The sequence below is a fragment of the Giraffa tippelskirchi genome, chromosome 4 (genome assembly GCF_054371585.1).
Source record: "Giraffa tippelskirchi isolate mGirTip1 chromosome 4, T2T-mGirTip1v1.2.pri, whole genome shotgun sequence".
NCBI lineage: Eukaryota > Metazoa > Chordata > Mammalia > Artiodactyla > Giraffidae > Giraffa > Giraffa tippelskirchi.
Window position 1 is genome coordinate 94038465 of NC_137278.1, and position 124307 is coordinate 94162771.

General features: G+C 42.3%; 1 protein-coding gene across 2 annotated transcripts; it reads right to left on the reverse strand.

Moving 5' to 3' along the window:
- Positions 1 to 842: 842 nt before the first annotated feature.
- Positions 843 to 86133, reverse strand: SLC9A2 (solute carrier family 9 member A2). 2 transcript variants are annotated; one of them, XM_081591457.1, is made up of 12 exons: positions 85316 to 86133; positions 60972 to 61435; positions 53513 to 53763; positions 34705 to 34922; positions 33141 to 33343; positions 23100 to 23189; positions 22403 to 22473; positions 14860 to 15021; positions 10479 to 10575; positions 6307 to 6438; positions 4550 to 4640; positions 843 to 3348 (listed from the first exon to the last, which is right to left on the reverse strand). In XM_081591457.1, exons 1-12 carry the CDS (start codon positions 85596 to 85598, stop codon positions 2978 to 2980), a joined length of 2433 nt encoding a protein of 810 aa, XP_081447583.1. In that variant the 5' UTR covers positions 85599 to 86133; the 3' UTR covers positions 843 to 2977. The 2 variants fall into 2 exon arrangements, with proteins under 2 accessions (XP_081447583.1, XP_081447584.1); XM_081591458.1 differs by lacking the exon at positions 85316 to 86133 and adding an exon at positions 69798 to 70007.
- Between the last annotated feature and the right edge of the window lie 38174 nt (positions 86134 to 124307).

Sequence of the window (124307 nt, forward strand, 5' to 3'; positions counted from 1 at the left end):
ATGCCCCCCCCCCCCCGGTAAAATGGTACACCCCCACTACAAAGCTTAGCAAGAGCCCAAGGGAATTTCCACATGTTTAGGGGCATATACAGCAAACACATGTTTTTAAGAAGTGCCAGACTTTGGGACCCACTTCTAACTGTCTGCTAACTAACATAACTGCTCCCAGCTCCCAACAGCCAGCCTTAGCATCATATATAAAGAAATAAGCTGGGTGCTCCTATGGTTAAGACTCGGAGCTTCCAATGCAGGGGGCATGGGTTCCATCCCTGATCAGGGAACTGAGATCTCACATGCTGTGTGGTGCAGTCAAAATATAAATTAAAATAGTTAAAAATTAATATCTAAATAATATTATTTTATATATAAACAATATATTTATTATATATTTTATATATTTTTATATATATAATAAAATAAAAATAAAAACAAGTTAAAAATGTTCCCAAACCTAAAAACAAAAATGAAAAGAAAAAAAGAAATAAGCCCTGACTTTGCATTTGTAAATAGTTCAAATTTGTTACAGCAAACACCAAAGACACAGCAAAATTCCACGGTCACATTGGAACTTGATTATATCAAGTGCTATTTGAAACAAGGGAATTATTTATAAGGGTAGGGATGTTTCTGTACCACAGAAATTTAGATTGTTATGATATTTAAAGGGTTTCAACTCCATACATAATGTCTAGAATTTGATTACATAAAAAGAAGTGTAGAGAAAAGTTAAAGTCAAATTTATTTTTCATTAATTTTACCATTCCACAAATAAGGAAAAATGATATTAATTATAGATAAAATGACACGTGTTCATTTTTTTAGAAATTGACACAATACCCGAGTTTTTTTTTAATCTGACTTTTAATTAGTGAAAGCTGAATTTGGTCTATGTGCTTAACAAGAAGTATCTAATAAACATTTTTACGTTTTCTCCTTCAGTTCCAGAACATTAGATTCCTTGTGATATTTATTAACCTAGGACACCAGGAAAAGTCAGGACATTTATTTTAAGGTTATTACTTTACATTTCAACTTTCCATTTCAGATTTCATAAACTGTAACTTACTGTTCAAATTCTCAAAAATATACATCACATCTCTTGATCATAGTCCTATAATAAAGATTCTACATTAAAATTCAGCTTTAATTTATTTCCAGCAGATGAAATATATACTTTTAATATAAATATTTCCATTTAAAATTAAGAATTTTGGCACAGAGTCCTAAGCTTGTAGTCTTCAAATTGTGTCTACATTGCTTTCCACCAATCAACCTGGGAGAGTTTGGGAAAGAAGTCGTGCTCTTTTTACGCTTGTACCTTGTGTGTTTACCCTTCTCTGTCTCATGCTTGACAGTCCAGCAGTATTTAAGATTTTAGAACATGAGAAAAAAGGGTAGAAGATTTACTTCTCCACATCAGTGAGGGTAGAAGAAAGGGACAAGATCTAAGCCTGAGAATTTCTAAGTACCGGATCTTTTTGTTTAATTTATTCTTGTTTTTCCAGCAATTATATGTGGTCACTTGTATCCTTTGCTATGTCTCCAGGAGAGAGACATAGCAAATGTCTCTCCAGTGTGAATCCAAGCGAGTGGCTTCATTTCATATCTAAACCCCAGAAATTTCAAGTCTTGTTTAAGTCAAATTTTTATAGAAAGGTTTTTCAGGGGAAAATGACAGGCCAATAAAATCTACAGTTTGAGTGATTCCAGTATTAATCTTTAATGGTTATATTCCATTTCTGGTCTTTCTGCTATACTTTTAAAAAGTACTCAGATGAGTAGAATTCATTTTTATATGAAGAATTTGAGCTACTACTTTCTTGACAGGGGAGAGGTAACAAATTAGACTAGTGCAAAAAAAAAAAAATAGAACTCCCACATTCTCCAAAGTGCTTCCTGTATGAAATTCAAAACCTGAATCCCCACCAGTTTTTTAAAGGTTGGAATATCATTTATCTCAACCTTTATCCTTGTCTGCTTGGAGCCTCTGTCCTGGATTCAAAGTTCTAGAATGTTCTACAGAAAAATCCTAAAGCAGGTGGTCGCAAACGGGCGTGTCAGGGGATCTCCTGCACCGACCCCCAGTATTGCACAAAACCCGCCAACCAGCTGCAAGCAGGCACTGTCCTGTCACCCCTCACCCAGCACATGAGGCCAAGCTTCATCCCACGTTGGCCCCGAGTCTGTCATACAGCGTAAGCTGGTTTCACCCACACCTTTCACTTTTCTCTTGGTACCATTTAAACACAACGGGGAGATGGAATGTACACATCACCCACAAACACAGTAGAATGAGGAACACATTAAAAACCAGCCAACTCTCACAACTTCAGAGGACCTACAGTCTGGCAGCCAAGCCTCGTCTGCCCAGATGTTCTGGCTGTTGGCATCTTCATGAATCTCTGCTCCATGCTGTGATCTTTCTTAACTAACAGCCATCAGCTCAGAATCATCAGGAAACACCCCCAATTCAGAGCTGACGACCTGCCCCCCATCCTGTGGAAGCTGCCCTAGATGCCGTGGAAAGGTGTTCTGAGTATTTTTAGTGCCATTCACTGAAAAACTAATTACAGATATACATATTTTTTCATAAATAAAATCTGAGGCATATATGTATATATTAAAACTTTCACCAACAAGGGTGTGTTAAAAATTTCAAGTTCTGTCCTTCAAGTTCAATAAAGGCACAAGTGTTTGTTTGGTTTTTTTCCTCTCTCTTTCTTTAGGCTTGCAAAGAACACAACTGGCTAGCAACAAGTCATCAAAGACACTGCAGGGGACTTTTTTTCTTTGATTTTCTTCTTCCTGGGATGACCATTTGCCCCATGGATCACTGGCCACTGGCATGACTTCTACCCAAGGACAGTATTTAGATGCATAGAGGGTTTAAGTGGATTCCCTTGCTGTGTCAGGTTGCAAAGTAACAAGCCACAGCTGGGTGGGGCCGGTCCCCCCAGGTCTGTTTTGGCCATTTCCATTAAGGCTTCTCGCTCCCAAATCGACCCTTCCGGTTTCCAGGTTCCGAGGCCCTTCGGACCAGCCTAGGGGGCGGCTTGGGTCGGATGCCTTCATGGACACGGTCACCCCGCACGGAGCCAAAGTGGCCTTTGGAGAGAAGGGGCTGGCGGAGCACACCCGGGGCCTGGGGGCACCCCTCTTTACTGTGGGCAGCTGGGGAGCTGCGAGGTTGAGCCTGCCTGGAATCCACATCCACCTCGTTCTTCCACTCCATTTTATAGGCCTGGGGGGCTTTCTTCGAGAACTGTTCTGGCAAGAAGCGCCTGGCCCGAGGCTGCAGGTTGAGCACCGTGGTCCCTGCCTCCAGGTCGGAGTCGCTGCTGTTGCCACCTGCCAGGAAGCAAAACAAAGACACCGTGGGCAGGCATTTTAGGGAGAAGATGATACAAGCAACTGGTCCAGCACCTGCTTGGCCCTCCCTGGGGCTCTGGGGGTCACACAGGGAGGCCAGAGGACTCACCCTGACTCCAGCTGAGTCCTGGGCCTGTGCATAAGCTCTGTGAACATCTGTGTCCACAAGTGTGCACACTTACTAATTCTAAAGAGTTTCTGATGTACCAGCCGCTGTACTGAGCACTTTCAAATGCATTAACCTATGGAATCCTCACGATCACTCGCTTTACAGATGAAGTAACTAAGGTTCAAGAGATGTTAGTAAGGGGTGAATGAGGGTGCGTGTGCACTAAGTCATGTCTGACTCTTTGTGACCTCGTGGACTGTAGCCCGCCAGGCTCCTTTGTCCATGGGATTCTCCAGGCGAGAATACTAGAGTGGGTTGCCATTTCCTTCTCCAAGGGATCTTCCCAACCCAGAGATCGAACCCGTGTCTCCTGCTTTGGCAGGCAGATATTTTACCACTGAGCCTCCTGCTGGATGTCAAACAGACCATTTGGCAGCAGTTGCCCGCCCACTTGCCCCATCCAAACGGTCCCAGACTGCTCAGCTCAGTGTCTGGCACACAGTAGACAGATCAATAATTAGCCGCTATTATGCAGATCCTTGTCCTGATCTACAATCTCATGCACAGGTTTATTTCCTTTATATTTTCATAAAATGGTCAAAACACCCGTATGGCTTGAAAACTACATAACCATTACCATCAAATAAAGAGACATTAGCCTTCATGTCAAAGCTTTAATAATGAGAGCTGGAAGTCAATTATATGGTTGCCTTTATGAAAATACATTAAAATTATGAACATTTAAATTAGAAATATAGTAAGAATTACAGAATTAAATGTAAACCTTTGAAGATGGACAACTTTCTATTTACCTGTTCACCAATCACACGGTGACAATAGTTCCTTTTGCTATGTCAAACAGAATCATTATGGGATAAAACTAAATTATGTACAGTATGCACTGAACTCTATTCCAAAACGATGCAACACTAATAAAGGTCACCATGTTATTATGTTTGCAAATGACCGAACTCATTGTCCTTAATAAAGAAGAAAACATGGAAACATCTTCTATTTTATAAACATTGATAAATAAGTTTAAAGTCTTTTTGCTACAACTGCCTTCATTACCTGCATTAGAAACATTCTTTTTCTTCTGTAGCTTTTCTGGAAGCTTTGTATTTTTGGGTAAGGATAAATATCGGGAGGTTGAAGTGGAAGCCTGTAAAAAAAAAAATAACAGAAAACCTTATTTAGGTGTCGCCATTTATTGTATGTTAGAAGTTTACAACATACTTGTAACTTCTTGCTGTAGAATCTTGGTGTTAAAAATTAAAATCTTAGTTCTTGATTCCAAAACTACTGAGTGAGCAACTGTAAGGATGGGGAATGAAGTTCCAAGTGATAATCATTTGATTTAAAATGTAGAAAGCCTCTTTTAAAATATCACAGAGATCAGTACTATTAAGGAAAACAGAAATAAATTGGGACCCTTAGGAACAGGATATGAAAACCTCTGGCTTTTCTTAAAGAAAAGCTACAGAAACATCCACTTATAAGAGCATTACTAAAAAAAGACTTAGAACCTACATATATAGGGAGGAAGATATATGAAAAATGTATCATGTTTAAGTTGTATTCACTTTAATAAATCTTGAAAATGATAGAATTAAAAATATCACTATAGCTAACTTGCTGGCATTTCCAATGCTACAGCCTCTAGTTTCTTTAACTTTTTTTCTTTTGATTTCTATTAATTTCTATTGGAGTTTAGTTGCTTTACAATGTTGTTGTTGGTTTCTTCTGAACAACAAAGTGAATCAGTCATATGTATACATACATCCCCTCATTTTTAGATTTCCTTCCCTCTAGTTTCTTTAATTTTTAATTGATGCTGCCACATTTCACACATAAAATATAATACTGTTCAGACATAACCATTTTGATCTCTAACAATGCAATACAGATCATTATTAATAATAAGATGTAGTGCCTGCTATCTTCAATCACAATATACTTTTTAAAAAATTATTTACTTTTGGCCATTCTGGGTCTTCATTGCTGCTTGTGGGGTTTCTCTAGCTGCAGAGAGCAAGGACTGCTCTGTGCTGCAGTGCATGGGCTTCTCTTGCTTCTGAGCACAGGCTCTAGAGTACTCAGGCTCAGTAGTTGTGGCTCACGGGCTTAGCTGCTCCGTGGCATGTGGAATCTTCCCAGACCAGGGGTCGAACCTGTGTCCCCTGCATTGGTAGGTGGATTCTTATCCACTGTGGCACCACGGACGTCCCAGAAGAGCCTTTTAAAGTGGCTTCCTTATCTAGGACAGGGCCCTGGACCAAGTGGAGTGCTGAGCACACAGCATCTGAAACTCTCCTGACACAGACACACGGCCTTCTGGAAATTTCCACTCATGCTGACTGGCTCACCTTTAGGCTGCACCCTCTCCCTGGAAAGAACAACCGTGACTCCCCAAATGAAGTCTGACCCCTCCATTCAGTTTAACGCTGCATACTGCCTGACCCTTCTGCGTCTTCCCAAACCTCCCTCCTCAGCCCTTTCTGGTTTATTTTGTCCATAGCACGTATCGCCTCTAACATAACAATTTCCTTATTCGGTCCATTCCCGGTGGCCTTCTCCCCACTAGAATGTGAATTCCACCTGGGAAGGGAGCTTTGTAGTTTTGTTCACCAATGTATTCCAAGTGCCCGGACAGCGTCTGGAACATGACAGGTGTTTCAGAAACATCTGGAAAGCTGTTACCATGGGCTCCATCCCAGGATTCCTGTGGGTCAGCCCCCCACAGCCCTGTCCTGTCACCAGCTCCCCTGGGATGGCTGCGGGCTCTGCTGATGGAGCCTCCCGCGTCCCAGAGGCGTGAAGCCCCTTACCCTGTGCTCCCGGTTCAAACTGCTGTCCTTCCGAATGCTCTCCCGGAGGCTGTGCCGCCGGCGGATCAGGATCTCCTTGGCCTGCCTCTCACTTGTGTCAGCCGTCAGATTGTGTCGGTTGTAGGACAAGGTCTGAAATGAAGACACCAGTGACATTTTACTGAAAGGCGGATCACTGCCCGGAAATTCCAACACTTCACTACATTTCTTTGGCTTTGCACCTTGAAGAGATATTTGATGATGAATGTACAGAGGGGGAAAAGAAAAGGGATAGAAGTTAACATTCTTTCAAATTTTGTTAACATTCAAAGGTTATTAATATTCATGAATTTTGAAAGAATTCACGTTCTATGAAATCTCAAATTTGGTAACAATGGTAGTAATTTCAGGTTGTGTTGTTACTCACTCAGTCATTGTCCAACTCTTTGTGACCCTATGGACTGAAGCCCACCAGGCTCCTCTGTCCATGGGAATTGTCCAGGCAAGAATACTGGAGCTCGTTGCCATTTCCTTCTCCAGGGGATCTTCCCGACCCAGGGATCAAACTCACATCTCTCGTGTCTCCTGCATTGGCAGGTGGATTCTTTACTACTGCATCACCTAGGAAGCCCCACATATATTCAATAACTGTGTTTGATTGAACCAAATAAAATTCTCTACTTAAGGGAACAAAGAAAACTCATGTTCCAGTAAAAGTCAGTGAATACTTTTCATTGAAAAGTATGATCTTTATAAATCGGAAAATGACTGAATTCATCAAGCATTTTTGACTTCTTTGAAGTACCTTATACGTATTCACTCATCAGTAGCGGCTGGGAAAAAGTCATACGTTCTCTACTGATAGTAATGACTGGTATGAAAAGCAACCACTTTGGGCCACTTGGTGGTGCTATGACCCTCTAATTAACTTAAGAGCATTTCTTTTCAAATTGAGAAAAGTGGCTGTCTCCACCAGCAATAATCATCTCCTAATATTTGAAGCCATACAACTTATAAAGTAGCGCTGTCTAGGGTATACATTTTTAGTTCTATAAGCTATCAGTCAGTTAGATCAGTCACTCAGTCATGTCCGACTCTTTGCAACCCCATGGACTGCAGCACACCAGGCCTCCCTGTCCATCACCAACTCCCGGAGCTTTCTCAAACTCATGTCCACTGAATCGGTGATGCCATCCAACCATCTCATCCTCTGTCGTCCTCTTCTCCTCCTGCTTTCAATCTTTCCCAGCATCAGGGTCTTTTCCAGTGAGTCACTTCTTCACATCAGGTGGCCAAAGTATTGGAGTTTCAGCTTCAATATCAGTCCTTCCAATGAACACCCAGGACTGATCTCCTTTAGGATGGACTGGTTGGATCTCCTTGCAGTCCAAGGGACTCTCAAGAGTCTTCTCCAACACCACAGTTCAAAAGCATCAATTCTTCGGTGCTCAGCTTTCTTTGTAGTCCAACTCTCACATCCATACATGACCACTGGAAAAACCATAGCCTTGGCTAGACAGACCTTTGTTGGCAAAGTAAAGTCTCTGCTTTTTAATATGCTGTCTAGGTTGGTCATAACATTTCTTCCAAGCAGCAAGCGTCTTTTAATGTTATGGCTGCAGTCACCATCTACAGTGATTTTGGAGCCCCAAAAGATAAAGTCTGTCACTGTTTTTCCCGTTTCCCCATCTATTTTCCATGAAGTGATGGGACCAGATGCCATGATCTTAGTTTTCTGAATGTTGAGCTTTAAGCCAGCTTTTTCACTCTACTCTTTCACTTTCATCAAGAGGCTCTTTAGCTCCTCTTCACTTTCTGCCATAAGGGTGGTGTCATCTGCATATCTGAGGTTATTGACATTTCTCCCAGCAATCTTGATTCCAGCTTGTGCTTCATCCACTCCAGCATTTCTCATGATGTACTCTGCTTATAAGTTAAATAAGCAGGGTGACAATATACAGCCTTGGCGTACTTCTTTCCCGATTTGGAACCAGTCTGTTGTTCCATGTCCAGGTCTAACTGTTGCTTCCTGACCTACAGACCTACAGATCTGCACACAGATTTCTCAGGAGGCAGGTCAGGTGGTCTGGTATTCCCATCTCTTGAAGAATTTTCCACAGTTTATTGTGATCCACACAGTCAAAGGCTTTGGCATAGTCAATAAAGCAGAAGTAGATGTTTTTCTGGAACTCTCTTGCTTTTTCAATGATCCAGCAGATGTTGGCAATTTGATCTCTGGTTCCTCTGCCTTTTCTAAATCCAGCTTGAACATCTGGAAGTTAATGGTTCATGTACTGTTGAAGCCTGGCTTGGAGAAGTATAGCTATAAGCTATATAGAAATCCATTTCTTAAACTGTAGCCAGTAATTAAGTTCATTTTCTGATAGAATTAACGCACATTTCTTGTGAATATTCTTATCCCCAGAACTGTATCAGACCTGGGCTTCCCAGGTGACTCAATGGTAAAGAATCCACCTCCCAATACTGGAGACAAGGGTTTGATTCCTGGGTCGGGAATATTCCCTGGAGAAGGAAATAACAACCCACTCCAGTGTTCTTGCCTGGGAAATCCCATGGACAGAGAAGCCTGGCAGGCTACAGGTCATGGGGTCACAAAGACTCAGACACAACATAGTGACTAAACAACATACCAGATCTAGTAGAGATAAACAGAAGTAACACAGAACCACACTCATTTCATGCCTTGAGGAATTTGCTATCTAGTTGAGCATGTGAAACTAAAACAATAATATGAAATTGTGAAATGAAATACTAAAATGATGTGGTACGCAGGAGCTCTAAGTGATAGCCCATTCAAAGACAGGCCGGGGAATAATTTAGAGGGTGTTGAGGAAATCTTAAAAATTGGAGAATATGGATCAACTGACAGGAAGGAGTGGGGCATTTCAAGTGGAGATGCAAAAGACAGCAACACAGTCTGAGGAATGAATTCAGACCCATCGCTCTGTGGGTGTATGTGTGGGTGGGTGAGGGACAGGTGGAAGCACGGTTGGATAAGGGGGAACCTGAATACAGACCCCAAAGGCTGAAAGAATAGTTGAGCCTGGAAGCCACAACTGTTTTGTCTCATTTTAAACAGAAAAATGCTTTATTTAAAGGGGCTTTAAGGGACATCCCTGGCAGTCCAGTGGTTAAGACTTCGCCTCCCAATCCAAGGGGTGTGGGTTCAATCCCTGGTTGGGGAACTAAGATTCCCATATGCCTGCAGGCCCAAAAGCCAGAACATAAACAACAGAAACAAGACTGAATTCAACAATGACTGAAAAAATATTTTAAATAAATAAAATAAAAAGAACTTTAAGAAAAGAGTGGTGTCAGATGGAACGGGATGGTCTGTGAGGAGGTCAGCAAAGGAGCTCCAAAGAAGCCCTGGATGTGAAGGACCGGGATCCCTGACAAGCACTGCGTCCCTGTACTAGGTCACCTCATTGTACCTCAGTCTCTTCATCCATAAAATGGAGACAATAGTAACACCACTTGCTGGAGGATGAAGAGTTAAGACACACAACACACGGAAACGGGGGCTGGCAAACCGCACACACTACGTGTCGGCGGTATTATTAGCAAACTATGAGAATGAGGCTCCGTGATGGAAATGAGTTGAAAGAAGTGGCTCAGAAGATAGAGCAAAGGAAGAAATGGTTGCACTTTACAAACAACAAAGAAGGTTAAATACATTTTGAAAAGTCTTCTAAGTGATAAAGCTATTTCATTCAAACAGTTTAAAGAGCAATCAATTAACTTTCTTCACCATTAGATAACACATGTTTTTATCTCCAAGTCTTTGGTAGCAGAACTCTTACCTCCTTGGGATTCCAGCCTCCAGCCTTGACCAAGGTGTCTGGGAGGAGAGCTGTACCCTAATGGGACAGGCCCCTGGGGGGCTGGGGGGCTGAGGGAAGGAAGTGCCTGGTGTGGGACCTGCAGAGGCTGGCATGATGGTGGCAACAGCCCCTGTAACCGAACAGCATCAAATCTGCAGGTACATTTTTAACCAAAGGCAAGTATGTGTGTGCTCAGTTGCTCAGTCGTGTCCAACTCTTTGCAGCCCCATGGACTATAGCCCCGCAGGCTCCCCTGCCCATGGGATTGTCTATGCAAGAATATTGGAGCCGGTTGCCATTTCCTACTCCAAAGGCAAGGACATATTTTGCTAAATAAATTATTCTTACTCGCTGACGGATCTGATAGAGATTTCTTGACAATATTTCTCGGATTTCATCCATTTCACCAGGTGTGAGCTTCCTTACTTTTTCTTCACGACAGTCACTGTGAACGTTTAGGAAAAAATATTTCACTATTCAACAAGTATTAAATTCATCTATGTTCTTTCTTAGAGATGTAATATCATCATTTAAGAAGAAGAAACGTAATGAATAAAACAGGAATTATTTAGTAGTTTAAAATAATTTAAAAAATCTAAAACATTTATTTCAGTGTCAAAATCATTCACATGAGTTTAATCATGCACCAGTTTTTTCAGTCTTTTCATGCAACTATTTAAAGAGGAAAGACTAGAGTAGCTTGCAATGCTATCACTTTATTATTTCTAACACTCCATAAATAAAGTAGCATAGGATTGTTATGTTCCCACAAAACTTAATTAGCTGAATTTTACTATTATGGCTCTATTTTTTAAAATACCTCATTAGAAATATTTACAAAGACACCATTTATACTATGTATGTCCATACAGTTGATCCTCTTTATTCAGGGAGTCCACATTTGCAAATTCACTGACTTGCTACAATTTATTTATAAACACATTATCAGTACTCAGGGCACTGTCCCAGTCACTCTCAGACATGTGCAAAGTGTATAAAAATTTGAATCGTTGGGCATGCAGGTTTCCAAATGAGGCCAAATATGTCAACCCTTTGCCTCTTTGTCTCAGCTCTCGTGCTGTTAAAATAAAACGTCCTTTTCACCACCTAGTGGAATGTTCTTCACTTTTCGTGCTTTTTATGGGTGATTCTGTTGTTTTCAATGGTTCCCAAGTATAGTTTCGAAGTGCTGTCTAGTGTTCCTAAGGGCAAGAAGTTCCTAAGTTTTAATTCTACTTTTTTAAAGGATATTTTAGCAGGATATGGAACTCTACGTTCAGTTACATTTTTTCAGAATTTTGAAGCTACCAATAGTGTCCACTGGTTTTACTGAAAAATCAGTGGTCAGGTTTTTTTCTCTTTTGAACAAAATAGGTCTCTTTTTTCCCCTCTGAGTATGCTTAAGATTTTCTCTTTGTGTTTTTGACTTTCAGCAGTTTTATGAACCTGTATCTACATTTGGTTCTCTCCTTATCTAGTCTGCTTGAGGCTGTCAGAGTTCATGTCTTTTATCTGTTTGGGGAGATCTTCAGTCAGTATTCCTTAAGATATTGCTTCTACAAATTTCTCTCTCATCTCCTTCTGGAGCTTTTCAGTATATATGAATCTATCCGACAATTTCTCACTTTCTTTCTCATCTTTTTTTTTTTACACTGTTTTTCATTCTGGTCTTTCCTTCTGTTCTGTCTTTCAACTAATTTCTTCTCTCTTCAGCTTTATCTAGTCTGCTTTGATAGCTGTCAAATGAGATCCTAAATTTAGTTACTTTATTTTCAGCTCAAATACTTCACTTTGGTCTTTTTTCTTTATATAATCTCCATGACAATGCCAGAAGTGTCAATGCCGTTTTCTTTCCTTAAACATGCTTTTGTTTCTATTTTAAAGTCCCTATCTGACAATTCAATGATCTGAATCCCTTTTGTGTCTACTATCAATTTATATTTTGTTGATTGTTTCTCAGTGTTTTCAGTCACATTTCCTGTCTACTCACACGCGTGGTTATTTTGGATTGGGTAGTAGACATATATAAACAATCATGGGGATACTTTAATGCTCTTTACAATATTATTTTCTTCCAGAGAAGATTTAAACTTACCTCTCTTGGGCAGCTGAGATAGAGGCAATCTCAGTCTCTGATGATTTAAACAATCAAGAATTGAGATAATTCTAGGCTGGGCTTCTTTCCCTTGAGGGTTAAGGTGTAGGATTTTGAAGTAAAAACCTATAGCTGAGTACATACAAATGGTCCTCCTTGGTAGGTTCTGAATTCTAATTTTATTCTCTAAGACCAGTTAATCTGTCAAAACCCATTTTAGCTTTTTAGACTCTTAAGACACGTTCTCAAAATTCCAGACAGAAAACAGCAATAAACGCCAGTTCTATCCTCTTGAACTTCCCTCTTTTTTGACTTCTAGCCAAGAAATTCCTCACTGTATGGAGACTGTTCAGCTTTCCAGCAGATATTTAAAATAGATTTTGTCCTTTTTCCTCTAGTTTTCTCAGTAGTTTGGTCTGGACTCAGTTCATTATTGCCAGAAATGTGATGCCTTACTGTCTCTCTTTTTTGCTTCTATCCTCCTCTAAAGAAAACACTTCACAAGAGGTGGAATAGTGAACATGGCAATCATTTACCCAGCCATGTAACTATCCATCAATTTTTGTTACCCACTGCCCTAACCCTGAACCTTTGCCTTTACTCCACTTTCGACTGGGTTCAAGATGAACTATGAACAGAGGTAAAGCTGAGATTTCCTTCTTCTATGACGATGAAGTCAATGACTCCCTTTTGAGAAGTTGGATAGTTGAATTATTTTGTGCTGCACCCAAAAAAGGAACAGTGCCTGAGAAAGATCATAAATGGTAAATCTGGAGTAAACTTCAAGGAGCAAGTATAGCCCCATTTTCTACTTCAAGAAACTCAATCTCAGGGAGACAGATGGACCAGCTTAGGGTCACACAGTGAGTTATTTGCAGAGCTGGGACTGTAAGTCAGTCATTCTGCTCAATTACCACTATTTCCAGTGCCATATAATGCCTTTATTTCTGAGTCATCCTGACCACTACTACTTTTTATTCTGGATTGTGTAAACTGCGATAATTTTTATAGGGGACTATCATCCTAGTGAAAATCATAGTTTATATGGTTGGGTGTGATTTGAAGTTTCTCTTTCATTTCAACCCTTCCATAGCTAGCATTTTAATTTAGGTGACACTTTGCTGAAATGAGCTTCAAGCTCATCAGTGAAAGAAGAAATCACATAACCTGAAATTTGTCATGTAGAAGAGGAATGATGCTTACGTGATAAACTCATTTGCTAATTTGCTAACAGAATTTATTATACTGCTATGGATTTGCTATAAGAGTTTAAGTCACCTTACATCCTGGGTATTCATCTCCTCGTTTTTAAAATTAGGGAGACAGGTCAATGCTAGGTCAATGCATCTCAATACTGGATTCTTTACTATAAACTTCTATAAGTTTATATATTTTTTATTAGAATATAATTGCTTTACAATGTTGTGTTAGTTTCTGCTGTACAGCATCGTGAATCAGCTATATGTGTACATATATCCCCTCCCTCTTGGACCTCCCTCTCACCCACCTCATATCCCGCCCCTCTAGGTCACCACAAGGCACAGAGCTGAGCTCCCTGTGCTATACAGCAGCTTCTCGCCAGCTATCTATTTCATACATGGTAGTGTATATAAGTCAAAGCTACTCTCTCAATTCATCCCACCCTCTCCTGCCCCCTCTGTATTCACAAGTCCATTCTCTATGTTGGTATCTCTATTCCTGCCCTGCAAATAGGTTCATCAGTTACCATTTTTCTAGATTCCATATATACACGCTAATATGTGATATTTGTTTTTCTCTGACTTAACTTCATTCTGGATAACAGGCTCTAGGTTTATCCGCATCACTTATATATAAAAAACCTATACCTGAGCCTCAGCACCAGAGATCCTGATTTTATTGGTCTGGGTGGGGACCTGGCATGTGTGTTATTTAAATGCTCCTACAGTATTTCCAATGTACAGCCTGCGTTGAGCACCTCTGCCCGAGATCTCCACTAAATGTTCTTTCCAAGCCTTAAATTATGACTCTGCAAATAATCCATGAGGAAATAGCTATGTAATTACATGCATCTTTATAACTGCAAATCATAACACACCTTAAACTATTCCATTTCAAAATGCCTGCTAAAGAGGCTTTACTTTCAGAACACACTGAACTGTCCAAAGCAAAACCAATAAACACCTAATCATCCTAAACACAACCAAGTACGTTCTGACTAGTCCATTCTACAATAACACAACATGGTGTGACGTGACATGACATGACACAATATAAAATAATGGACACATTTCCAGGTTTCTACATTTTAACCAGTAGCTCTTTCTGCTGTGAGGTCTTAAGGACTCCTGTTAGGACATAAGCCAAATTTCTTATTATTACTGGTTTCACAAACTACAAACACCTACTTAGCAATAAGTTGCTCAGATGCTCAGTCGTGTGACTCTTTGCAACCCCATGGACTGTAGCCCACCAGGCTCCTCTGTCCATGAGATTTTCCAGTCAAGAATACTGGAGCAAGCTGCCATTTCCTCCTCCAGGGGATCTTCCTGACTCAAGGATTGAACCTGTTTCTCTTGCAATGCCAGGTAGGTTCTTTTACCACTGAGGTACTTGGGAAGCCACATTAACTTCTATTTTCAAAACAGGACTTACTTTAAAGATGCAAAAGAAGGAACAGTGCTTATCATCCCAGTTTCTGCCATCTCAATGGCATGTTTTATTTCAAGCTTTTTGTATAAAGACACAATGCTTGACTTGGGTTGGTTCTCTCGAATCAAAAGCTTCCGCAGGTACTTGTCATCAAACTTCTTAAACCTGGAAATAAGCAAAATCAAAACTTCAATTAATTAAAATGACACTGATTAAGAAAAAAAATCTGTTTTTACCAATAAAATAATTTTCACTACTCCCAGGGGAAAAAAATAGCAGCAGTGTTTAGTTAGTCTGATCACTGTATTTATTTTTGTAGGTGCATACCTGAATATATCAAGAGAGCACGTATTAGTATATTTTTGTTTTAACCACAACATACTTTTATCTAATGGGGCTTCTCAAGTGGCCTTAGTGGTAAAGAACCTGCCAGCCAGTGCAGGAGACACAGGAGACATCAGCTTGATCCCTGGGTCAGGGAAGATCCCCTGGAGAAGGGGATGCCCTTCTCCAGTATTTTTGCCTGGAGAATCCCATGGATAAAGGAGTCTGACAGGCTATAGTCTACGGGTTCACAAAGAGCCAGACATGACTTAGTGACCAACACTTTCACTTTTCATGCCCAAGACTCCCAAATGTGTGTCTCCAGCTCCAACTTCTCTCCCAAACCCCAGAAATGAGTATCCAGACCCCTGCTCAACTTCTCCACTTGGACACCTCAAACTTGGCATGCTCTCATGGATCTTCTCCCAAGTCATCCCCGTTTCAGTTAGCGACAACTCCAGTTGGTCAAAAACCCTGATGTCATCTCTGATTCTCCACCTTCTCTCATATTCCACATTATGGCCTAAACTGTGTTCCCCCCAAAATCCATGTGTTACAGTCCTGGTCCCCAGGACCTCAAAATGTGACTGTATTTGGAGATAGCTGATTAAATTAAAGTGAGGTCATCAGTGGGCCTGAAGCCAATATGACTGGTGTGTGTATTGTAAGAGGAAATTCAGACACAGACATGTAAAGAGAGAAGATGATGGGAAGAAGCAGGAAAAAGAAGGACATCCACAAGCCAAGAAAGGATGCCTGGAGCAGACCCTTCCCTCTCAGTTCCAAAGGAACCAGTTTCACTGACATGTTATTCTTGGACTTCCAGCCCCTAGAACTATGATAAAATAAACTCCTATTTAAGGCACAAACATATGGTACTTTGTGACAGCAGCTCTGGCAAACTAATACTCTACATCCACTCTATCAACAGCTTCTGTTGGTTCCACCATTACAATACACACAAAATCAAATCATTCCTCCTGCCATCGCCCTGGGCCTAGCATTGCGTGCTAAGTCGAGTTAGTCTTGTCCAACTCTGTGCAACCCCATGGATTGTAGCCCACCAGGCTCTTCTGTCCATGGGATTCTTCAGGCAAGAATACTGGAGTGGGCTGCCATGCCGTCCTCCAGGGGATCTTCCCAACCCAGGGATAGAACCCATGTCTCCTCTGTCTGCTGCATTGGCAGGTGGGTTCTTTACCACTAGCACCACCTGAGCATTATCATCTCTCAACGGGTTATTGCAACAGGCACCAAATTGGTTTTCCTGCCTCTGCCACCATGTTTCTATAGCTTATCCTTGATGCAAACCAGCTGCTGCTGCTAAGTCGCTTCAGCCGTGTCCAACTCTTTGCGACCCCACGGACTGTAGCCCACCAGGTTCTTCTGTCCATGGGGATACTCCAGGCAAGAATACTGGAGTGGGTTGTCATGCCCTTCCCCAGGGGATCTTCCCAACCTAGGGAGAGAACCGGCGTCTCTTACTTACATCTCCTGCACTGTCAAGCAGGTTCTTTACCACTAATGCCACAGGGATCCCATTAAAGTGTAAATCAAGGACTTCCCTGGTGGCCCAGTGGTTGAGAATCCGCCTGCCAATGCAGGGGATATCCCTGGCCAGAAAAGATCCCACATCCTAAGCCCGTGCACTACAAGTAGTGCTTGGGCACTACTGAGCCCAAGCATTGCAACTATGAAAACTAAAACCCGTGCACCTAGATCTCGTGCTCTGCCACAAGACAGGCCACCACAGTGAGAAGCTCACGCACCAGCTAGAGAGTAGCACCCACTCGCTGCAAGCAGAGAAAGCCCCCACAGCAGTGAAGACCCAGCACAGCCAAAAATAAATAAATAAATAAAATTCTCAATAAAAAAGAAGTCAAACCATGAAACTCCTCCGCCTCTCACTGAGCACAAGTACAATGACCTGGAGGCCCTGCACCATTTGGAGCTGCCTGCCTCAAGGCTGTGCTGCTCTAACTCGGGTCCAGTCTCTCTGAGGCCACCCTTGTCCCAGAAACATGCCAGCCCTGCTCCTACCTCGGGGTCTCGGTACTTACTACTCCTTCGTTCAGGAACAGTCTTCCCCAAATACCTGCAGGGCTTGTTCACAGACCTCCTCTAAGTCTTTTCTTGAACATCATTTTCTCACAAGAGCCTTTCCTATCTACCCCACTAGAATTGTACTCCAGAACTTCCTCTTCTTCTCAGATACATTTTCCTCCATTGCAGTCAGCATTTTCTAATAGGCTATCCAATGCCTATTTACTGATTTTCTTCTCCTAGTGTTAGAATGATCCGTGGGCAGACCGTGTTTTGTGTTGTTTGCCTGTTTTCCTATCTTACCAGTGTCTAGGACACTGCCAGGTGCTTTGTAAGCTTAGAGGCAGACTGAATCATCCGGTCCAGTTCCTCCCTGGACCCACATCCTGTAACAGATCAGGTTACTTGGTGATGCCCCACCATGGCTGAGGTGACCTGCTCCGTCCTGCTTCCTGCCACTGAGATCAATAATGTCACCTGCTGTGGTCAATGGGCAGTTAGGAGACACGATGATGAGAGCAGAGGCTATGAACGGGCTTGCTCACTGGAGCTCACTTCTTATGCTGCCACATGGCATGAGAAGGATGTACATGGAGTGACTCCTTGGTCCCAGGACAAAGGTGAATGTCCTACGAAGCAGAGTTAAGTGACCCCAGTTATATCAGAGAAGGCAGGCCAGGATCAGCCGAGATGACCCACTGATGCTCTCAAGCTACAGCAAGACCAGGCCAGATGAGCTGACTCTCTGCCTCCTAACTTAAGTACTTTATTTCCTTTTTCTGCTGCAAAAAGACAATGTACTTCATTTTATTTTTTTGTATCAAAAATAATACATTTTTTTAAGCAGCATCATAGATTCTGAAGACATTTGTGCAGCATGTTCATGTGATGACAGAAGATGAATGCTTTCTGCATATGTCACCCTGAATTTGGTTCTTTGTGAAATATTGAACAATTTTTTCCCTTTGCTTTTGAGGGTTTTTTTTTAATTCTTTATTTTTTAATTGGAGTATAATTGCTTCACAATGCTGTGTTAATTTCTGCTGTACAACAATGTGAATCAGCTATAACAAGTGACTGCTCCTGTAAGCAGTTGAATATTGAGTTGGTTTGTATACAACTATTATGCCAATATTCAAGTGAATCAGTATGCAGTAAATATTTGATGAGAAAAAAATTAATGTGTTACAGTGATCACTATAAGTCCAAGGTAGTTTATAGGCACACCTGTGCCTATAAAGTGCCTATAAAGTGAACAATGTTAAGCCGCATTCATGGTACTAGTCCTTTGTTCCAAACATGGGAGAGCTAAGAACAATTACAGAAAGCTATCTTGAAAGGGTTTTGCTATTGACTGGTCTCCACACAAAACACCGGGCCTATTTTTATCTAAGTTTATTTTGAATTTCATGTGAAGCTCACTGAACCAGGACACCTGGCAGCCATACAACACCTTTTCAAACTTGTATTAATATTATTGTTGTTGTTGTTTTACTTTTCTTTCTCTTTTTTTTTTTTTTTTTTTGCCCAGTTGTGTCCGACTCTTTGCAACCTCACGGACTACATGTAGCCCTCCAGGCTCCTCTGTCCATAGAATTCTCCAGGTAAGAATTCTAGAGTGGATTTCCATTTTCTACTCCAGGGGATCTTCCCGACCCAGGGATCAAATCCGCATCTCCTGCACTGGCAGGTAGATTCTTTACCACTGGGAAGCCCAACTAGAGATTCACAAAAAGAATAAACATTAAAGACAGTGACATCTGATCTATGCAGTGTAGAATTTACACCCTTTATTTGCTCTATCTCCATATTTTTCATTTCTTCACCAAGCTACACATAGGTGGCTTTTTTATTATCATCAGACAACTTTTGCCAAACATGAGAAACATCCTTACTGTATGACCCTTTCACTTCATTTTCAAAGGGTCAAATGGCTCAAGAACCCTCTGGAAGGACCATTAGACATCCACAGTGAAAGGATTTCAGAGGGAAGAGAAGGATACCCAACATACCTAAAACAGTCGCTTGTTTTTCATGCCATTTTTGTAACATCCACCATTATGTACAGACCAGAAATGAGATCTGAGAACTCATTTCAAGAATGACCTGTGTCAGCATCACATCCCTTCACACAAACTTCTCTACTCTACCCGCAGTGCACAGTGTGCTTGACAATCCAGAAAGTTATTTGAATTTACCTGGAAAACTTCATGCATGCAAATATGTAAGGCTTCACAAATTTCTTCAGTGAAGTATGTACACTGCAGAGAAAGTGTCAGGTATGTCACAACATTACCTTCCAGACATGAATCAAAGTTGGCTCCACCATGTTTTGTATTTATGGTCCAATTAGCCCAGAGCTTACAGATGTCTGCCCAGAACAGACTCATATATAGAGATAAGGTGTCTTTGCCTGGAAGGCAGAATGAAGCTAGACTTTCTCTATTCCTTCACCTTCTGGACCAAATCACATGATCACAGGGCTCACCTCTGCCATCACCTACCACTGCCCCGGGGCCAACCAACCTCACTCGTGCACCACATCTATGTTTCCTTCTGTTTGGGCATCAGAGGAGTGGGATAAATCTTTAGTTCAATCTCCCCTTGGGAAAAGGACAAACTGCTCTGGATTACCATGTTCACTTACCACTTCAGAAAAGGACTGATACGATGTGAGAGAAAGAAAAGTGGTCGGGTTGAAAGGGATGCTGAAGATGGATAAAGGCATGGGGATTCCCTGGTGGCTCAGACAGTACAGAATCCGCCTGCAATGCAGGAGACCTGGGTTCGATCCCTGAGTCAGGAAGGAAGATCCCTCAGGGAAAGAAATGGCTACCCACTCCAGTGTTCCTGCCTGGAGAATTCCATGGACAGCAGAGCCTGGTGGGCTACAGTCAACGAGGTTGCAAAGAGTTGGACATGACTGAGTGACTCACTTTCACACAAACAACAAAGAACAAGAGGCAGAAAAGCCTGTATCATGGGCTTGGCATAGACATCCAGAGACCTAAAGCAGGATGATGTAGGGAGTCACAGCAGGGTTCTCTGCTCTGCCTCCTGCCTCCAAAAAAGTGAATACCACTAAGACAATTGGCCTTTTGTTTCACATTTTTACAACAGAGATTTTAATTCACTTTATTTTATTACTGAGTGCTCCCATCTCGCTAATCAAGTACTCTGTTCATACAAACAAAATATTTTTCCTTTAGTTATGAAGGAAGGCTATGTCCAGGGGCCTCTGTACATTAGCAAACAACGTGGTCAGGCTTGTGAAGGTTGTGCCAGCACTTGTAGACTCTATAACTCCTTACTTAATGATGCCACACACACACCCCTGTTTGCTGTGTGACTGTTTAGTTGCCTTTACTATATTGCAAAATTTTAAAGGCCCAAGTCTATGGCTTATAATTCTCTTGTAGTCCACTGTCATGTCAGAATATGTGAGCAAACAGTAAGCACTCAAAAATGCACTTATGTTAAATTATGTAAATTTGTAGGTTGGTGAACTTCATGTAAATTTGCAAGGGGGGAAAATCTGCTTGCAAGTTAGGAAAGAAAAGACAAGAAGTTGAACAGGGATCCACCAAATATATCTTGGGACCTGTCTGTCTCTCTTCAAGGACCAGCTGAAACACCCTACTTCAAAAGTCTTTCCCAGACAGTGATGTGCCGGCAAATTTAACACATGTTTGATTTGTAGCATTTGTCAGTTCCCTGGTTCACTCCCCCCATGGCTGAATCAAGTCACCAATGTGAATGGCATTGACTTAGATACATACAGTCAGCTCCCACCAGCCCATGGGAACTGCTCCTGTACCACACTGGCCCTAACCCTGCTATTAGAATTAATCCTTATTTCTTGATCCCATAAGTCTGTTTTTCAGTATATATTAAAGTGTGCACCTAATTCTGCCTGGTAGTCTACGTCTTGCATTTCAGCTATAAGACCCTTGAAGAAAGGCTCTAAATCTTTATTATCAGACATGTATACACACATATATGTGTGTGTGTATATATATATACACACACACACATATATATATATATATACACACACATATAAATTATATATTAGCTCAGACAGTAAAGAGTCTGCCTGCAATGCAGGAGATCTGGGTTTGACACCTAGGTTGGGAAGATCCCCTGGAGAAGGAAATGGCAACCCACTCCAGTATTCTTGCCTGGAAAATCCATGGACAGAGGAGCCTGACAGGCTACAGTCTATGGGGTCGCAAGAGTCGGACACAACTTAGCGACTAAACCACCACATAAATTTACATATACATAGAGAGAGATATACACTTATGTGCGTGTGTGCATGTTTAGTCATGTCCGACTCTACAATCCCATGGACTGTAGCCCACCAGGCTTCTTTGTCCACGGAATTCTTCAGGCAAGAATACTGGAGTTGGTTGCCATTTCTTCCTCCAGGGGATCTTCTCGACCCAGGAATCAAACCCACTGGCACGCAGATTCTTTACCACTGTGTCACCTGGGAAGCCCACACATCTATGTAAATGCACATAATTTTTCAGAGAAGTGTAACTTTAAAAATATTTGCTATTTTTTGCAAGTCTATGTATCTCCTCAGGTGCTCTGGAGCTCTGTATTTGACAAAGCCCCTCAACATGTGTGGGAGAACAGACAGTAATGGAACCCCCAGTTTTAAACCAAACAGACTGCATTCCTCGGCCTCCCCCACAGTGAGAAATGCCCATATAATTAGTCCTGGTCTTGCAAGGCCAGGCCATGTGATTCAACTGGAAGAACTGAGTGAACATAACTTTGATTAGGAGGAAGCTAGTATGTATTCTTTGTCTCTTTGTTGACTTTCTTCTTGGAATGTGCACATAATAGCTAGTGCTGCAGCAGCCATTTCTGGTCTGAAAGGCAACCTTGGAAATGGAGGTTCTTGGTGGAGGAAGGGTCCTGGGACCATGAGGAGTTTGTGGAGCGTAATTCACCTGTTAACGGTACACTGCCTACCTGATACTCACATAAGAGAGAAATAAGCTTCTACCTTATTAAAGCTACTATTGTTCTAAGCCTCTATGAGAGCCAAACTTTATCTTAAAGGACAGACTATGGCACAATAGGAAAGATCTGAAAGTCTGAAAAATAACACAAGTCAATGTGTCCTGCTCCCAGACTGATCCAGAGCCACTTAAAGCCTTCTTACTTGTCTCTCCAAAAGTTGTGACCCCAATGACCACAAACATCTTCAATCCCGGTCTTCACGTGATCAAAAAACTAAAACAGAAAAAGCCAGCTGGTTGATTAATTTTTACCTGAAATCAGTCATTTCTGTTTCTATTTACAGAAATTATTCATTCCTACTTATAGAAATGATAATGATTATTTCTGTGTGTAGAAATTATAACTATAGAAATTGATAGAATTCTAATAGAAATACCATTACTATTTCTATCATGCTTAAACTTCAAAGATGCTGATATTTTTTGGTTTTGGTCTGCTTGAGTTTTAACTGAAAACAAATAAGACAACAATTCATCTTCAAACAGATCCATGAGATGTTTGTCATATCAATAATTAGAATTCATATTTTTTAACACAATAGTTTGTAATTTTGGAAACTATGAAATATGGTCACAATTTTCCAGTAGAAACATTTCAGGCTGAAGTAAGGGCTAAAAGGGGATTCCTTGTCCCTGTATTCCTGCAGGTGTGTAGCCTCCATGGGGGGCTATGTTCATTCTATACTCAATTCACCTCTTCCTTAGCCCACCCCTCACACCCCATCACCCTCTGCCAGTTACCTCGTCTTCAGGAAATAAGACCATGGTGTCAAGCTGTCTGACTTAATCCAATAATTTTCCCTTTGACCATTTAAATTGATCTGCTACATTAACACCTACCCGACAATGGATTTCCTCACTGACAGCTTGCTGTTTCTTATTGGACCTCTTAACATCAAGGAACTCCACCAGTGGTCGGATAGTTATTCCCTGCACAAAAGAAGGGGAGAGGAAAACCTTATAAAATTCAAGAATAATTTGTAACCTCCTTATACTTGATAACCAATAAAAGACACCCTGCCCCCAAGACTTAACGGAGCATAAGTAACATTTTGTTAATTTTGTCTTCCTCTTTAAAAGCTGGCATATTTTCAGAGGGCCATGTCCCAAAAGCTGCTACTAGAAACAAAGAGGGGACAGGATGTAAGAAATGGAAAATGTGATACTCGGTAATTTTAAGAAAAAGAAAATCCTTCTAAGAAATAATAAAGGCTCATCCAGTTCAGAGGGATCATCTACTTGTTTTATTCACAGAAAATATTTCAATGACTCATTCATGAATCTGTTAAACAATCTGAATTGAGCTTTTACAGTGTCCATGTCAGAGGCTTGGGAATCGGGGACTCAGAGATGGATAGTTAAGAACCTCAGCTTGAGGACGTCATATTCTTGTGAGGAGAAGATACACACCAAACAGTTAACAAAGTAGAAACAGGAAGAATGAGAGAGATACACAGGGAGCAGGTCAAGGAAGCCTCTGCAGAAAGGTAACCCTGGATCTGAACCTTACAAGATGTTGTGCTGCTGTGCTCACTTGTATCCGACTCTGCAGCCCCATGGACTGTAGCCCACTAGGCTTCTCTGCCCATGGGGATTCTCCAGGCAAGAATACTGGAGTGGGTTGCCATTTCCTCCTCCAGAGGATCTTCCTGACCTAGGGATCAAACCCGCATCGCCTGCACTGGCAGGTGGATTCTTTACCACTAAGCCACCTGGGAAGCCCATTATATACATAATACTATGTAAATACTACATATATATATATATATATATATATATATATATACACACACATATATATATAATTATATACTCTCTCTGCATATGCATGAAATACATAATCCTACTTATGAAATGCACAAAACCTTTACAAAGAGAACTATAAATGTAATTAAAGGATGCTGAAAATATTTGAGTTTTAAAAAGACACAATTCTTAGATGAGATTACATAACACCATCATGATGACAATTTTATCTCAATGTATATGCAACACAATTCCAATCACATGTTCCAAAGCATTTTAAACAGAACGTGAATATTTAGTAGTCAAGAAAGTGTTCAAAATTAACCTGGAAGAGTCAACATAACCAGAAAAATTTAGACAAAATAGAATGGTAGTGAACTCACAGTTACCAAAATACACTCTCAGCTAATATGTTTAAAATTATGTGCTATGGGTACTAAAATAGGCCAGGGGGAAGAAGGGGTGAGAATGTGGGGTCAAGGAGGATCCCCAAGTTACTCGTCTGGTTGGCAGATGGCTGCCACCACTGGGCATGAAGAATTCATGGGGTCACTGGACTTAGGGAAGGGGTGAATATGTTAAGGGATGCTCCCTGACACGAATTTGATTCCTATTTCATCTCTCTACACATCTTTAAGTCTTTCCTTGGTGGCTCAGACAGTAAACAATCTGCTTGCAATGCTGGAGACCCAGGTTCGATCCCTGGGTCAGGAAGATCCCCTGGAGAAAGGAATGGTTACCCACTCCAGTATTATTGCCTAGGAAATCCCATGGATGGAGGAGCCTGGCAGGCTGTAGACCACCAGGTTGCACAGAGTGGGGCACAACTTTGCGACTAACACTTTCACTTGATAATATGAACTGTGAGACACATATTTTAAAGGAGGTCATTAATTTTGTTCTATCAATTCAGCTTCAAGCATTTTTCAGCTTTAATTTTCTAAAGCATGAATGATTTTAAGCAAATCTGGAATAAGACACACCTTGTGTTCTGCCTGTATTTCAGTCTGCCACTTTGAAATAACATAGGAGGTAATAAGCATTTTTCAATCAACACATAATCTGCCATTTTTAACTTATGTGATTGAAAATAGGTATCAGCACGTGGTTTGCAGTGATGGGTGATTTCATGAGTTTCAGATTCCATGAAGCCTCAAGGTTAATAATAGCTCTAGGGGAAAAAAATCAACAAAGTCCATGCTATTTATAAAATGATATAATGTGTTCTCAGTATACAAAGTGCAGTTTCATATGCTTTTATCTACCAGTATCCATTCAGTTAATAATAAGGCAGTGTCTTATATTTATAACAATAAAGTAGTGATGAGATGCAATGGAACACTGACACTGTCTTTTTTTTCACTCCCTGACTTTAATTTTCATTTTACATTGGAGTATAGCTGATTGTTGTTGTTGCTCAGTCGCTAAGTCATGTCCAACTCATTTGGATTCCATGGACTGCAGCACACCAGGCTTCCCTGTCCTTCACCATCTCCCAAAGTTTGCTCAAAATCATGTCCATTGAGTCGATGATGCCATCCAACCATCTCATCCTCTGTTGGCCCCTTCTCTTGCCCTCAATCTTTCCCATCATCAAAGTCTTTTCCGATGAGTTGGTTCTTCACATCATGTGGCTAAAGTATTGGAGCTTCAAGCTTCAGCATCAGTCCTTCCAATGAATATTCAGGGTTGATTTCCTTTAGGATGGACTGATTTGATCTCCTTGCAGTTCAAAGTGAAAGTGAAAGTCGCTCAGTCATGTCTGACTCTTTGCGACCCCATGGACTGTAGTTCATGGAATTCTCCAGGCCAGAATACTGGAGTGGGTAGCCTTTTCCTTCTCCAAGGGATCTTCCCAACCCAGGGATCCAACCCAGGTCTGACGGGCTACAGGAGCCTGGCAGGCTACAGTCCATAAGGTCACAAAGAGTCGGACACAACTGAATCAACTTAGCACGCACTTATCACGCATGTTCTAGTATTATATATATTCTCTCTGTTTTTCATTAGTCTTCTGTAGGTGTTTATGTTTTCTTTTTAAATTACCAAATGGGATGAATTTGTACATGTTCATTTCATGTCTAGCCATGTGGGTTAAAAAATAAAGAAATCCCTTAGTTTTCCAACAAACCACTGAAAGACATATTTACAAAGCATAAGTTAAATTTTCATACTTTCCAGCAGCTTTGGTGCAATAAACACAACACCCCAGAGCCAGGCCTGGCAGAGAGGAATGGTTACACAGTGGCCCCAGGGAACGTATCAGCACAGTGAGGTTTATTTTTCCCCTGGGCTTCCCAGACGGCTCTAGTGGTAAAGAAACCACCTGCCAAAGCAGGAGACAAAGGAGACAGGATTTTGATCCCTGGGTGGGGAAGGTCCCCTGGAGGAGGAAATAGAAGCCCACTCCAGTATTCTTGCCCGCAGAATCCCATGGACAGAGGAGCCTGGTGGGCTACAGTCCATGGGGTCACAGAGAGTCGCACATGACTGAAGTGACTTAGCATGCACACGCATGCCATCTCTGCTTTCTGCCCACCCTCAAGCCCTCACTCTTCTCATCCCAGCAAAGTGGGAAAGAAAAAGGAACTGCTGTCTGATTAAATAAGGTGCATTCTTTGGGTTTGTTCTTTGGGAAGAATTTTCTTTTGTTTTCTTAGGAATTAAATTTTATTAAAAAAAAACAAAACAGGGATTTGTGGCAGGGGTGGGTGGGTATGGCTTTATATTTCTTTGCTGATTTAGCAGTCAACTTCCAGAACAACTTGAAGAAACTGTTTTCATTCATTAAAAATTACTATCATGCTATCCTGTATAAGGCTTTCTCACATTCCACGTTTGATCAGAGAGATCATAAATACAGTTGTACACACAGTGTTTATTTTAGAATAATAAATCCTACTTACCCCATTTTAGGATGAGGTAAGTAGGGTAACAACCATAAAGTATTCAAGGAGGAACCTGTGAACTTGCAAATCCAGGTATGTCACAGTTCCAGACAATGACTTAACAGCCAGTTACAAAACCAGGCTACTATGGAGGCAAAATGAGACTCCATTCTTGCAATTCCAGTCAACCGTACTCCTTGATGGACTTCTAGTTAATAACTGAATGAATTTCCAGAATTGTGACAATCTGCTCTATAATTATAAGGACTAACTGAATAATAATTATTGGGCTCTAAAATACATTGAAAGGAGTTGAGTTTTCCTGTCTTTTAATATCATTTTACTTAATGTTATGATGAAGACAGAGAAAATCTCCAGGTTAAACACCAGCATCAGGTATTGTGTTTATGTACATATTTCCTCCGTACTGCCTGGGAGGGAGGTTTCATAATTCAGATGTTATAGCAAAGCAAACAGAGGCTCATGGAGGCTGTTAGAACACCAACCCCGAACAGCTTTACTGCAAAACCTGCACTTTTCATTACTGGGCTCTAGCTCATCTCAATCTGGATGATCATTTGAAAACCAGAGAGACAGCTTATATTGTCTATGTCATTACCAACCTCATTTAAATGAAACTGAATGTACACATACGAGCAATCAGAATTTTTTACTCATTCAATGTTCTGGCTCAGATGGTAAAGAGTCTACATGCAATTTGGGTTCAATCCCTGGGTCAGGAAGATCCTCTGGAGAAGGGAAAGGCAACCCGCTCCAGTATTCTTGCCTGGAGAATCGCATGGACAGAGAAGCCTGGCAGTCCATGGAGTCACAAAGAGTCAAACCTGACTGAGCACAGCACAGCACAGTTGATTTATGATGTTGTGCTATTTTCGGGTATACAGCAAAGTGTTCCCAGTATACATTTACATATATCTATTCTTTTTCAGATTCTTTTCTCATATAGGTTATTACAGAGTATTGAGTAGAGTTCCTGTGTTATATAGTAGTTCCTTATTGATTACCTATTTTATATACATTGTAGTGTGTATATGTTAATTCTAAACTCCTAATTTTTCATTCCCACAATGAACTTATTTACAGACACACTGTTCTTTTTTAACTTGACACATTAAAAACTTTCTTAATCAATGTTAACTATTGATATACACAGTGTTCATTCAAAGTCTTCTAACATGGGGAATCAAAACCTCACTTGCATCTTTTCGTTGAGCTCCAATTCCAAAAAAGCCAAAATACCAAGAGTGTAGTAATAATACCTTATATTAACCACCTATGCATACACATTCAATGAGCAATAGTATAAATTCATTGTAACATTTTTCTTTTTCCTATTGATGTCTGTTCTGATTGTAGAAGTGCAATGCTACATCTGTCCAACCTATTCAATAATATCTAAAATCTGAGCTTGCATTTTGTGTGTCCTCTCTCGGATTACATCTTTTTATTCAGTCTTTTTTATTTCATTTTACAAAGCCTACACCCCTGGTGTTGGGGCAGGGGGCTGTTTTTACACAGTGGATATTTGTGTAGATAATAAGAGCTGATAGATTCATCTCCAAACGACCTGGCTGCTACTTGCTCTAGACTGACACGGTTCTATTTTTGTATTTGAGACTCAGACATGACACCTTGAGCTCTGAGAGTGTGGAGAGGAGTCTGGAGCATTGACTCAGCCTGGCCAGGGCTTCCGGTGGGGCGTAAGGACAGAGCAGCAGGCTTGGGAAGAGGAGGAGAATGACACCCTTGGTCTGACTTGTCCCCTCAACCACTCTGCCCTAAGCTGCTGCTGCAACATTAAAACGCTCAAGGCAAAATGGATTCACTTTCTTTTTCAAATTGTTTTCCTACTTAGGCTGTTATGTAATACTAAGCATTGTTTAGAAAAGAGTTATGTGTATAACTGAATCACTTTGCTGCACACGTGAAACTACCACAACACTGTTAATCAACTATACTCTGATACAAAACAAAAAGTTAAACAAATGGATTCAATATAAGTTACTATATTTAAAATAGAGAGCCAGTGGGAATTTGCTGTATGATGCAGGGAGCCCAAACCGAGAGCTCTGTGACAACCTAGAGGGATGGGATGGGGTGGGAGGTGGGAGGGAGGCTCGAGGGAGGGGACATACATATACCTACAGCTGATTCATGTTGATATATAGCAGAAAACAATGCAATATTGTAAAGCAGTCACCTTCCAATTAAAAATAAATATTTTTTTTAATGGATTCACTTCACAGCATCATCTCACCCCTACTCTGAGAGCAGCTACTTGGATGCTTGTCCCAAGGTTCCTGTAAACACACTGTGAGAAGATGGAGACAGGGTCTCTGCTTCTCTCCACCCAGAGGCTCTATGCTGTCTCCCTGCATTTAGGACAGGAGCTCTAACCAACCTGGGATGTCTGAACCCAATTAGTATGTTAATCAACTGGACTATACCTAAGCATAACCTGGTAAAGACTGTCTTCTCTCAGGGTCAGCAGAGCCCCAAGGTTCTGGAGACAGGGTCACGGGTTCACCCCCAGCTTCCATCACTCACCAACCTGTGCCCTGATCAGCTCGCTCTCCCTCTCTGAGCCTCAGCCTCAGCTGGGGGAACCGCTGGTCTCCTTTGCCAGGGCTTGTCTGGAGGATGAGATGAGATTGTGTACCTAGGATAGCCCTTGTCTCAGTTTCAGTTCAGTTCAGTTGCTCAGTCGTGTCCGACTCTTCGCGACCCCATGAATCGCAGCACGCCAGGCCTTCCTGTCCATCACCAACTCCCGGAGTTTACCCAAACTCATGTCCATCGAGTCGGTGATGCCATCCAGCCATCTCATCCTCTGTCGTCCCCTTCTCCTCCTGCCCTCAATGTTTCCCATGCCCAACACAACAAGGAAGGAGTCACTGGAGGGCACTGCATGGCAAAGATGCTGGTGACAAGGACCTTGGGGGACAGTGGCCATTTCTCCACTCGGGGAAGGATCTCCCCAGGCTTCTTCTTTCCTTCCTCCCCAGGACTCCTTAGACTGGACAAACTACCGTCCACAAGTGTTGGCAGGTATGAGTGAGTGAAGGATGAACCGCTACGTGGAGAGGTAACTAGAAGGAGAAGAAATAGGGGGACATACAATATACTCACTCTGCACTCGCCACTCTACCAGGTACTTTATTTCTTTATTTTTAAGGATTTTTTTTTAACGTGGACCATTTTTAAAGTCTTTATGAATCCGTTACAATACTGCTTCTGTTTTATGCTTTGGTTTTTTGGCCGTGAGGCAGGTGGGATCTTAGCTCACTGACCACGGATGGACCCCACACCTCCTGTACTGGAAGCCAGGAGTCTTAACCACTGAACCACCAGAGAAGTCCCGCAGGCACTTTATTTAGAGTTAAGACCAAACTGCTCTCAACCCCCCTGCGCCACCTTTTCCTGTCTGTGTAAACCTGGGGGAAGGTCTTCACCAGGGTTTCAGTGCCTCAACTTCCCTGTCTATGAAATGGGAGCAAAGACAGTGATTCCTCCCAGAGTTTGTGCCTTAGAACAGTTACAAGGATATAAAGAGCTAACATCAAAGGTGCTTACATCTGAGTCAGGCACCTAGAAAGCATTCCGTGACTACTTGGTAAACAAAATATTTTTTAAAAAAATCAAACACCTCTTGGTTTTCTTATGGTAAGTGTCACTCATCACTCTTCTCAGTCTCCTCGAGTGCTCCGTCTCCCCCCAGGGCCTTAAGGTTGGGCTGCCCCAGAGCCCAGTTACTGGTCCTCTCTTGGTTTCCTCAATGGATTTTCACCCCCTTGGTGATCACTTTCAGCTTCCCAGCTGTGGATACGAGCCCTGTGCTGCTGACCCAGCTCCTTCCTGGACTCCAGGCTCAGGTACCCCACCCTCCTGTTTCTCACCCCCACCCGCAGGTCTCACAGCCCCCAACCTCGAGTGGTGGAAAGTGGGCTCCCACCCCGCCACCCACAGCCTGCCTCTTCTCACGTGGGGCCAGTGGGTCCTTACAACAGCTCAGTCCCTCACGGCTCCTTTTCCCTCCACCCCACACCGAACCCATCAGGCGGTCCTGCAGTTTCCACCTTCAGAAGTCATCCCAGGGCCCCAGCCCTTTTGCCACGTGGCCGCCATCCTCCTGCCTTGTCTGCTGACTGGCTGCACTGCCCCCCGTACCATTTCCCACCGTACCGGCTCATCTTCACTGTCCCTCCCCACAGTGGCCGGTGGGATGCTCTTACAAAGCGAAGCACACCCACAGCACCACCAAACTTCCCATGCTGCTTCCATGTCACCTGGAGAAGAGCCGCCTGACACTGGCCTGCCTGACTCCACATGACCCAGGACCCCAGACCCTCCCTCGCCTCCTGTGTCCCACACTGCGCTCCCCTCCAGCCATGTGGGCCATGACCACACTGCCTTCAGATCTTCGTCTTTAGCCCCCTTTGCCTGGAATGCCCTTCAGCTTAGCTAATCCCTTTACCTCCTGCAAACCTTTATTCAAATACCATGTTTTTCATTGTTGCCTTCTATGACTAGTCAACGAGAATTATAACCCTGCTCCCCCTCCCTTGGCCTGAGTCCCACTGTTTCTTTTTTTTTTTTAATGATTATTTGTTTATTTTTGACTGCACTGGGTCTTTGCTACTGTGCATGGGCATTCTCCACTTGCGGTGACTGGGGGCTACTCTCTAGTTACAGTGCACAGGCTTCTCGATGCAGTGTCTTCTCTTGTCGTGGAGCACAGGCTTAACAATTGTGGCACATGGGCTTTGCTACTCTGTGGCATGTGGGATCTTCCTGGATCAGGGATCCAACCCGTGTCTCCTTCGTTATTACCAATGAGCCACCACCACCAGGGAAGACCCTACTGTTTCTTGCAGTCCAGCATCTTTCACCTTCTCATAGACTCTCATTGCCTCACCTACTAGACTGACTTTCACTGGAATAGAAGTACCACAGTGTTGGGGATATTTCTGGATATTTTGCTCACTCTTGGATTCTAAAAGCCCAGAGCTCTGACTGGCACACAGCAGAAGTCCTAGGCATATTTTCTAAATGTGTGTGTGTTAGTCACTCAGTGGTGTCTGACTCTTTGCGACCCCATGGACTGTAGCCTACTAGACTCCTCTAACCAATGGGATTCTCTGGGCAAGAATACTAGAGTGGCTTGCCATTTCCTTCTCCAATTTTCTAAATGAATATCCACAAAATAGAATCTCTTAAGGGCTGGATGATTAACTTAAAGTGAAAGTTGCTCAGTTGTGTCTGACTCTTTGTGACCCCATGGACTATACAGTCCATAGAACTGTCCAGGCCAGAATACTGTAGTGGGTAGCCATTCCCTTCTCCAGGGGATCTTCCCAACCCAGGGATTGAACCCAGGTCTCCCGCATTGTTGGTGGATACTTTACCAGATGAGCCACCAGGGAAGCCCAAAGTGAAAGTTGCTCAGGTGATTAACCTAAAGAGGTTGGTTAACTTGCAAAGTCAGGATCCTGACTCAGGCCCACGCCCTCCTACCACAGTGTCTGCCCCTCCCCATGTTAAACGTGCACTCACCCCTCCCTCCATCCCAGAGCTGCTGCAAGGTCATAGCACAGCTAGTATTAACAAGCACCTTTACGAGGTCAGCAAGGAAGACAAACGCCAAGCATTAGCAACTGTGGTTCATAAGTTTCCAGGAGGAAGCTCAACTCACACAGCTGTTTCCTTAAATAGTAATTCTTCTATGCTGGCCAAGTGACCAAATTGGACTCTTTGAGACTGCTGCACAATCCAGTAACCTGATGAAATACTGTCTCTCTCCTGTCCTAATGACCAAAGCCTCAAGTTGTTGCTGTTGTTCAGTCACTAAGTCGTGTCCAACTCCCATAGGCTATAGGCCTGGAGAATTCCATGGACTATCCATGGGTTCACAAAAAGTTGGACATGACTGAGCAAATTTCATTTCTTCTTCATAGCCCCCCAGGCTCCTCTGTCTATGGGTTTCTCCAGGCAAGAATACTGAAGGAGTGGGTTGCCATTTCTTCCTCCAGGGGATGTTCCCAATCCAAGGATCGAATCCACATCTCCTGCATTGGCAGGCGAGTTCTTTACCACTGAGCCACCAGGGAAGCCCACCAAAGCTTCAAGACACCTCAGCAACATGGCATCCTAGGAGAGAAGTTCAAGATGACCCTCCAAGTGACCCTTTTTCCTCCCGGTAAAAGGAAGGAGACAGAGCTCTACTCACCAGGATGAAGACGGTGAAGAATATGACCACGATTGCTGCCGTGATGAACAACTTCTTCCGGGGGAACACTGAGGACGGAAGGAGAAACACCAGTGCGAAGCAGATGGCCCCCCGGAGCCCCCCATAGGCAATGATGAACTGGTCCTTGAAGGTCAGGGGAATTGTCCGGAACCAGTTAATGACCTGAGTCAGGACGAAGACACCTGAGAAGGAAAACAAAACCGCAGGGAACAGGATGCGTCAGGCCAGGACACGGCAACAGGAAGATGAGTTTTCTGTTTCAGGGTAAAGTACAGTTAAGTCCCCAACACAGGAACTTTCAAAGATGTGAACATTTGTTCCCATGTCTAACCACATAAATTAGTTCATTTGTCTGGCGTACATTGTGACTTGTCAAGTGGCTGTGGTTTTGTACTTTACTGTACAGTACTCTACAGAGTGGGGTTCCCAGGTGGCTCAGTGGTAAAAAAAAAAAAAAAAATCTGCCCACTAATGCAGGAGATGTGGTTTCAATCCCTGATTGGGAAGATCCCTTGGAGGAAGAAATGGCAACCCACACCAGTATTCTTGCCTGGGAAATCCCATGGACAGAGGAGCCTGCCAGGCTACACTCCATGGGGTCACAAAGAGTCAGACATGACTGAGCGACTAAACAGCAACAATAGCTCTGTAGAGTACAGTAGTATAGTATCTTCATTCCAAGCCCAGGATGTCACCTATGATGAGATAAAAAGAGCTACCACCTAGACATAACAGGATCTTTTTTCAAGAGGGTACACAGAATTGAACACAGTAAGGAACCAGAACATGTGCCATCAACGTCAGGCATGAGTGAAGTTGCAGCTCACCCTGTTGCTGATGATCCTTCAACTCTACCATCTCCTACCTCCTCTCTCTCCTCCAGGAAGTAACTCTTCGTGCCTGTTCACTCGATGCCAGCCCTTGGATGCCAGCTGTTGTATTGTTACTGCTGTACTTTTCAAGGTACAGTAAGATTAAAAATCTTCTCTTTATTTTTTGTGTTTGTTAGTTTTTTATTAGTACTGTTTGTATGCATGGTATCATAAACCTATTACAGGACAGTACTATATAGCCAATTGTGTTAGTTGGGTACCTAGGCTAACTTTGACGAACTTACTAACAAATTGGACGTATGAACATGTTCTTTGAACCAAATTAGTTCATACACAGGGGATCTACTGTAATTCAGAAGGAGCCCTTTCCTACCATCCTGGCTCACATCACTGGGTTCTGGGCTCTGTGTTGTTCCAAGACAGTGAGTGAGTACGTGGAATCAGAGACACCAAGAGAGGTTAATTCCACTTAAAGCAAAGGCCATAAACATACTCCAGGAAGAAAAGAAATATGTCAGGATGCAGGGAAAGGAGGAGGAGGACGTGGAGAATAAGGAGGAAGAGGAGGAGCTGGAGAAAGGAGATAAGAAAGACAAGAACCTAAGATGAAGGGAAGTAACAAGAGCAACCACAAAGCAGAGGGAAAGGAGGAAGGACCAGTCCTTCCGTGCCAGACTCCCAGGCCCATGGATGAGACACATGCTCATTACCCAGCGCCCTCCAGATCAGGCAGAAGGCCAGGGTGAAGCAGACGAAGGCCCAGTTCCACTCGTGGTTCTTCCCCACAGTGGACACGCCCATGAAGATGAAGATCAGGGTCTCGCTGACGCTGCTTAGCATTTTCATGAAATACTTGATGGTCGTGTAGGATTTCTGAGACACATTCTCTTCCACGTACTTATTCATGGTCATCGCACAAGCCGTGATTCTGCAAGAAGAGATTAGCTTCTATTTAAACAGGATAATGGTCCCAAACAGAATATGAGTCAGCAGGTAGCTGACGAGGCTGGCTCTACCCTTCTGCCCACAACTACTTCACTGATTGATTTTTGTAAGTGATTATAATTTGCATCCTTGGAAACGCTACTGTTTCTGGAAGTCTTCATCAATATCCAAGGCTCCAACTTGGCTCTGCCCAGCTTTCTAGTCTCTGGATGTGGACATCAGTACATCAGCTAGTCTGCCAGCATCACAAATAAAACAAGCTCCTAATAAATTCAAAACCCATTATCTTTCTATACAGCCAGTTCCATCTTCTTTTTTCCTCTAGTGCCCTAAATGCTGCACTATTGCCTGAAATCCTAAATTTGAAACTGTGGTCACACTGGACTTCTCTTTGCACATCCTCAGTGCCCCTCACCATTTATTTGTCTGCTCACCAGTTATCTTCTGTCCTTCATCCTGAATCTCTTGGACCTACTCACTCATTGTGACTCTGATGCCTTACTTCTGGTTCTCATTTCTATTGGGTTGGCCCAAAAGTTTGTTCAAGTTTTTCCATTAACATTTCATGGAAAAGATCTGAATGAACTTTTGGACCAACTCCATGCTTATCTATTATACTCAATTCTGGAAAATTCAAAATGTATTCGTAGGCTCTGAAAATTCCTAAAGGAAGGAAACTGTTTTGCTTGTTTTCCCCACATTTCCAAAACTCTGGGACCACAGAGCTCTTTCTGCTCCTTTCTCTCGACCTCTATGTTTTTGACTTTCTATTTTGTATTGGAGTATAGTTGATTAACAATGTGGTGTTAGTTTCAGGTGTACAGCAAAGTGATTCAGTTATACATATACGTATATTTCTTCTTTTTCAAATTCTTTTCCCATTTAGGTTGTTATATAATATTGTGTAGAGTTCCCTGTGCTATACAGTAGGTCCTTGTTGGTTGTATAGAATTTTTTAAAGTTTTTTATTGGAGTAAATAAAACATAAAGATGGCCAAGAGGCACATGAAAAGATGCTCAACATCACTCATTACTAGAGAAATGAAAATCTAAACTACAATGAAGTTATCATCTCACACCGATTAGAATGGACATCATCAAAAAATTTACAAACAATAAATGCTGGAGAGCGTGTGGAGAAAAGCGAACACTCCCACCCTGTCATCGGGAATGTAAATCAGTGTAGCCACTATGGACAACAGTAAGGAGGTTCCTCAATAAACTAAAAATAGAGTGGCTGTATGATCCAGCAATACCACTCTCGGGCATATGTCGAGAGAAAACCACACATCAAAAAGATACACCCGAGTGTTCACTGCAGCACTATTTACAATAGCCAAGATGTGGAAGCAACCTAAGTATCCAATCACTTTTATTTTTAATAATAAACCATCAGCTACAGAATTGAAGAACCCACCAGTGCCTCAGTGGTAAAGAACACGCCTGCCAACAAAGAAGATGTGGAGTTCCATCTCTATGTCAGAAAGATTCTCTGGAGAAGGGAATGGCAACCCACTCCAGTATTCTTGCCTGGGAAACCCCATAGACAGAGGAGAATGGCAGACTACAGTCCATAGGGTTGCAAAGAGTAGGACACGACTTAGCGACTAAACAATGTAGAATTGAAGCCCCTGCCTGTCTCATACTAACCCTATTTCCCTCAGTCCCACTTGGATTTGGATTTTTTCTCATCATTCAAGAAGTGATTTTTAAAAGGTTAAAGAAAGTTGTTTTGTGAACGTGTTATTTATTTCCCTCTGAGATCATGCTCACATTCATTCACTGGGAAAAATATAAACCACACAGGTGAAGAGTAATCTTTAGTTCATTCAGCGGGTGATTTAACAAAAATTTCTATTCAGAAATTATTGAAAACTACAGCTTTGCTGTAGGAATAAAAAAAATACATGAATTTTACATGAATGTTCACAAGATCATTTTCCATTGCTTTGTGTCCTTAACATGACACCGAGTGAGGCTTCTGTCTGCCAGACACCTCCCTGTAACTCAACACTGCCTCCGACCAGCAGAGGTGCGATCCTCCAGGGTGAGGAATAGCCTCTGCAGGTACCAGAGACCTAGAGCCCACGGTACCCTTGTTTGGGAGACGTGGGCATCTTTATGACGTGGATACACTGTTCAGGCTGGGGACGAGTGTTCCAAGGTCACTTTCTAGTCTGTCACATACAGCTCAATGCACATGACTTCTCAAACAAAGGCCAGGAGGTATTTCACTGCAAAGAGGGGTCTTTTTTCGCCATAGGGTGCTCTAAGCCAGTCAAACCACCTCCCCTTCAATAACGTCCTATGTACACAAAACTACAAACGAGCTTTGTTGTTGTTGTTCAGTCGCTCAGTCGTGTCTGACTCTTTGCAACCCCATGGATTGCAGCACTAGTTTCCCTCTAATTAGGGAGGCACACACATGACAAACCTAGACAGCGTATTAAAAAGCAGAGACACCACTTTGCCAACAAAGATCCCTACAGTCAAAGCTATGGTTTTTCCAGTACTCATGTACAGACGTGAGAGTTGGACCGTAAAGAAGGCTGGGCAAAGAAGAATTGATGCTTTTGAACTGTGGTGTGGGAGAAAACTCTTGAGAGTCTCTTGGACAGCAAAAAGATCAAAACAGTCAATCGTAAAGGAAATCAACCCTGAATACTCACTGGAAGGACTGATATGGAAGCTGAAACTCCAATTCTTTGGCCACCTGATGCAAAGAGCCAAATCATTGGAAAAGACCCTGATGCTGGGAAAGACAACGGAGGAGGAGAAGAGGGCGACAGAGGATGACATGGTTGGATAGCATCACTTACTCAATGGACCTGAGTTTGAGTCGACTCTGGGAGATGGTGAAGGACAGGGAAGCCTAGTGTGCTGCAGTCCATGGGGTCATAGAGTCGGACACGACTTAGCGACTGAACAACAACAGTGACATGTGACACTCTTATCTTGAATATGTGATGCTTGGGAGCCTATTCTATAGGCTGGAGGGGAAAATATGAGATTATATTTTCAACCATATAATTGAAGTTCATCTCCACAACCCAGCTGGAAGCTTCATGGGGGAAACAGTGTCATTAGTGCTTATCACAGTGCCTGGCACCTCATGAGTGTGTTCTCAATCAATGACAACATAGATCCAAGGATGCCTTATTCATGGGAATGGTGGGGTATCATTGACAGATCTGTATTTCAGAAAGAAATCTTAAGTACATATGCAGGACAGATCTGGATGGGCATGACCTAGAGACTAGAGTCACCTTCTTTCCCACAATGAGTGTTGGTTTTCAAAATCTACTGCAGCACTTGGTCCATATAATCTCCCCAAACAGGTCCACCTTTGAATGGGTGTTAGGTTCTGTTCCATGGGACTATGTGGAAGGAAGGTACATACAGAATTCACCAGTGCCCTCTGCTTTGTTAAACCCATATTAGGGTTTAACATAAGTGTAGGGTGATTATCGCCAATTTAGAGATGGAGAAGCTAAAGCACGATAATTAGTGGTTTTTAGATTCACCAGCAGTTGAGATCTGTTTTCTTCATCACTGCCCCACTCTCAATGCAGTATAGAAAAATTTCAGGCCAGCTAATGCTGTCTCAACAGTCTTCAGGGGGGAAACAGACTTTCTATTCTGATAATCGGTCATTGGACTATTTTCTGACTAGAAAACTCCAATACTTTTTTTTTCTTTGTTGTACTCCATGCCTCCACCCTGGTTGGTCAATGAAACAATGTTCACTTCCTTTCTACCAACATGCATGCTCTCCAAGCGAGGGTTGGCCTTCGTCCTCCACCATGGCTCCCTGCATGCAGTGGTACCACGTGTACGTTTACCTGCTGCTGGCTGAAAGTGAAAGTGTCAGCTACTCAGTCGTGTCCAACTCTTTATGGCCCCATGGACTGTAGCCCAGTAGGCTCCTCTTTCCATGGGATTTCCCAGGCAAGAATATCAGGCTGGATTGCCATTTCCTTCTCCAGGGTATCTTCCCAACCCAGGGATCAACCCAGATCATCTGCCTTGCAGGTGGATTCTTTCATCTGAGCCGCCAAGAAGCTGCTGGCTGAGTCTAGCTTAATGGAGACCCAGAATCCTTCACTAGGCAGTTGGCAACTGTAGAACCAAAGAGAAAGGCATCCATACAGATGGTGGGTGGTGAAGGCAGACTTCTGGTTGTGAAGACAGAATACGTACACACCTTGTCTGTGTTTACCTACATATTGTGTAGCCATGACTCAGTTCATTCACTTTATGAATACAAGCGCTTTTATGTTTTTCAAGCGTGATCAATTTTCTAATTTCAATTCCAACATTGGGAGACTTGTTTAGAATTAGAATTGAACTGATAGAAAAGATGTTGCAAAAGTCTTTGGTGTCCATGCCATGCCTGTGTGTGATCTTAAAATTTATGGATTCAGTTGTAGGAAAAGACAGCCCAAACAACAGATGAAAATTCTCCATAAAGTCTTCATCAAACATAAAAGCCTGTTCCACTAATCAGAGCCGAGCATTAGCAAAGACGAAGGACAATTAACAAGCTTTCTCTGCACTGATTAAAGCCAGGTCTGCAGTGACTCAGGGTACACTGCATGTTCTCAGAATAAAGTACTCACTCATGTGAGGTAAATTAATTATTCCAGGGCACGAATTACTATATAACGGATCGCCTCTTTCAGTAAACCTGACAACCAAGAGAGAGTGAGTTTGACACATGAGAAAATGAAAAACAAAAAAAAGTTTTGCAAAGAAATATCCAACCACAAAAACTGAACAACCTTTCTTAAAATTTCAAAATGAAATGAATTCCAACAAATATAGATGCTTGTCTACTTCATGGATTTTCCACATCTTTTGTATTTTTCTCCTTTGGATGTTTTCAATTCAACTATTGTTTATAGTTCATTTTCTGGCTCCTAAAGTTTGGTCCCTGGGTCGAGAAGATCTCCTGGAGGAGGAAATGGCAACCTGCTCCAGTATTCTTGCCTGGAGAATGCCATGGACAGAGGAGCCTGGTCGGCCATGGTCCATAGGCTCGCAGAGTTAGAGACAATTGCAGCGACTTAACACACACAAAGCAATCATGGTTTTGTGCAAAAACACATAAGAGGCCACAGCTCATTGTCAAAAGTGTGATATGAAATACAAGGCATCAAGGGACCTGTGGAGTCCACTGACTCTAGTTGAGGACTGCTGATGAAGGCATGAGTGACAGGAAGATTGGACCAAGATAACGATGATGGAATTAAAGTTTTCCAGCTGGAGAACCCCTGGTGGGCATTGGGAGAGGGCTGTAGGCAGGTATAAGAATCAGCTGCTATGTGACAACCCTGCACCAGTGAACAGGCAGCATGTTCCCAGGATTTAACCTGGGAGCACTGAGACCCTCATCAGAGGCTGCCACGTCCTGGAAGTCCTCCTGCTTCTCACACTAGTAGCCGAGAAGTATTTCTAAAAGTGTAGTTTGTAGACCACATGATTCTGAGTAGTCCTTGGAAAAAACGCAAATGCCAAGACCCCCATCTGAGACCTATGGACTCAGAATCTCTAGTGGGGCCCTGGGATTCTGTATCCATAGCAACCTTCTCAGGTGATTCCAAAGTTTGAGGAAACCAAGGGAGCCCAGGAAGAAGGTTCAGAGGAGGAACAATGCAAGAGAAAAAGAGCTGACACTTGAATCCTGTTATTTAAAGATCTGTTGGAGAGTGAAAACAAGGGCTAACATGAGATGTGAGGACTGCTGTGGATTTAATTATGCTTTGCCACTTGTTTTCCCTTCCCTTCTCACAATACTCATTATTTGCATCTGGGTGTACATTCCCACCTTCTCTTGCCTAGACTAGTATGCAGGCACCTTCACTCTGCTGCTGGACGCACGTTCCCACCCTCCTGCCTGGACAGACTCCTCATCCCTAGGCATCTAGCAAGCCTGAGGCCCTACCTTCTAGCTTCCACCGCAGTTCTTGTTGTTGTTCAGTTGTCAGGCTCCCCTGTGCTTCACTATCTCCTGGAGTTTGCTCAAATTCATGTCCATTGAGTCAGTGATGCTATCTAACCATCTTACCCTCTGCAGCCCCTTTCTCCTCTTGCCCTCAGTCTTTCCCAGCATCAGGGTCTTTTCCAATGAGTTGGCTCTTCACATCAGGTGGCCAATGTATTGGAGCTTCAGCTTCAGCATCAGTTCTTCCAATGAGTATTCAGGGTTGATCTCCTTTAGGATGGATTGGTTTGATCTCCTTGCTGTCCAGGGGACTCTCAAGTGTTTTCTCCAGCACCACAATTTGAAAACATCAGTTCTTCTTCGGTGCTCAGACTTCTTTATGGTCCAACTCTCACATCCATACGTGACTATCGGAAAACCACAGCTTTGATTATATGCAGAGGACTATTCAAACATTATCAGTGTCCTGAGGGATGGTGTAAAAGGGTTTAGAAGCTCTCCAATCATGGATTCACTAGAGAGCAAAAACAGAGTGAGTCACCTCCCTGCTTACAGTTTCCAAAGGCTCCCGAGTGTCTACAGAACAACACAGGCCAAAACTAGGCGTCTGCTGGGGGTGGGGAAAGGACGCAGTGGGAGTTCGGGATTAGCAGATGTGAACTTTTATATATAGGATGGATAAACAACCAGGTCCTATTGTATATGATTAAGCTGGACTATTAAATAGCTTAGATATGGAAGCAACCTAAGTGTCCATCAACACATGAATGGATAAATAAGCTGTTGTCCATATATACAATGGAATATTTATTGCTCAGCCACAAAAAAGAATGAACTAATGTCATCTGCAGCAACATGGATGGATCTAGAGATGATCATATGAAGAGTTTGGGTTTACTAGGTGCAAACTATCATATGTAGGGTGGATAGATAACAAGGTCCGACTGTATAGCACAGGGACCTATATTCAATATCTTGTAATAAACCATAATGGAAAAGAACCTGAAAAGAAATATATATATATATATATATATATATATATATAATATGTAATTATAACTGAAATATGTATATATGTATAACTGAGTTACTTCACTGTACAGCAGAAACTAACACAACATTGCAAATAAACTACACTTCAACAACAACAAAAAAAGAAAAGTAGGCATGTACCTCTCTTATCACCCTAGACTCAGTTCTTCTGTGTAGGTGGTCACTTCACCTGGGAGCCTTCTGTCTCTCCCCAGAATGCCTTTCTCTTCATCACTGAGGCTTCAACGTGCATCACCAGCCCCACCCTCTCTGTATTATTTATATGTTTTATTATCAAGGATTGAGCTTCCCTTAATGACATATAATCGACACAGATGGAGATGGCCATCTCTCCCAGTGAGTTTCCTCTCACTGCTTTCTTCTGCTAACAGACTCTATTTCTCATACTGTCAGCCAGGCAGGAGACACAGGCTGATCCAATCACAGTTCTCCAAATCCCTGGGCCAATCACAGTCCTTCCTTCGAAATTTCTCTGCCTGGGTCTGGCAGGGTAGATCTCTGTTTATAGGGACGAGGTTGTAGAGACAGAAATCCCGATGTGTCTGTGACCTTTGTTTGATGAGAAGGTAGTCATCACATGACTACCTTTCAGACAAAACTGAAAGAGAAAGACTGCCCAGGTGGCCAGGTGACCTGGAGTCCCTGTTGCGATCACCCCAAGGCCAGACCTACAAGAATTTATTTATATGAGCCAATACATTCCCCCTTTATGGTGGAATCTGGTTTGATTTGGGGTTTGCCTGGTGGCTCAAAAGGTAAAGAATCTGTCTGCATGTGTGAGAGACCCAGGTTCGATCCCTAGGTCAGGGAAGATACCCTGGAGCAGGGAATGACAACCCACTCAAGTATTCTTGCCTGGAGAATTCCATGGACAGAGGAGCCTGGTGGGCTACAGTCCATAGGGTCACAAAGAGTCAGACAAGACTTAGCAACTAACACTTTCCCTTTACTAACCCAGAGCCTCCCTCTATTGTTTCAGCTGGGCTCCTGCTTACAGGGCTTCTTTGGTGGCTCAGCAGTAAAGAATCTGCCTGCCAATGCAGGAGACGCAGGTTTGATCCCTGGGTTGGGAAGATCCCTGGAGGAGAAAATGGCAACCCACTCCAGTATTCTTGCCTGGGAAATCCCATGAATAGAGGAGCCTGGTAGGCTGAGGTCCATGGGCTTTCAGAGTCAGACATGACTTAGCAAGTAAGCAACAACTGTTTTTGGAAGTTGGATCTGCACCCATAGCTGAATTCCCTGGTCTAACGCTCTCATAAAAGGAATGAGAATGTGACTTTAATCATGTGTTCAAAGCTGTCATACCCAAAAGTGTGAAGTGAGTGGTCTCAGTATACTGTGTTTCACTGTGAGTTTTCTGAAAACAGAAATGGGAATTATTTCTAAGCAATTATACCATATTTACATTTCTGATTATAACCTTGTTTTGCACCTCAGCCTACATAGACTTATAGCAAATCTCAGACTCAAAGAGTTTGAAAGAGGAAAATGCAACTTTAAATTGTAAGGTCTAAAAAAAAAATTGTAAGCTCTAGGGCTTCCCTGGTGGCTCAGTGGTAAAGAATTCACTTGCAATGCGGGAGACACGGGTCTGATCTCTGATCAAGGAAGATCCCAAATGCCTCGGGGCAATTAAGCCCACGCACCACAATTACTGAGCGTGTGCTCTAGAGCTCAGGAGCCACAACTACTGAAGCCTGCGTGCCCTAGAGCCTGTGCTCTGCAACAAGAGAAGCCCCCACCATGAGAACTTGTGCACCACAACTAGAGAGGAGTCCCCGATCGCAGCAACTAGAGAAAGCCCATGCAAGAAGACTCAGCACAGCCAAAAAAAAAAAAATTGTTAAGCTCTAGACCAAGAGCAATCCAGTGATGACTTGATCAACAAATCAAGTTATTTTCTACAATTTACATGAAGCATAGGCCTGCAGCAATAAATCATTTTCAAATAAAGACAAAGACCAGACAAGAAACAGTTGGAAAAGCAAAGGGATGGCACAATCAGTATTATCCAGTTATGTGAGAATTGTTTAGTCATTCAGTCGTGTCTGACTGTTTGTGACACCATGGGCTGCAGCACGCTAGGCTCCTCTGTCCTCCACACTCTTTCACTCTGCCAAACTTTCCTTTCACTATATGAAAATATCCATTCTTCACATAGATCTCAGGGAATCAGTTCTTAACCCAACAAACTGTTACAGTTTCATGAAACTTAAATTTACCAGGAAAATACTAGATATTTTCCTGTCTAAGAATTCTCAACCCAACCTAAAACTCTCTCGATTAGCTGCGCTCACTGAGAAGAGCAGTGGCGGGATTGGTCCTAAAGAATAACCAAAAAATTACCCACAGTCTGTCTTTTAGGTAAATGTCATTCTGAGAAGGTAATGAATAGGTTTTCACAAGCTGCTTAAATACAGCATTTATTGGATTGATTATGAATAGTACCAATTCTTCCTCAGAAATTTAACTTTTCTATTTGTGTTTCATATAAACTAAAATTATTATTCCTTCAGTACAACTGATAAACACAAGACTCCAAAAACATTTTAGGAGATGGGGAGAGACTGAGTAGCTTTAAAAATCTATCCCTGATCATCCACAACAATGAGGTACTTTATTATACTTAGGGGGTTTTTTTTGCCTCCACCAAAATCAAGTCTTTTTTGAGCCTACCTGGAATAAGTCTCCTTGAAAATGACCCACTTCAGAAGCCACCACAAACCTTGGGTGAGAAAGGCCCCAAGTTATATCACTTTATTCATTTGGTCTTAAATAGAAATTTGTAAAATATTGCTCACAAAAGAAAATGCTCTCTGGTAGCATTTATTATGGCAGCTATTTTAAATTTTTGTTCTCTGTTTTTTAACTACTACCATGAGATACCCCATATACCATTTCTTGCATTCTTAACATACCTTAAAACACCTAATTACAAACTGTGTAACTGAACCACATAGGACTCATGTAATTGAAATTTCACGGACTGCATAAGTAAATTGCCTTTCCCATACACACCACAATATATAGGTGTTATCGATCTTAGTCTGCAGAACACATACAGACAAAAACAGAGATTAAAATAGTGCTTGAAGTGTTGTTTTACCTCTAAGAAAATGGGGTGAGAAAATGTATTATTCTGAATATTACATATCAGATAAGTTTGCAATTTTAGTTCATGAAAAATAGGAAATCTGCAAACACAGGGAATCTGTTTTAAAGGATTTTGTTCATCCCTGTATTGTGTGTGTGTGTGTGTGTGTGTGTGTGTGTGTGTGTGTATGCATGTGCATGCTCAGTTGTGTCCAACTCTTTTGCAACCCCATGTACCATAGCCCCCCAGGCTCCTCTGTCCATGGAATTTTCCAGACAAGAAGACTGGAGTAGGTTGCCTTACCTTCCTCCAGGGGATCTTCTCAACCCAGGGATCAAACCTGGGTCTCATTATGTCTCCTGCATTAGCAAGTATATTCTTTACCACTGGGCTACCTGAGAAGCTCATGCCTGTGGGAGTGACAACTTTTCCTTAGAAAGAATCCCACCACTGAGCCAGATGTTGAAGGTGTTTATATCAAAACCCCTCTTCATACTATTCACGGGGTTCTTGAGGCATGAATGCTAGAGTGGTTTGCCATTCTCTTCTCTAGTAGCGAAGGACAGGGGAGCCTGGTGAGCTGTAGTCCATGAGGTCACAAAGAGTCGGATATGACTGAGCAACTGAACAACAACATAGCAAAACCCCTAAATGCAGGTTTGGGGTAACAGTTTTCATTTTTTATGGTGGCCTAAATTTGACTTCTTAATAATCTCAAGCTGCCTTAGAAGACCCCTCCACTCTCCCTTCAGTGATCTTTCCCTTCCTTTCTGATCTTCCTGTTCTGAGAGAAAGGTTCTTTATAAACCACACTGCTACCATTGATGGAGAAATTGAACATCAGCTCTATTTTTCCCATTTTTTTTCACACTCTCATTTTTTTTTTCTTTTACTTTATCAAAGAGAAGAAAACATGTTTCAACAAATCTTTAAATATCCAAGTAGCAAAACTAACACTGGTAATGTATATGTTCCAATGTCATTCTCTCAAATCATCCCACCCTCTCCTTTTCCCACTGAATCCAAAATTCTGTCCTTGACCTCTGTATTTCCTTTGCTGCAGATGGAGAGGACACATGTATGCCCATGTGAAAGTCACTTAGTTGGGCCCGACTCTTTGCGACCCCACGGACTGTACAGTCCATGGAGTTCTCCAGGCCAGAATACTAGAGTGGGTAGCCGTCTCCTTCTCCAAGCGATCTTCCCAACCCAGGGATCGAACCCAGGTCTCCCACATTGCAGGTAGATTCTTTACCAGCTTAGCCATCAAGGAAGCCCATATATGCCTACGGCTGACTCATATTGATGTATGTCCAAAACCATCACAGTATTGTAAAGTAACTATCTTCCATTTAAAATAAATAAATACATTTAAAAAAGAATAGGTAATAAAATCTCTAAATGCAAATTAAAAAAAAAAACTAAGTGAATGCTATGGAACAAAGCTAACAGAGATGTGATACAAGCCACTTAAGTAATTTTCAATTTCCTAATGGTCACGGTTAAAAACATAAAAATAAACCAGTGAAGGCAACTTTCATAATGTATTTATTTAATCCAACAGATCTAACACATTTTCATTTCAACATGCAAGCAAGCAATATAAAAAGTATTAACAAGATACTCTACAGTCTCTTCCGACTAAATCTTAAAAATTTGGTGTATATTTTATACTTAGAGCCCACTTCAAGTTAGAATGAACACATTTTAAGTGCTCAAAAGCCACATTTGGCCAATGACCACTGTGACCACAGTACTGGACAACACCCAGGGGAAAAAAGTGACAGCCCACCAGTTTTCTTCCTCCTTCAAAAAAAGCCAAGCAAACACTGGAGCTCACTAGCTGGAGCTAGTTCATTAAAAGTTTAAACCATCAAAATAAGTGAAAATAATTTCCCAAATCACTTACACTTTGCTGTTTTTGTTGTTGTTCAGTCATTAAGTCGTTTCTGACTCTTTGCGACCCCATGGACTGTATCACCCCAGGCTCCTCTGTCCTCCTGTCTCCAAGTGTTTGATCAAGTTCATGGCCATTGAATCGGCAGTGCTATCTAACTATATCATCTTCTGATGCTCCCTTCTCCTTTTGCCATTTTTTTAAATAAAAAAACACTATTTTGGGTGAATTTACATACTTTGGGCAAATAGTATATTATTTCACTCATATCTCAAATCTTAAAAAAAAATAAAAAAGCAAAGTCACAGAAACAGAGTGTCAATTGGTGGTTGCCAGGGGTTTGGAGGGGGTGTAAGGGAAAAAGGTGAAAGTTGATCACAGGCTACAAATTTCCAATTATAAGATAAGAACTTCTGGGATCTAAGGGGCCATATGGTGACTGGACAATCCTGCATAGGATGGTACATTTGGGCAGTTAATAATGCTGTACTGTGCACTTGAAAGTTCTCACTACACACATACAAAGATGGGTAACTATGTGAGGTGATGAATATGTCAGTTAACTTCACGGTGGTGATCATTTTGCAATACATACCTATTATCTAATCATCACATTTTATACCTTAAATTTATACAGTGACATGTGCCCATTACATCTGAGTAAAGTTAGGAAAAAAAACGGGTTATAATTTCAAATTCCACCCTGCATTTTCTAGTTTTGCCATGTAGGCAAGGGAAAATTATACAAAATAAAACAGAAGATAGGTGAGTCACCATTAAAAACTAACAAATGCAGTTTTGTTTGTTTCTTTTTCACTTTTTTTTCTTGAACAGGGCCAGAAAATTAGGGGAGATATGGTTTGTTTCTCTATTATTTAACTAATTTCCTGCCTCATTCTACTATCTTCCTCCCCTCCCCCACTCCTCCATTCCATTTAGTGATAAAGGTGGTAATATAAGATTTTTTTTAATTTATATTTTTAATTGAAGTTGATTTACAATGTTTCAGGTGTATAGCAAACTGACTCAGTTATATATTTATATATGTATTTCTTTTTTAATCGGCGTATAGCCATCTAATCTATGACAAAGGGACAAGAATATACAGTGGAACAGACAGCCTCTTCAATAAGCGGTGCCAGGAAAACTGAACAGTTACATGTAAAAGAATGAAATTAGAACACTCCCTTATACCATACACAAAAATCAACTCAAAATGGATTAAAGATCTAAATGTAAGACTGGATACTATAAAATTCTTAGAGGAAAAACATAGGAAGAACACTCTCCGACATAAATCACTGCAAGATCTTTTTCTGACCCACCTCCTAGAGTAATGAAAATACAAACAAAAACAAATTTGGACCTAATTAAACTTAAAAGTTCTCACATAGCAAAGAAAACCATGAGACAAAAACCCCTCAGAATGGGAGAAAATATTTGCATATGAAGCAAGTGACAAAGGGTCAATCTCCAAAATATACAAATAGCTCATGAAGCTCAATATAAAAAAAAAAATACCTAAGATTTTAACGAGATCTGTTTGGATCAGTCGAAGATATAAGTGAAGGTACAAAAAGCACCATCAAAAATAAAGCTTTTATTTGCCAAGACAACGTAAGGTACAAAGAGAGTGAACAGAGAAGGAGACCCAGAGCCATAGATGGAAGCCTGTGTTATGCTCCCCTCTCTCCTTCCCTCAACTGTTCTTTGTGATTCAGTGGGTTTTTCTTTGAGATTCAATGGGTTCTTCATGATTCAAAGGGTTGATGTAAACAGGATGCTCTGTCTCTGAGGATGTGTGCACGGTGTGGCAGAGATTCACCCAGCAGAACAAACAAGGCTTGCTCTGAGTCTCTTCATACTTCATCTGCCTCCCCACCTCCCCCATCAGAGGAATTCCCGTCACAAACACCCATGTGCTGATTTTGGAAAAAGAGACCCCTCATCTGGAGCAACTGCAGCCTTTAGACACCGAGGCTCTTCCAAAAGCATGCTTATGAATACTCCAAGCATCAAAATCTAAAGAATTTTCTCTTCAAGTTAAAACTGGGTTCTTTTTTTTTCTATTTTTTTTTACTTTACAATATTGTATTGGTTTTGCCATACACTAACATGAATCCACCATGGGTGTATATTTGTTCCCCTTTCAGAACCCCCCACCTACCTCCCTCCCCATCCCATCCCTTCTTACTCATTCTTACCACACAGCCCATGTCACACGCACCAGAACCTTCCCTGGGACTGTTCTTTGGGGCAGTGGCCATAGGGGTGAGGTATTTTGGGAAACTTCAAGAGAAGCCTGTATACACAGGCCAGGGCTGGTACCTGCCTTAGAAATGGTTAGTAGCGTTGCTGGTTACATTTTGGATCTTTATAATCATTGATATTCTGTAGAGCAAGTGCTTCTTTGTTCATCTTGACTTAATGATGTTAGAAACAAGATTCTACCTTGCATATTTATCTATTTATTAATTTTTTGACTGCACTGGGTCTTTGTTGCTGTGTGGGCTTTTCTCTAGTTGTGATGAGCAGGAGCTACTCTCTATTCACTGTGCGCAGGCTTCTCCTTGTGATGGCTTCTTTTATTGTGGAGCATGAGCTCGAGGCACACACGGTCTTCAATAGTTTCAGCCCCCAGGCTCTAGAGCACAGGCTCAACAGTTGTGATACGTGGGCTGAGCTCCTCCATGGCATGTGGGATCTTCCCAGACCAGGGATGGAACCTGTGTCTCCTGCATTGGCAGGCAGATTCTTTACCCTGAGCCATCAGAGAAGCCCCAAATAATTGCAACCTGAAGAGATGGCCTTCTAACTGCTTACAACTGGTGAGCAAACCATCACCAGGAGGAACCAGGAGAGAAGCTACAACACGGCAAGCAAAAGCATGGTTTCTTATTGTTCTCCAAGTTCTCAGTAGATGACAATCACCAACTCGTACAAAGGAAAACAGGAAGGAAAGAGAACATGACCTTCACACCTCAGTGGTGACTGCCACAGTCCAGGAACATCAGCCCAACACTTGACTTCATCCCTGAGCCTATCACTCTGGAAACTCTTGTTAAAGTCTCATTTTAAAATGTCACGGAGAGGACTTCCCTGGTGGTCTAGTGGTTAGGAATTCGCCTTCCAGTGCAGGAGACACAGGTTTGATCCCTGGTTGGGGATCTAAGATCCCACGTGCCATGGGCAACTAAGCTCCCACCACAGTGAAAACCCAGCACAGCCAAAAACAAACAAACAAATGTCATGGGAAGGTGCTCATTTTTTATTTTTATTTTACTGGACATATCCTGGTTGAGCCTGATACCTGGAGATGCAGGGTCCAGGCTTCACCCTACAGCCAAGGATTTTGCCCACCAAGGCCTCAGTTTGCTCATTCGTAAGATTTGTTGTTGTTCAGTTGCTAAGTCATGTCCAACTCTTTGCAACCTTATGGACTGCAGCCCACCAGACTTCCCTGCCCTTCACTATCTCCTGGAGTTTGTTCAAAAACCACGTCCATCGAGTTGATGATGCCATCCAATCATCTCATCCTCTGTCGTCCCCTTCTCCTCCTGCCCTCAGTCTTTCCCGGCATCAGGGTCTTTTTCAGTGAGTCAACTCTTCTCATCAGGTGGCCACTTCAGCTTCAGCATCAGTCCTTCCAATGAACATTCAGGATATTCAACGAATATTCATAAGATGGAACTGGTCATTAACATTTCCTACTTTCTTTGCAATAATGCTGCTAAAATAACTGAAACAACAGATCAAAAATATTTTGTGTGTGCTTGTGCTAAGCCGCTCAGTCGTGTCTGACTCTTTGCGACCCCATGGACTGTAACCTGCCAGGCTCCTCTGTCCATGGGGATTCTCCAGGATAGAATACTGGACTGGGTTGCCATACCAGATCTTCCCAACCCAGGGACTGAACCCAGGTCTCCTGCACTGCAGACGGATTCTTTACCTTCTGAGTCACCAGAGAAGCCCAAAAGTATCTTAAATGTCCTCTAAAGAAGAAAGACTAAAGAATTATTAATCCATGAAAACAAAACAAGAATATTGGGTGCCTGCTGTCATATCAAAAGGAGGACTTGAACATTTTCTGAAATTCTTAGAGCACAGCAAGAAGAAGTCAGTAATTGCCCAGCGAGCTGCTGGCTGCCATGGGAACAAAGCATTCCCTCCTCAGGACAGTGGGTTTTCAGCATCCCACTGGCTGCATCCCAAAGCAACACAAAGGTATAAGTTGAGGACCAGAAAGGGGTGATGTTTACAAGGGGGAACAGAGTCCCAGCTCAGTTCACATCCCTGTGGATCTGATTTGAGGAATTACATTAGGCATCTGTTAGTGTCCTTGGGTAAGGGGGACAATGGGAATTATCTCTGAGCAGTTTTCTGAGCATAAAGTTCAAAACACATGAACTAAGACACGAATTTCTAAAATCAATACTATGAGTCCCTTCTCCATCCCCAGCGATAAAGCTATGGTACTTGAGGGTCCCATGCTATGGCAATATGAAGGCTCATGCTTAAGAGACTAGAAATTTTTCATTAACTTTAGCTCCAGAGCAGTGGAAATGCACTCTGAAACACACATGCACAGACATACACGAGTATGCACCTTCCCTATTTCAATGACTTATCCCAGTTTAGAATGAACAGGAAGGTATCGGAAAATTAGAAAACAAGAAACTAGCTAACTCTTAGTGTCTGAATTTAAAACTCTCCTGAACACTTAGGAAGCGTGATGTGGCCCTGATTTGCCCCTAAGATCCTTATTCCCAGAGCAAGTAAAGTGCTGATCCCATCCTCGCAGAAGGTCAGGTACCTGGGGCATCACCAGCCTTCTGAGTTCTGTGGACTCCAACTCCCAGACACGGGTAAGCAGAGATGTACTAGGACTCCACCCCTATTAGCACTTCACCTGTCCCCCTCACACTCAGGATCTTCCCATACCAGTTGCTGCTTTGAACACCAGGAAAGTTGACAAGTATATTCAGATAGCTCCATGGATGTTCTAGAACTTTTACATAAGCCCAGGGTCAAAATGAGGGCTTCTCTGGTAGCTCAGTGGTAAATAATCCACCTGCCATTGCAGGAGATGCAGGTTCGATCCCTGGGCTGGGAATATGCCCTGGAGAAGGAAATGGCAACCCACTCCAGTATTCCTGCCTGGAGAATCCCATGGACAGAGGAGCCTGGTGGGTTATGGTCCATGAGGTTGGAATAGGGTCAGACATGACTGAGCAACTAAACAACAACAAGGGTCAAAATATATTCAAGGTTATTACACCAACCATTGCAAGAACACTGCTGGGAAACTAGATGCAAAGTCCTAGCTCTGTAATCTTTGCAGAAACCTTGTCACCAGCTGATCAGACACTTTCAATGACACGAGTCAAAGAACAGTGAGGACACTGGAGGTCATACAAATGATATGAATAGCCACCAGGAAGATGCTGCCCCTTTCATCACTGGGTCAGACTGGATTAGTTTGGTGCTTTATTTAGGTTCCCTGGGATACAGAACATCACACAACTTCTTAATGCATGGCTTTCATTACAGTGGGTTCTACTCTCCTTGTGGAGAGAGACGAACCTCACTGCTTCTGCTACAAAAGGGGTGATACGGGCAGAAAATAAACAGTCCATACTCAAAGCATCGCCAAAATCAGACCGCAAAAGAAAACTCCAAGAAGAACTAGACCCACGTTTACAACACAAACCCTAAACATAGATAGCAGACCCCAGTAGAGATTCTGGCATGTATTAAGCTATAAGTAAATATTCGTCAAAATTAAAACCTTTAAAGGCATTCTATTACAAAGCATTTCTCACTGGCCCTCTACAAGTTATGGCCATAATATAATAGGCTTATTTTTGGAAGCTGCAAAACACCCACACCCAACAAGTAAACTTTGTCAAAGTGACCCTCCTAATAAGCTAACATTGGACCCAAATGTAACCATTCTTCAGCTACTTGTAGAGCTTTTTGAGAACATCCTTCTGAATCAGTTAGTGGGTGATACACTAACTAGTGGAGAGTGGACAACTAACTATCCACTCTTGCTTTATAACCATACTTCTTTCAGCTCAAAGGCCATGATGGCGTGCCTTATTCATTGAGTTTTGCTTTGAATGATGTAAAGCTATAACCTCAAATCGAATATATCACACAGAGTGAAGGTTTTTCTACTACTAATGTTCAAATGAATATACAGAAGCAATTTCATAACTCCAGACTCAGCTTGGAAAACAATTTTGTTGTAGTAAGCTGACCTGGGCAACACTAAATGGCCATCAAACTCAGAAAATTCTTGGTGCCTCACCATCCACCCCAACACTTTCTCGTCACATTTCATGAGACCCAAGAGGTCACTTGTAAGTACTGTTCCATGTCAGCACTGGATCCCTTTAGTACAAATCTGGCTGACCCATACCTTCATTTCTTTGAAGCAAAAAGTAAGCAAAATCTACTTTTAATTTTTTCTTAAAAGAATTCAAGAACATCTACTCTTTTTACGTAACATGTAACACACATAGCTTAGAACACATGAATTCCACAAAATGCCATCATGTGCATGAGTCAGATACTTACGCCATGATGCCTGAGAGATGGAACATCTCGGCCGTGATGTAGGACAAATAGCTGTACAGGAAGACGAAGAGTGGCTCGATCACACGGATGTTGTGTGTGAAGCGCGTGGTAAACGCTGCTATAAAGCCCAGGAAGATGCCGATCAGCACCCCACCAATCCCCACGACAAAGAAGTTCGCGATGCCAGCGAACACGTCAACGGTCTCGATGGTCTTCATCTGACAGAAAGACTTGAACAGGTTGTACAGGACCTGTGGGAGATGCAGAGGGACGTCAGACCTTCCAACTTCCCCATCATCCACGCAGCCCCAGAAACACACCTGCCTCCTAATAAGGGCATGTCTTCTGTGCTCCAAAGTGGATGATGAGTGGGAGCGACTGGGCATCTCTTTGTCTCACATTTTAACAGTACATTTAATTGTTGTTGTGTTTAGTTGCTAAGTCGTGTCCCACTCTGCGACCCCACAGACTGTAGCCCACCAGGCTCCTCTGCCCATGGAATTCTCCAGGCAAGCATACAGTAATGGGTTGCCAGTTCTTTCTCCAGGGAATATTCCTGTCCCAGGGATCAAACCCACATTTCCTGCATTGGCAGGTGGATTCTTTACCACCGAGCCACCTGGGAAACCTGGGCATTCAATAGCTTTAAACAAAAAGTGTTGATGAAGGTGTGCCATCAGGAAATCTATTTCTAGACGTGAGAGAGAGGAGACTTCAAAATTACTTATATGTCTTACTCCTAAAACATCATTTTTTAGACCCTAAAAGATTATTTTAAAAGACTTGATCACCCTTCAACATGCCCTGCTCGCATTCCCAATGCCCGAGAAGGACTGTGTCACACAGAAAGCTTGTCGGTGTCGGCTGTGAATTTGGTGACCTTTCAAGGCCCCCTTGTGGGGTCGGTCTGCCCATCCATAGTGGTCTCTTCCCTGAAGACATCCTCCTCCCCCATCACTGAGGTCCTCACTTGGTCCCTCCCTCCCTGCCCTGCCCACACACGCACCTCTCATGAAACATAAGACCTAATCAGGTTTTCTTAAGGAGGCAGCAACCACTGTACGTGTATGTGTCTGCTGTAACTTCATACATATCTGTCCTTCTGAAGTGATGAGACTACACTGGTGCTCGGTTTCTGAAAAATCTAGTCTTTTACATAGTTTAAGTATTCCAAAACAACAGGCATTCCCACCTGTTTTCAAACACGTTTCTAAGGACCACTGAGCACACGGCACCAGCCTCACTCCTGAACATTTTCTTTCTTTTTTTTTTCCGTGAAACCAGCAAGTGACATACAGATAGGCACATGCTCTACTTCTTTTCATTGTGATGTTTGCAGCCAGAATCTCCAGGAAAGTTGGCTGATGGGACATGGGGACAAGGACCTTAAGGGTACAGTCCATGTGACACCTTCCCTGGGTTTCTGAGAAACTCAAAATTAAACCCACTCATTCACAGGCACTCGAAATACCAGAGGTGATACCAGAATCCAGTTGTCCCAGTCTGGGTCAGTTCTTCAATTTTAACCACAAGAATGAGGCAGACTCCTCTAATCAGGGTGTATCCCAGCAAACAGCCATTTCACTCTTTTTCTCCTCATTTAAGGTCCCTTATAGCCTACACTTTACAGGTTTCAGGGAACTTTTCCTATTTCCTTCGCGATCATAGGGATTTCCCTGGTGGCTCAGTGATAAAGAATCCACCTGCCAATGCAGGAAACAGATTCTATCCCTGATCTGGGAAGATTCCCTGGAGAAGGAAATGGCAACCCACCACATTATTCTTGCCTGGGAAATCCCATGGACAGAGGGGCCTGGCGGCTACAGCCCATGGGGTTGCAAAGAGTCAGATACAACTGAGCAGCCGAGCAGGCACACAAGAGAAGAAATAAGCAACTTACAAACCCAAGGACTTAAATATCCTGAAGGATTATCCTTTTCCAGGAAGGAACTGGCTTCAAGTCTTGCTGCTTCCTACTGTCACCCAGAACCTGCCACACACATCAGATTTCATCCGCATCGACATACCATGATTGCTTCCTGAGAGTGGATCAGAGATGTGCTATACTTATCCATTGCTTCTGAACAGCCAGGCCAGAAGGTGACGGTCACCTGCTGCCTGGGGTGAGGGACAGACTTCCCAGTCGCCAACTCTGCATGGACAGCCCCCCCGGGCCACTCAGGCTTCGGAGTCTGTTCCCAGGTGCCACGGCTTCCTCCGCCCTGCTGCCAGCCTGCACCAGCAAACTGAACCACTCATTTGTGTAGCGCTTCCTGGAGCCACCACAAGGCTCACTTCCTTTAAATACTGCTATTCCATTTCTCAGGTTTTCTCAGGCGGTAAAGAATCCGCCTGCAATTCTGGAGATCTGAGTTCGATCCCTGGGTCAGGAAGGTTGGCTGGAGAAGGAAATTGCAACCCACTCCAGTATTCTTTTCTGGAGAATCCCATGGACATAGGGGCCTGGTGGGCTACAGCTCATGGGGTTGCAAAGAATCGGACACAACTGAGCATGTTCAATTCCTCACTCTCCAATTTAAAATCATTGGCTGTTGACTCTGGGAAGAAGGCTGAATATGCCTGATGCATTTCTATTTTTGTCTGCACCATGGCAGCATGTGGGATCTTAGTTCCTTAACCAGGTATCGAACTTGTGCCCCCTGCATTGGAAGCATGGAATCTTAACCACTGGACCACCAGGGAAGTCCCTACCTGATGCATTTTTTAAAAATGCATTATAACACCTGCACTCTAGGACAGGGTCTCATTACTGTTCCACAAAGCACATTGTAATTATGCACCCCTGCCCCTAGCTTCTCTTGGCAGAAACCCAGCCTGCAAACCAGGGGAAACTTTATCTGTCTTCCATGGCTCAGCTGAAGCTGCTGTTCCCCTCTGGCCTTTATGGACTCCAACAGCCCTTGCAAATCACCCTTCCCTCTGCCCTCCTGCAACACAGGTGATCCCCCAAACCATTCAGCATCTGGGGACAAAGCTTCCTGTGTTGTTGGTGCTGTCTCTTGAATGCTGACCTCATTTCCTCTGAGGAATGAGAAATTCCTTGTGCAAAGAACTTGTGACTTCTCCTCTTTCTATCTCATTTCCCCACCCCACCCCATCCAGACACCAATGATGTCTCCAAAGGAAGTCAGGTACTCATTCCTAAGGATCAACCCACTGGCATACACCCTAAACTTCCCCAAGCCATTCTCCTGGCAGCCCCATCCATCACGCTATCAAATGTATATTCTGTGTTTCATATCCCTGTAGGTTTTGCAAAGGGTATGGCTGAGTCACAGACTCTCCACTTTCAGCGAGCTGGCAGAAGCTCCTGTTTGATCATTCAACTTCCTCAGATGCTGGGCCACGTTAGGAGAAAGGACCTTAGGTAGAGACATTACCTTGACAACGAGAGAGTTTTCCATAACCTCCTGCCTGTTGTACACTGAACTTGATACCTAGCGATCAGCACAAGATAAAATTCTTTTAGGTACAACCAGCCATAACCCCATGGTGAGTTCATTCCAGTTAAATCTTTTCATTTTACCACAAGGGAATCTATACAGAAAGGTGCTTTTGAAGCTATAATTTATATACAGTATATGTATACATATTATATATGTGGCTACAATTATGTCTCTGGCTGGTCCGTGCAAAGCTGACCTCAACTTGACAATTGTATTTTTAGAAAACTGAAAAGCCAAGAGTGCCTGTTTGCTCAGCTCTGAAATGGGCTAATGTGAAAACTGAGTACTTTCAAATGTTTCTATTTGTTGTTATTATTTTTAAAATATTTGTATATATTAACATTAGATATGATTTGTTTTGAGTCAGTTCTTGTGCTCATTCATGTCCAATGACTCTTTGTGATCTCACTCCTCTGTCCATGGGATTTCCAAGGCAAGAATACTGGAGTGGGTTACCATTTCCTACTCCAGAGGATCTTCCCCACCCAGGGATCAAACCCACATCTCCTGCATTAGCAGGTGGGTTCTCTACTACTGAGCCACCTGGAAAGCCCCCAACATCTCTTCCTCAATTCTTTAAGGATACCTGACTGGGAAGCAAAATTGTCATTTTGTACATCATTTTCTAATTGTTCCTAACACCTGGTTAATTCAGCCTACTATTCAGCCAGTCCACCTTCTCCTGCTGTGTCCACAAATCCATTCTCTATATCTGTGTGAGATCTGATTCTTTTTTTTTTTTTTTTATTTAATTGGAGGAAAACTGCTTTACAATGCTGTAATGATTCTACAATAGAACAATGCAAATCAGCCATAATTATACATATATCACCTCCCTCTTCAGACTCCCTTTCCTCCCCCAATCCCACTCCTCTAGATCATATTAACACATATTTATAGACTCTAGAAAAATGGTATTGATGAGTCTACTTATAGGGAAAGAATGGAGATGGAGATGTAGAGAACATACTTGTGGACACAGCAGGGGAAGGAGAGGGAGAAAGTAGTATAGACATGTATCACTATCATGTGTAAAACAGAAAGCTAATGGGAAGCTGCTGAACAACATGGGGAGCCCAGCCTGGCGCTCCATGAGGTCTGATTCTTGCCACACTCAAACACTGGACCACTGAGGAGACTGAATGTGAAATCTCAGAAGAGAAGGGACAGTAGTGTAAAGAAATGGCAGGTCATCCTGAAACAGACCTGATGATGCTACCCTATTCCTAAAAGCAATGCATCAGGATACTGTTATCTCTTGGTAAGGTTTTCTATACACTAAATAGATCCAAGATTCTCAACTAAAATTTCCAGTCTTCCTGGTAACAGTATATACACCAAATATCAGTCAGCATAGAAAACGTGATGCCTCCAGAAATTAGAATGAGTTATAAAACATCTTCATCATTAGGGTAGTTTCCCACTTAAAATTTAATACAGGTGAGTGAATGACTAACCACTATTAATGAATAATGGAATAAATGAAGTGGATTTTGTTACTTGAATGAGATGACTTCACTGTCTCAAAATAGCTCTCAGCTATTCTAAAAATGATGAGATGGTTAGATAGCATCACCAACTCAATGGACATGAATTTGAGCAAACTCCAAGAGATAGTGAGACACAGGGAAGCCTGGTATGCTGCAGCACTGGGTCGAAAGCATCAGACACGACTTAGCAACTGAACAACATTCTCAAAATGGGGTTTCCTTATCAGTAAATTATTTTTACATAATAATATCCATACAGAGTTAGTGAATATCCTTAAAGGTGATATTTTATTCAGGTCAAGAGTGTGAATACAGACTAACAGAGAACAATGGTGGTTTCTATGTTAACTTTTATTTTGGATATCATATTATTGCAAACTTTAAATGAATTATTAAAAATATAGTCTCAGTTTGCTTCTGAAGCTGATCACAGTAATCTATCTTTGAAGAGCCGATGCCCCATGACCTACACACAGGATACTAAACATTGTGTGTGTGTGTGTGTGTGTGTGTGTGTGTGTGTGTGTGTGTGTGTGTGTGTGTGTGTGCTCAGTCATGTCCAGCTCCTTGCGACCCCATGGACTGTAGCCTGCCAGGCTCCTCTGTTCATGGGATCTCCCAGGCAAGAACACTGGAGTGGGTTGTCATCTCCTTCTTCAGAGGATCTTGCCGACCCAGGGATTGAACCTGCATCTCCTGCATTGCTGGCACATTACTGGCCACTCCACCAACTGGGAAGCTCAAACATACTAGAAAAGATATTATTTAAAGGACCCTCTCTCCAACTCAGATGGAGGGACTCTTTCCAGGTACTCTTAAGTTACACATACACAATAAAACTGAAGGGAACTGATTTTTTTTCCTTGTAATCTATGTGAAGTTTTAAACAAATCAAGAACACCATTTTCATGATAGGAACTAACAGAGGGGGTAAAATAAACTACTTAAGTTACTTAAATACACTTTACTTAATGTTTCCTTCAATTTTCCTATCTGCAAAATGGTAAGAATACTTATTTCATAGGCTGCTATAAAAACTCTGGACACAAGATATACATACACAAAACGTTGCTGCTGCTGCTGCCAAGTCGCTTCAGTTGTGTCCGACTCTGTGCGACCCCATAGATGGCAGCCCACCAGGCTCGCCCGTCCCTGGGATTCTCTAGGCAAGAACACTGGAGTGGGTTGCCATTTCCTTCTCCAATGCATGAAAGTGAAAAGTGAAAGTGAAGTCGTTCAGTCATGTCCGACTCTTCTCGACCCCATGGACTGCAGCCTACCAGGCTCCTCCGTCCATGGAATTTTCCAGGCAAGAGTACTGGAGTGGGGTGCCATCGCCTTCTCCACACAAAAGGTTACTATAATCCTATCACCATCACTGCTACAGAACCCTGGCTAACATAAAACAGCATCACCAACACTTGCTGACTGTTTAACATACCCAAGGTCACCTGAGTGTCCCTGACTGGTGGAGGAGCTCTGTGCAGCTGCGTGGGTGAGGAGAGAGGCTTCTTGCCTGAGCTCAGGAAGCAGGTCAATTCTACTCACATTAAGCTCATAAGAGCCTCTGACTCTAGTTATGTGTCAATTAGTGAGAATTAAAAACAATTTGCATTTTCTGAATTAATACCCACCTATGGAAAAATGAGGACCCAAAGTCTGCTGGCTGAGTAGGAATAGGAAGTGAGTTGGGTAATGAAAACTTTGCTTCAAATCAGGAAATAAAAAACACAGCATCCGCAGATGGAGAACGGCACTCAGCGGGCTTGATCATTTCACTTGTACTACACACGTCACAGGCTTCCCTGGTGGCTCAGACGGTAAAGAATCCTCCTGTGATGCAGGAGACCCAGGTTTAGTCCTTGGGTCGGGAAGATCCCCTGGAGAAGAGAATGGCTACCCACTCTTGAGTCCTTTGAATTATGATCAAAGACCATTGTTGCTGAAACCTCCACAGTGAGAAATCCCCAGGATACACAGCTGAAAGTCACGATGAAGCTCCTCTGGCAGCAGCAAAGCTGTGCAAACAGGATGAGCCACACAGCTGGTGTGATCCAGGCAAATGAAGATGAGGTGCCTTTACATAATCCTGAATAAATCGTTGTTGTTGCTATTGTTTAGTCACTCAGTCATGTCCAACTCTTTGAGACCCTATGGGCTGTAGCCCACCAGGATCCTCTGTTCATGGGACTCTCCAGGCAAGAGTACTGGAATGGGTTGCCATTCCCTTCTCCAGGGGATCTTCCTGATCCAGGGATCAAACCTGTGTCTCCTGCATTGGCAGGCAAATTCTTTACCACTGAACCACCAGGGAAGTCCATGAATAAATAACAAATAATAAATGTATTGAGAATTTTAAGACAATAAGAACAGCATATGGAACCAAGCAAGGGGCCCTTCGCAGCGCTGGGGCTGGGGACCATTCAATGCCCACTCTGTGCACAGGGCCAGCAGGTGAGGCCCCTGCCTGGTGGAGCGACACTGTATGAGCTTGTTACTCACCACTGTCACGGCATCATTCAGCAGGGACTCTCCAAAGACCAGGATGTAGAGCTGCTCATTGACGTGGATGTTCTCAAAGACAGCAAGCACGGCCACAGGGTCCACAGCCGAGATTAAGCTGCCGAAGAGAAGATTCTGGAGCAAAGTGATGTCACTCAGGCCAAAGGCTTCGATCTGGCAGATCCCGAACAGCGACACCCCAATGCCAATGGAATTCCAGAGTGTGCCGACCACAGCGTACCAGAAGATGGTGCCAATGTTCTCAAAGAATGGGCGGGTGGGCATGAAATAGCCCGCGTCCAGCACGATGGGTGGGAGGAGGTACAAGAAAAACACATCAGTCTTCATGGCCGGGGGGGACTTCTCATCTACTCCAAAGATAATCCCCCCCAGCAGAAGTCCCACCATGATGAGCAGGCAGCTCTCGGGCACTATGGTGGGAAGCTTGTGATACAGATGGAATCCTGTTCAGGAAAACATAAGGACAAAATTTGGGTTATACAGGAATTAAGGGGGCTTCCCAGGTTGGACAGTGGTAAAGAATCTGCCTGCTGATGCAGGAGACTCAGGAGACGCAGGTTTGATCCCTGGGTTGGGAAGATCCCCTGGAGAAGGAAATGGCAACTCACTCCAGTATTGTTGCTTGGGAAATCCCGTGGACAAAGGAGCCTGGTGGGCTGTATAGTCTATAGGGTCACAAAAGTGTCCCTATGTAGGTATCTTAATTCACATAGCAATCAAATATACATTTTTTAAAATAAAATTGCAACATGCAATAGAAACAGTGACAAAATAGTAAATACCATTTTGATCAGATATATCAACAAGCTACCAAGAAGATGGCAAGCTGAATAATAATAATTTTCAAAAAGATACCACCATCATAATGACAGAGATGTTAGATTCATCTGACAGACATATTAATACTGCCATGATAAAAATGTTGCATGAGTAATGACAATCACACCTGAAACAAATTTTAAAAATGGGAAGCCTGAGAAAAGAAATTTAGAACTTGAGTAGAAAAATACATAATACAAAGAAAAACCCTATGGAGATTTTAGAATTGAAGAATACAACAATTGAAATTTTTAAAAATTCAATTGTATTGGCTCAAAAGCAGATTATTAGTCAACTGGAAGTATGAATTAGTAAATTCCTAAAAAATTAGGAAAGAATAAACTAGAAGATCGAATGAGAGAAATTAACCAAATTGAATGACAGTGAGAAAACAGACTTATAACAGACAGAATGTGAGAGACCTGTAAAACTGTAGCAAAAGATCCAACACTCATGTCATCAGAGTTTCAGAAAGAGAAAAGAAGAAGGGTGGGAGTGGAAAACTACTCAAGAAATAATGGCTAAAACCTTCCAAAATTTGGCCCAAAATATCTGTGCTTAGCCGCCCAGTTGTGTCCGACTCTTTGTGACCCCGTGGACTGTAGCCCACTAGGCTCCTTTGTCCATGGGGATTCTCCAGGCAAGAAAACTGGACTGGGTTGCCATGCCCTCCTCCAGGGGATCTTCCCAACCAAGGGATCCAACCCAGGTCTCCCACATTGCAGGCAGATTCTCCCACATTGCAGGCAGCCACCAGGGAACCCAGGGCACAAAATATAAACCTACAGAATCAAGAAGATGAGTGAGACCCACATAGGAGAAACCCAAAGAAACCCACATCCAGAGAAACTATACTCAAACTTCTGAATATATAGAAGAAAAAAAAATCTTGATAGTAGATAGTGAAAGGACACCTTATCTATAGGTGAGGAAACAGAATTTGAGCAGATTTCTCTTTGAAAATTATGGAGGCTATCAGGAAGAGGCACAACGTTAAAAAATAAATGCCAACCCACAATTCTGTATCCAGTGAGACCAGCCTTTGGTAATGAAAAAGAAATCAAAACATTCTCATTTGAAGAAAAACTAAGAAAATGTGTTGCCAGCAGACCTGCCTTAAAATAATGGCTAAAGGAAATCCTCAAAATGGAAAGCGATGGAATTTTGGAACATCAAGGATTAAGAAAAGAGAGTGGAAAGAGTAAAAATACAAGCAAATTCAATACGTTTTCTTTCTCCCCTTGAATTTTCTAAATTCAGCTTGGCCACTGAAGCCAAAATTACAACACCCTTTGATGTGGTTTTCAATGTATATAGAGAAAATCTTTAAGATGACTATAAGTGGGGAAAGTAAAAAAAACATTCAGGGGAAAGGTTTCTACACTCACAGTGGTAAGTGACAACAACAGTAAGGTATTATTAGCTATATGTATATACATTTTGTATATATACATATATATGTATATATATCAATATATGATATACTTGGAGGAATCACTAAAAAAAAAAAGCTATACAAAGCTCAAAAACACTATCGATAGATGGAAATGGAGTTCCAAAGAGTGTTCAGATAACCCCCAGGAAGACAGACAAAGAAAACAGAAAAACGAAGAACAGAAAGCAAACAGAAAGGAAAAGAAAAAGTGGCAGATTTTTTAAATCTCAAACACCACAGACACACCAATAGTTACCAAAAAATGCAAGTTATCTAAATGCATCAATTAAAAGATAGCTGTTAGCAGAATATAATAAAAAGCATGACCTAACCATGCGTTGCCTTTGAAAAACTTTTGCTTCATATGCAGTGGTGTAGGCAGGTTGAAAATTAAAGTTTGGAAAGAGTTACATCATTAAGTGTTAGTCGCCTGGTTGTATACAACTCTTTGCGACCCCATGGACTGTAGCCCATCAGACTCCTCCGTCCATGGGACTCTCCAGGCAAGAATACTGGAGTGGGTTGCCATCTCCTTCTCCAGGGGATCTTCCCGACCCAAGGACTAAACCCAGGTCCCCTGCATTGCAAGCAGATTCTTTACAGTATGAGCCATCAGGGAATACATCATAACAATACAAATCAAAACATCAAAAGAAAATGGGATTGGCTAATATCCAATAAAGTAAGCTTCAGAGCAAAGAAATTTCCCAGAGACAGGGAAGGACATTGGATAATTACAAAAAGGGTCAATCCACCAAGAAAACATGGCAAGTCCAAATGCATATGCACCAAACAACAGAACTATAAAACATATGAGACAAAAACTGATGAAATTGAAACGAGAAATAGGCAAATACATAATTATAGTTAATAACTTCAATACCTCCTCTCTCAATAATTGCTAAATCAACGGCCAACAGGATCTAATTCTATAGAACAGAGGTCCCCAACCTCTGGGATCTAATGCCTGATGATCTGAGGTGGAGCTGATGTAATAACACTAGAAATACAATGCATAATAAATGTAATGAGCTTGAATCATCCCAAAACCATCCCTTGTCCCTAGTCCATGGAAAAATTGTCTTCCAGGAAATTGGTCCCTAGTGCCAAAAAGATTTTAGACTGCTGCTACAGAAGACCAACCAACAACAGCAGATACACATTCTTTCCAAGAACCCACAGAACATATACCAAGACAGAACATTTTCTGGGACATAAAAACAAACCTCAAATAAATTAAATTTAAAAGAACTGAAGTAATATAGAATATATTCTTTGATCACAATGGAGTCAAAATGGAAATCAATAAAATATGGAAAATTAAAAAAATCTCTAAACTTAGAGACCTAACAACTCACTTCTAATTAATCTATGGGTCTCACACCCACCAAGATGGCTATAATCAAAAAGACAGAAAATAACAAATGTTTTTGTGGATGTGGAGAAATCAGAAACCTTATACGATGGTAAGAATATGAGTTGTGCAGCCATTTTGGAAAATAGTCTGGAAGTTCCTCAAAAAGATAAACAAACACATCATTTTTTTTTTTAATAAATTTATTTATTTTAGTTGGGGGCTCAAACACATCATTTGACCTAGAAAATTCACCCCTAAGTATTTGAGGATGAGATGGTTAGATAGCATCACCCACTCAAGGGACATGAATTTGAGTAAACTCAGGGAGATAGCGGAGTACAGAGAAGCCTGGCATGCAGCAGTCCATGGGGTTGGGTTGCAAAGAGTCGGACACAACTTAGCGACTGAACGACAATCACTTTTCTACTTCCAACTTTCCTGTCTTCTTTAACCTTTAACTTTTCTCTTTTATTTCCCAATGGAGTGCACAGCCCACTGGTTTATATCTGATTACACTAAAGGTTTATTTGCGCCTGTCTCAATTTTGTTAAGGTTGTAAGAACTACACTATAAAAGTAATATCTTTCCTGTCTCCAAACACAAAAGAGCAAATACTGCATGATTCAACTGATATTGATTACATCAAACAGTCGATTTCATGGAGACAGAAAGCAGAATAGAGGTTACCCAAGGCTGGGAGGAGAGAGCTGGGGACTCATTGGTTGACACGCAGAGTTTCTGCTTGAGAAGATGCAAAAGTTATGGGAGTGTGATGGTGGCACAACATCGTGAATGTATTTAACGTCACCGAATTGTAACTTAAAATGGTCTAATGGTCAACCAAGTGTCAGAGGCATAAGAAGGACGTGCTGGCCTCCTGATGGCCACCCCAGCACTGTTTGCATGCACGGGGTCCTTATTCAAAGGGTAAAACATGAAAATCTCTCACACACAAATTCCATAACAGCTTCCCATTTTCATCAATGGTAAGAGTATGTCACCATCTGTACTGACTTACCTCTCTCTTTGTAACATGATCCCACTCTGAGAATGGCACTCATCTTGATTATTATTAAGTTGAATACACAACAAATTCCAAGTGACCCTAACTGTCCCAGACAACAGACTCTGCTCCCTTCAATAAACCAAGTCTATATCCTGGGAGCAAAACTTCATGTAACATGAAAAAGCCTGGACCGGAGGTTGCAAACTGGTAGACCGTGGGCTATTATGGCCTTCAGGGCTATTTTGTTTTGTTCATCTGGTGTTCTAAAATATTGAGCTAATATCTGGAAACTGAGTTGCAGGTACAAATTCTCTTGTCTGGTTTATCCTGGAAAATCAGCAGACTGGGCCCTCTGTCCCTCACCCATACCAACGTGTTCAGGGGGACAACCAGCTTTAGCCAAGGCAAGGAGTGGCCCTCCAGCTCACCTGCCAGCTTCTCCCATCCCTGCCTCCCTACCCACATCTCACAGGTGCCCTCCCTACTCATGCACCACTAGTCCACCCTGTCTGCCACCTGTCAAGAGCTCAATTCCAAAAGTCAATCTTAAGACGCAACTAAGACTGTATGAAGATGAGGTTGGCAGGGGCCAGCGGAAACTTCCATTCTATTTCTCCTCACTGTTCTTTTTAGACATGGGTGCATGCTCAATTGCTCACTCATGTCTGACTCTTTGCAACTCCATGGACTGTAGGCCGCCAGGCTCCTCTGCCCACAGGATTTCCCAGGCAAGAATACTGGAGTGCGTTGCCATTCCCTCCTCCAAGGGATCTTCCTGACTCAGGGGTTGAACCCATGTCTTCTGCTTGGCAGGCAGATTCTTTACCACTGAGCCACATGGGAAGCTCATATATAAGTATATATACAGACTATTATTTCTCTGGATTTCAAGAAAAGTCACAAATTGAAAACAATAACAAGCTATTCCTTCAAATGACAGAGTTCTTCAGTTCCACCCTTGGAGGTGCCTGGGAGGAACCAGGCTCTGACCAGGGCTAGGGTGGCCGGGAAGATGCTCCTGGCACTGGATCCCTTGGCTCACAGGTCCTGGGGGGTAGGGGGGCTAGCAGACACACCCGGGGGGGCCTCAGGCTTCTGCTGCCTCAATCAGCGCAGGACAGCCAGGTCACAAGGGAAGTTCTCTGGGCTGCTAAAGAGGCTAAACCATGGCGGTGAACTCAGGAAACACAGGGCAAAATAAATAGTCCACTGATACAGCCCCCTCATTCTGTGCCTCGTGGAAGTTCTAGAACCCTCCAGTATCTCTTTAAAATCTATTCCAATGAAGGGACAAGCTTGGGCCGCATCTGCTAGAGGGCTACCTCTGTTGTCCAGGGATTGTCCAAGAAACTGACATGAAAGAGACGGGCTAATAGGGTCTATGTAAAGTATACATTTTGCGTAATGATTTTGTCAAAAGCAAATTGATCTCCTTGTTTCCGAGATAAGAAATTGTCCTTGAAGTTGGAGGAAAGAGAAGACAGTGAATAAATGGTAAATAAATAAACAAACACACACATACACACTGTACTTTTCCGTAATCCTATTTCTCATTTCTCACTTAGAGTTATTCATGGTTTTGAATTTTATATTCAATTGTTTACCACTAACTAGTTTTCCAAAAACGAAACCAATTATGTACTTGAGAGCCTTGATTACTTCCTGCCAAGGAAGTAGATTACTTAGAATGCCCTGGTAATGGGTCACATTGTCCTTCTTGAAGCTACAGCTGGGAGGGGACAGGGGGATGGGTCCCAAGGATGTTCAGTTCTTGCTATCAGCACACTCAGGGTCTAGGACAGCCAACAGAGGAACAATGTGAGGCTTGTATCATATCAATTCTGCAAAATACTCTGTGAGCAAAGTGCAGTCGAGGTGGAAGACACAGCCCACACCATGCAGACAGCCTGGAAAAGACCACCCTCACAGCCCACTGGGCTTCCCTGGTGGCTCAGCAGTAAAGACTCTGCCTGCCAATGCAGGAGACACGGATTCGATCCCTGGGGTGGGAAGATCCCCTGGAGAGGGAATGGCTACCCACTTCAGGATTCTCGCCTGGAGAATGCCATGGACAGAGGAGCCTGGCGGGCTGCAGTCCACGGGGTCTCAAAGAGTCGGACACGACTGAAGAGACTGAGCACACACAGCCCACCAAGGCAGCAGCTCCACCCCAGGAAATAACAGTTACACTGGACAAAGTATTTCTGCAGATACAATGCCCTGGGATGAAATACGTGCCTCCCAACACCAAGTAAAGTGATCCAGGGGGCTTTCTAACACAGCCAGGTAGGAAACAGGATCCCTGCTGGCAAAATGCTGAGCGTGAGCCCTGGCCACACTGAGTGTTCTTATTTAGACAAGTCTTCAGGTTGTGTTCCATGTGAAACTCCAGCACTAAGTCATCACAGAACTTGCTCTGCATTCATTCTGCCTGCCCACTTACATTGTATGGCTATGAAGCAGATCCCAAAGCCCTTATTCTATTCTGGGCATCTTTTTTTTTTTTTTAAATATTTATTTACCTGACTGTGCCAGGTCTTAGTCACCGTATATAGATTCCTCAGGTGCCACATGTGGGATCTAGTTCCCCAACCAGGGATTGAACCCAGGCCCCCTGCATTGAGAACACAGAGTCTTAGTCACTGGACCACCAGGGAAGTCCCTCTACATCTTTAATTTTACTGAGTTTCATCTCCTTGTGACTCTGGACCCTCATCTTTTTTCTTTTCCTTTTTCTTCGTTTTCCATTTTAGTGATAGAAAAGGGATGGCCAAGAAAGGATCAGGTCCGAAAAAAATCATTCTGAGGGTAAAGACTTTCCAGTGTGCAGCGATTGTTTAGGGGGAATTTCAGAATCCAGAGACTTAGTAAGTTCTGGTGACTGTTTACAGAACAGACCCTTTGCAGAGCCTGCTAGACGGGAGCACAGAGGGAGGAAGCTCTGGGCTGGGGGAGAGGTGATAAGATTCTGTAACCTAGATTCAAAACTTTTCGTGCAGGCCAACAGTTGAAAGTAATTTTTATTTTACACCCCCCTCCCCGGATTAGATGTTAAATCCTGGCATTTGTCTTTCAGCCCATGTGTTAGCAAATGATTGATACTGCTTTTTGGTTTTGCCATTTGCCCACTGCCAACGTTAAGTTCTACGAGGCTATCCAGGAAGCCTACTCTACCCACCCAACCACCTATGCCCAGGTTTTATTTTGTTTGGTTTTTAATCCTTGAAGAACCTCCCTTCTAAATAAACTGACCACTTGCTTAAAATAAGCAGATCAAAGGGTAGGAAAGGAATCCACAATTGCCAGTAATTGCTGCCTTGATTTTTCAATCAGGTGGTTGCTCATATTCAATCACCAACGATTTACATGGTGGGGACCTATGGGTACACTGGAGCCTTGGGCTAAACTAAGAGACTGCCCTATTTGGTAAATTACACTATTTTCCAAACCATCTAGAATCATAGCATGTTCATCTACTTTGCCTCCTCTCTGGCTTCTGATTTTTACCAGCTCTTTGCATACCCAAGTGTTGCACCATTTGCCTTTCATTGCAAAGACCACTAGGGTTTCAAGGAACATCAAGATGTTTGCATCTTAAGGATCCTTAAGCAGAGTCTTACGGCTCCACCTTCATCATATATATTATGTTTCATCAAAATAGCAGTCCAACCTACTAACACATTGAGGGGGGAAATGGAAGACTGGAGTCCTACCAACGATGCACTTTTGTCCGAAGATTTCGAATTAGCAACAACTCCCCTGGTGTCAGGGACTTCAAAACTCAAAATTGAAAACAGCAAGATCAAATGAAAAAACAGCAAACAAACAAAATCTCTGCGGAGGGAGTGAAGTCATTCAGTACATACATTAACTATCCAATCAACCGTTAGTCCTTTCGGCAAAACTATTAGCACTCTTGAGCCAGGTTAAGAATAAGATAAAACACAATAAAGATTTCCAGGAAAAGCAACATAGATGATAGATATGAAACAACTGAAAATATAAAACAATGCAGACATCCTAAGTTTTATCTCTAAACATACCAAGCTCCACAGAGGTAGACAAACACAAAGATACATGGTTTCCATCTCAAGAGACTCTACCCTGAGGAGGGAAGGACACTGAGTCCAGGGTAGCCAATAAACAACCATAAGTCAGATGGTGAAACAGAGTTCTGCAGAAACTCACCCTGGGCCACAGGGCACAGAGGGACTGGGGCTGGAGCTTGCATGCAGGCGTATGTATTTTCTAATTCCCTGAAAAACATAAGCTCAAGCTAGAGGCAGCATCCTCCTTGCCTTCCAGATAGTTCACCAGAGAAGTCACAAAGAAGGATGCCCATTCTCCCAAGTGAGAACAGCTGGTACCAACAGCATATCCTTCCCAACCCGGCAGAACGGAAACTTCAGATAGGAAGGAGGGGGCTGGGATTTCTCATCGTTCCTCCTCCTCACCATTTTAGTGTTTTCTTAGAGAAAATGTACACTCAGCTAACATGCGGTTCTGCCTAAGGATGTGGGTGATAGAGAGGGTACTGTGCACGCTAAGTCACTTCAGTTGTGTTCACCCCTTTGTGACCCCATGAACTGTAGCCCACCAGGCTCCTCTCCATCCATGGAATTCTCCAGGCAAGAATACTGGAGCGGGTTGCCATGCCCTCCTCCAGCGGATCTTCCTGACCCAGGGATCGAACTCACATCTCTTTATATCTCCTGCACTGGTAGGCAGGTTCTTTACCATTAGCACCATCTGGGAAGCTCAGAGAGGGTCCGTGGGTGGTTTTTAAATTGCAATAATGACTCTGAGTAGCACTTCGTTTTAAAACTCTTTCCCATCCAGATTTCTAAAGGAACCCTGTTTGTATACAATGTACAAAGAGACTTGGAAATACGCTGAAAAAAACGTGTTTCCCCTGCCCATGTGTGAGCAGACATATCTAGGGACTTTGATGACACTGTAGACCCAAAAGCTCAGGGGGTGTCAGGAGGGGGCTAGCGAAGACAGGCTGCTGGTGCAGAGAAGGGCTCACCTGACCCCTGACCCTGAGTGCTGGGTTTCAAGACAGGAACCTGGGATAAAATAAAGAGTTTTCTCTTCCATTGCAAATTAGCTTACAAAAGCAGCATGATGGTTTTTTAAGTGTAGGCCACATTGGACACTGAAATACACACAATTTAGAGAGAAACCTACACGTAACACCAGCACCTGGAGACAGGAATGATGTCTAGGCAATCTGACAGTTGGCTACAGAACCACTGGACAGGAGAGACTTCTGTGGCGTAATACTATGAGGCTCTGGAGAAGGAAACGGGATGTCTGTTCTCATACAAGGGCCAACCACATCTCAAGGTTTCTCAGGGAGCAAGTTTTCTTAAGTGGATAAACTCTGTCTCAACAACCCAATCAGGAAGCTACAGTAAGTCTCCTACATACGAACTGTCAAGTGGTGAACTTCCAAAGATGTGAACGTACGTATGGTCCCAGCAAGGAACCAGAAGCTGTGCCATTAAGGTCAGGCATGAGAAACTGCAGCTCGCCCTCTGTCTCCTGTTGCTGACGATCCTTCAGCTCTACCATCTCCTACCTCCTCCAGTCAGTGACTCTTCTTGCCCGTTCACTCGATGCCAGCCTCTGGATGCCAGATATCGGGCTGTTACAATGGTACTTTTTAACGTACTGTACTGTAAGATTAAAACTGATTTCTTATTTTTTTGTGTTTGTTTTTTATGTATTATTTGTGCAAAAAGTATTATAAACCTATGACAGTACAGTACTGTATAGTCGATTGTATTAGCTGGGTGCCTAGGCTAACTTTGTTGGAGAGAACAAACTGGATTTATGAATGATCTCTCAGAATGGAACTGGTTTGTATGTAGGGGACTTACTGTACTGTCATTATCCTAGAGATGAAATAACTGAAGTTATAGAGGTTCATTAACTCACCCCCAAATCCACAGCTAGTAAGTGGGTGCACTCAGGTTTGGGGCAACAGAGCCTAAGGCACCACTCTAAGCTGGTGCAATAATAGCAGATGCATTATAAGAGGAATTCTAGAGTTACGGGGTTTGCCTTCTTGTAGTTTTCTATGCTAACTCAGCACAGAGTCACCAAGTGTCATGCTAACCTTAACTTTGCAGTCACAACTTGCTTTCATGTATCAATTCAGTTGGTTCCCCCAGTGATCCTCATTACTGTCTGATTTTACAGTGAAAAGCTGAGATGATACGGTTCAAGCAGGACCTCAGTGCAGGTCTCTGGGTCCAGGTTAAGGTTGTATGAAACCAGGCAGGTCAAGACATTCTGGAGACCATGGGCAGATTTCAGAACTTCATAGTCTTCTCCATGGAAGGCAGGCTGCCAGGGCGAGACACAGGGGAGTGCCCAAGTACACTCCCCATGGACCCACCTCTCCCAGGTAATAGCTGTGACACCTAAGCTCTCTAAACATGTTTCCTCATCTACTTTTTGAAACTGGGGATCGTAATGGTGCCTGCCTCCAAGAGTCACTGTGAGGATTAAAGAGAATACTGGGTGTAAAGCACCTGACTCAGATTCCTGGCATGAAAAAAGGCTCCATCCTTGTGAGCTATTATGACTCCATGAAAGACGCCACCATACAGGGACTATCAGCCTCTCCCATCTCCACCCTCCAGACCACAGGGAAAGACACTGCCATGCTGGGGTGTGAAACACGGCTCAGGTTTCCCAGCCCATGCATCGTAGGAAATAAGCTCACGAATTGGGAGTAGCAGGATCAGCAGTGGCAGGATCACAGAAATATGGCAGTGGGGTGTTTCTTGGTCCTGGGCTTCAGTGAGGAATGTCCATGGTTCACAAAACCTTTAAGTGGCCTGAGTGCTTTCAATGTAGGGCGAGTTATGTGTACTCTGTTTCATTATCAGTCAAAATTGTTAAGTACAATTGTGAATTTCGTTTCTCTTTCTTTGACACATGAGCCTCTGTAGGCCAACACTAAATAACATGAAATTCACCTTTAAAATATGACTTCTGTCCTTGTTGGTTATCTATGTTATTAATACATATAAGAGAGTGTTATCTGTTAATCCTAAACTCCTAATTTCTCTCTCCCACATCACCCACTTTGGTAACCATAAATTTGTTTTCTATGTCTCTGTTTTGTATGTAAGTTCATTTGTACCATTTTTTTAAAGATTCCACATATAAGTAGTATCATATATTTATCTTTCTCTGTCTGGTTTACTTCACTTAGTATGATAATCTCTAGGTCCATTCACATTGCTGCTAATGGCATTATTTCATTCTTTTTTATGGCTAAATAATACTCTATTGTGTGTATGTACCATATTTTCTTTACCCATTCATCTGTCAGTGGATGTCTAGGTTGCTTCCATGCCTTAGATATTGTGAATAGTGCTTCAGTGAGCACTGGGGTGCATATATATTTTCAAATTATGGTTTTCTTCAGGTATATGCCCAGGAGTGGGACTGCAGGATCACATGGTAACTCTATACTTTTCTAAGGATCCTCATACTTTTCTCAATAATGGCTGCACCAACTCTATAGCACAGAGAACTATACTCAATATTTTGTAATAAGCTATAAGGGAAAAGAATCTGAAAAAGAATATATATATGTGTGTGTGCATGCTCAGTTACTCAGTCAGGTCTGACTCTTTGGTGACCCCATGGACTGTAGCCCACCAGGCTCCACTGCCCATGGAATTCTCTATGAAAGAATACTGGAGTGGGTTGCCATTTCCTCCTCCAGGGGATCTTCCCAACCCAGGGATCAAACCCAAGTCTCCTGCGTTGACAGGAAGATTCTTGTCGTGGTGCCACCAAGGAAGCCCACATGTATGTATATAACTGAATCACTTTGCAGTACACCTAAAACTAATACAACATTGTAAATCAACTATACTTCAATTAAAAAATTAAATTAAACTAAATTTAAAAATATGATTTTTTCATGACCACAAGGAGAGCTTACAGAGGGACTCCCATGCCCTCCCCTGGAACTGCTGGAGAGAGAGAAACACACACATCTTCAAACAGGAATGAATCTATAAAAATCAAATCAGAAAGCCCGTGGACACTGATGAACAATGTGCAGGATTGTTGCAGGAAGTACATCAATTATGACTCATTACATTTAAAAGATGTAATTGCAAGAGAGTAAGCTATAATTGAGTATGTCTCATTTAGCATGACAAGATGCCCATGTTCACACAGCTCTTTAATATATTGAACACATGTTTCTCTTGGCTTAAGTTTTCTTTTGCTATAAAAAGTAAAATCTTTGTTATGAATGTTTTCTTTCCCTACAGAGTCTTTCACATTATCTCTATGGGAATACTAAACAGCTGGGAGCAGATACAGATCCCTAATTCTACCCTTAAATGCAAGAACCAAGTAGGTGAAGACTTGCCAGGATCACAAGACAATATTAATGGCAGAACTGCAACTGAATAGTGTGTTCCTACCTCTGACGTTACTCTGTCGATCAAGGTCTGTATAGTCAAGGCTATGGTCTTCCCAGTGGTCACATACGGGTGTGACAGCTGGACCATAAAGAAGGCAGAACGCCAAAGAATTGATGCCTTCAAACTATGGTAATGGAGAAGACTCCTGGAGAGCAAGGAGATCAAACCCGTCAATCTTAAGGGAAATCAACCCTGAAGACTTGTTGGAAGGATGGATGCTAAAGTTGAAGCTCCAATATTTTGGTCATCTGACACAAACAATGACTCATTGGAAAAGTGCCTGATGATGGGAAAGACTGAGGGCAGAAGGAGTAGAGGGCATTAGAGGATGAGAGGGCGTTAGAGGATGAGAGGGCTGGATGGCATCACTGATGCAATGGACATGAACTTGGGCAACCTTTGGGAGTTGTTGAGGGACAGGAAGGCCTGGTGTGCTGTAGTCCATGGGGTTGCAAAGAGTCAAACACAACTGGGCTACTGAAAAACAACAGCAACAACAACAACCTCTGACTGGGAGACATCTTTTCCAAGAGTAGGTCCAACACATCTTCAACTGCTGAGCTACTTCTCTCTATTCAAGTATGGTAACTACACGTCAAGAGAAAAGTCAGGTTAACTCAAAGTGCAATGAGAGTGACAATGAAATTCTCCTTCACAACCAAAGAGAACAGAAAGTAGTGAAATAATACCTTCCAAATGATAAGTCTTCCCCAACGGCTCACCAGGTAAAGAATCCGCCTGCAATGCAGGAGAAACAGTGGACATGGGTTCAATCCCTGGGTTGGGAAGATCCCCTGGAGAAGGCAGTGGTAACCCACTCCAGTATTCTTGCCTGGAGAATTCCATGGACAGAGGAGCCTGGCGGGCTACAGTCCATGGGGTCACAAAGAGTCAGACACAAACGTGTGACTTATCAGTAGCAGCAGATGATAAATAATTTCAGCTCCTATACTCTGTGATATAATCATTCAAGAGAATACTCAAAATAAAGACATTTTCATACAAAGATCAAGAGAATTTATCAATGGAAGCCTCCCTTCCCAAAGTATCCACTAAATTACACATTTCATTAAAAAGAAAAGAAGAAAGAGGAAACAGAAGCAACAATGAAGAAAAAATGGTAAGCATGTTTAGAAATCTTTGTAGACAATGTTTGCAAAAATTAAAAACTAACTCGTGGAGGAAATTAAATACAAATCAGGTCTAAATTATCAGGTAAAAAGATAGAATTCTGAAATTGGCAGATAGCAGGTAAAAATTTTTTAATTTAAATATTATTCATGAAGACAACAAAACAATAATAAAACAGAAAATAATATGTTTACTGTGATCCCAAATGTAATTTTAACATTTTACATATATTAACAAACTTAATTCTCACAACAGCCTAGGACATTGACACTTTTACTATCCCCATTTTACCAAAAGGTAACTGAGCTTAGAATTTCAGTTAGGTACCAAAAATCATACAGCTACAAAATTATGCAAGAAAATGTTCCTGAGATGTGAGCCAAGGCAGACTGGACTGGATCATGTTTAATCAGGTAATCTTACTAAAATTGAAGTGTAACCACAAAATAAATGGAAAGAGAATATATGATAATATATTTAAAATGAAGGGAAAATTTGACTAAGCAAAAATATGACAAGAAAAGAGAACTGAAGAGACCAGGTAAAAGTGTAGTAAACAGACAGCAAAGTCCAAATATATCATTATGCACAACAAATATAATTATCCTTCTCCTTAAACTGCAAATATTTGAAAATTTAAATTAAAGATAGAAAGTCTACTTACATGTGGTTTAACGAGATACAGCTAAAAGAAAATTACCTAGTTGATTTGATATGATAATTATGGTTAGGGAAAAAATATGTCTGGAAAATATGGGTGTGGAAAACATAGATACAGAAAAAAACATATGTGCAAAATGAAGTTTATTTTGAATAGCAATAGGAATATAAGAAAAAATAGACTTTGAGCCACAACAAAAATATTTAAAATAGGGACATTAATGAGTAACCTAATAAGTAAAGGAAGGATTTACTCAGAAGATTTTAACAATATTGAGCTAGTAGGTACTTAATAACAAAGCATCAAAATATTAAAGCAAAAAATAACAAACTTACAAACAGCAACTGACATCACAGTCTTAGAGAATGGTTTTAATATACCCCCAGAAACTAATAGATAAAGTAACCCCCAAAATTGGTAATGCTATTTAATATTTGCACTTCATAATTTGAAATTTCATCTAGTCCTCTGTGTGATGTACATATGTGTGCCTGTATACATGTACAAGTGCCTGCACGTAATAGAGAACACACAATCTTCTTCAATCAAAGCTTGAGATGTAGTTTTAAATGACCACCTATTAAGTCACAGTGTGTGTGTGTGTGTGTGTGTGTGTGTGTGTGCGCGCATGCACACACGTGCACTCAGTTGTGTCTGACCCTTTGCAGCCCCAGGGACTGTAGCCCGCCAGGCTCCTCTGTCCATGGAATCTTCCAGGCAAGAATACTGAAGTGGGTTGCCATTTCCTATTCCAGGAGATCTTCCCAATCCAGGGATTGAACACAAGACTCTTATGTCTTCTGCACTGGCAGGCAAATTCTTTACCACTCACCCAGCTGGGAAGTCCCATTAAGCCACAGAAGATGTCTCAATCAATATCAAAAATCAATCGAGTCTATATAACCAAAATGGACTAAACTATGAATAAAATAAAAAAATAACCATACATCTCAAAATGTTTATTGCTATAACTCAAACTATAATCCTAAATAATTATTGGGATACAATAAAAAATCACAAGGAAAATTTAAAACACTGAGAATTGAGCTAAAGTGAAAACTCTATACATCAAAACCATACAAAGCAAGTGAAACAGGATCAGAAAGATATATTTCTAGCTTTAAATATGTATATTACCATTCCTCTAAATTATACACATTTTGGATCATGAGAATGCATCTTTAAGAAAAGTTTCATTTAATATTCCTATTTCATCTCATGAGGCATTTATTTGACTTCATAAAGACCAAACTGGGTTTTACAGGTCCTGATACATCATCAACAGTCATGTTTCCAGCTTTACCACTAATGTATGGTGTTAAGTTCTCGGAATACAGATGGTTTGCAAGTTAAAAGCAGTAATGATTTCACGCCATTTATTGGGAAAGTGCAATTTCATTTGCATCATCTCCCTGAATTCTTTAATCTTTACCATTTTCTTTATTACTGTTATTATAACTTGCAATAGATAAATTTACATAAATTTAGAGTACCATGAATGTTTTTTATTTTTTATTTTATTTTTAAAAAGTTTTTATTGGAGTATCATTGATTTACAACGTTGTGTTAGTTTCAGGTGTACAGCAGAGTAAATCATATATATATATATATATATATATGTCTCCACTCTTTTTTTTTTAGATTCTTTCCCCATACAGGCCATTACAGAATACTGAATAGAGTTCCCTGTGCTGTACAGCAGGTTCTTATTAGTTATCTATTTTACATATAGTAGTGTGTATATGTCGGGCTTCCCAGGTAGCTCAGCTGGTAAAGAATCCACCTGCAATGCAGGAGACCCCAGTTTGATTCCTGGGTCAGGCAGATCCCCTACAGAAGAGACAGACCACCCACTCCAGTATTCTTGGGCTTCCCTGGTGGCTCAGACAGTAAAGAATCCACCTGCAAAGTGGGAGACCTGGGTTCATCCCTGGGTTGAGAAGATCCCCTGGATGAGGGCATGGCAACCCACTCCAATATTCTTGCCTGGAGAATCCCCATGGACAGAGGAGCCTGGCGGGCTACAGTCTATGGGGTGGCAGAGAGTCAGACACGACTGAGTGACTCACCACAGCACAGTGTGTATATGTCAATCCCCAAGTCCCAATTTTATCCCTCTTCACCCTAGTCAAGACTATGGTTTTTCCAGTAGTCATGTATGGATGTGAGAGTTGGACTATAAAGAAAGCTGGGCATCGAAGAATTGATGCTTTTGAACTGTGGTGTTGGAAAAGACTCTTGAGAATCCCTTGGACTGCAAGTAGATCCAACCAGTCCATCCTAAAGGAAATCAGTCTTGATGTTGAAGCTGAAACTCCAATATTTTGGCCACCTCATGCGAAGAACTGACTCATTTGAAAAGACCCTGATGCTGGGAAAGATTGAAGGCGGGAGGAGAAGGGGACGACAGAGGATGAGATGGTTGGATGGCATCACCGACTCAATGGACATGAGTTTGAGTAAACTCCGGGAGTTGGTGATGGACAGGAAAGCCTGGCAGGCTACAGTCCATGGGGTCGCAAAGAGTTGGACACGACTGAGTGACTGAACTGAATGGAATTGACCTTACCCCCTGGTAACCATAAGTTTGTTTTCTACATCTGTGACTCTTGTTTTGAAAATAAGTTCATTAGCAACCATTTTTTTAGATTCTGCATATGAACAATATCATATGATATTTGTCTTTCTGTGTCTGACTTACTTCACTCAGTACATAATCTCTAGGCCCATCCATGTTGCTGCAAATGGCATTATTTTGTTCTTTTTATGGCTGAGTAATATTCCATTGTGCATTTGTGCCATATATCTTTATCAGTTCCTCTGTTGGTGGACATTTAGATCGCTTCCATGTCCAGGCTATTGAAAAAGTGCCACAATGAACATTGGGACGCATGTGTCTTTTCAAACAAAGCAATCAACAAAGGATTAATCTCCAAAACAGAGTATCATAAATGTTTTGTTTGTAACAGTCTCAAGTGTCAGTTTTCCACAGCTGTGAATTTAATGAGAATAAATAAATAGCCATATTTTGGACAAGATGATGACAAGAAAATGGCTTACTAGGAGTTATAACAACTAAACTATTTAAATATCTTTATTCATTTTAATAAGACTAATGTCATATAGCCATGCCAATTGTGGAGCTTGTCAGTTCATAAAAGTATTTATCACTGAAAATATTGAAAGTAATGTTAATTATGTTTTCAATTGTAATTGTTTTTTCAGCAATTAATAACGCTTATAAGGTTGGAGTCAACATATTGGAAAACAAGTAACTTCAATAATTAATGAGGTAAACTTTCAATTCAGTAATTTTAAAAATAATAACAAATAAACCCTAATAAAGTAGAAGTAATTAAATATAGAGAGCAGAAATTTATAAATTAGAAGCTTACCAGAATGCAATTCTTTGAAAAAGAATAAAATAAATAAACTTCTATGAATTTTGATCAAAGTAGAGAAAGATAAAAATAACAATATTAGGAAAAATAAAGTAGAACTTAAACACAAATAAAGTGAAGATTTTTAAAATCATGAAAAATAGATTTCTTCCCATAAATTTAAAAATGCAAATGAAATAATGACTTTCTAGAACAATAAAAACACCAAAACTGACCTAAGAGGACATAGATAAGCCAACAGAACAATAAACTTTAAAGCAATTGAATCATTAGTGAAAATATACCCATACACAAACCAACCAATTCACCTGGTTTTACAGGTGAGCTTTTATAAGCCTACAAGGAACAAATAAGTTTATACAAAAGGTTTTCTGAATATCTCTTTAGGACTTCAAGCTATGCAAAAGAATTCTGTAAAAGACAAAGCATCTCATTAACGATCAATATTATTCTCATTTTTAAAGTTGACCCAAAGACCAACATTTTTGGTAGGAAATCACTTGCTGTTATTTTAAAAGGTACAAAACTATGTCTGTGGTAGAGTGCGTTGATAATTCTAGCAGGCATTTGAAACGATCTTTAGAAAGAGACCCTTGAAGTCATCCTTTGAACAGAAAACAGGAAAAGTATGGTCGGCCCAATAAGAGGAGCCGGTGGCTTTGAGAAAATAAGAAATTAGACTTCTTCTTTGAGCTTTATTAGGAACAAACACACGTCATCAGGAGCACCTGGCTTTACAGGTGTGTTCAAAGTGAGATGTGGTTCAAGTAATAAATGAAAATCATGAGCCTCATCCACTGACCAACCAGTTGGTGAATACGCTTCAGGAAAACCAAACGTAACAAAGAGAAACAGATCAAAGGCAAGGATGGGTTTTTCCAGAGATCAAGATCTCAGCAATCAGGTGGATATTAACCAAAGAAACTCTCTGGTTTCATATTTAAATTCAGAACTGCCTGGAGCCCAGAGGAGAAACATTCATGCACCAAACTGCTTTGTCTTCCCCCTAAAATAACAATACAAGTTATTTCATTTCAAGACAACAGGATGAAGAGAAGACGAAAATTCTGCACGCTAACCCAAGTTCAAGGGCAAAAGTGAGAGATGACACCTGGAAGAGGCAAACAGGCCAGCTTCACATGACTTCAAGGTGAGTGACAGGGTGTCTGGAAAACCACTGAGACAAACAGGGAAGCTGTGTTACTTTAAACATCAGGGGACACACTGCTTTGTCCTAGGACCCTGAACAGAGTTAGAATGCATGTCCAAGTTCACCCAGTTTAGGACAAATCCAACTAACCCACTTCTTGGGCAAGGAATTCAGAGGAGACAAGCTTAGAACAAACAGGTTTCTCAGGTGGCTCAGTGGTAAAGAATCTGCTTGCCAATACAGGGGTCATGAGTTTGATCCCTCAGTCAGGAAGACGGCCTGGAGAGAGAAATGGCAACCCACTCCAGGATTCTTGCCTGGAAAATCCCATGGACAGAGGAGCCTGGCGGGCTCCAGTACACGTGGTCATAAAAGAGTCGGACATGACAATGACTAAATAAGCAACAAACAATCTTAGAACACTCTAGGAAATTTTTCTCTTCTTCATCCTCTGGCTACCTATTATTCCAGGCTGTAGAACTCCATCCCTGTGTCCAGGATTTACCAGGCAGACTGAGCAGTTATAACTGTTTAAAAAAATCAAGTCACTCAAAATATAAACATCCAAAGTGAAAGAACAATAAGAGTTCAAATGCATGAGGATCTAAGTGGAAAAAAAATCAGATTTTTCTTGCCAAAAACAAAACAAAACAAAACTTTTCAAAGGTGGACCGAATCTGCTACGTTCTTTTATTTACTTAACCCACTTCACACACACACATACACAACATCATCATCATCAATTTAGGAAACTTTTCAACTGCAGAACTTTCTTTTTGATCAAGTCACTAGGAAGTAGATTGTCCCTGATAATCAAGTTGTTGTTCAGTTGCTAAGTTGTGTATGACTCTTTGCAACCCCATGGACTGCAGCATACCAGGCTTCCCTGTCCATTACTATCTCCCAGAGTCTGTTTAAACTTATGTCCATTGAGTCAGTGATGCAATCCAACCATCTCATTCTCTGTCTCCCCATTCTTTTGCCTTCAAGTTTTCCCAGAATCAGAGTCTTTTCCAATGAGTCAGTTCTTCGCATCAGGTGGCCAAAGTATTGGAGTTTTGGCTTCAGCATCAGTCCTTCCAATGAATATCCAAGGTTGATTTCCTTTAGGCTTGACTGACTTGATCTCCTTGCAGTCCAAGGGACTCTCAAGAGTCTTCTCCAACACAATTTGAAAGCATAAAGCTGGATCATTCAACACTGCTAAAAATGCATTTTCTCACTTCTGATTGTAGTATTTCTAAGGTTACAGTAAACAGCAATCTAGAAAATGATTCTGAATTCACCACTGGAAATGATTTCAACCTCCCACAAATGCTATTAGGTGCCTCCATTGGGGGCAACCTGTGATCCACATTCAGCTTAATCACTAGCAATGTTCCTCCATGTTCTCTGGGGCAGGTAAGCACAGGTACATAGGTACACGCTAAAAAAACTGCCCCAAATACAAACCATAACATTTTGCATGAGTTAACACTCCCATTCCCCCATAACCTCCTATCCCCCTGCACTGACTGCTCAATTCATCACCCTCACCCAAATAGGAGCTAATCACATCATACAAGTCCTGCAAAGTAATAGTCTTTCCAGAGTGTACATGCTAAGTCGCTTCAGTCTTTCCAGTGCAAAAGTCCAACTAGAATCTGAATGACCAGACCGCTGTTTAATGGGCTGTAAAAATGTCTTAGGTACCTGCACAGTCTTCTCTAAAGCCAAAAAGAAAGTTTAGGGCCTTGGGGTCAGGGAGGCGGATCCCTGGGCATTTTATAGCTCTTCTAGGAACAGAGCTACAGCAGATGGACAGGGCTGGACTATACACTGGAAGAACCTAGAAAAGACCCCAAGCACTAGCTTGTGGCTCAGCTAGTAAAGAATCTGCCAGAAATGCTGGAGACCTTGGTTTGATTCCAGGATTGGGAAGATCCCCTGGAGAAGGGATAGGCTACCCACTCCAGTATTCTTGGTCTTCTCTGGTGGCTCAGGTGGTAAAGAATCCACCTGCAATGCGGGAGACCTGGGTTCGATCCCTGGGTTGGGAAGATCCCCTGGAGGAGGCCATGGCAACCCACTCCAGATTCTTGCCTGGAGCATCCCATGGACAGAGGAGCCTGGCGGGCTACAGTCCATGGGGTCGCAGAGTCAGAAATGACTGAACAACTAAGCACAGCACTAGCTTATCCTTATTTCTCTGAGAACCACACCCTCAACCCACCACGGTGGTCTCTACTCCACTCAGACCCTTCAGGCCAAGAGACATGAATATCATCTGTTTCCATCTGGATGCTACATCACATGCAGGAAGGAAAGAGGAAGTTCCAAATTTGGAGGAGGCAGAGAGATGGGCAGAACAGCAAAGTGCCAGGGAATATAAACACATCTGGATGAGAAAACTGCCAATGGTAAGATAAATACATCCATGAGCTCACACAAGCAAGAACACCTTTTAATAAAACACTGTACAATTAACATGATAAGGTCAAATAAGATAGATCATGACAGAAAAATAAAGCAAGTGTTAAAAGACAACCTGAAGATAAGAACACTTGGAAAAGGCGGAGCCTAAGACAGAAGCAGGAAAAGGCGAGAGGCAGACCAGTCCAGAGGAAAAGGAACTGTAGTGCCAGAAAACTGTCAGAGTAATTTCTGCTTCTCTTCCACCACTTTGGTGGTGACAGTACTCAGTACTCACTGCATGCCCAGCTGTCCTAAGAAGGTTATACACATCTCTTCTCATTTAACCCTGACACCAAACAAGCCTCCAGAGTACGCAGGAAGATGAGACCCTGAGCAGAGCTGGGTGGAATTCTGGCTCACCATCCGGCAGCAAGGTAACATCCCCATCTCTCAATTTCCTTGCATGTGAAACACGGTCATCATTTCTGCCCCGATGATTGTTAAAATTAGGGATAATGAACTTAAGTGCCTACTAGCGGCTGTTATTAGTGTGAGTGATCAGATGAAGATAATCAAGAGTGAGGAACAGAAGAAAGAGCCACAATTGAATAGAAATGGCAACAGAGAAGCTGTCATAGAAACAGGGGAAGGAAGCACTATGCCAGGGACAAAGATTCAGAGAGAGAAAAAGAGAACAGAGAACACTTGGCTCTCCCCTTTGTGTGTCTGTGCAAACTGTCTGAGTTTTATTTTCCACCTATACAAAGTGGGTATATACTATCTGCCCTTCCTACCTGGCAGGGTTGCCCTGAGGACCATATGAGGAGACGAGCACCTGCATTTACAAGGACAGGCAACACATTTATGCAAATGTGCACATCTGCTTAATAGACAGAGAAATCCATTCCCCCTTATTCCATTTCCCAAGGGAAATTAAAACATTCAACCAGTTTTAATGTCAAAACCGGGCAATTACAGGCTGCAAAGCCACTAAACAGCACATGTCTTCTTTGGTCACCATTAACAGAATCTGGTTAATGTCATCTAACATCGAAGATTCAGCTTCTTTTCTGCAACTTGCACCTTCTACAAACTAGTTTTGCGCTTCCCTCTCAATTTATGTCTTTGTTTATTCTTCTCTGGAATGTTGTTCCCTTTCATCTGCGATGGACCGTCTTCTGGTCATCCCTGAAAACCTAGTTGAAATGTTTCTCCAGCACGAGGAAGTGATTCCCTTCTCCCTACACTGCATATTATCTTTTCTGAATGTCTTACTCCACCTAGCACTTTTCTGGATTATGATCACTGGGCTATATGCCATCCCCTCCCCTCAATCTCCAGGTGTGAGGATGCCAGCAATGTGTCTTTTTATTCTTTATGGAGACCTTACAGCATGGGTCTTTTCAAGGGGCAAATCTATAAAACATATGCAATAATGCATAAATTCTGTCCACCTAACTTTTTGGAATCATTACAACAGTAACTGCCATATTCTAAGATTAAAAAGTATATAAAGTAAAAATAATATAAAGCACCACAATCATAATAAAATTTATGTGGGGTGAAAATAAATGAAGATGAATGAATAAACCAACAAGGCCCTACTGTATAGCATAGGGAACTCTGTTCAATGTTATGTGGCAGCTTGGATGGGAGGGGAGTTTGGAGGAGAATGGATACAAGCATATGTATGGCTGAGTCCCTCTGCTGTCCACCTGAAACTATCACAGCACTGTTAATCAGCTATACGCCAATACTCCAATACAATAAAAAATTTTAATTTTTTAAATTAAAAAAAAAAGGTGAGAAAATAGATTTGGAGATGTATTTCCAAATGAGAGTTTAAGGTAGTTTTTGAAACTTGGGTTAATTATTTTTAAACATGCAACTGGCTTCACTGGTCTTAGTCACCAATAAAATGCTTCCTGGAGAGTGGCAGCCTTGGCCCTGAGGAGGGAGGGCACAGGGTCCCTTTTCCAGACACCCTGTCGCACTGCAGGCACTCAGGTGTTCCTGGTCCCCTTTTCCAGATACTGCAGCAGTCAGGTGCGGGGCAGGGCCTGCGTCGCTGCCAAGGTGCATCCATCTCCAAGCATCAAGGGCTTCGACCATTCTAGCAGCACTGGCGCCCTGTTCCCAGTAAGCGAGACCCTAAATTTCAGCCCACTCCCCTCCTCCAGCAATCAACAGGTCTCCACTTTGCCAAGAGGGCTGTCACTGGGCATGCCAGGCAGAGGAAGCAGCGAATCGCTAAGTTGGTACGGGTTGCAACTCCGAGGCTATTTCAAGGCCAAGTTCTACAAGAACCAAAGCATAAAGCTGTCCCCCCCACCCCCAACCTGCCCCCGGGGAAGGGAGGTCCCTTTCAGCGAGATGAAGCCGCTCTGTCGCCCCTGCCCGGGTCCCCGGGAAGGCGGCCACGACTCAGAGGTCAATTCGCCGCGGAGCCAGGCGCCCTCCGGAGCCGGGCCCCTGCCCCACCCCCGCGGGTCCGGCGCGCTCACCGATCTTGGCCAGGGAGGCCAGTAGGATCCACAGGGTGATCTCGAAGGGGATCTGCACGTGGGGGTAGTCCAGGGTGAACACCGGCAGTCGGCTCTCCTCGAACGGCGTCGTGCCCGGAGCCACCACGCTGGCGGGGCTGGGCGGACTGGAGCTCGTGCCCCGGGCCCGCGGCGCGTCCAGCAGGGTCTCGGCCCGGGCGCCCGCCGGCCCCGCCGCCTGCAGGAGCAGTAGCAGCAGCAGCAATGGGGCCTGCCCGCTCAGCCCAGGGCCCGCCGGCTCCATGGGCTCGGCTCCCCGCGCCGCTGTAGCCCGAGCGGTTGGCCCTCCGTGAGCTCAGCGCATCGCCCCTGAGCCGGCAGCGCTGCCTGCCGCCGCCACGGGGCCGAGAGTCTGCGGCGCACCCGCCGGGTCCCTGCTGCTAGCAGGCGCAGCGCCTGGCGGGCGCGCACGGGACGCTCGAGGCCACAGCGCGGACCCTCGGCGCCCTCAGCCGCCCGTCGCCGCCGGCCGCCGGCCCATGACCCGTCCGCCGCCCGCCGCAGCTGCAGGCCCGGCCCCGGGCTGCCCGCGGGCGGGGGCGGGGCGGGGCGGGCGCGGCGCCCGCAGCCGCTGGGCGGGAGGACCGGCCCGGGGCTGGCGCGGGACGCACCTGCCGAGCCCGCCGGCGACGCGGGGCCCGGAGCCGCGGGGGCGGCGGCCGCGCTCGCCTGGGGCCCACGCCGCGCGGCGATACCGGCCAGCCCCGGAGCCGGGGAGCTCTGGGCGCACGGGCCGCGCCGGGCGCGAGGTGACCGGAGCTGTCCCCGCCCCGGAGGCCGCGTCGGGCATCCATCCAGGGACGGGGCTGGCGTACCCACACGGCGCGCGCGGGGGACCCGGGGCGCGCGCCCGGCACGGAAGGTCTAAAAAAGTCTCCTGGGGTCCCCCTTCCTGCACTTCGCCAGGTCGCATTTTGGGCACTCTGTCTCTGTCTCTCTCCGGGCGCCGTGTTCCTGCGCTCCCACCCGAGCCCCGGCTTTTCTTTTCCACCGAGCACGGCTGTCAATCGTCGGACCCCTATGGGTTCCACTATTCTTCCCTCCCCCGTCACGAAAAGGAAAAACATCTTCTCTGATTTCAGGCTTCGAGGTGTTCATGTCCCCGAGCAGCAGAACCATCATTATTTCGTGGAAAGCCCGTGATTTGCAGAGCTCAGATGAACCCGCTCCGCTAATTACAGGACAGGCTGTGGTCGGGAGAGCGGAGGCAAGGAAGCGCGGTTCCCCTTCTGGATCAGAAGGAGCCCCATCTGCCCGTGCAGCCGGTCGTCTTGGTTCTGAGACTCCCAGTGAGCGCAGCGGCCTCGCGGGAGTCGTCCTTGACCTTGCTGCCTGCCATCTGCTGTCGCAGCATCTTTGTCACCAGGAACTGAAGGGGCCCTGAAAGCAGACCAGTGGTCACTTCAGTACCTGAAACCGTTTTGCCTTCGTTAGGAAACCAAAATCCTTCTCTTCTCACATTTTGTTAATGCGTCCAGACATGGCTCCTGCTGTTAAACACTCTGAAGTTCAACATTCTAACATAGGGAATCTGAAATGTCAGCAAAAGGGACAAGAAAAAAAAAAAAAATTCCTTCACCTGAACAGCCGTCTTCAGATCTTGGAAGAAATGCGGAGAGACAAGTCCAGGAGAAAAATGGGAGGATTCTAGCAGAGGGCACAGAATACTTCCCTTAATACTTTACAGAACGTATCTGTTTAAAAAGTGCAACAGAATAGAATTTAAGGGTGGTCTATCCTCTTTAAAAAAAAAAAAATCATTGAGCCATCCAAAAATCTGCCTCCCCCTCTCTATTGGAAATTGTCTGGAAATCTGCTGAAAATTTGTGTTAAAGGGTGAGCTTAACATTTCCTTGTAAGGAAGGAGCAGCAAATAATAACTGCTTTTAAAAAAGAAAAAGTGTGTCTCCACATGGGAAGCTCAATGCAAGGTATTTTTTGTGTGTTGTTGTTAATCATCCTGAAAACCAAAGACATGCTGTACCCATTGTACCCATTTTATAAGTGAGGAATTATGATGAAGAAAGGTAAGAGCAAACAAGCAAAAAGACTTACTCAAGCAGGCAAATCAATTAAGGGTCTGAAAGGAATTCCAGCCCAGGCCTGTCCAGGTAACGCTGGTTCCATCCCACCTTCCACCCTGTGACTAGTTGCTCCCCAAAGAGTAGGTTACTTCCTTAGGGGCTTTCAAATAGAATAGTGGAGATTCATTTAGGAAATATCCCCCAAAGCTGTAGCAGAATAAAGTCTTATTTCCAGTAAGCGAATCAGGCCAGGTCTACACATTGAGTGAAATAATGGTAGGCCAAGGGCACATTCTGACGGTAATTTCTAGGAGTCTGACTCACGTAATCCTTTTAAGGATAATGGCACCCCAGAACCAGGCCGAGGAAGGTCAGATCTATGATTCTGGGACCTTCCTGCCCATGGGAGCTGTAATGACTGCAAACTCCAGGTATGATCCCTGAGTCAAGAAGATTCCCTGAGGGGGAAATGGCAATCCATTCCAGTATTCTTGCCGGGAGAATCCCATAGACAGAGGAGCCTGGGGGGTGGGAGGGGAAAGCTTCAGTCCATGGAAGCACAAAGAGTTGGACACGACTAAGGGACTAACACAACATTGTAGTTGAAGGTTATCAACTTTTTCTTACATTTGGAAAAGTGCTTTTTTATTTATTCTTATCCATGGAAGATGAATGACGTGACTTTGTAAACACTCATGTCATCTCTCAAACAAGAAAGAGTTAAATTACACCCCCTTGCTGACAAGGGCTTGGCTGAGCCATTTCTCTAAAGGGCCCCCTGACTAGGAACTCAGCCCCTAAAAGTGATAAAACATCACCTATTACTACACCCACGGAATGAATGAAGTCTGCCAAGTTAAAAATCCCTGAGTGGCTCCTCAGCACCTTCGGAAAGACAGGAACTCTGCAGTGACCCACCTAATCTGACCTTTGTCTTTTCCTCTCACTACTTCACTTCCAGGCCCCACCCTCAATGCTCTGTGAACTCAGATCAACGTTCTAGGATCCCTCTCACTTCAAGGCCTTTGCACACTGGTCCCTGTGCAGAGGAAACTTTCTGCCCTCTGCCTTACACTTTGTTCACTCCTCCTAGGGTCTCAGCTCAAAGGTAACTGGCTCAAGGAACAATTACCTGGCACCTGCATTTCTGGACTAATTAGGGCCCTTTTATGCCCTCTGATCTCTCCCTCTACCTTTCTGTCTTAGCACTTCATCATTTTCCTTTTCTCCAACTAGACAGAAAGCTCCATGAAGGTAAGGATGACCTATTTGGTTCACTCTTTTATTCTTAGTTCCTGACACAATGCCAGGAGCACAGTAAGTACCCTCTGAGTATATGCTGGGTGAATAAAGTGGTCTGACCTGGAATGTCAGTCCTCCAGCCTTGGAAACATGGGTTGCAGAACTTTCTCGTGGTTGGGTCATTTTCAGGATGGATGTGAATAGCTCCACGTGAAATGTTTCCTTCCAGTGATCCTGGTTCATATTTTGGGAGCTCACATCTCCTCTTTTCTCTTTTCTACCCAAATGTGAAAATCCAATCACATGACCTGATTTCTAAATAATTTCATACATAATAATTACCTGGAGAAGGAAATGGCAGCCCACTCCAGTATTCTTGCGTGGACAATTCTATGGACAGAGGAGCCTGACGGGCTGTAGTCCATGGGGTCACAAAGAGCTGGACCCGACTAAGCAACTGAGCACGCATGCACGCAGTCTCCAGATAATTGTTATGTTGTTATGTGTTAGTCGCTCAGTCGTGTCCTACTCTTTGTGACCCCATGGACTGCAGCCCGCCAGGCTCCTCTGTCCATGGAATTCTCCAGGCAAGAATACTGGAGTAGGCTGCCGTTTCCTTTTCCAGGAGATCTTCCCAACCCAGGGACTGAACCCACTTCTTCTGCATCGGCAGGCGGATTCTTTCCCAACTGCACCACCAGGGAAGCCCCTTACCTGGAGAGAGTAGCACTGAAACATGCACTACTGTGTGTGGAATAGATAGCTAGTGGGAAGTAGTTGTATAGCACAGGGAGCCCAGCCTGGCACTCTGCAATGACCGAGAGGGGTGGGATGGGGGAGCAGAGGGCGGCTGAAAAGAGAGGGAATATATGCGTGCTTATGGCTGATTCGTGTTGTTCTATGGCAGAAACCAATACAACATTGTAAAGCAATTATCCTCCAATTAAAAATAAATTTTAAAATATCAGTATTTTAATATCAAAATATCAAACTATGTAAAATATTTAATATTTTCATAAAATTTTATAGATATATTTTTAAATTATAGTTTTATGTTAAAATTAATATTAAATTTAATATTGAAATTTTTAAAATATTTATAATAATTACATGATTTGAGATGAACCATCACGTATTAGCATAAGAATGCTTCCTAGGAACATAGGAATCCTCTCAGAGAAAATAGTAAATATCTTTTTTCTGCCTGTCTACTAAAGTGGCCTATTAGAGGGATTTCCCTGGTGGTACAATGGTTAAGACTCTGCCTTCCAATGCAGGAAGCACGGGTTTGATCCATGGTCCAGTAACTAAGACCCTACATGCCAGGCTGTGTGGCCAAAAAAAAAAACAACCCCAAAACAAACAAAAAAATAAAGATCTATTAGAATTTTAATGTAATCATATTTAATGGATCTTTTAACAGGTATAACTCTACTGAAGAAGGACAGTATCTCTGGAATCACTAAAACTCATAAAGGATTTGGAATTTAGCTTAGGAGGAAGTGTACCTTAAAGAATAAAAATATGAGCCCTGCAGAGGAGATTAGAATTATCACCAAGTCCAAAGCTGGTCTTAAATTCTCCCCACTCTATGCCCCTTGCTGTGGAAGTTTCTAGAGGACCTGAGATTTAATTTTGTGTCTTCCCTGGTGGCTCAGAAGGTAAAGAATCTGCCTGCAATGTGAGAGACCTGGGTCAGGAATATCCCCTGCAGAAAGGAATGACTACTCACTCCAGTGTTCTTGCCTGGAGAATTCCATGGACAGAGGAGCTTGACAGGCTACAGTGCATGGACTCAAAGAGTCAGACAGGACTGAGCAGCTAACACTTTCACTTTCTCTTGCTACACAGAGCTCGGAGTGCAGAGATGCTGTTGTGTGTTGATCCCCCAGGAAGTGCTGTGCAAAGGAAGAAGCAGAGATCTTGGTCTCTGCGCTGACAAACAGCTCCCAAAAGGTTGACTGTCCCTGCTCTGCTTGCCAGATGCAGAGTGGAGGCTGGTGGAGGGGGAAGTGATCTGATCATAAATGGCAGTGTCCCCCTCCTCCACTGAGGGGCGCCAGCACCCTCTCCAAGGGTCAGAGACTCCCTGAGCGTCCAGCCCACTGTGTGAGCTTAATGGATACCCAGGAGACAGAGAGAGCCTCCATCATTATACTATTATAGTATAATTGTCAGGAGAGTACTTAGCAATAGTTAGATAATAGTTAGAACTGATATTTCACACTATTTATTTTTTACACATTTTTACAATATTCATCCCTTAACTTCCCCATCTTTGAAATCTGCATTGTACAATCATGAACACTTAGTTTCATAATAATATTGCAATTCAAACTATTTGCTTGTGAAAAGTCAACACTTGTGGTATTGTTGATTTTAGTTTTTTAAAAAATTTTAATTTTAAAATAGGTTAATAGATTCATGTGTTCAGCACAATGAGAGGTTTGACTTTTAAAATATTTATTTGGCGACACTGGGTCTTAGTTGCAGCACAGGGAATCTTCGATCTTGTTGTGGTATGCAGTTGATGATTTTATTGTTATGTTTGAAGTCAAAGTCTTAACTAGCATTTAAAAAAAAAAAAAAAAACTTAGTTCTCAGCAAAAATATAGAGCCCTCTTCTTAGAGTGCAGCCTTATGAAGGATCGTGCCGTGGTGTGAATTGTTTTATTTATGTGCATGGAATTAAGTGCCGTTCTCTGTTTCTTTGTAGCCAGAGGTATTTGTTTCATTTCAGCAATGTCTTGCTATGTGAAAAGCTACTGCCTGCAAATTCCAGGTTACAAGAGTGGTACTATTAATATGGAAATCTCCTGATATATTTAAAATGAGATTCTGCCTTGAGATATTCAACTGGGAAGTCTTTCAGAGCCTCAGTTTTCCTTCACAAAATGAGAGATCTGGAATAAGAAAATTTGTTTCTTTATAAAAGGCTCTGCAGGACTAGCATTTGAATCCAACAAGTCTGTCTGACGCGGTCACATGCCTGCATTCCTCCTCACCTTCCTCAGAGACCTCAATGTCACCTGTGAGAGAAGGTCAGTGTCACCCTGTCCTTCAAGCTTTGCCACCTTGCGTCTCTACTCTGATGTGCAATGCAGTCAGAATACAAAACGACAGCCAATAGGACCTTCTGAGTAGCATTCCACTATTACATATAAGGCACACCCATTCATCACCTCAGCTTACCTTTATAGGACCTCTGCAGTTGCTGGGCTGCTAAGTCGCTTCAGTCGTGTCCGACTCTGTGCGACCCCATAGACGGCAGCCCATCAGGCTCCGCCGTCCCTGGGATCCTCCAGGCAAGAATACTGGAGTGGGTTGCTGGGCACCTGCAACTAAAAGTTTCTTGGCATCTATGGACACCAATAAGTCAGAGAGCTTCAACGGATTGTGGGGAGGAAAAGTAATATTCCCTCCACCCTCCACAGTGGAAGCAGAGATATGACCAAACCCAAACCTGGAAATAAAGGAGCCAGGGTTTAAAACACCGATCTTCTTCTAAGCATGCTCCTTTCAGCATGTTCATCTAAGCATCTTCATCCACTTTCCACCCTCTTCAATCTTGAATAAATCTTTAAAGTTTTTTGAGTTTCCATTTATCTGTTCAAAGGTCGCTCTAAAAAGCATGCTTGTGCAGATTTTATTTAATAAGAGTTCACTCTCAGAAAATCTTGTCAGCTGCTTCCAGTGTGAATTTTGGTCCAGGCTGTTCAAACTGGACTGTTTCTGTGGTTTCCTAGTACTTCTCCAATGGGGAGGAGCAAAATCTAATCTATATATTTTTGGAATTTCTGCATTTCCTATAGTCCTTGAACTCCTACTATTTTATGATCAGTCTTAAAACTTGAAAACAGCTTAATGAGACAGTATTAGTTTTAAACCTAGTATGTGCTTCATTATGCTATGCCTATCTTTGACCTATGTTTTCATCCACCCACCTGTTCATTTATCTTTTCAAACAATCAAACATCAAGTAAACTTTTGAGAACCTAGTATGTGCATGCATGTTAAGTCGCTTCAGTGGCGTCCAACTCTTTGCAACCCTATGGACTGCAGCCCACTAGGCTGCCCTGTCCATGGGATTCTCCAGGCAGGAATACTGGAGTGGTTCCCCTCCTCCAGGGGATCTTCCAGATGCAGGGATAGAACCCGCTTTTCTTACATCCTCTGTTTTGGCAGACAGGTTCTTTACCACTAGCATCACCTGGGAAGCCCAATCTAGTATGTGCGGGACATTAATTCCTACAAGAGATACAGAGACAAGCTGTATGAATCTTGCTCTAGAGAACTTCACAGCATGGTAGAAAAGATAGAATAATAGCAATGGCTACATTTACTGAACACACACAGTGAGCCTGTCTTCAAACACTGTATTGTTCATCTCATTAAATATTCATAATACCTTACAATTATAGATATTATTATTAATGGTACAGCCCATTTCACAAATGTGTAAGCATGGAAAAGTTATGTAATGTGCCCAAGGTCACAGAGTTAGTCAATACTTTAATAAAAGTCATTTAACCCAGAAGCTACACCATTAAACATTATGCTATAAAACAATGGAGATGACGATGACAATGCTGGTGAAAATGGACATGGTGTCTGATAGTGGTGATGGTCGTGGTGATGCTGATGCTGATGGTGATGATAACTATGATGTCAACATGAATTCGGAATTTTTAGGATGTTTTTGTTACTCACTGGAAACCATATGGTGAGCATTATTTCCCCTTGTTTCAATATAAGAAATGTTAAGACTCAGAAAAGTTAAGAAGGTTGATTCTATTCAGCTGCTAAGTAACAGAGCTGATGCTGGACCAGGACTTTGTCTCCCCTCTCCTAGGCTGTGCAATGTAACCGTGAAAGGCCTTTAGATGTGACTCTTTCTTAATTTCCCAGGTCAGACTGTGCCTGAAGTGTGGTAGGTCCTCACAAATGGACCAGGTGAATCGAACCCTTGTATTTTAAATCTTAAAAATAGAAAAATTAGATCTTAAATGTATAATAATAATGGGAGATACAAAATGGATGAACCTGATAAATATAAAAATAAGGACCATAAGAAAGCAGGACAAAGGAAATGGTTCTATGTGTTCCCTTTTAGAAAGAAAATTAGAAATTAATGCAGAACCACATTATATTACATTTAATTTGATTAATATGAACACCTTATTGCCAAATTCAGACTTAAATTGAATAAAGTAAGGAAAACCACTAGACCATTCAGGTATGGTCTAATCAAATCCGTTATGATTATACAGTGGAAGTGAAAAATAGATTTAAAGGGACTAGATCTGATACACAGAGTGCCTGATGAACTATGGACAGAGGTTCGTGACATTGTACAGGAGACAGGGATCAAGACCATCCCCATGGAAAAGAAATACAAAAAAGCAAAATGGCTGTCTCAGGAGGCCTTACAAATAGCTGGGGAAAGAAGAGAAGCGAAAAGCAAAGGAGAAAAGGAAAGATATTCCCATTTGAATGCAGAGTTCCAAAGAATAGCAAGGAGAGACAAGAAAGCCTTCCTCAGCGATCAATGCAAAGAAATAGAAGAAAACAACAGATTGAGGAAGACTAGAGATCTCTTCAAGAAAATTAGAGATACCAAGGGAACATTTCATGCAAAGAGAGGCTCGATAAAGGACAGAAATGGTATGGACCTAACAGAAGCAGAAGATATTAAGAGGTGGCAAGATACACAGAAGAACTGTACAAAAAAGATCTTCATGACCCAGATAATCATGATGGTGTGATCACTCACCTAGAGTCAGACATCCTAGAATGTGAAGTCAAGTGGGCCTTAGAAAGCATCACTATGAACAAAGCTAGTGGAGGTGATGGAATTCCAGTTGAGTTATTTCAAATCCTCAAAGATGATGCTGGATGCTGTGAAAGTGCTGCACTCACTATGCCAGCAAATTTGGAAAACTCAGCAGTGGCCACAGGACTGGAAAAGTCAGTTTTCGTTCCAATCCCAAAGAAAGGCAATGCCAAAGAATGCTCAAACTACCACACAGCTGCACTCATCTCACACGCTAGTAAAGTAATGCTCAAAATTCTCCAAGCCAGGCTTCATCAATACGTGAACCGTGAACTTCTAGATGTTCAAGCTGGTTTTAGAAAAGGCAGAGGAACCAGAGACCAAATTGCCAACATCTGCTGGATCATCGAAAAAGCAAGAGAGTTCCAGAAAAACATCTATTTCTGCTTTATTGACTATGCCAAAGCCTTTGACTGTGTGGATCACAATAAACTGTGGAAAATTCTTCAAGAGATGAGAATACCAGACCACCTGACCTGCCTCTTGAGAAACCTGTATGCAGGTCAGGAAGCAACAGTTAGAACTGGACATGGAACAACAGATGGGTTTCAAATAGGAAAAGGACTACGTCAAGGCTGTATATTGTCACCCTGCTTATTTAACTTATATGCAGAGTACATCATGAGAAACGCTGGGCTGGAGGAAGCACAAGCTGGAATCAAGATTGCTGGGAGAAATATCAATAACCTCAGATATGCAGATGACACCACCCTTATGGCAGAAAGTGAAGAAGAACTAAAGAGCCTCTTGATGAAAGTAAAAGAGGGGAGTGAAAAAGTTGGCTTAAAGCTCAACGTTAAGAAAACTAAGATCATGGCATCTTGTCCCATCACTTCATGGGAAATAGATGGGGAAACAGTGGAAACAGTGTCAGATTTTATTTTTTTGGGCTCCAAAATCACTGCTGATGGTGATTACAGCCATGGAATTAAAAGACACTCCTTGGAAGGAAGGTTATGGCCAACCTGGATAGCATATTTAAAAGCAGAGACATTACTTTTCCAACAAAGGTCCGTCTAGTCAAGGCTATGGTTTTCCCAGTGGTCATGTGTGGATGTGAGAGTTGGGACGATGAAGAAAGCTGAGTGCCGAAGAATTGATGCTTTTGAACTGTGGTGTTGGAGAAGACTCTTGAGAGTCTCTTGGACTGCAAGGAAATCCAACCAGTCCATCCTAAAGGAGATCAGTCCTGGGTGTTCGTTGGAAGGACTGATGTTGAAGCTGAAATTCCAATACTTTGCCCACCTCATGCGAAGAGTTGACTCATTGGAAAAGACCCTAATGCTGGGAAGGATTAGGGGCAGGAGGAGAAGGTGCCAACAGAGGATGAGATGGTTGGATGGCATCACTAACTCGATGGACATGGGTTTGGGTCAACTCTGAGAGTTGGTGATGGACAGGGAGGCCTGGTGTGCTGCGGTTCAGGAGTCTCAAAGAGTCAGACATGACTGAGCTACTGAACTACATTTTCAATCTTTTACATTTTTAGAAAACAGTATACATTTCCTGCCTATGTCATCTCCAGCAAGAACAGTTTGCTCATTCTGGGTTAATAGAGGGCTTCCCAGGCAGGGCTAGTGATGAAGAGCCCTCCTGCCAATGCAGGAAATGAGGGTTCAGTCCCTGGGTCAGGAAGATCCCTTGGAGGAGGAAACGGCAACCCCTCGAGTATTCTTGCCTGGGAAATCCCATGGACAGAGGAGCCTGGCGGGCTATATAGTCCATGGGATCGCAAAGAGTCAGACACAACTGAAATGACTTAGTACGCACACATGGGTTTAGAGAATTGAGATTATTCATATACATTGTTTGCAAAGATACCTGGCACAACTTCTACACAAATTGTCTTTCAAATATCAGGAAAGTTTTACTCTCTAAAACTATGCACATTTTATGATGTGCATTTAATATTGTCGGTGTTCTTCTCAGTTAGAATGCAGATTTCATTTTATGAAAAACACTGCAATAGCTTTGAAGAGATAACTATAATTTAGGCCAACTAACAAGTATATAGTATGCTGCATTAGATATAATGATGATAATAATAATGATAATAAAATTACTCTTTTATTGTATTTTAAAACTCTATGTCCAATAAAATAAACAGGCTGTAAACAGCCAAAGAGGATTCCTTTTTAAGAGGCAATATGGCATTATCAACATGAATGACTCGAACACAACCACTGGCCCTGGCAATGAAATTTCACATCACTGTGAAGCTCCCTGAGAGTTCTGTTGAGGAGGTAAAGTCACTCCCCTATAAATAGTCATAAATAGCCCCTTTTCTGGAATAATTGACCAAATATTAGACTTTTTAGTGCATATTATCATTACCATTCCTTTGATGACTCAACTTAAATTTTAAACCTATACTTACCATATTTTTGTCTTGAATTGTTCTTTAGGTGTGAATACCTTTTTATCCTAGAGTTAGTTGAGAAAAGAGATGATACACAGGGACAATGAATGAATGGTAAGGAAAACATGGTAGTTATCATGAAGGTGAATGGTATTTGTGGGCCTCCTTATGTGGACACACATTTCTGCTGCTTCCCGGGTCTCAATTTCTATATTTCTTCACTCATGCTATTGAAGTAATATCGTCTACCATAGACAGGTGCTGTCAGAGTTGATGGGAAAATGTGCGGTCAAGCACCTGGCCTGTGTCTGCAGAGAGTGCACACTGAATGAATGTGGCTGCCCTTCCTACATGGTTCCTGGCAGTCCCTGCCAGCCCCAAGATTCTCTGTATCACATGATGCAATGCCTACTGACCATCCATACTGGATACTGGGGTCCTATATGAATCCCAGAAAGAAACAGGACTCTATTAATATATTCAGACAATCTTCATTCCACTTACCCAGAGAGTCCCCGTCTGAACTAGTGGAACTGTAACTCCTTCACAAGTATAGATAGGAAATGAAATTTTTTGTCTTTATGATTCCAAGGGATTTAAATTTTCAATGGTTCGAAATTAACTTGTAATCTTACTTTTATGTTTTGATTATGTAGGCACTATGGAAATAGTCATGAGGAAATAGAAATAATGGGGGTGGAGGGTATAATTGTCTACACCATGTACTCCATCCACCTTTGAAACCATAGGTACTATACACCAAGAATGGTTAGATCCTCTTGGCTCTACAAATAAAAAATTTTTTTTAGTTCTAAACTAGACAATTTCAAGTCTGCCAAGGTTTAAATTCAGGCTTTGAGATCCAGATGAAATTCATCCATGTTTGGATTCACGTCCAACTACTTGGAAACTTTGATACAGTCACTAATCTAACGAGTTAACGGTTCAAATATCCGGGAACACCGTGTAGTCCTTGAGGTTAAAGGCAAGCAGAAAGGACTTCCAACAATGATTTGTTACGAACATATGAATTATAGCCATGGAAGCGGAGGTGGGGGCCCAGGGAAGGGGTGCCGGTGAAGTTACACTGGGCCTGGGATGTTTCCCAGATGTTCATGCTTTGTGGTTACATGATGAGCATGGACCAGGTGATCCCGGCTGATAAACTGACACCACGTGAATCCCTGAAGCAGAAAGGGCTCAGATGCCTTTTCAGTAGCACTTGCAGAGGGTGTGACTGTCTCCATGATACGAAACAGTAGAAGAAACCAAGAAGGCAAAATGTCCATAAGCCAGTTCTAAGGAATAGCATGTTCAATGCCTCTCCTCTCATAAATTAATCTCTGGGCATCTGACTGAAAAGGATGAAGCTGAGAAAAAAGAGCTACATTTTCCTCTTATGGGGAAAACTTACACACACACACACACACACATGATCTTTTTCCATTCCAACACCTGCATTTACAGGTGAAGAGAATGAATGAGGTCCTAAAAAATGCACTGACAGGTGCAACTATCAGTGCCACATCCCAGTAAGGAATTCTGACCTCCTGATCCGGGAGCCTGGTCTCTTGACATTCACCTTAATAATCCTCATAGCTTCTGAAAAAATCAGTGAAACTTAAGTATTTCCAGGTACCTATCTGGAACTGAATGGAACATCTGCCATGTTAATATGTGACCTCAGTAAAGATACTTCATGAATAAAAAACATAATCACAGAAGTTGTTCAAACATAGTGAGATTCCACACTACTCGATTGTCATTTTGAAATACTGTATTTTTATCAAGGTAGATGAAACTTAGAGGGGAAAAGGTAGCTGAGAGTTTGTCAAGGTAAGTGAGATTTAGGAGAAGAGAAAAAAATGATTTTTCTGATCCCCAAATCTGCAGAGGGAAACCCCATGGTTCAGAGGTAAAGAATCTGTCTGCCAATGCAGGAGACGCAGGAGACTTAGGTTCAATACCTGGGTCAGGAAGATCCCCCGGAGGAGGAAATGGTAACCGACTCCAGTATCCTTGCTTGGTAAATCCCATGGACAGAGGAGCCTGGCGGGCTACAGTCCACGGGGTCGCAAAGACTTGGACACGACTGAGCAACTGAGCACAGAGAGCAAGTCTGCAAGATAACCTGGTCCATTCTCCTGACCAACAGAAAAGAATTACGGAAAGTTCTTGTTGATTCACCATGAAAATACAGGCTCACTCAGAAGTTGAGGCCAAATCAGGCTAAACTCTTTAATAAATAAGAAACTTTATTTTGCAACACTCATGTGTGCACACACACAGACACAGATACAGACACATATATACACACACAGACACACACACCCCCTAGCTCAGTGGTGGCCTGGCTTCTCAGCAGGAAGGTCAGGCAGGGCTTCACTGACAGCAGCACCTGCTGCCTTCCACATTGTGTTTTCCAGACGCCCACAGACTTGCCTGCCCCGCTTAGCAAAACAGCTGCGGAGAGGAGGCCTTGGTGACTAAGCAGGACTGTTCCCATGTGGTAAACCTTGGAGACAAAGGTCAGCTGTGATAAGAATCTCCATGGTTGTGGATGAGGAGGAAACAGAAAAGAAATCTCAATCCTGCTTTTCCTCCCCTCTGCATTTACTCACTTAATAATATCCTTACTATTTTTCAGACTTCAGATCTACTGAAATTTTAAATTATCTGGATGAACGAGGCAAAAGGAAAGAAATGGTTATGTCAATGATCATGCTTTTTCCCCTAAATTACCTGTATAATTAGTTCTCTTCTCCATTTAATTTTTATGGTGGAGGACTGGCCTCCAATATAACCCCAACAAAGACAGTCACTCCCCGTCCCTATCTGACGCTCTCATGCTGCATACAGTCCACATTAAGAGCTGCATTTAAATGTATAGCACACATTCTTAAATTCACTTATTTTTTAAATCAGTTCTGTATGCCCTGGTGGCTCAGAATCTGAATCTGCCTGCATTGCAGGAGACTTGAGTTTGATCCCTGGGTTGGGATGATCCCCTGGCGAAGGAAATGGCAACCCACTCCAGTATTCTTGCCTCTGAAATCCCACAGACAGAGGAGCCTGACAGGGCTACAGTCCATGGAGTCAAAAAAGAATTGGACACAACTGAGTGAGTAAACATACACGTATGTTGATGTGTTTTGTCTTTCCCTTTGCATTTCCACAAAAGAGGGTAGAGAAACTAGAATTACTCTTTAGGGTGGGCAGGGACTGTCCCCTGTGCTTTTCACATGTTTTCTTTTTTTATTATTATTATTTTTTATTTATTTATTTTAGTTGGGAGCTAATTACTTTACAATATTGTAGTAGTTTTTGCCATACATTGACATGAATCAGCCATGGGTTTACATGTGTTCCCCTTCCTGGACCCCCCTCCCACCTCCCTCCCCATCCCATCCCTCTGGGTCATCCCATTGCCCCAGTCCTGAGCATTTGTCTCATGCATCGAACATGGAATGGTGTTCTGTTTCACATATGATAATATACATGTTTCAATGCTATTCTCCCAGAACGTCCCACCCTCACCTTCTCCCTCAGAGTCCATAAGACTGTTCTATGCATCTGTGTCTCTTATTCTGTCTCGCATATAGGGTTATCGTTACCATCTTTCAAATTCCATATATATGCATTAGTATACTGTATTGTTGTTTTTCTTTCTGGCTTACTTCACTCTGTATAATGGGCTCCAGTTTCATCCATCTCAGTAGAACCGATTAGAAGAATGGAACTGGAGGAATCAACCTGCCTGACTTCAGGCTCTACTACAAAGCCACAGTCATCAAGACAGTATGGTACTGGCACAAAGATAGAAATATAGATCAATGGAACAAAATAGAAAGCCCAGAGATAAACCCACGCACCTATGGACACCTTATCTTCGACAAAGGAGGCAAGAATATACAATGGAGAAAAGACAATCTCTTTAACAAGTGGTGCTGGGAAAATTGGTCAACCACTTGTAAAAGAATGAAACTAGAACACTTCCTAACACCATACACAGAAATAAACTCAAAATGGATTAAAGATCTAAACGTAAGACCAGAAACTATAAAACTCTTAGAGGAAAACATAGGCAAAACACTCTCTGACATAACTCACAGCAGGATCCTCCATGACCCACCTCCCACAATAGTGGAAATAAAAGCAAAAATAAACAAATGGGATCTAATTAAAATTAAAAGCTTTTGCACAACAAAGGAAACTATAAGCAAGGTGAAAAGACAGCCTTCAGAATGGGAGAAAACAATAGCAAACGAAGCAACAGACAAACAATTAATCTCAAAAATATACAAGCAACTCCTGCAGCTGAATTCCAGAAAAATAAACGACCCAGTCAAAAAATGGGTCAAAGAACTAAACAGACATTTCTCCAAAGAAGACATACAGATGGCTAACAAACACATGAAAAGATGCTCAATATCACTCATTATTAGAGAAATGCAAATCAAAACCACAATGAGGTACCATTTCACACCAGTCAGAATGGCTGCTATCCAAAAGTCTACAAGCAATAAATGCTGGAGAGGGTGTGGAGAAAAGGGAACTCTCTTACACTGTTGGTGGGAATGCAAACTAGTACAGCCACTATGGAGAACAGTGTGGAGATTCCTTAAAAAACTGGGAATAGAACTTCCATATGACCCAGCAATCCCACTGCTGGGCATACACACCGAGGAAACCAGAATTGAAAGAGACGCGTGTACCCCAATGTTCATCGCAGCACTGTTTACAATAGCCAGGACATGGAAGTAACCTAGATGTCCATCAGCAGACGAATGGATAAGGAAGCTGTGGTACATATACACACTGGAATATTATTCACATGTTTTCTTATGGGGCGTATGAGAAAACCTTCCTACCCCAATCCTCTGTCTTCTTCTCCTCCTCTTTCGCTTTCTTTCCTTTCACACACATGTGCACACGTACACATGCACACATGCATAGATACACAATTCTGCTTGAAGCCATGTATCAAGAATTAAATGATTCCATCTGATGATAATATGTCAATATCCAGCTTGCTCTATCCATCCATCCATCCACCTATCTATCATCTCTATCCCTGTAACTTCTCGCCTTCTAAACAAGGAGGCACGCTTCCTTTTCTTCATGATCCAGTCTAAATTTAACCTGCTCCAGGGTTCTTAGTCTATTTCAGCTGGTCAGAGAGTGAGCTCTAATTACTCTCAACATCTTAATTTCATTGACATCATTTGCTATGGTCCCAAGAGAGAAGATATTCTAGGATTTAGGCTTGTAAAATGCCCAGGAAAATCTAGAAATTAGACTTCAAGAAAAAAAAAAAAAGGATATGTCCATTAACCTAAAAGTAGTGGCTAGGCTGTATTCACAAGAACAAATTATTTGGCTTATTGCTGAGTCATTTTTAATCACTGGTGTTGCTTGCGGCCTGAGTCATAAGAGTATGAAGACAGTCTAAATATATGGAATATTTGGCTCACTCACCTTGTAAATATTCAACTCAAGCTAAGAGTAAGTTTACTTTTGAAAAATATGCCCACAGTGCAGTCCAGTTCTTACTATTTAAGAACCAGTTACAAACCTGTTCTTAAGACCTGTTGTTTAATTCACAGACATCAAGCAAAGCTGTCAAACCAGTTCTTCTGTTAGGCTGTAACGAGAAGACAAGAGCCCATTTCTATAAATCTTTTTATTAGACTGTGTAATTGTCTCTGTAAATAGGCCTATATTCTTCTACTAGTACCCACATTCCACCTTTTATAATTGTCGTACAGGTTGGGAATGGCAATACACTCCAGTGTTCTTGCCTGGGAAATTGCATGGACAGAGGAGCCTGGTGCACTACTGTCCATGGGTCACAAAGAGTTGGACACAAATGGTGACTAAGCACTCATGCACACACGCGCGCGCACACACACACACACAACTTTATCACAAGATGCTTCATCACAATTTTTGAATGTAATGGCACCCTCATGTTTTCCACCAACATTTCAGTATGTTTCTATCCTAAGATGCGTTTACACTCCAGGAAATGGGAAGATACTTCATCAGTCATGGTTGTATTTTGATCTGAAAGGCTGTGGTTGAAATGATGCCTATTAAAAGGTATATTTCCTAGTTGGATGTATTAACATGCAAATTGTTGATCTGTATAAATTTTTTCAAAAATTTTGAAAGCATAGTGGTCAATTAGCATAATACTATAGAGGCTTTTTCCTGAAGTATTTCTTATCTATACAGTCTATACTTCAACGTCTGTCTATACTTAAATTTCTATTGAAAGGAATTTTATTTTCAATCTTGCTAGTAACTTTATATTGAATTTTGAGAAGTTGACAATCCTATTTACTTGGCTTTCTATCTTAATGAATTTCTATATTCGTAAATTCATTATAAAAATACAATCTTAACAATTATCTTTGACTCTTTCCTAAATAATCTTTGAATATAGAGAATAAGAAAAGCTAATAAATTGATCGTGTCCATTGAAGTCACTTGAAAAGAAACTTAAGAATATCAACAAGAGACTGAAGGAGTAAGCATGCATTGTTATGGGAAAACCAGTTTTGTTTCTTTACCATGGACTAAGCAGTTGATTATTTTTGAGTAGCATCAAAAAAAATAATAAATTCTGAATTGTTTAATCAATTCTAAGAAAATTAAAAAAATAAGCTGGCATTGAGCAAAGTAAATCCAATGTCCTCAAATCTCTCACTGCACTGTCCTTCTGGCAGACACTGCACTTGGCAAACTCTTGCCTAAATGAAGCCAAATATCTTCTCTGTATGTGGCCGCAGATGCCAGTGGAAAACCACACAGCCAGTGAGGCGTGGGACATGGTCAATTCGCAGTCTCCCACCATCCCTGGACCCTTCATTCTGCCAGGACTCTGACTAGGTTTTCTTAATTTTCTCTCCCAGTTTGTATTGTTTCATTTTTTTCAAATTTTCTATGCTTGTCTCAAGGATAGTAATTCACCTACTCCGCACACCATTTTATCCTCCTTAAAGAACAGAAACCCCCAGTGCGAACTCTCTCACTTGCCCCAGATCAACTATTCACTCGCTTTCATATCCATCTTCTTCTCTTTTCTACTGAAGCGGGCCATGATGCTGACCTAAATTTTGTTGTTCATGTCTCATTCTCTTGAGGTTTGTTATGGAGTTGCTGTCCTGATGATTCCCTGGCTCTTGGCTACTCAGTCTCACCCTCCAAACAAGCAAGGGTCCACTCTTCCCCTACATCTTCCTCCTGTGGCTTTGGAGGCACTTTTTTAGCCTCTCTGGCAAGATCCTTACATCTGTCCTTTAATTGCTGAGCTTCCTTCTTCTGTCTGTCCTCCTATTCTTGTATTTTCCATGAACATTTCCCCCCTCACCCCAGTGTCCAAATCTGCCAATCTTGTGGTACATAAATTGACCACCAGCTCTAAACTCTCTGGGCTTCCTAGGTAGCTCAGTGGTAAAGAATCCACGTGCCCATACAGGAGACTCAGGTTCAATCCCTGGGTCAAGAAGATCCCCTGGAGAAGGAAATGGCAACCCACTCCAGCATTCTTGCCTGAGAAGTCCCATAGTCAGAGGGGCCTGGCAGAACTACAGTTCATGGGATCACAAAGTGTCGGACATGATTGAGGATGCATGCATGCCTAAATGTTCTCTGGAACTCAGATTCATATTTATTGCAGAACAATGCCTTCAGGATATTTCACAGTTATTAAAAATAAGACAACAGCCCCAAATGGAATCACTTATCTAAGCTCCAAGTCACCAAATCCAGACTTATTTAAATTACAGTTTCAGCTCTCCCAGGAATGGAATCTTAAACCAGTTCATCAGAAATCACCTCGCCAGCACTAGCAAGGTCACCTGCCTAATAGACCCTACCATTCCCCTAAAGGAAAGGAATCTTGCCATAACCAGCTTGCTTTTTTTGCCTAGTGTAACTTCCTTGTTTCTACTCTTGTCTGCTGATAAAAATCTCTCCTGTACACCTCCTCCAAGCTCCTTTCCATCTGTTAGATTGGCTGTTGCCTGATTAGAGTCCAGTTTTGCTCAAATAAATTCTTAAAATAATTTAAGATAAAATAAGTTATCTTTTCCCCTGGAGAAGGGAACGGCAACCCACTCCAGTATTCTTGCCTGGGAAATCCCATGGACAGAGGAGCTTGGTGGGCTACAATCCATGGGGTCACAAAGAGTCAGACACAACTGAGCATCTAACACTATTACCCCTACTACTAATGTATCTTTTAACACAGGTAACTCAATATTTTTAGAATAAAATTTATTATCTATTCTTCCCATCAGTTCCATGTAACCCTTTCCTCTAAGGCTTTTCTGATGGCTCAGTGGGTAAAGAATTTGCCTGCCAGTGCAGGAGACTCGGGAGACTTGGTTTTGATCCCAGGGTCAAGAAGATCCCCTGGAGGAGGAAATGGTAACCCACTCCAGTATTCTTGCCTGGGAAATCCCATGGACAGAAGAGCCCGGTGGGCTACAGTCCACGGGGTCGCACAGAGTTGGATATGCCTGAGCACTAAGCACGCACACTTCCCTCTAATCCTTGTTTTGTTAAATGCAAAACCGTATGTCGATTGCTTAAGACATCGCTGACATTTCACTTGATTTCTCACTCCCCCTTAATCCTACACAGAATCAAACTGCATGACTCCTCATGGTGACTCCAAATCTCACTGGAAGCCATTTGTATCTGTCCACCCCTATTGCATCCACCCATGTTTTCCACCATCACCTCTGGCCTAGATAACACAATAGCCTCCCTGCCACCTGTTTCTCCATGCCTGAAATCCACTCTCCATTCTGTGGCCATGGGGATCTTTTCACTCAACCTCCATGCTATATCCAACTATTTTTTAAAAAAATTTTTTTGGTTGCGCTGGGTCTTTGTTGCTGCACACAAGCTTCCTCTATTTGCAGCAGCAGGGGCTACTCTCTCTCTCCAGTTATGGTTCAGGGGCTTCTCCCTGTAGGGCTTCTCTTGTTGTGGAGCACATGCTCTAGAGTGCGGGCTCAGTAATTGTGGCACATGGGCTTAGTTGCCCCAGGGCATGTGAAATCTTCCTGGACCAGGAATCAAACCCATATCCCCACTGTGTTGGCATGCAGATTCTTAACCACTGGACCACCAGGGAAGTCATGTGTCCAGCTATTTTAACTTCTAAGTCTTCCTGCCCTCCACTATCTCTTGCACATACAGTCTTCTCCACCCTTGTCTTTTTAATGCACGCTTACCTGTTAGGCTTTAGCCTAGATATCATTTTCTTTGTAAAAACACTCCTTTACACCATGAATCCAGGTAAACAGCCCTTCCAGTGGGCTCCTATAACATAGTGTTGAACTGGAATTCCCTACTTCGGAATTTCAGAACTCTTGCCTGTCTAGTTCACTGCTGTGGTTCTAGAACCTGGCATACAGTGGCTGTGGCATAGGGGAAGTGTTCTGCATAGCTCTTTAATTCATGAATTCCTAAATAAGCGAATTGTTTTAGGACTTACCAAAGACTAAAAGGAAATAAATTGGTTTGAGGGAGTGAAAATCAAACAGTGAGGTGGTGCATGAGGGCAAAATAGTCTAGAAATCATTTAAAATGCCTGTGTTCTATCATTAATGCTTAAAAACACATTTGTAAACTTACAACATTTACTTGTTTGTGACGTATGCTGAACTCTCAGTTGTGTCCGACTCTCATGACCCCGTGGACTGTAGCCCACCAGGCTCCTCTGTCCATGGAATTTTCCAGGCAAGAATACTGGAGTGGGTTACCATTTCCTCCTCCAGGGGATCTTCCCAACCCAGGGATCGAACCCATGTCTCTTACGTCTCCTGCATTAGCGGGCAGGTTCTTTACCACTGGGGCCACTTGTGATAGATTTCCATTATTCCCATTCTCCTCTCCTCCCAGTATCCATGTCATTTGTCACATGATTTTGCACAGGTCTCTAACTGTGGGCAGGACACACAGTTTCCCCACCTCTGACTCTGGTTTCAACCACGATGTCTGCTTTGATTAATAGATTGATGTGAAGATGACCCTGTGTCCTTCTGAGTCTAAGACTCAAGAGGCTGTGTGTGTTTCTATCAGTCCTTTTGTGCCTCAGCCTCACCCAGGAGAATATGGCCATGTTCTGGAGCCAGCCACCCACTGGCTCCAGAGGCTAATAAGAGACCCATGGGGCAGAGTTCCCCCAGCCAGGGCACTTCAGCTGACCCCAGCCTAACTCAGCGGACCCCAACTGACCTGGACCCATTGTTGTTATGTAAAGGTTTATGTGCTTAAGTTATTGAGTTTCAGGATAGTTTTTTTTTGTTTTTTTTTTTTAACACTAAATTCTTGCAGCAGTCACTTCCTGATATGTCTGTCACTTGAATGTTTGGGCACAGCTATTCCAGAGAATGGTTATGATATAAACTTGCCATTGTTTATTGTGTATATGTACCACAGCTTCCTTATCCATTCGTCTGCTGATGGACATCTAGGTTGCTTCCATGTCCTGGCTATTGTAAACAGTGCTGCGATGAACATTGGGGTACACGCGTCTCTTTCAATTCTGGTTTCCTCGGTGTGTATGCCCAGCAGTGGGATTGCTGGGTCATATGGAAGTTCTATTCCCAGTTTTTTAAGGAATCTCCACACTGTTCTCCATAGTGGCTGTACTAGTTTGCATTCCCACCAACAGTGTGAGAGGGTTCCCTTTTCTCCACACCCTCTCCAGCATTTATTGCTTGTAGACTTTTGGATAGCAGCCATTCTGACTGGTGTGAAATGGTACCTCATTGTGGTTTTGATTTGCATTTCTCTAATAATGAGTGATATTGAGCATCTTTTCATGTGTTTGTTAGCCATCTGTATGTCTTCTTTGGAGAAATGTCTGTTTAGTTCTTTGGCCCATTTTTTGATTGGGTCGTTTATTTTTCTGGAATTCAGCTGCAGGAGTTGCTTGTATATTTTTGAGATTAATTGTTTGTCTGTTGCTTCGTTTGTTATTGTTTTCTCCCATTCTGAAGGCTGTCTTTTCACCTTGCTTATAGTTTCCTTTGTTGTGCAAAAGCTTTTAATTTTAATTAGGTCCCATTTGTTTATTTTTGCTTTTATTTCCGATATTGTGGGAGGTGGGTCATGGAGGATCCTGCTGTGATTTATGTCGGAGAGTGTAAGGAAGCTGTGGTACATATACACAATGGAATATTACTCAGCCATTAAAAAAATACATTTGAATCGATTCTATTGAGATGGCTGAAACTGGAGCCCATAATACAGAGTGAAGTAAGCCAGAAAGAAAAACACCAATACAGTATACTAATGCATATATATTGAATTTGAAAGATGGTAACAATAACCCTATATGCGAGACAGAATAAGAGACACAGAGGCATAGAACAGTCTTATGGACTCTGAGGGAGAAGGTGAGGGTGGGACGTTCTGGGAGAATAGCATTGAAACATGTATATTATCATATGTGAAACAGAACACCATTCCATGTTCGATGCATGAGACAAATGCTCAGGGCTGGGGCAATGGGATGACCCAGAGGGATGGGATGGGGAGGGAGGTGGGAGGGGGGTCCAGGAAGGGGAACACATGTAAACCCATGGCTGATTCATGTCAATGTATGGCAAAAACTACTACAATATTGTAAAGTAATTAGCCCCCAACTAAAATAAATAAATTTATTTTTTTAAGAAATGAACTTTTAGAATAAGCACTTATAATACATATGTCTGACTAAAGAGTTGAATCCAGAATGTATCAAGAACTCAGGAAATTTCTTGATTAGAACTCTGTGCCTCCACTGTATAGGGCATGGGTTCGATCCCTGGTCAAGGAACTAAGGAACTTAAGAACCCCCCCCCACCAAAAAAAAAGAGAACTCACATCAAGCAATAATAAAGAAGACAATTTAGAATGGCAAAAAAACCCCTCCAAAAGCAAAAAAATCCACCTCACCTTAGGAGGAATATTTCACAAAAGAAGGAATACAAATGGCCAGTAATCACGTGAAAAGGTACTCAGCCTCATCAGCCATAGGGAAATGCAAATTAAAACCACAATGAGATACCACTTCACTCACACTAGTGGAGCTATTACCCCCAAACTTGACAACTCAACAGAGCAAATGTTGAGGAGCCTGTGAAAAACTGGAACACTCATCTATTGCTGGTAGGGGTACAGAGATGCTCGACCACACTGGAAAACTCCTTTGCCATTTTTCAAAAAGATAAGCTTTACCCCATGACCCAGCAATTTCACTCCTAGTTATTACTCACCAGAAGTGAAGACTCCCTGTCCATAAAAAAAACTTACAGAAGAACGTTCATTGTAGTCTTCTTCATAATTGGGGCTTCTCTGCTGGCTCAGATGGTAAAGAACCCACCTGTAAAGCAGGAGACCTGGGTTCAATCCCTGGGTCAGGAAGATCCCCTGGAGAAGGGAATGCAAACCCACTCCAGTATTCTTGCCTGGAGAATCCTATGGACAGTGGAGCCTGGCAAGCTACAGTCCATGGGGTCGCAAGACTTGTGGACACAATGAGGGGAGGAGAGGGTGGGATGGATATAAAGTTTACTAACAGCAAATTCCATGTTGGGAGCTTAAAAACCGGGAATCAGAGAAGTGAAGTGGTTGAGGTATCAAAACCAGTCAAAGTGGGTAAAGAATTTTCTCTGGTTTGCAGACTCCTAATCAGACTGCCAGTCCCCATTTTGTCCCAAGACACAACTGATCTGAGAGATCAGCTTTATTTTCTCCCTAAGAGCAGAGACAAATTTAATGAGAATATAGAATAAATTGTTTTGTTTCCCTCAAAATTTATGGACTAATGTTCATGTCACTTTGTAAAAAAAAACTTGGCACTAATCAACCTGAAAGAACGGACCCCTTCATGGACCAGTGTCTCAACAGATTAATAAACATCAAGAAATTTTATACCTCATATTTTGCTTTGTGAATTCAATAAAATTCTTGAGTGTCAAATCAGTGATTAATTTTGAATTCTAAAGTATTGGGAGTACATTTTATTATTACAGATACAAGATTTTAGAAGGCAGACTTTTTTATATAATATTAATTCTCTTTTATTTATTTATTTTTGGCTATACCACACAGCATGTAGGATCTTAGTTCCTCAGCCAAGAATTGAACCCTCACCCCCTGCATTGGAAGTGCAGAGTCTTAACCTGTTCCTAGGAGACAGATTTTGAAAACTATCTTTAAATATATTTAGCGAGTTGAATGTGAAAAGAAAATTCAGTTCCCCATCTTGGTTATGTGTTTGTGTGGTTATGCTGAGACATGCAGTATTTGATTTTTTTCAGGCTAAAATTAGTAGAATAAGTTATCAAATGAATGCAGTAGCTCCATTTATCCTTCCTGATATCAACAACTAACCATGATGGGGGTGATCCATCTAGGAAAAAAAAGGAGGGAAACTCAAATGGCTTTGGTGACAGGATTTTTTTCCTAAGCATCTAAGTTTAGTTTTAAAATGCCATACTAAATAGTTCATTAGTGTTTAGAAATATTTCTAAGCTTTATTGTACCTGTAGCTAGATCTAATGCATTCAAACTTAAAAACACTTTAAAAATTGTCATTTTTGTCACATGCCTTTTCTTCGATTTTTTTTTTTAGAGGATAATTACTTTACAGTACTGTGATGGTTTCCATCATACATCAACATGAATCGGCCATAGGTATACATATGGCCCATCCCCCTTGAGCACCCCTTCCTGTCCTCCCCATCCAACCCCTTTAGGTTGTCACAGAGCACTGAGTGTCAAATGCCTTTTTATCAATAATCAATGCTTGAAAATGCATTTGGGGGACTTTCCTGGCAGTCTAGTGGTTAAGACTCCACCTTCCAGTGCAGAGGGTGCCAGTTTGATCCCTGGTCGGAGAGCTAAGATCCCAGGTTCCTTGCAGCCAAAAAACCGAAACATAACACAGAAGAAATATTGTAACAAATTCAATAACATCTAAAAAATGCTTGCATGCATGCTAAGTTGCTTCAGTAGTGTATGACTCTGTGCGACCCTATGGACCATAGACCTCCAGGCTCGTTTGTCCATGGGATGCTCCAGGCAGGAATACTGGAGTGGGTTGCCATGCCCTTCTCCAGGGGATCTTCCCAACCCAAGGATCAAACTCGCATCTTTTATGTCTCCTGCATTAGCAGGCGGGTTCTTTACCACTAGCACCACCTGGGGAGTGCCTTTAAGAAATGGTCCACATCAAAACAGCAACAACAACAAAAATCTTTTAAAAAATGCATTTGGGAAGTCTTACTCATTTCTCATGCCCCATTGTATACATTGGAAGCATTATTTTAAGATATTAATCTATGTCAGTGTGCAGTGATTGTTTATGGCACTGAACAGAAAAATAAGCAAGCAAAAACAAAATTCCACAAATTGTAGGGGAACAGTAATGACCTGCCTGTATAGTAGATTTATGTGCTTTTTAAAATGAAACCTCCTGTAATTCTTAACTGCCCCAGAAGTGCTTTCTCATCAGATGGTATCACTTCTGATCTCGTATGAATATTCTTTCCCCTGAATACTTACGATGACTAAGCGACACCACTGATCTTGCTGCTAGCCCCTGCGCACAGTCATATTCTCTCATCAGTACTGCAAACACACACAGACTCAGGGATCCGCATTGCTATATGCGGCCAGTGCTGCCAGATTTCACAAATGGTACACAAACTCACAAATAGTACACTATTTCACAAATAGTACAGGGTGCCAGTTAAATTTGTATGACACTTAAACAAAGAATCGTTTTTCTATGAGAGTATTCTCCCTTGTCTATCTGGAATTCAAGTTAACCTGGGCACCTCATCCTGAGAAGTAACTTAAGGAAAAGTCCTACGAAAGTTTGTATTAATATGTTGTTGAGGATATTGTTTATTTAGTGTGTAGTTTCTTTTTCATAGGGACCGTGCATAAGGTGCTTTTTTTTTTTTCTCTCTCTCTCTCTTGGTTTTAATACCAGGAAGCCTTGATTGTCTTCTGTGAAATTCATGTTTTTATCTTAGAAGGTCTGCACAGGAGTCCTTGGTCAGACTCTTGTTTTCACCTTGGCTGCTGAAAGGCTTAAAGACACATCTGTGGCCCATCCAAGTGTAAGAGACATATGGGTACCATGTTTATGCTTATTTTTAGCCTTTCTGGCCCCATCTTTGGTTTTCTTTCCTCTGTTGCTTCCGCTATGTTATTGTTATTTTCTCAGGTTTTGTATCATTTTTAGCACTGTTCAAAAGCCTCAGGGACAGGGTGTGTGAGGAAAAATAAACAGGCCAAACCTGGCATCTTAGGCAGTCTTACAAAAATAATTTGATAATTTGATGAGGAGTTTGTTGTTTTGAATTCCATCTCAAGTGGTTTTGTGACTAAAGATTTACTTATTGCTATGTGGAGGTCTACAGCTTTGGCCCACACTGAAGTGGGTCCCATGGCTGAAGCCCTGAAGGTGGTGATGTAGTCAATATTGTGCTTCCATTCTGCATCCAGGAAAGAAAATGAATTCTTCACCTGTTCTTTTGTGTACTCTTTCCTTCATTACCACCTCTAAAATCATCGTTTTGTTCAAATAACATTTGTATTAATATCTTATTTCCAGTCAAATAAAACCCCTACCTCCTATTTCTTTCTTTAACCTCTAAGTTATCAGAAGGCAGATAAGCCATATTATACCTCCTTGTTGACAGGGAAACAGGACAGCTGTCCATATGGTTTGCTTTATGTGTAGTTCCATCTGAAAGTTGAGTTAATTGGGCAGAAAGTTAAGGGATTCAGTCAGTCTAAAGGTTAAAATTCGAATACTCCATTGAGAACCAAAGCCCAAGTTAACTCTTGGCTGGCTTGATACCCCTTAGCAGAAGTGTTTATGATTGGTATTCCCATTTTTGCTTTTTTCATAGGATTAAAGTGTCTTACATTTAATTTCTTTTTAGAAAAGAAATACAGTCCACAGGGTCACGAAAGAGTTGGACATGACTGAAGTGACTTAGCATGCAAACACGTACTTCTCCATCCATTCACCTGTCAGTGGACATTCAGGTTGTTTCCATGTCTTGGCATGCATTTAATTTCTGAAATGGCTTATAAAAGCTATCACCTTGACACTGTTATAGGAAGCTCTCTCTTCCATTTCTGTTTTCTCTTGGTTGACAGCGAGCAATAGGCATATGTAGGAAGTTAGACTTGCCTGGAGAATCCCAGGGACAGCGGAGCCTGGTGGGCTGCCGTCTATGGGGTCACACAGAGTTGGACACGACTGAAGCAACTTAGCAGTAGCAGCAGGAAGTTAGAGGGAGCTGGAGACATGGAATTGGATGCATGGTTCCACCCATCAGTACATACACAATAAGAACAAATAAAAATTAAAAGAACAGTTTTTAAAACTATCCTAAAGCATTGTGACATTTTCTTTTAAAATGTGGCAGGCAGTTTTTAAATTGCCTAAATTAGACTACCTTGAGTGGCTCATTAAAAAAAAAACAAAAAAAACACACCAATGCACAGTACAAAATGTTTAATTCTTTGAATGATGAAAAACTAGCAAAATCATTTAAAAGAGTGAATTCAAACTTGGGCCTTCGGAATGTGGCCACAGAAATAATCAGACAAGTTGTTAAGAAAAATGCTGGGCTGGACTGCAGCTCACAGCTCTGTTCTCCACATTGTCCTTAAGCTCATTCACCTCTGATAACAGTTCCCAGCCTGAAACCAGGAATAGCTCACATTTCAACCTCAATTTGACTCCTTTCTGGAGTTTCTCTCACTGCACTTTCTGGTTTCATCAAGAGAGGTCACTGTGGCACTGCTACTAATAACAGTCTCTCTGCCTCCCAAAACAATAGAAAAATGCAGTCAGTCAGTCAGTCAACAACCATGTGGTAGATAGAATCAGGCACTATGGCCAGCCAGTAGGGATAAAGAGGTGTGTAAAGGAGGTGGTATGGACGGCATAGGAACATAGAGGAGGAGGAACACAGGATATGGTTAAGCAGGCCAAAGCTGTTGTGGGCCAGATCACAAGGAAAAGCGTTAATGTCCTATTTACCTTTGTGTAGGCATTGTGTTTGACAGCATTTATGTAAGGAGATCGTGGAGGACAGAGGAGCCTCTCATGCTGCAGTCCATGAGGTCACTTAGAGTTGGACACGACTTAGTGACTGAACAACAGCAATGTAAAGTCTCAAACGTGAAGAACTACTTTTTAAAAGATTTGACTGGCTTGCATCATTTTGATCCTGTCTCTATGTCAAGATACCTTGTAGGTGTTTCTTCGAAACAAACAGGTTTAAACAAACTGAAAAAGTCCTCATGAATCTCTTCCTTTGAGAAATAAACTACTATGTTATTATCCATTTTTTATGACTGGAGGGCCCAACATGAGGGAACAGTTAAACGACATCCATTATCCCCCACTGGGGCCTCCCTTGTGGCTCAGGTGGTAAAGAATCTGCCTGCAATACAGGAGATCCAGGTTCGATCCCTGGGTTGGGAAGATCCCCTGGAGGAGGGCATGGCAACCAACTCAAGTATTTTTGCCTGGAGAATTCCACGGACAGAGGAGCCTGGTAGGCTACAGTCCATGGGGTCGCAAAGTCAGACACGACTGAGTGACTAACACTTTCATTATCCCCCAACTAGAGTGCTGAGGGCCTCTTTACTTGGTTGAGGGTCTTACAGAAATCCCCAGGCCAATACATCAAAACCTTGGAGGTGGGAGCAGGAACATTGGCATCTTTTAAAACCCCAGGAGAGTCCAGTGTGCAGCCATGGTGGGGAACCCCTCCAGGAAAATGTCATCAAATTGGCTTCTCATCCAACACTGAAATGAGATTTTGTAAATGATTGAAGAAAAAGCCCATTTCATGGAAATGCTTGACAAATGGAGAGCCATTCAGTTCTTTAAAAAAAAAAAAATTATATGATCTGAATGTAGAGCTGGTACTGCAGTTCCTTTGGAAGAAGTGCTGGGGTTGTGTGCTGGTACCCTTTTGAAGGCTGCCAACCATTATCATATGGTCTTTCCAGTAGTCATGTACAGATGTGAGAGTTCTTAAAGAAGGCTGAGCACCGAAGAACTGATGCTTTCAAACTGTGGTGCTGGAGAAGACTCTTGAGAGTCCCTTGGACAGCAAGGAGAGCAAACCAGTCAATCCTAAAGGAAATCAACCCTGAATTGTCACTGGAAGTACTGATGCTGAAGCTGAAACTCCAATACTTTGGCCACCTGATGCGAAGAGTCAACTCATTGGCAAAAACCCTGATGCTGGGAAAGACTGGGGGCAAGAAGAAGGGGGCGACAGAGGATGAGATGATTAAATAGCATCACTGATTCAATGGACATGAGTTTGAGCAAACTCCTGGAGACAGTGAAATATTAATAGGGAAGCCTGATGTGCTGCAGTCACAGAGTCCAACATGGGGTTGTAAACAGTCAGACATGACTTAGCAACTGAACAACAAGAAAAACCATCATTTGTCGGTCAGGTGAAATGAGATTTATTTAGAGTAGAAACTGGTTTTTCTGTACAGTGAAGCCCTTTTGCCTAGGTAAATAAGCAAACAAATGTGGGGCATGGAAAGGAACTGAGTTTGATCTGCTTTGTGTCACCAGACAAGAGGGCTCCCTTTCCCTTAGTTTGGTCTCAAACAGAAACTGTGACTCCCTCCTCTGCCCTGTTTCTGTAATTGATTACAAAGAGACCTTTCTGCCAAGCATACTTACTGGTTCTCATCCCATCAAGGAAAAGAACATGACTTTATTTTTACTTCTTTCTTAAGTGAAACAATTACTCTTTTCACTGACATGAGCTTTAACCTATGTGAAGATTAACTGCAGGAAGAGAATCAGTTTTAGTTTAAAAAGTTTGCATAAAAATATCATTTAATAAAATTAGTTTTGTTTTTTTAACTTTTTATTTTATATTGGAGTATAGACTATTAACAATGCTGTGATAGTTTCAGGTGCGAAGTAGAGCAATTCAGCCATACATATACATGTATCCCTTCTCCCCTGTATGTGGCAATTATTTTTGAGGCATAAAAATCACTAAACTACTTTCTACTGCATTATGGACAAAGTATGGGGAGGTAAATAAAGGTGTGTGAGTCAACTCAGTTGGAAAATTGTCCAACTGCATTTATAGTGGAAGATCTCAAATGAAAGCAATGATAAAGTTCCTGCATAATTTAAAAAATTACAGTCTGTGTTCTGTTGAAGATATAAATGGAATTGGTGTACTTGTCCATTCCTGGAAGCAGAGAGAATTTGAAAAATAATTTGAAAATACTTTTAAGAGCTTTGAAGAATTCATACCCTACGTAATAGCAAGCAAGTAATATTTCTATAATATATGGTGTTTGTAACATTATATTTAAACACTATGAGAGAATAAGGTGGCACACTGGTAAAGAATCTGCCTGCCGACACTAGAGACTGAGGTTTGATCCCCAGGTAAGGAAGATCTCCTGGAGTAGGAAGTGGCAACCCACTCCAGTATTCTCGCTTGGAAAATTTCATGAACAGAGGAGCCTGGTGGGCTACAGTCCATGGAGTCAAGAAGAGTCGGATATGACTGAGTGACTGAGAACACACACATAGAGTCATATGAAAAAACACATATCCAACATGCATAAATGTCTCCAGAATGTTCTTAAAATCTTTAACTTAATTTATTTGTTGATAATAAGTTGTTTATATTCAATACATCATTGGTTGGGTCATACATTTACCTTCCCCAAACTTTTTCAGGCTGTGATCAAATGTTTCCTTTAGGATTCAAGGCCAGGTGATGTTCTTTCTCACATGTTTCTTCAGTGATTCTAAGAGGTTAGCACCCCCTCAGTCTCCACGGTACAGCCAGTTCTGTCCTTCTGAATCTGGGGTGTTACTGGGCAATTGTTGACTTCCAAATGAATAGACACTGACTGATTCATTCTTCTTCATATGGAACCTTCTCTACCATTTTAATCTTACAAATTCCAGGGATTTGATGCATGGAGCTTGCCTCCCCTCTCCATCCCCCACGTAGGGAGAAGAGCAGAACAGGCAAGGGTAGAAAAGCAAGGACCAAGGGAGCCCCTGACATAGCCAAGACCAAGAAAGAGAGTGGGCTCCGTGGTCCTGCAGATAAATGACACCCTCTGGTTCACTGAAGAGTGGTTCACTGAAGAATGTCAAAATGCAGATGCCTTGGCCCCAGCAGAGACCTCGTGGATCATTTCAGGGGAGATGAGAGGGAGAATGTGCCAGTACTCATGCTTTGAACAAATTCCACAGGTGAGTCTTATGCACAATAAAGTTCGAGAATCATTAAGACAAAATGTTGGTAGGTGGAACTTGCCCGGCAGTTCAGTGGTTAAGACTCTATGCTCCCAAGGCATGAGCCTAGGTTCACTCCTTGGTCTGGGAACTAGATCCCACATGTCTCAACTAGGGGTTTCCATGTCACAAATAAAAGATTCCACATGTCAGAACTAAGACCCGGCACAGCCAAATACAGAAATAAAAGTTTGAAGGTAAAATGTTGATATGATAAGCAAGCATTACTTTTGCATGTAATTACACTTGTTCTTAAGAAAATATTTCATATTTCCAAACATTCAGAAAATAACATTTTAAGCTTTCAACTTGTCCTCTATTGAAAGACCTCCCAAAAGAAGGTAGTTTAAACTTGTGTGGCAAAAACAACTTTATTTTCTTTTCTTTTCATATTCTCTTCAACTGAGCTTAAAGAGACACTCCTAAGTGCTCTCTGGTTTTTCTTGCACTAAATTGGGCTGAAAGGGGTGACTTCATGTCAGTTTTGTGCAAGGTCTGGTTCAGATCACTATTTGGATTTGTACACGAATCTGAGAATGTCCCACTTCTCTTCAAGAAGCTGTTATTCAGTTCAGTTCAGTTGCTCAGTCATGTCTGACTTTTTGCAACCCCATGGACTGCAGCATACCAGGCTTCCCTGTCCATCACCAACTCCCAGAGCCTGCTCAAACTCATGTCCATCGAGTCAGTGATGCCATCCAACCACCTCATCCTCTCTCGTCTTCTCCTTCTGCCTTCAATCTTTCCCAGCATGAGGGTCTTTTCCAGTGAGTCACTTCTTCACATCAGGTGGCCAAAGTATTGGAGTTTCAGCTTCAACATCAGTCCTTCCAATGAATATTCAGGGTTGATTTCCTTTAGGATGGATTGGTTGGATCTCCTTGCAGTCCAAGGGACTCTCAAGAGTCTTCTCCAACACCACAGTTCAAAGCATCAATTCTTCAGGGCTCAGCTTTTTTTATAGTCCAACTCTCACATCCATACATGACTACTGGAAAAACCATAGCTTTGACTAGGCAAACCTTTGTCATCTTATTAGTTTATTGAATTTTAGTTATTTGAAGGAAAAAATTTATTTATTACCTATTCTTCATATGGAAGTAAATTCCATATGAATCCAAGAGTTAAATATAAAAATGGAATCATGAGTTAATTAAAAGAATGATTACAGAGTTTTCTGTATTACTCCGTGCAAACACATTTTAAAGCTTGGATTAAAATAAAGATAAAAAACTTCCCAAACCCAAAGGTGAATTTACTGGGCAAATTCCAAAAGCTAACTTGAGATCAAGTAGGTGGCCATGTGGGAAGTGCATTCCAGGACAATGAAGAAGCTGTTGTTAGAGTGAAGTCAACTGAAAAATTAAAGTCATAACCTGAAAAGCAGAGTTATTTTATTTAGTGGGAACATTTAGGACTTCAAGCCCAAGAAACAGCATCTCAGTATCTCTGAGAAAATTGCTTCAAGAGACGGGAAGGGGAGTCAGGCTATATATAAGTTTGCAACAAAGGGAGCAGGCAGTCTGAACATCAAAGATCAAATATGAAATTAAGGAATTTAGCATTCTAGTATGGGAAGATCCAAACCTCTGGGCTCATCGAATTCATTCCTTTCATATGTACCTCAGCTATATGGGGTCTGTTGGATCATCGAAAAAGCTAGAGAATACCAGAGAAACATCTACTTCTGCTTTATTGACTACGCCAAAGCCTTTGACTGTGTGGATCACAATAAACTGTGGAAAATTCTTCAAGAGACGGGAATACCAGACCACCTGACCTGCCTCTTGAGAAATCTGTACACAGGTCAAGAAGCAACAGATAGAACTGGACATGGAGCAACACACTGGTTCCAAATTGGGAAAGGTGTACGTCAAGGCTGTATATTGTTGTCTTGCTTATATAACTTATATGCAGAGTACATCATGAGAAACGCTGGGCTGGAAGAAGCACAAACTGGAATCAAGATTGCTGGGAGAAATATCAATAACCTCAGATATGCAGATGACACCATCCTTATGGCAGAAAGCAAAGAACTAAAGAGCCTCTTGATGAAAGTGAAAGAGGAGAGTGAAAAAGTTGGCTTAAAGCTCAATGTTAAGAAAACTAAGATCATGGCATCTGGTCCCATCACTTCATGGAAAATAGATGGGGAAACAATGGAAACAGTGAGAGATTTTATTTTGGGGGGCTCCAAAATCACTGCAGATGGTGACTGCAGCCATGGAATTAAAAGATGCTTGCTGCTTGGAAGGAAAGTTATGACCAACCTAGACAGCATATTAAAAAGCAGATATTACTTTGCCAACAAAGGTCCGTCTAGTCAAGGCTATGGTTTTTCCAGTAGTCAAGTATTAGAGTTGGACTCTAAAGAAAGCTGAGTGCTGAAGAATTGATGCTTTTGAACTGTGGTGTTGGAGAAGACTCTTGAGAGTCCCTTGGACTGCAAGGAGATCCAACCAGTCCATCCCAAAGGAAATCAACCCTGAATATTCATTGGAAGGACTGATGTTGAAGCTGAAACTCCAATACTTTGGCCACCTGATGCGAAGAGCTGTCTCATTGGAAAAGACCCTGATGCTGGGAAAAATTGAAGGCGGGAAGAGAAGGGGATGATAGAGCATGAGATGGCTGGATGGCATCACCGACTCAATGGACATGAGTTTGAGTAAGCTCCAGGAGTTGGTGATGGACAGGGAACCCTGGTGTGCTGCAGTCCATGGGATAGCAAAGAGTTGGACACGACTGAATGACTGAACTGAACTGAACTATCTGGGGTCAAATCCTGTTTCCTTATTTGCCTTAAGGAATGGCAGATGACTGCTTTTTGCATCAAACCCACCCCTCCACCCCATCACAGTTTTGGGAGCCCTCATTCACATTTGGAAGTCAGAAATCACTGATGGCTGTGACATTTCTCATTTATTGCTATGGCAGGAGATATTGCATTTCACAGTGAGAAGGAAGTCTCTCTTTCCCTCAAAAACTCTTTTCAACCACCTTGATGCCTGAAACTCATTTTTCTCAAGCGAGGCTTAAATACTCAGATTCTGAGAGATCTAACATGCCAAAATGTGAGGTGCTCATTCAGAACTTTCTTAAAAAGGGAATATTTAGTAAAAGGGGCAAAAGGAAGCCCAGAAGAGGGGGGAGGTCTGTACAGCAACAAGAGACTGATGCTTCAGACAAAGTTGCCCCCTTCCTTTTCCTGGGGCCAGCCTGCTGGCTTCCATTTCCTTTCCCTAAAGGGGAGGGACTAGCGATTTGGAGGCAATGCCTTGGGCTACCTGAAGTAAAACTGCTGGAGCTAAAGGAAGCCTTAACTCTTAATTCTGGTCCCTGGTCTGAAAAGAACAGAGGAAAGCCTGTTTCACTTTACCCAGATAATAGATCAAACCGGGGAGAACAGATAAATCCATAAAAGCCTTTCACCCAGACGATATTTGCCATACAGAAAAAGAAAGGAATTCTATTTCAGCGCCTCTGGGCCTCCTCCCGGAGCTGAGCTAATTAAGGGTCACTCCAGGATCTTCTGAGTTTTCTTTGGTGGCTTCAGAGGGGAAAGATAGGAGGTGGCTTTGAACAAACAGGAACCTCACCCATAAAGCCAATCTCAGATTTCAGCCTCAGTTCTTTTGCCAGCTAAAGCATCCACGTGGAGAAGGGAGTGGGCCATTCTGCCAGGGAACTCACACTTAGAGAAAGACAAAACCCCAACAGGCACAGAATAACAAAAGGTAATCTCAGAAACACGCTCTTAAGCCTTGGTCCCTTATCATCACGACCAAACGTGGAGAACTGGATCCCTCTGGTGGAAGAGTACAGCATGTGTTTAGGCTTATAGGTCCGGGTTCTCCAAATTGTAGGCAGAGGTCATCTGCAGCCTCTTGAGAAATTTCCATTGATTCCCAAAGCCTCCCCTGGTCCTCTCCTAGCTTAGAACCTGGCAGTGGTCACACACACCACCCCCTTATCTAGTAACTCTTCATGGTCTTGGGGTGTCACTGTGAGATTCTGTCCTCAGCTCCACACTGCCACCCCCAAGTCTGAAGGCATTTTCTAGGAGAATTTGAAGAACAGCCGAATGCAAAGTCAAACAGGCAGAAAGCTTAGCGAGAGATTAGTTCACATTAAATACGTGCGTTTTGGCGCCCTGCAGGGCAGTTTTATACTATGTATACAGGGCAGTGGAAAAATTATATGGAGGTTTACTTTGCTTTTAAAACTTTGGCAATAAATTCACCTGTGAGTGATTGGAGTTGATGTGTGGCAGAGGCCAACACAATATTGTAGAGCAATTGTCCTTCAACGATTGTACTTTGTTCTATACTTTTCAAGATTGTACAATTACAATCTTTGATAATTAAAAAAAATACACACATGAAGAAGCTGACAATAAATTTATTAAAGTCACATCTTTTAAGATTCTCTAAACATTTAAGGTGGATTCACATTCAAGGGGACTTCCCAAGTGGTGCAAGGTAAAGAATCTGCCTGCTAATGCAGGAGAAGCAAGAGACACAAGTTCAATCCCTGAGTGGGGAAGACCCCTGGAGAAGGAAATGGCAACCCACTCCAGTATTCTTGTCTGGACAATTCCATGGACAGAAGCGGGCTAGTGAATCAGAACTTATAATTACTAAGAAAATTCAATTCTCCTAAACTTTCCATTGCTATTTGTAATCTTGCTAAGATGTCTATTGAAAAATGATGCAACTGTTTCAAGCACTTAAGTTTTCACTTTATACTGGAATTTAAGTTCAATCTTTTGTCTCTATCAACTCAAAATCTCAAACAATACAAGTATATAGTTGTAAACATGCACAGCTTCCTTAATTAAGATATCAGTATCACAGATTAGATCTCATAAATATTGTTTAAATTTAGTTTTAAACTTTCCCCCCCTTGAAAGATGTTTATCCATTAAGGAAACAATGATAGCATTTCACACAATTTGGGGATTTCTTTCCTATAGAATTTCAGGGGGCACCTTCTCAACTTGGCAAGCTTCTTGATGACCAGCGATTTCAGACAGGACATGATCGATCCTTGTCTGATGCTAATGGATTATGCCTGATCACAAGTATGTGGTAGCCGGTCCATGGATCCGTTATTCAAACGAGGTCATCAGATAGTCCCAGACTTACAATTAATTATATAAGGACTAACTATTTGAGAAAGTCCCTCAGAAGTTGTACCATAATGCAAAATTTTCATTAGATTGTCTATGTGGATCTTAAGATACATAGTATTTTTTCGTTTCACTGTGAAGATCTTTAGACCGGATGGAATCTCCACTCTTTTTCAACTATTTCTTCTACTACTGATATTAAATGATCCTTGCTTGAATTCTGACTCTCCTCTCATGACTTGTCTGAGTACTTGACCATAGTGTACACAGTTGCTCTGTTAAAACGGAGATCAAGTTGAGAGCAGCATTGAGAGGCTGCCGAGAGAGTTATTTCAGGCTTATTCACTGGAGTATATGTGGACAATAAACTAGAGGGCTCTTTTGCTAAGAGTTGAGCAAGTTTTCCATGTTATTCTTTCTTTTTTTTTTTTAAGTATAGTTGATTTAGAATATTGTGTTTGTTTCATGTGTACAGCAAAGTAATTCAGATATATATATATGGGCTTCCCTGATGGCTCTGACAGTCAAGAATCTGCCTGCAATGTAGGAGACCTAGGTTCAATCCCTGGGTTGAGAAGATACCCTGGAGAAGGGAATGGCAACCCACTCCAGGATTCTTGCCTGGAGAATTCCAAGGATGGAGGAGCCTGGTGAACTATAGTCCATGGGGTCACAAAGAGTCAGACACAACTGAGCGACTAACACTTTCATACATACACACACACACACACGTATATACTCTTTTTCAGATTTTTCTCCATTATAGGGTCTAGGCACAGACCCACACATACATACATACACAGTGAGTTTTGATTTATATATTTAATATCAGGTAGATCAATATGGACTCCATGTAGCTGAACTTATGATTTCAAAGCTACAGAGTTACAGTAGTTGCACCAAACTGCAAGCGCTGGAGATGTGTAAGGGTGCAAATGTTTCAGTGACAAGTAACAGTGTCTTTAGGTAAGAAAAGCCACGATTTTCAGAGGCTGTTCAACAGAATACTCCTTCCCTACCTCAGCATACCTCATCTTTCACTGGAAGTGGTTCTATAATTCTCCTGGATAAAGGGATTCAAAGGCATTTCAATTTAGATTAGAGAATACTTAAAAAAATGACAGTGTGCTAGTATGATTGAAAGGCCAAAGAAAGTTTGAAAAATGTTCATATTTTGTTGGGAAATAATCAGAGGAATAACGTGGATTGAGCAGTTGTTATTGACAAACAATATCTTAAATGCCTCCCAAGAAATCTATTAATTTCCCAAATCACAGGACCACTACCATAAGTTTTGAAATGAGAAAACCAAAGATTACTTGCCCAACATCATAAAACCAGTCAACATAAGTGTGTTTTAGTCTCTCAGTCGTGTCCATCTCTTTGTGACCCATGGACTGTAGCCCACCAGGCTCCTCTGGCCATGGGATTCTCAAGGCAAGAATACTGGAGTGGGTCACCATTCCCTTCTCCAGGAGATCTTCCCCACCCAAGGACAGAACCTGGGTCCCCTGTATTGCAGGCAGATTCTTTACCATCTGAGTCACCAATATAGGAGCTTATATAAAAAAAATTAGGCAGTCAGGCTCCAGAGCTACCCTCTTAACCACTGGCTTATATCTACACCCCCAAAACAAACTCTTTTGCCTCCTTTTCTTGGCATTTCCTTCCATATTTGATCTTCGCAATTCTTGTTAGATTTCCCACTTGGACTACTTTAAAATAAACCCTAGAATACTCTTGCCTGGAAAATCCCATGGACGGAGGAGCCTGGTAGGCTGCAGTCCATGGGGTTGCTAAGAGTCGGACATGACTGAGCGACTTCACTTTCACTTTTCACTTTCATGCTTTGTAGAAGGAAATGGCAACCCACTCCAGTGTTCTTGCCTAGAGAATCCCAGGGATGGCAGAGCCTGGTGGGCTGGTGTCTATGGGGTCGCACAGAGTCAGACATGACTGAAGCGACTTAGCAGCAGCAGCAGCAGCAGCAGTAGCCATGAGGTATGTG

Bases quoted from the DNA above. Each gene is read 5' to 3' on its own strand.
- SLC9A2 (XM_081591457.1), bottom strand. From the start codon at position 85,598: ATGGAGCCGGCGGGCCCTGGGCTGAGCGGGCAGGCCCCATTGCTGCTG. The intron at 6,439-10,478 runs GTAAGAATAATT...TCTTCATTTCAG, and splicing joins TCTATCAGATCCGTCAGCGA to ACCTTGTCCTACAACCGACA. The intron at 4,641-6,306 runs GTAAGGGGCTTC...TTTTTTTTACAG, and splicing joins GTTTGAACCGGGAGCACAGG to GCTTCCACTTCAACCTCCCG.